General features: G+C 40.6%; 6 protein-coding genes across 10 annotated transcripts in view; 3 read left to right on the top strand and 3 right to left on the bottom strand.

The window, feature by feature from the left end:
• Positions 1–51,690, top strand: part of slc12a5a (solute carrier family 12 member 5a) — a 152,748-nt gene extending 101,058 nt beyond the window's left edge. The window contains exons 2-26 of one of the 2 annotated variants that reach the window (XM_073468366.1): positions 4,897–4,997; positions 5,479–5,616; positions 22,934–23,080; positions 31,509–31,563; positions 33,218–33,348; positions 36,792–37,039; positions 38,386–38,597; positions 39,469–39,636; positions 39,822–39,920; positions 41,287–41,344; positions 41,479–41,653; positions 41,782–41,900; positions 42,191–42,289; positions 42,410–42,529; positions 44,337–44,441; positions 44,766–44,934; positions 45,393–45,588; positions 46,116–46,285; positions 46,547–46,678; positions 46,977–47,084; positions 47,567–47,692; positions 49,248–49,474; positions 49,721–49,735; positions 49,968–50,101; positions 51,542–51,690. In XM_073468366.1, the coding sequence (XP_073324467.1) occupies positions 4,897–4,997; positions 5,479–5,616; positions 22,934–23,080; positions 31,509–31,563; positions 33,218–33,348; positions 36,792–37,039; positions 38,386–38,597; positions 39,469–39,636; positions 39,822–39,920; positions 41,287–41,344; positions 41,479–41,653; positions 41,782–41,900; positions 42,191–42,289; positions 42,410–42,529; positions 44,337–44,441; positions 44,766–44,934; positions 45,393–45,588; positions 46,116–46,285; positions 46,547–46,678; positions 46,977–47,084; positions 47,567–47,692; positions 49,248–49,474; positions 49,721–49,735; positions 49,968–50,101; positions 51,542–51,633 (3,344 nt within the window). In that variant the 3' untranslated portion in view covers positions 51,634–51,690. Of the gene's footprint in view, positions 1–4,896; positions 4,998–5,478; positions 5,617–22,933; positions 23,081–31,508; positions 31,564–33,217; positions 33,349–36,791; positions 37,040–38,385; positions 38,598–39,468; positions 39,637–39,821; positions 39,921–41,286; positions 41,345–41,478; positions 41,654–41,781; positions 41,901–42,190; positions 42,290–42,409; positions 42,530–44,336; positions 44,442–44,765; positions 44,935–45,392; positions 45,589–46,115; positions 46,286–46,546; positions 46,679–46,976; positions 47,085–47,566; positions 47,693–49,241; positions 49,475–49,720; positions 49,736–49,967; positions 50,102–51,541 lie in introns of both variants that reach the window. The other variant, XM_073468365.1, reaches the window with a different exon arrangement.
• Positions 51,691–57,840: 6,150 nt separating this feature from the next.
• ncoa5 (nuclear receptor coactivator 5) lies at positions 57,841–68,061 on the bottom strand. Of its 3 annotated transcripts, none has more exons than XM_073468205.1 (12): positions 67,959–68,061; positions 66,650–66,710; positions 64,944–65,217; positions 64,550–64,657; positions 63,538–63,601; positions 61,279–61,641; positions 61,069–61,190; positions 60,746–60,881; positions 60,386–60,588; positions 60,073–60,277; positions 59,794–59,885; positions 57,841–58,841 (listed from the first exon to the last, which is right to left on the bottom strand). In XM_073468205.1, exons 3-12 carry the CDS (start codon positions 65,110–65,112, stop codon positions 58,276–58,278), a joined length of 2,028 nt encoding a protein of 675 aa, XP_073324306.1. In that variant the 5' UTR covers positions 65,113–65,217; positions 66,650–66,710; positions 67,959–68,061; the 3' UTR covers positions 57,841–58,275. The 3 variants fall into 3 exon arrangements, with proteins under 3 accessions (XP_073324306.1, XP_073324307.1, XP_073324308.1); XM_073468206.1 differs by having other exon boundaries at positions 60,386–60,585; XM_073468207.1 differs by lacking the exons at positions 64,550–64,657; positions 64,944–65,217 and having other exon boundaries at positions 67,959–68,060.
• Positions 68,062–70,297: 2,236 nt separating this feature from the next.
• capza1a (capping actin protein of muscle Z-line subunit alpha 1a) lies at positions 70,298–75,128 on the top strand. The gene is made up of 10 exons (XM_073468909.1): positions 70,298–70,374; positions 71,933–71,996; positions 72,097–72,148; positions 72,243–72,306; positions 72,717–72,923; positions 73,005–73,084; positions 73,212–73,290; positions 73,381–73,452; positions 73,628–73,690; positions 74,145–75,128. Exons 1-10 carry the CDS (start codon positions 70,339–70,341, stop codon positions 74,283–74,285), a joined length of 858 nt encoding a protein of 285 aa, XP_073325010.1. The 5' UTR covers positions 70,298–70,338; the 3' UTR covers positions 74,286–75,128.
• A 690-nt stretch (positions 75,129–75,818) lies between these two features.
• mov10a (Mov10 RNA helicase a) lies at positions 75,819–89,114 on the top strand. Of its 2 annotated transcripts, none has more exons than XM_073468798.1 (23): positions 75,819–75,961; positions 76,180–77,377; positions 77,484–77,589; positions 77,718–77,920; positions 78,846–79,087; positions 79,185–79,431; positions 80,518–80,646; positions 80,734–80,896; positions 81,428–81,579; positions 81,804–81,974; positions 82,467–82,614; positions 83,620–83,781; positions 84,127–84,230; positions 84,356–84,453; positions 85,053–85,151; positions 86,251–86,359; positions 86,468–86,585; positions 87,341–87,532; positions 87,613–87,684; positions 87,881–88,006; positions 88,115–88,203; positions 88,435–88,553; positions 88,640–89,114. In XM_073468798.1, exons 2-23 carry the CDS (start codon positions 77,259–77,261, stop codon positions 88,702–88,704), a joined length of 3,033 nt encoding a protein of 1,010 aa, XP_073324899.1. In that variant the 5' UTR covers positions 75,819–75,961; positions 76,180–77,258; the 3' UTR covers positions 88,705–89,114. The 2 variants fall into 2 exon arrangements, with proteins under 2 accessions (XP_073324899.1, XP_073324900.1); XM_073468799.1 differs by having other exon boundaries at positions 75,875–75,961; positions 77,141–77,377.
• A 3,656-nt stretch (positions 89,115–92,770) lies between these two features.
• On the bottom strand, positions 92,771–110,687 carry rhoca (ras homolog family member Ca). The gene is made up of 5 exons (XM_073467851.1): positions 110,571–110,687; positions 101,037–101,194; positions 97,656–97,776; positions 97,127–97,257; positions 92,771–93,327 (listed from the first exon to the last, which is right to left on the bottom strand). Exons 2-5 carry the CDS (start codon positions 101,190–101,192, stop codon positions 93,154–93,156), a joined length of 582 nt encoding a protein of 193 aa, XP_073323952.1. The 5' UTR covers positions 101,193–101,194; positions 110,571–110,687; the 3' UTR covers positions 92,771–93,153.
• Positions 110,688–114,343: 3,656 nt separating this feature from the next.
• ppm1j (protein phosphatase, Mg2+/Mn2+ dependent, 1J) lies at positions 114,344–134,985 on the bottom strand. The gene is made up of 10 exons (XM_073467443.1): positions 134,459–134,985; positions 126,095–126,209; positions 124,020–124,349; positions 122,027–122,139; positions 121,711–121,795; positions 121,159–121,277; positions 120,189–120,252; positions 119,736–119,843; positions 117,837–117,988; positions 114,344–116,268 (listed from the first exon to the last, which is right to left on the bottom strand). The coding sequence occupies exons 1-10, from the start codon at positions 134,719–134,721 to the stop codon at positions 116,121–116,123; spliced, it is 1,497 nt and encodes a 498-aa protein (XP_073323544.1). The 5' UTR covers positions 134,722–134,985; the 3' UTR covers positions 114,344–116,120.
• Between the last annotated feature and the right edge of the window lie 8,603 nt (positions 134,986–143,588).

Here is a 143,588-nt window from a genome sequence, read left to right as displayed (position 1 = left end):
GTATAAAAAGCCCTCATTTGTCAGCGGCAGTGGAGCAGTTACAATATTTCACGTGTCCCTATTTTCACATAAAATGGCTGAAATCCAGCCATCTCTGCACAGACTAAGATTAATTGGCCACAGCCGTTCTTCTGCTGCTGCAAAACACTGTTACTGGGGCCCAAGCCAAGCATATGCACCATCATATATAAACTGTGTTCACACACACACACACACACACACACACACACACACACACACACCAAACCAACAAGTGGTCCCTGAGTCTCTGTTGAGTCAGCTCCTCAAGAATCAACATCTAGCTCTTTGGCTTTTCCCCTTGAAGTGAGTCCGCAGAGAGAAAGACCAGATATGGCAGCGTGACACAGAGCAGGGAGAGAGAGAGAGAGAACAATAACGGATACTGTCACCACCTCACCGCCGTTACAAGCAGGATCAATAAAACAAAGTCAAATAGCTCTCACCAAGTACTCCTCTGTGGCTCTGTTCAAAGATCTGCTGGAAAACTGTGAATTGTCCGAGTGAGAGCAGTGGAGCAGGCCTCCACTCATTTGCAGTAAAAGTTTTTATTTATTCTCAAACACTGGAAGTAGACTCCTGGTGCAGCTCATCCTCACAGACAATATGAAGCAGAGACTACATGTGAGAAATACACTAGCGGGACAGTGCTCACATATTTCCATCATCACAAACACAATGTATGCTCATACTTATATTTCACATTTAAGTACGGCTCATGCACGCAGGATCTATATTTTTGTTGTTGTTAATGTTTGTAGCTGCAGTACTTTGTCAGTACTTTCCAAGCTGTTTTATGTGTAAATTTATTTGCCGACTTAAACTCTGAAAATGAAATCATTTTGGTTTTATCAAACACAAGATTTAGCACTACATGCTACCAATCCCAGTTGTGGAGATATAGGTGCAGCTGTGTCTTTGTAAGGCACTGATGTATATTAATTTTAAACTATGATATATTATTGTGATTTTATATGTAATTTAATTTAAGGGGCTGTCTTGTCTTTTATCTGGACTGTGAGTCTGCAAAAAGATTTGATTCGATTGACTGGTTGATGTACGCTGTGTAACAAATGCAACCAAGTCCATATTGTGCCAGTTATGTAGAGAAAAAAAATGTAAAGCAAACCTATTCAACTGTAAACCCGTGGGCTGAATGTTGCCCTATAACAACGTCATTCTGAGTTGCTCCTCCCCTTTCACTCTATGTTTGTTCACGTTTTAGCAAATCCATCTATGCAGGAAACATCGATCTCCGCGCTAATAACATGCATGCTGATAATGGCAAGTTTCCCTAATGCTAACTGGTTGCTAATGGTATAAACGTTAACAAGCTAGCAGATGGTACCTTTTCCTCAGTGGGGATTTAACCATTTTAATTTCAAGGCTTGTGTATTTTTCATAATCAATATATCATCAATATTTCCTGGAGAACCAAAAGTAAGAAGTAAAATCTTCAGATATCTTGTTTTCTCCCAGCGACACTGCAAACAGCGAAAATCCTCACAATTGAAAAGCTTCTACAACGATATGTTTTACAAAATGATCAGTTGATAATCAGAATTGCTAGTTACATTTGATAGAGCTCTTCTGTCAGTGTCAGAATGCCCTGTGGATGGAGGCTTGTTGTGCAAACTGACGGCATTGAAAATCTTGGCGCCCTTGCATCTTTTTCTCCCATGCTACAAACAAAGGCACTTTTGCATGTAACTCTGAATGATAAACAATAAAACAGTGAAGAAGCACAATAAAGGAATTTCCTTGCTTGGCATGACACCAACTGAGTTCTAAACCACAGAGCATCAAGTATGAGTTTCAGTATATTTACTATAAACTTCTCCAGTGAAATGTCTGGGATAAGAAAATGAGAGAAGAGTGTAGATTCAGTGTTTTTGTTTGGTAGAGGATTTGGAAGACGATCGCATGCTCAGTGAGCAGTAAAGCTCTGGATTTTGACCATAGATAGGGAGAGGCTTTGATAGTGAGAGCCATTGTTGGATGGATCCCATCAGATTGAAGGAGGATAAGCTGCTTGGGGGATGCGGTCAGAGCAAAAAACACTCTTTCAGGCACTGTCATTTTTCCAAAAAGGGGGGATCCATCATTCCTTTGATGATGGAGTTTTAATTATTAGACGATGAGGAGAAATGGGCCGTGGAGAGATAAGTGATAGGATAGAGAAGTTGTCTCGGGGGCATTAGCCCTTCAGATATACAACAGTTTGTGTGGGTGTGTGTGTGTGTGTGTGTGTGTGTATTCTCACTTGCATCACTTATCCCTTTGATCCTTTAAGAAATGCTCTGTGTGTAAAAGAGAGTAAGTTGGTCTCTACTTTGATCCTTGAAACACTCATTAATCATTCGATAAACACTCCATAGGGTGATCTATAGTAAGTTGTAAATTGAGATGTCAGACTCTTAGGAATCAGTTTGCAGCATCGATGACACGTGTAGGTGTAGTTTGTCATATATCGCAATGGTGAGGCATCACATTGGGAGCTTTTTGTTGAACAGTGGAGGCTGAAGATGTGGGTAGATTAGCTGACTTGCTCGTTCATCAGTTGTGAGGCTGTCACAGTCATTCAGGTGTACAGCACAGCCAGTGTATATATAGTAATATCTGAATGCTAACAACTAAATAATCCACGTGTTCTGAAAACCCTGTGCTCCAGCTTCGCTTTTAACCGTTGTGTGTGTTTTAACCTGCAGGTCAAAGTGAGCTGAACCTTAAATGCATCAAAAGCTTTTACATTTTATAGCCGGAGAACCTGTAGAGAGGTAGAGAGAGGGAGCGGCACTCTCCCTCTGCGGGTTCCCATTTCTGCCTCCTCTTTGTCTGTCTGAGCCCATATCTTTCTCTCTCTCCTGTCACTATTGGCTCTCGCCCCATCTATCTTTGTCTCTCCCCATCTTCTCATCTGCACCCTCATTCTCTTTTTTTAAAAATCTCTTTGTATTAACATCTCTCCTGTCTGCCTCTGTCATCCTTTCCGTGCTCTTTTCTTGCCCCAAATCTCAGTGTCCCCGTCTGAGTGGCCCTATTGCTCTGTCTCTGTAGAACAGTGCGCCGGCTGCTAGCGGTGCCCCGACGTCATGGCACATGGCTGCTGCATCCCGGCTATAAATAACTCTGCCTCGTGGTGCTCGGTCCAAGACAGGACCGAGAGCCAGAGGGAGAGCAATCTGCTGTCTCCCTCAAGAGATGCTCGAAGGGGAAGGCACAAATGAGACCAAATACTCCTTCGCCACCTTCATTGGTGAATTAAATGATTCTGGATTTAATTGTTTTTCAAGACAAGAGCAAACATCAGGTCAGGAAACAGTTCAAGCATAAAGGCTAATCACAGCTAAAGCTCAAAACAGTGAGGTGTTAAATAACACTGGCACATAATTGATTATTATACCAAGCATTTGATACAACTTCTTGTAGTTGTGGCGATACAGCTATTTCTGTATCATACTTTATTTACTCTTCACCCACATGGGGTTACTCATTGTGGAATAAAAAAAAAAAAACACATAAAGGAAATATAGTAGCTGTGATCCTTGTGATTCCTCATACTTTGACCAATTTGATAACTTTCAAGTGGATCTTTAAAGGCTCATACTTTAAAGATCCACTTTGTAAGAAAGTCTCGTCACAAAGTCAGCAAATACTGTCGATTTGTGATTGTAGGTCAGGTCAGTCATCATCTCAAAGTGTCAGTATTTGACAAGTTGGGAGTGAGGCTAAAAAATCCACTTTCTCACAAAGTGGACGTTTAAGTTATGTAAAGGAAATTATAAAATTTCACTGTTCACTGACATAAACAGCTTGAAGATTTCAAAAGGTCCAAAATTTCCAACATTTATTTATCCTTGATAATGAAGCCAAAATGACTTCTGAAAATTAGGACTTCCTGTGGCTCCTACACAATAAACACATTTATTTGCTGCAGCGCCTCTGTTATCACAGAAAGTGCTTCAGAAAGTGTTGATGCCATGTTAATTAAAAGAGGTCAGCTCATTCTCTCCTGTCATTCTTATGGTCGCTTTTGTTCCTTTAACTCCTTAAGTCTTTAGCATAACAAAGACCCAGGGGTAACATGGAGAGAAAAATAAGAAGTTTTGTGTTTTGCCACACATGGTGTGATTGGAGCACAGCAAAAATGGATCGGTCAGTGTCTGGTGTTGTTTGTAATCCATTTTCAAACCTCAATCGGAAATCAATGAGCTTGTCAATGATCTAAGAGAGAGTTCGGTCAATAAATCTCCCAGGAGATGGACGCTGCCTCTGTTTGTCTTGAAGATTTATCTATTTTGAAGATTGGCCTTGTGCCTTAGACTGTGAACTTGCGGACAGATGCCTCTCGATGGAGTCATGATGCCTACAGCAAGCTGTCACCTAGATAACATCACACTGTTTCCACTGTTCAGTGTTTTGAGAGTAAAAAGCTGCCGAGCGTTTGAACATTTCTTATTATTCCTCCTGCGTTAGCCTTCAAACTTGTGATGTCGTTGTTTGTCAGCGTAGCGAAAAGCTGATTGAGATGTTCCAGTTTGTGTTTCTCCCGTGGCCATATGGAATATATAACGCTGCCCATATTGTGAATGCACACTCCAATAGTTATGGTTCTGTTTCTCTGCATTTCTGACTGCGGGCACTTTGTGGAGACGACAAGCCTCCCCTCCTCTCCTGGCAGACGTCCTCCGATTCGAGCTTTTTGTCTGTGTGTCTTTCTTGGCTTAAACAATAAATAAAATAATAAATAAAAGCCTGTCTCTTTTTGAGGGGTTGTTTTTAGTACACGAAAAGGTTACTCTGACGTGAAGGAGCTCGTGTCTGGCTTCTGAATTATCCTTTCTTTGTGGTCTAAAAGTGTGCGTCTTTTTCTTCCAGGTGACAGTAACCCCAAGGAGAGCAGCCCCTTCATCAACAGCAGTGATGCTGCCGCAGAGAAGAGCCAGCAGTATGACGGCAAGAACATGGCCTTGTTTGAGGTACGCTCCGATATTCTGCACACAGTCGGGCATGATCGTGAGAAGCAGGATACACTCGTTCTCACAATTCAATGATTGAATAGGGGCTCTGACATCGATTAATGAGGGTAATTACTGGGTGAAGGGCATGTGGGAACTTCAGGTTAATGCAAGCAAATCGCACACTGCTACAGGAAAGAACTTCAATGAGATAATTTGCCACAACTCTGCACAACTGTATTTACATTGTGCTCTCAGCGGGATAAAGAAAACAAAACCAGAAAATGAGCTATTTATTGTTGAAGCACCTTGTGTTTGTTTTTCTACAAGCCTTGAATTTGCAGAAAGGTGTAGCACAGTAACTGAAATGTACAGTGTAATATGAATATAGTTTAATAACAAAAGATTAAAATTCACAGCTGTGGTTTTGCTCATCTCTTCCTTCAAAACCCTGATGAAAACACTGACTCCGGCCATCCTGTGTGTGTCTGTCCCTCTGCAGGAGGAGATGGACACCAGCCCCATGGTGTCGTCTCTTCTCAGCAGCCTGGCCAACTACTCCAACCTGCCCCAAGGTAGCAAGGAGCACGAGGAGGCCGAGAACAACGAGGCCGAGTCATCGCGCAAGAAACCCGTCAAGGTATGAAACAAAATCCATGTATGAATAAATCCGTATGATACAACATGCATTGGCATTTTCTGTATTGTGGAGACAGTACAGTTGGACACACTATGTTACATTTGGGTACATTAATCATGTGTTTGGCTGTAACAGATGATAATTGTAATTGTTCATAGGAATAATGATCGCATACAGAGAAAGTGCGTCTCTTTTTTTAAAATGGGCTCTCTAAATGATCACAAGTATTATATATGCAAGTTACAAGTGCAATGAAATTATGTTAATCAGTCAAAAAAAATCAATTAAAATTTTAATTTTCTTTAACTCTTAAATACCCATAATGATACAAAATTCTGGCTTCAAGGTGATTTAGTTGTCATTATGGATCATAGGGTTGCATAACATAATGAAAGTGAAGTCCTTCATGCCACACAAACATAGAACATACTGTATAGTACACTGTATATATACATGAACACTTGGGGTGAATGGGTAATGTGATCTGCACCCTCACATTAAAAATGTGCCATCAGGGAAACACTGTTCATCCACTTTGACTCTTTTTGAGCACCAAACATCAATGATGTGAACACAGCGTCCACCTCTCCTCGTCCTGCCCTCTGTCAGCTCAAAGCACGGTCCACCCATCGAGTGCAACAGCTTGATCCAGGATGTTATGGCAGAGACAGGTCTCTGTACAGATGTGGGCACTACAGTCTCTGATTTCCCATTGCTTGGCCAGCTTGAGTCCCATTTGTCTACTTTATTTCCCTGCGACCGGATAGCCAGGAACAGCCTTAAACCCAAACTGGATTAGCATAGCTCCCATCCTGGATCTCTCCCCTCTCCTCTGTGGGCCTCTGCATTTGCATGCAACGCCATTGCCATGACAAAAAAGTAGTAGTTTAACTTTGCCACATTAACAGCAGCTTATTTGCATTTTCTCCCATTTTTATCTCAGTTTTTCTATCAGCTTAATCATATTTGGGCTGACATGACCTTGTGACCAAATAATATATAATAATATAATATACAACTATGGTGATTTGTGTATTGTAAAGTGACAAACAGCACATTCTTGATACGTGAGGACGTACAGTCTGGGTGAAAATCAGGTGAAACTGACCCTCTCTTGTTTATTAAAATCCCCGTATTTCTACTGTAAATCAATAAAAACTGCAAACGATTAGCTTTATGCGTGCTGCAGTAAACACTAAAGCACTAATAGATTTTCCGGGGTCGTTGTGTATCATAATTCCTGTGATTCATTATAATGCTTATAACTGCTGAGGTGTTTATCATCTGTTTGTACAAACATTTAAAAGCAGCTTACTGTTATCAGCTACGGCTTTCCAGAGGAGTTTCATGTTGCAGCAGTTTGATAAAGAACAGACTTACTCATGACTATATAAATAACAATGTTGTAACGATAGTTTAAGCTGTCTGCACAGAAGGGCGCAGGTTTTTAGTTATGACAAATGATTCCCTATAAATCAAATGACTAAACAGGCTCTTACTCAGTATGACACAGTGTGCAGAGATAAATCACTTTGCTGTGGGTTTACATTTGCATCCTGGACAACTTGCTCACCTGACGAGAGGCCTGTTATGGTTGGTACCAGGGGACAGTCATTAAGTGTTACCAAATATAGATTTGTACTTTCTGTCAGATTACATCATGAATCCCTAATAGCAGAGTTTTTGATTGTTTTGTTAACACACTCAGTGGAAGGGAAGAAAAACTGCACCAGTTTAGAAGTTGTCAATCATTCTCTGTTGATATTATGAATCCCCTGTTCGTGTTACTGGATTGCATCTTAAATGCCAATCACTAATGAGTTCCTTCCACATCATCCCCTGGTATTTTCTGCTGTTGGCTGTTGAGATGCCAGCAGGAAGGGGTTTACTTTCCAGACATTCTTTCTCTTTTTTTTTTTCTTCTCAGCACTTGATAGACAGACCGGCAGCTACATTATTAATCCTGTGGGAAATGGTTGGTGGTTTTAGCAGCAAGGCGAGACGTGGCATGGCAGAGCTGAAATGAGAGGAGACGCTGATAATGATGATGATATTGCAAAGAATGAAAGAAGTCATCTTAAATGAGTGTGACCGACTGGTGTGGATCTTAACATTTCACACTGATTTTTCCAACTCTGTAACTCCACATGCAGACCATGTGAGGTAAAAAAAACCAAACAATTTAGACTGTGAGAGGCTGCAGCAGTGACAGGTTGACAGCTCTTCTGTGACCTTTGACCCCGTCTGTTTCACTTCTTCTTCTTGTTACTCACCTTGAAGTGAATCACTGATGATGACCTTGGATAGCAGTGCACCTGTCTAAGAACTGTCAGTTTCCCCCCACTGTGACTCCAGATGAGTCCAGTAGATATACAGTAGATCCTGACAGTGGAGATAAGGACTATAGGCACAGTCGAACTCATGACTGTATTGATTTCCGCGTGTGTATCTTTCTTATACTTAGTGTGGCTATAGAAAACAGCACGAGCGAACAAACCGTTAAATAAAGTTGGAACAAAAAGCGAGGTAGGGCTTTGTCGGCACAGGGAGTGATTTAACTAATGAGACACAAGTGTTCACAGAAAAGGGGCAGGAAAACAAACAAAGAGAGGAAGTGGAAAGTGAAACATGACACATTCTGATATAAACTACAACATAAAACAACAAGTGATTAACAAAAAACCCAAACCACGACATCTATGGTTTTGCGTGTCAGGTGTAAAGTCAAGTCTCAATTCAAGTCCCCCCGAATTCATTGAACTTGTATTCTCATTTCCAAGGTCAAGAGTAAACCCTCAGATAGAGTAGAAGAGCATTTGACAGACAGCAATGGTGTGCTTAACCCCTTTCGATGGCACACAGTTTGACATCAATCCATTTGAGCACAAAACATGCCATTAAACCACAATAAAGATTCATTTTTAAAAGATCAGTTTTCCCACATGAGCAAATCATACTACAATATTTTTGTCACTCACTTCTTGTGATATGTAGCCATGCAGATTGTTTTGTTTTTATTTGCACAGCATTTTAGATATCTGTGTTTGAGTTCTGTGCCTCGAGCCTGACAAATTACTTTTGAAAACATCAACAACAACCTCTCTTTCCAGAAACAATTTCTCTGTTTATCACAATAATCCCCAGACCTCACTGTGAACAGTTTCCACTTCTTTCCTCTGAGGAGATAGTCCTCATAAAAACAGTCTATGGACTATGAAACGCAATAGTGGCCGTGTTTCTAGAAAGAGATGTAACCTTTAAGGCTTTAAAGTGACTTTTTGTTATGTCCAAATAAAACGGGTAGCAGCTTCAAGTGTCCACCTGGGAGTTCAACAGTGTTCAATTTGTCCTCACTGTGGATCTGTTTGCTCGTGGTATATTCCCCCATTATCCCATCCCTCCCAGTTGTCCCAGATGTAAGGTGTATTTGTCTGACTCTCCTCAGCTCTCCTAACCCTAGGAGCAGGTCTAATCTTCCCCCTGTCACCCCAACCCCTTCAATACTTTAATTAGTCGGCACGCTACACCAAGCTGCTGCTTCTCCAATCAGTAACCCATTCCACAGGCAATCTCTCCATCGCCATGAGAGGCTTTTCATTAAGGCAGCCTGTGGCGTTTTATCGCTCACACAGCGACCCCTCTCTCTCTCGCTCCCTATCGCCTTCCCTCTCTGTTTCTCGCTCCGCTCCCTCTCTCCCCTTCCTCGCTCTTCATCTCCTTCATCGTCGCTCCCTTGAGTGAGTGAGTGAGTTGTGAGAGAGGAGGAGAGTGAGGCAGCAGGCTTTCTTTTGTCGCAGTGTGAAAGCCAAGATTACAGATTTGGCTGTCATGTGACATGAGGGAGCAGTCTGGAGGTCGCGCAGGTTACGATGGAAACCAGTCACCGATAATCTGCCGGCAATTTTCTCCTCCCTGACCTCGGTCGTTTGAAATCTGACTTAACAAGGCGAGTTTATTTCGAACAGCACCTTTCATTGTTTTACTTAAGGCAAAGCAATGCATTAGAACAGCATTTTAAGTGGCTGTAGAATTAATATTTCATATCAATGGGGGAAATTTACTACCTGTATGTGAAAGTGGTTGCTTGTAAAAACCCACAAAGAATTATCACCTGACTCTGCGGTTCCCCTCAGGTCTTTGCAGCATTTTAGCTCATTGTTTTGGTTTCTGGACCTCAGCTTAACTGTGGCTGTTTATAGCAAAACCAATTGTACACTATCTGCAAAGTACTAAACCACAGACAGAAATAAATAGCACCTAGCTAGTGAACGTAGTGGAGGATTTAGCAGATAAAGAACCAGATATTTCCCTCAGGAGTTGGTGAAGACCGAAACAGAGCTAAAAGGAGATAAAATATTAGACTTACATTGACCCCAAATGAATGCTTATGTTGCCCTGTCTCTGCTGGATGAATCTGCTCTTTGCAAACACATTCAGTGTATCAGCGTCATTAGGTGACAGTATGTCAGTGCTGTTTTTACATATGCAGCGCTGCCATCAAGTGGCCAAAAAAGTCAGAATATGTTATTGGTTATTGTAAGGTTGTTATTATAAGTATTACATGTACATTTCCTTAAATAATACGATATTTTTTGTAACCAGAAACACAAGTCTCGTTCAAGGTGAAGTCTCACTCTGAAATCTTGTGAGAGGTAAGTTGTTAGAGCTGTTGCCTCATCTAGATCAAAATCAGTTAACTATTAAGTCATGACTGTAATTAGCCATGAAATAAATTCTTGCTGGCAGTTCCTCTCAGTAAACTCCAAGCTCCTCTCTCCAACTCTGGCTCACATTTCCAACTGCAACAACCCACATCTCGCAAGATTTCAAAGCAAGTCTCTTCTCCTTGAACCAGACTTGTGTGTCTGGGTCAAAAAGGATCTCATTGTTTAACAAAGAGGTCTATCTCCGTCTGAATCACTTCCGTAATGTTGTCAGAGTAATGGACGTAACTTTGACAGTCTGAGTTGCCCCAAACGATTATGTCCGCAAGCTTAGTTGATCTACTGGACCGATTCCAAAACCTTTAGTAAGTATGAATCATTTACACACCAAAACATGTAAATATAAAGCTCAGATTTAAAAATACTGGAATTCCCCTTTAATGCACCTTTGCCGTGTTAGATTCCCATATATCTGAGAGACCTGTTAGCTCTATATTTGTAATCATAAGATTTGTTTTGGCAAATAGTGTTTTTTTATATACAACAGAACTTTGTTTGTTTAGTAACTAATGAAATGTTTAGTTCTCCTGGTTCTTATTGGAAATCTGACGGCCTGATGAGTGCAACTCGCTGGCCTTCTTAAATCTTGTCTGGACGTCAGACTTTTACTTCTTCCTGTTTGTCTTAGATGATAAAAGGTTGATTTAGTTATTGCCTTGATGTGGCTGCTTAACTTAAAATATGTGTCTATGACAATGCCATAATGTCTGACTTGGCTTTTAGTCTTAATAGTAAATTAAGCTGAGGTGATGGTCCGTTAACAATAACGTCATGGTGCTTTGTTTGTCTCATCAAATCCACCATACCATATAAGACAGTATTTGCTCTATAATGTCTTGTGAATTGACCGAACCAAACCCAACACAAACCATGAACGTCTTTGCTTTTATTCAGGTAATTTTCTACTCGAGTGCTCTTGCCAAGAATTACAGGAACATAATTCCATACGCTCTCCGTCGCTGCTTTTTACAGCGCTAATGTTCCTTCACATAAATGTTGTTTCTCCTCAAGGTGTTTTATAATCCATGCTCTTATCTTTGACCTCACCCTCCTCTCCCCGTGGCTCCCTCTCTCTTTCATTAGACCGATGCATCAGATCAGTATTCCTATACGCATCCTTCTGAAGGATGTACCCTGATTAATGTCAGGTCATGTTACATATTACAGCGGGGTGCACATTAGTTCACAGAAGAGTTAACGGGAATTTCTAAGCTCATATTTCGTCCAGCAGGCTAACAGGCATTTTATTCTATAGTGTAGAGCAGCAATTGATCATTATTTTCATTATCAATCATTTAGTCTATGAAATGTCCGAGCAAAAGTCTAAAATTTTAAACATATTAAAAGAAAATCCTCAGCTTAGAAGCTGGAATAAACCCATTTTGGACATTTCTGCTAGAAAAATAATCAATTTGCTAAAAATTCAGGTAACAAGTTATAATAATCATCATTAATAAATGGTAAATTTATAGTTAATAAAAGTTTAGCGTACAGTTCTTTCACTACTAACAAATGATGAATTGCTTTATAAACCATTTATTAAGCATTTGTGAAGGTTTATAAAATCAGATTGTGTTTATAAATGATCTGAAAAGTGTTTAATAACATTTACAAAGGTTTATAATAATCAGTTGCAACTTTACCATCAACAACAGCTTAATAAATTTACATTTACGACATTTAGCAGACGCTTTTGTCCAAAGCGACTTACAGTAATTCATACATACACTCATACACTGATGGCGGTGGCTGCCATGCAAGGTGCCGGCCAGTACATCAGGAGCAGTTTGGGGTTCAGTATTTTGCCCAAGGACACTTCGACATGCAGACCAGGGGAATCAAACCAGTGACCTTCCGATAACAAGATGCTGGCTCTACCCCTGAGCCACAGCTACTTATATAAATGATTGATAAAGCATTTCGTTGTTTGTTAACAGTGAAATTACCATTAACTAAAGTTTAATTAACTATCAATTTACCATTAATTAATGCTGCTAGTTATAAAGTGTCCCCAAAGTTGATTATTTTTTTGTCCATCAACTCATTGATTAAAGCTGCTGTGAGCATTGGATAAAGTGGGCAGGGATACCAGAACATTTCTTTTCTCATTTACTGCATGAGCAGAGGGAAGAGAGACATGGGTTACTGACCGAACACTCTATAACAGTGATTACTGTTGGAATAAAGAGCTATTTAATACCTGTTTTATTAAAATGTATCATTTACGGCAGCTTTAATCGTCTAAAACGTATTATGACTAGTTCAAGAAAGTCCTGTCAAGCACATTTTCCATTACACTATCAAACTTGGTTTTGCTAAGTAGAAAAACAAACAAATAATCTAGGTTTAGGAACTTTTTAACTGTATTTCTAAAGTTTTATAGATTGTATTAAGATGTACCATTAGTCTCTGTTTATCGAATGATATGAAAATGTATTAAGGGTATTACAAAGTTTTAGAATTACAGTATTAGACATTATTGTCACAATAAATGTCATACCTGATAAATGTCCAGACCTCATGATGAAATGCAAAAGAGCCACAACAAAGTGTCAAAATTGAAATCTCTGCCAGTGAGTGTTGCCAGTGATATATTTAAATATTACAAAAAAATATCACTTCCAGTTGATTGTGATGCTCTGGAGCATTTTGTCCCAAAACTGGCAGTCAGCCAGTGTCATCCAGGATAACAAGCAATCTGGAGCAATTATATGGGGCATTTTATTCAACGTGTTATCAGACATGATGTTACTCAAACAGGAAGACCCTAAACAGACCCTAAACAGAACCTGTGTCATTTGGGATAACACTAAAACAACATTTCAATACATATGAAATACATTTCTCTCGATTAAACACTATTTTGCTCATTTGTAGACAGGTTTTTGCCGTGTAGAATACATTTTCAGTGCTGCTGACCTGAATTTCAGGGAGCAAGAGACTCAGTGTAGCTTCTGTTGAGCAGCACATGTGCATTAGTAGATAAGGAGACTTTCAGCCTTAAACGTGAGCGTGCGGCTGAATGGAGGTTTCACAGCTGGGGGGAACACATGAGGCTTTGTGGAGTCTTTTAACCTAGAATATTCTAGTAACACATGTAGCCGCTATTTCGAGGCGGTGAGCCTTCGGCACCACAGAGGACGTTAACAGTCAGTGTTTTACAGATTACCAGTGGATAACACTTTCGCACACACATGCAGTGTTGACCGCTGAGTGACTGGTTCATCCACAGCCGGTCATGGAGGCTGATGTTCGCTGGCCTCTCCTGTTCGCTGTCTGTTTAATAATTCAGCACACCTGAGCAGAAACACATTTGCCCTATCAGCTCCTGTTTGGCCAGCAGAGCGTGGCGATGGCGTTACAAGCTCCCAGTCTGCCTCCCTCTCTGTCATTTGCCTCCCCTCTCCTCACCCTCCCTCTGCCTCATCTGCTCCACTTCATGCCTCTGTCTCTTCCTCCAAAACTTAGTGTGCTCCTCTCCTCTCCTCTCCTCTCCTCTCCTCTCCTCTCCTCTCCTCTCCTCTCCTCTCCTCTCCTCTCCTCTCCTCTCCTCTCCTCTCCTCTCCTCTCCTCTCCTCTCCTCTCATTTCTTTCCTTGCCCTCTCATTTCTTTATTTCCTCCTCCTCTCCCTAAATCTCCTTTTCTATCCTCTCCTCTCTTGTTTCACTCTCTCCTCTCCTTTCCTTGCCTCTCATCTCTTTCCTCCTCCTCTCCTCTCCTCCCATCTCCTCTGTTTTGTTTCTATGGTCTCCTTACGTTTTGTTTATTCTCCTTGTCTTGTGTCCTCTGTCTTTTCCTCCTCTCCTCCCTCCTAGACTCCTAGATGCATTGGTGTAATTCCACTAGATCAAACATTTCATGATGTTGAACTCAGTAATGTGATCCCACCATAATCTTTGCATATTGCAATCAGCTGGCCTCCAACAACAGATTCAGCTCTGATAAGGAATGAATAAGCATTGGACCAGAGGGTTTTCAATGTGCAGTAGATTCTGGTCCTGCTTGAGAGGATTTTTAAAAAATCCTGTAAGAAGTGATTTAGAAGACGACACTGGTTCTGCCAGCCTAAGCAGGTTGGCAGGGTGTCCCAGAGCCTGAGGGCCTGGACGTTTCCTTTCCTCTCCTTGCAACTTCTTTCAGATGTATGTGGCCTCCCCCCATTCCTCCCCCTACTCCTCTGCCCTCTTTCATTTCAGCTCCCCTGCAGCTACTGTAGCCGAGGATGTGAAGTTGTTTTCACCTTCCTCGTTTTAACTCTTCTCTCCTCCAAACTCTGATGTGTAGCAGGGAGAAAGTGCTACTTTGCTAGCCTCAGCAGTTCAGGTGATGTCCACAGAAGGGTCAGAATATAACTGCGGGGGGTATGAGAGAAGAGAAGGGAGGGAAAATAATGATCAATACAGTTTATGCCAAATAATATACAGTTTGAAACGACAGTCTTCAAGGTAGGTATAAAAGATTTTTAGGAAGGAAGTGTTTTGGAATAAAAAACAAGTCTTTAAAGGTTCTGTATATGAGATTTTAACCTAAATATAGCAGCAAACAACTTTTTGCTAGGTGTAATAGCATCATGACCAGAGAATGAAGCCACTCCTCCTATGTGTGTGTTGTGATCCAAGCTTCACTGTTCTTTGTTTTGGTGGCCGGGCTGGCCACGTGTGCATGTTAATGCACATTAGTTACCTGCTACAGGCTGCTAAAAGCCTTCAACTTAACTCAGAGCTGGTTTTTCCTCTTCTGGGCATCTAAGTAAGTTACACAACTTTACAGGCTAGAGTAGCCATGGTAGCTAATTAGCTGTTACCAATGCTATGAATTTGTTTTGCGTATGTTGAAATGGCGAGATGTTGCTGAATGTTGTATATAACATCTTTATTACAAACCAGCAAAAATCGGTTGTATCACCTCATGTGAGAATTTTCTCTCAGGTTAAGGTTTGGTTAAGTTTATACTACTAAAACTAATGAGTAATGATCAGGAAGGATTTAAAGACGTTGCCACTGAACCAGGGGTGTTGTAATATAGCGATATTCACAATAACTGATATTGATATTGTGTTAATAATACACATATGAAAATATCATCTGTATAATCCAGCGAAGATGCTCGGCTTTGTGCATCTTTTGTTTATGAGGCCATCTGGTTGCCTTTTCACAAGTAATTGAGTAGGTGATAGTAATTGTTCTTTTTGTACACTTTTTTATTTTATTTTGCAGACTCTCTCTCCACCTCCATACACTTATTTTGAGTGTAAGTTATTAGCCAAAATAAGAGACAAAATAGGCGAGACTCTAAATCTCTAGATGACGTGCTGCTCATGCAGAGTGTTTTCCAGGGCATTAGAGGATCTGCAACAGTAAAACAACCTCACATTGTTTACATTGAGAGGACTGTAATTACAACCACAAGAACTCTCTCGTCAGGAAAGCTTAAACTTAGATTTTGAAAAACACAAAATCAGTGCGGTTGCAGATCTCAGTGGATCCTGATGAATGGAGAGGCTGGAGAGACTGAGCCTGGTGAGGGGCTAGTGGTGAGTGGTAGGGCAGCAGGAGGCAGCTGAATCTGAAGTAGGTGCCACGGCAGATGCATCGAAAGGTCCTGTTGTGCATCTAACACACCTGAGCCATCCATTCAGTGGGCTGACTGCACTTCCCAGGGGGGTCAGGGTGCAGCTGTTCCTTCCTAGTTCAGTGGTGCCACACTGGCCTACCTGTGGCTCTGCAGCAGTGAGTGTTGCCTTTGCTCGCGGTGGCCCGCTCTCCGGGGAAATCACTCTGCCGGCTCCCAGCCCATTAAACAGACACTCATTCTGCCCTTGTGTGTGTGTGTGTGTGTGTGTTTCAGAGCAGGCGCTGGTCGGGACTGCAGTCCTCGTCCACAAATGAACAAATGAAACACCAATTGAATGAAAATAGAAAAGCGACACTTTCAATAAACGGCCGGCCTTTTTCCCCCCAATAGGGTCCTTGAATCAATGCATACACAAGCGTTTCATCTGTTTTAGGCATTTTCTCAATATAGAGTCATTAGATGCATCCATTAGATCACCAGATATTATCATCTTGGTGGCTGTTTACCAAACCCACAGAGGTGTTTTATCATGTTCAGGTTCTCAGACTCGGTGTAAGCCCTCTCACTATCTATTATCTGTGTCTGTACATCTTATGTAACACCCAGGATTTCTAGCAGACAAACACTGTGTTTCAAAGCCCGCCTATTGTTGAATCTGGATTATAATTTATCACTCAGCTGTGAGCTGCCGCAGACACAGCAGCCAACATACGAGGCCTGCTTGATTGTGGCTCTCCATTGTGTGGGAGAGCAGGCGGGGAAAATGGCATTTTGCAGTCTGGAGAGGGTTATTGCCTACTTTGGTTATGTTGCTCTCCTGTGGAGTGTTGTGGCGCGTAAACACCTTTGTGCTGTAATACTGAACAGTATTTACACACGTTTTAGGGCCGATTAGTGTAATCTGTAATCATTATTTTCAGATGCCTTTTCCAAGTCTACAGATATATATGAAACAATCAGGGGTGAAAGATGCACAGATGTTATCTTTTTTGGATCCTGCCATCTAACCTCAACGTACTATTTAAATTTACAAAGCATTACTTTTATCTTTTCTATTTTTGACTCTTTCTCTTTCTCTGTTTTCATCTGTTGAAATGATTTATTCATAAGATTCGGCCAAATAAAGGAACACGTCACCTTTTTGACTTTAAAACAAAGTCATTGTTTCAGAGATCCATTTTAATTAGAATCACCCACCTTGAAAGGACCATCATCCTCTTGAAGGTGTTACGTCTGCTATTGTACACCACAGTATGTAAATGCTCACAGGTTTTCCTCTAATAACTTACTTGTTGTTACAAACTGACCTCAAACCGCTTTCTGCTGCAGCAGCAGTTTTGAAGCCGAACAACAAAGTGCTGATTGCAGGGGAACCTTTCTACCTGCAACCCCAGACTGCTAATGTACATTACACACAGAGTCCCTGAAGGACCTGTCAATGGAAACTCCGTCTTTTTTTTTAATTACAGCAGTGCTACTGGGTGGTCTGGGAGACATGAAAAAGAAATAATTTTGGAGGTGAAAAAAGGTGAAAGCATGTTTGGTCACTTTCAGATTAGATGAGAACCAATTAAATTATGAGAGATGCTGCGATTGCGAAATTCTGGGTCGATACAGACGTTTAAAAACACAATTTGGCCGATATGCAGTGAGGTCACATATCGTCTTTGCTGCCAGACGATAATATCATCTATCTCGATATTTGGGCAGGACAATATCGTGATATAAAATTGTGGATATCGCTCAAGCCTAATCCTGACTTCTACTATTTTTCTGACCAGTAGTCTCAACTGCCATTTCCCATGGTAGCATGGCTGCACAGAGGGAGCAAAAAATACTCATATAATGCAAATGTCGTTTTAAACATAGAATCCCATTCAGGGTTTCAGTATTCATTAAAAAAAAACTTTATTAAGATCCTTGACAAGCAGATGATGAAAAATCCTCTTCGCCACACACTGAAGGGCACAGTCACAGTGAGTCACAAGCTCATTTGCATAGCTTAGACAACAGACAAACTGTGCACATGATTATCATATAGCGGGGGAGGTGACAGAGATGGACGAGGTTTGTTCTCCTGTGGAGGCCTCGATGTGGATCTTTGATTAAAGCACAATGAGGCTGAAGGTTGAGAGGTTCCCTGCTGCGAGGATTAAGATGTAGAAGAGGCAAGGTGGTAGGTTTCATGTCAGCTCTCCTGTGGAGAAACTATATGCACATGTGATAAATGCATCGTCACTCAGGATGCTAATTTAAGCAATTTCTTTAGTTGATAGTTGGCTGCCTTAACAATTGATTATCAGGTTAGCATTAATAATGTGTGATATTTGTTGGATGTTTTTCCAAACAAAACAAACTGTTTCACCCACTGACTTGCAAAATCAGAGCAAGCTATACAAGAAATAAAAATAACGGATACAGTAAACACCTAGTTACTTGAATGATAAACTAAATAACACAAAGTGACAACTTTATTTTAATTGCAGAGCTCCTGTCTGTCGCTAAAATCCAGCCCATATTGAGGCTACTAAATGGCTCAAACATAATAATATCAGCCTATTTGTATTTATTAAATCACATCAACTACTTGTATCAAACACATTATCTCATACCAGTCTTTTGTATTTTATCTTGATATATTTGAAAACCAAGAATTTGTAATTTGTACAAAGATACTACAGTGTTGAGATGTTAAAATGGGGATATATAAGGTACAGTTTGAAATTTTAAATAGATATGACACCTGATCCATTCTTTTTTTCTCAGTTTTTCTGACAGATGGTGCAGACTACATGTTTATAGCTAACTGCCTGAGTACATACATGTCATGCTACTGCATATCATGTTGCATTACTGTCATAATCAAGTGAAGATGTAGCACAATAAGTGATGCCGTATATGTGCACATACCACATGATATGATATGATATGAGATGAGATGATATGATATGATATGATATGATATGATATGATATGATATGATATAGGATAGGATATGATATGATTCAATTTGACATGTTCATAAACCATTTGCCGCTCTTCACAGCCAGGTTTCCAAAGTGATAAGCTCGCTAATTACAGTTCTGAGTGTGAGCTCTTGCTCTGTTGTTTATCTGAAGGAAATTAGAAGATAATTATATTTGCTGGTCCTGTTTGGACTTGCTCTCTCTCTCTCTCTGCTTCTCTCTCCTGCTCTCTCCTCTCCGCCCGGCAAACAGTGCATTATTAATGCTGGAAAGCGAGCCTCTCCAAACAAATCACATACTGTAGCATCACACACAATATTATTCATTTGATGTCAGCCACTTGTCAGGATGATTTGATTAAAAGTCTGGTTTATGAATTCTGCATCTGCTGTCGCTTTCCAGTGCAGGGCTGCGTTTGAACTCCTCCATCTTGTGTAGTGTCCATCCTGTTAGAGTGAAGCACTTTTAAAGAAATATATTAGTAGCCCTCACTGAGTGTTAGAGGTACTTTCTAAAGCAAATCATTATTTTATGATGAATTCTGGAGACATAAGACAAGATAAAAGCTTTCTGACTGATATTAGACTTTGAGCTTGATGTCAATATTTGACAGTTTCAAGAGTCTGCAATAGGCTTTTTTCACATAAATGTAAAAGTTAATTTAATTAGATTTGGCTTTTAAAGAATTGTGACCATGAGCAGAACCAAAAAAATTTGACAAATTACTTCATGCAGACACTGTTTATACAACCCTATTGCCAAAAGAAATGTTGGCAATTTAAGTTTGTGCAAGCCATGGATATCTTGAAACTTTACATTTCTTTAAGTTACGTCTTTGCATTTCTTTAGGTTCAGTTTTATATTTTCTGTCTAAATAATGATGTGCTTTTGATCTGATTAGGTGTGGGCACAAAAACCAGGTTAAGGAACGAATCGTGTTTTGGCTTAAAATACCAAAACCTGGCTTCACATGTCCCAAAGTCTTGTCAAAAATATCTGGTTATTGTTATCACAAACACAGCTGGAAATTGTCCCAAGGTCTCCTTAAAAATACCCAGTGGTGCATTGTTGAAAATGCTAAAACACATGGTCCCTAGTTAAAAAATATCTCGTGAATGATAGAAACAAAACAGCCACTCGGGTCTCTCAAAGCAGTGACATTCTGTGTTGTTATTGACTCGCGGTCTTGCTAGACATTTTAACAATCTTACTGAGTTTGTTCTTGTTAGCTACAGACAAAGAAAAATAGCAGGCACTGAAGCAGGAAGTTAAAACACTCTACACAGGCATCCATCCAAGACACAACTCAGAACAATATCTAAAAAATGTACAATTTAGTAGTTCAACAATATTCTAAAAAAAAGCGTTTGGTAGACCGAACTGAAATAACACAACAAACAGCTTGACTAAGTAACACAGATGCTAATCCTTATTTTGCTGAAACTGCTCATATGAGATGAATTCTTGTCGTCCGGCTCCATTTTGTTTCCAATCTGAGGAATAAACACCGCTTTTTGTGACAAATCCTCACTTGTAATAACATCTTAACTGACATAAACCACAGCTAATCAGCTTTCTATTCATCCTGTTTGTCTGCATTTAAGCGCAGAGATGCAGCATCTGTGATGTAATGATGTGACAGTTAAGGTCTGTGCTCTCGCTTGGTAAAATGGGTCATGGCTTGATATCGGCATAATTACCCTTCATTGGCCGAGCTGTCCTTGAGCAGGAAATGAATATTTCTCTATTATGTACAGGGTCAGCTGATGTGTCCTTCAGATTTAATACATGCCATCACGTTGGTGCACACACGCACATGCATAAACGGTACACAAATAAATAGGTGCGTACAAACACACACTCCTTAAAACCTTCAGGAAAAGAAAACAGCTATTAATCAACGTGAAGTGCGATAAAATACATCTTCAGTCTCAAAGTGTCAGTAATTGCCTTCGATGGATCGGCCTTGAAGCTGATTCTGGTTCTGTATGGGGACGTTCAGAGCAGCTCTCTCTTTGTCCACTGATCCACACCAGGGACAGCACTGCAGCAAAAACAACGAGAACAAATCCACTGCAAGGAGCCTGAAAAGAAATAGAATAATATCCATCCATCCATTGAGAAGATTGGTCCCTCTGCTGCCTCCTGATCTCAGAGTTTTCTTTGTTTTCTTGACTCGAAAGGAAGTATTGTTCTGAAGATCAACAAAGGATTTACAGAAAGCAATATGGAAAACCCTGAAATTATAAAACAGCTATTAAAAGGTGCAATTTGTCAGATGATGTAGATGGAGGCGACAGAATCATTTAAGTTTTTAGATAATGAAATAACTTGCAAGGTCAAAATTCATATTAGGAAGAACAATAACAAGGAGAGAAACAAAGAATCTGTTAACACTGACATTATTCTGTAGAAAAAGCACGTTAGCAATAAATAAAAAATGAAAACTTCAGTAATGTTGCAACAGCAGCTACTTCAATCCCTGAGCACCATATTAAAATTACAAATTGGGCCTTTGAAAGTAACAATCTGTGAAGTCCTACAAGTAAATGTCTGTTTTGCCTCGATGGCACTGTGGCCATCTGTAGACTGTATTGTCTCTGTGTTCTGTTTTCTTTTCACGTCACCCTCTGAGGGGAAAAAAAGGCAAAGAAACTACAAGCAAATATGCACACTGTGACTCCCAGCATGCACGGCTGCTGTGTTGACTTTCATTGATTCACTTAGACGGCCAAAGTGAAGCAGGAGTCATTCAGCGAGTGCTGCACATCTGGTGTGTCAGGCGAATAAACGAGTGATTCTAAGCTAAGCATTTACCTCCTGTGGTCTGATAGCCGTCAGAGATTCAACATTAAGGGGAGACGCGACAGGTGAAAACATTGTGTTTTCATAACACGTCTTCTTACAGAGAAGCGAGAGGGAAACATCCAAAATACATGTTCATGGTCATATCTTGGCCTATAAGCTAACATTTTTACCTGTTCACAATACCTGTTCACCTGTTCATGTGTTTTACAATACATGTCTTTAAGTTTTTTTTGTTTTGTTTTTTTTTTATTCTCATACTCTGAACCAGAAATCTCAACTTCAGCAACACTTACAGACACCAACCTTTACAGTTATATGCCTTTCTATAACCTAAAGGACTTTACAGAGGGGTTTGTTCATGTCTCATTCATAGCCCGATTTGTGTAACATTTTATTCCTAAAAAAATGTGATGTGTCTTGTGACGTCTGCTGTTTGAAGTACTTTCTGATTGATGAGTGATAAAAAAGAAATATCTGAAATTCCCTTCTGTATAAAGCTGCAACTCTTATATGTCAACAAAATAAAAAATATTTTGAACTTCTATCCAATGTTCAGATTTCTCTTCTGGAAATGTAGCAACTGAAATGAAACAATGCCTTATTTGCATATCAAAGGGAAATTCAGAAACTCAGAATTGTAATATTTACAATATTAATAAGGTAATAATACAAACTCAGAAATATGTATTATTTCCATAGCTGAATACATAAACCTTCCTTTGAGGAAAATAAGGTCCCCAGAACACTGTTTAAAGCCTCAAGGGTGGCAGGGTCCGCCACATATAAACAGAGTATGAAACTGTGTTGTCCTTTTTAAGGTCAGTTTGAATATGCAGTTTATCCAGTCATGAAAGGAAGATTTTACTCTTCTGATTAAAATTTCTTCCCAAAAATGACATTTTAAACACTTTTAAACAAAATTATCAGAAAATATCAGAAAACTTGTATTTTGTGGAAAAAAACAAAAAACACAGTCCCAATGTAAGTAATCAACTAGGAAAGTTTAATGGTGATACCTATTTTTGTTTTTTGTTTTTTTTCCCCTTATTCACGTGTAGTGTTTCTCTTTAAAACTACATTTTAATCCTCAAATGCATCAAAACTACAAGAAAAAAAAAAGTTGTTACAGTGCAGGCAAAATAACAAGCTATGTCTGGGAAATGCAAATAAAGCTTATTTATTAACCTCTTTCATCCATGAAATCTTAACAAGTTTGAATAACCTCTCTCCTCATCCTCTTCCAGGCCCCCCAGCTCGGCACTCTGATGGGTGTCTACCTGCCATGCATCCAGAACATCTTCGGTGTGATCCTCTTCCTCAGGATGACCTGGCTGGTGGGAATCGGAGGTGTCATCGGGACTTTCATCATCGTCTTCATGTGCTGTGCCACAGTGAGTGTGTTACCTACCTTTATTTTAGCCCACCGGTCGCAGCACACTGTCGCTGACCTGGTTTATCCTGAATTCAGACGGGCACACATTTAAAAGTGTCAATAAATTGGATGGAAGCATATTACTGCGTACATGGCAGCAGAGAGAGGACGGGGTAATGAGCTGTGCAGCAGTAAAAGATACCAGATGTTCACCATTATTACCTTCACTGAGGGCAGTGGAGATTGAAGAATGAAGAGAGGGGTTGGGTAGTCTAGCATGAAAATTGAATGTATCATTCATACTACAGCTTTCACTTTAATACTGAATCTTCTGCTGGTTTGGGCCATCGTGCGCAATGCTGCAAATCAATGAGCAGCATTTTTATAACTCTTTTAGGAATGTGATGAAGTACCTTGATATATGAGATGTTTCTTTCGCTGGATTAGCCAAAAACCCACATTCCCATCTGGTAATTTTACCCGTAAATGGTTCCATAAATTTTCCCCATCTTGAAATATGTAGATATGGTAGTAAACGCTACATATAACGTAACATCCTACATGAGATTAACTCTGGGCTGTAATTCTCTTCTCTCCCACCTCCTCTGTGGAGTATAAAAAACACCTGAGCACAAAGTCAGCATTCCTAATTAGTTTGTCCAACTTCCTCCTGTTTAAAGCTTAGATTTAAAGGATAAGTTCACCCAAAAATAAAAATGCAGTCATTATTTATTTACTCTCATGCCGATGAAAGTTGGATAAAGTTTTGTATCCCACAAAAACATTTCTAGAGCTTCACAGCAAAACAGCACACAAAACACACAAAATGGCTCCATACAGCTCGCATTGCACCCTGTCTAAAGTGGGTGCACAAGCTCGACCATGCATCAAGGGGGTAAATATTTTTGGGATCCCAAGGCTTCCGGAGACTTGGATTGTATGGATCTGCTAGTCAGTGAGGTTATGTAAAGTTTGGAGAGAGAAATAAGGGGACATTAAATACCCCAACACAATTGCAAGTGGTTTTCTGCAAACCACGGATATGTTGAAACTTTACACACAGCAAAGGGCCACAGGTGGGAATCAAAACTGGGCCGCTGCTGAGGACTCAGCCTCCACACATGGACTGCACGCTCAGATGAGCTACCAGGGTGCCCTGGTTTTGGTCGTTTGATGTGATTTGTTGACAACAAGAAGAAAACAGAATCAGAACATCCCCAGACACATCACATCTGAATCATCCATATACACACACACGACTGCAGAAGATACAATTCCAAACCCACATCGTCATCATCATCATCATCATCATCATCATCATCATCATCATCATCATCATCATCATCATCATCATCATCATCATCATCATCATAGGTTCATCACTGCCTGAGATGTGGACCAACATGTGACAAGCACTGCAGCCTCTTCGCACATTAACATAGTTAAGAGTTTTAGAGCTTAATTTCCTTTGGGAAATAACAACTATTTTTACTTTAATGATTCGTAATATTGATCCTGCTTCCAACCCAACAAATTTCAAGGGGAGAAGTTTTGACGTTTGTCTTATTTTAGCCAGTTTGATCATACTGGACATGTGGCTGTAACTGCAGTCACATGACATTAGCTGTGAAGGCTATCTTCAGAGATTTTGTACCACACAAGCTTCCATTTGAGGTATGCAGGGAAGGGAACGAAGGAAGCGGCCGCTCTTTCATTGCTCCAGTTGTACTTTAAAGATTCATCATTCGATCTGTGAAAAGAACAAAATGGATGATGACACACTGTGATGTTCCCTGGTTCCCATTAATGTCAGCGCCACGGAGCTGTCATGTGTCAGAGTGACTTTGGTGCTGGACTGACACCGTGTCGTGGCCTTCAGACTCGAATTACAAAAGACAGTGTCCCACAGGATTGGCAGCGTTGCTGTCAGTGATCTGAGTGGCTGTTACAAGCTGATTGTGTTTGACTTGTTTGATGCATGTGATTGTCAGGGAACATATAATGTGGCTCCTAACTGAACGCCCTACATTTTATCCATTCGGGAGAAAATAGTTATTATGTATGTTTATGTTGTCGTACAGGGCAGCTTAATTCAAACTGTGCCGTCTATCAGCCTGTCAGGGTTGTGTGTCTCTTCTCTGGTTTGCAGTGTGCGTTATAGCAGGACTGTATGTTGGCATGTCTGTGTGTTTGTGCAGCCTAGATTCTCCTCTAGCACAGAGTGTATTTATAGAACAACCCCCTCAAATCCCAACCATAGCAAAGTTGCCTGCACAGACACACAGGCAATATGCTTCCCAATAATGTTCTCTGTGACAGTAAAGACAGCGCTTTGAAACGGCACACTGGAAGAGAGCAGTATGTCGTTTTTTTGACTGTTTTAAATATTGTACTCATTGGAAAACTGACATGAGATGTTACTGTTGTACAGGCATTTTTCTGGAAGAGGGTCAAAAAAATTAAATCGAGGACAGAGTACAGAAATCTACCGCAATGATTGATTTTAAATGTTCTTACATGAAACGATGAGTCGATTATCCAAATAGTTGTCGATTATTTTGACGGCAAAGTTATTAATCGTTGCAGCTCCAGAGACGTTTAACCCAGTTTAATTGTTTATATGTTTATTTTCTAATCAGGAATATATTCTGTTTTATACTAAAGATAGCTTCAGAAATTGTGCAGTGTGTTAAAAAAAAGAGAAGAAGCAGATCAAAGCTGGCTCACACTTAAAAGGAAGCCATGCAACACACACACACAAACACACACACACACACTATGCTAAATCTCTCATGCTCACACACTGTAATGTCGTTACATGTCATATACCGGAGAATTCAACCTCTTATACATCCATTCTGTTCCTCAGTGCTTCTCTCGCTCATTCTTTTCTCACCATTTCTGTCTTTCTCACACACACACGCCCTCGTTTCTTATCAGTCACACCGTGCTCATTGCAGAGCCCCGGGGCGATAAGCCTGAGCGTGAACGGTGTGTGAGAAACCCCCACCTCTCTCCTCTTGAGCTCCTTACATAACACATAACCACCCAGTCCTCCAGGGGTTGCCAGCAACACACCACAAGAGTGTGTGTGTGCATGTGTGTGTGTGTGTGTGTGTGTGTGTGCATACATGTATATAGTGATCTCCACCTTAGTGAAATCCACAGGACTTGAAGTGGGAAGGAATCACGCGTGCTGTAAGGCTCGATGATAAACAGCGTGACCCCATGTTTTATTCACGTGAATGCATGATGGGATATCACTGACAGAGCACTTTTCATTAGATGCTCAATCACAGCAGCACATATCTGTCCACGCTGTTATTTTTCCGTCACGCTGCATTTTGACAGAATATTAACGAGCCACCGAACCATTATTATACGAGGAATGTGCCGGCGTGAGGAACAGCTCTGACACGTTATTCCATTAACCATGAAATTATACACACAAGCATGTAAAACGTCAGTGTGTGACTGCAGACGGTGTTCTCCAAGCCGGTATATTCAAACATGTGGTGCGTGTGTGTATTTTTAGCCCGGATAATGAATGCAGGCTTGTCAGTGAGATAAAATGAGGTTTAATATTCTCGATGGAAAGTCATCTGTTGTTTGGCCCTCCTCATTACTTCCAGGTCTTGAATCCAAATGCTGCGAGGGGAAGGGTGGTCTGCCCTCTGTCGTGACTCATTTAAATGCTAAGGATGCTTTTCTCCCCTCATCCCTTTCATTTTTTACTCTCATCTCTCTCGCTTCCTCAATTTCTCCAACCCTTTTTTCATTTTACTGTCTCATTATTTCCCCTCTCTCTTCTCCTCTCCTCTCTTTTGCTTCCTCTGCCTCTCTCTCCCTCTCTTTCCACCTACAGTCCAATTTTTGTCCCGCTTCGCCACCTCTTTTCTTCTCCCGCTCACGCAGCTGCATCTCGTCCTCCTGTGCTCAGATCCCCGACGTCAGTCGGAAAGTAAAAATCACCTCCGTCACCTTCGCCTGACATGTTTGCCTTCTACCATTCACTGGGGATTTCAAGTGATAAACAACACACTGAAAATAGAAAATCGACCGTACCATTGTATGTGAATTGATGAAGTTGTACTTGACAAACTATTCTGCATTTGTGTAATGAAGCGTGCTAATTAAGCTCGCTCTCAGGGCAGCGCGAAAAACTCCATTCCTGTCAAAACCAATTTCTGCTCAACTGCGGAGGTCGATTAAAGGCCAAATCAGAGTTTGTCTGTAGCTTTGGGAAGTAACAGACCTAAAGTGTCCTCTGCAGTCAGTGTCGCGGGTAAATCAGCGCGAAGACATTTCTTCAAAACGAAAATTAGCTTCTTCATCAAATACATTCCTCGGGCTCAGCCCGTAATCCTGATGGCTTAGCAATTAATCAAGTTTCACTAGCATTCACACTGCCTTGGAAGGAAATCGCCCCTTTTGTCTGATATGTAAGCTGTCTACTGTTGTACCACATACGAACAAGACAGATGGCGAGGCGGCATAATCTGGCGTTTTCTACTGGCACGCGTGGAGGCCAGAAGGCATGTGGGTGCATGTGACTTTGGAGGTAAAGGCGCTCACAGAGGCTCCATAGTGTTAGCAATCCAGAGTACGGTGTACATCAGGCAAACTCTGAAACCTTCACAGTTTTAGGTTACCTGTACTGCCTGAAAGTGGGACGATAAAAACAGGCCACAGGCTCTGGGTCAGTGGGAAAAAAAGATGCTGCTCATCCTGCAGAACTCCGCTGCCTCCAGTGTCAGTCCACCAATCAGCTGCTGATTCACACACGAGGTCATCGGGTGAAGTAGTTGGGCTTTTTGGCTATCAATCATCTGACCAGGGAAAATAAGATGCAAAAAGAAGAAAATGTTGGTCTTAAATTGTAGATATTTAATCCACAACATCTGCTCTGAGGACACATCAGGTTCATTTACATGACTAAACTATTTTGTATTTACTCCGAGTCCAAAATTTGCAGGTCAGTCTAAGTCATCTTTTGTGTTCCTGACAGCAGCCGATTGATGACATTTGTTAACGTCTCTGTCTGCAGTGACGCCCGGAGGGTCATGTGCAACAAAAGTAGGACAGTGCTAAAAGTAAAGGTAAAGTGACCACAGAGGATTTCACTTTAAAAAAAGAGCTTGAAAATGACAGACAGAGCATGAGGAACTAACCAGAGGACAGAAGTGAAATTACCAATCTCGCCAGAGACAAAATGCTTGAATGAGTTTCTAAAGGTCACCGTATCCTGTCTGGAGCTTGTTATGATCCAGACAGAAGCACGTCTTGTAGACATTGTTAACACTGGAAAAAAAATGGTAAATCTGATTAATGGGTAGTGATGATATCCATCCAAAGCTATCTCATGAAAGGGATAAATAGTTACTGTAGCTGCACCTGTCAAACCGCACATACATGTGCATCATACGTGGTTATTTATGTTTTTAAAGACAAAATCAAGGCTTTTGGGAAAATGACTCGTTTCTACTCATAGTTTTGTTGTTTCTTACAATTACTGTAATATCTATAATTCAGAGCTATGTATTAAATCTAATGTACAGTACATCAACCATATTTAACTGTACTATTAAGTCTTAATCCTATAAATCCATGTACAGTTGTGGTGTGGTGATTCACTGACTCAGTATGCGATGGAGTACCTCTGCATGGCTGCTTCCCACATCAGATAAAACACTTAAACAATTACTGTCTTATCTGCTGTGGTGGGAGAGGAGCTTGTGGCCTCATTATGACCAGATTAGAGAGAGGAACAGAGCCCAGTCCCACTCAGTCTTCACTCCTGATCGTCAGTCCATCGGGCCCTCAGGTGACACTAACCACATTACAGCCTTCATAGAGCCAGACGCAATGATAGTCCGACATAACCGGCTGGGACTCACCAGACTCCCATGAAACGTCTCACACTCTCTGTTGCTTTTATTAATGCTCTATGATAAAATAATGTTCGTAACAGGGAAAATGTTGTGATTTCATTCTTGAGCACCACAGCAATGTCCACATACTAATAGTTAAATATAGGATAGGAAAAATAACCATTATTATTCATCATTGTTATTAATAATTGTAGTAGTAGTACAACAGTAGTTATGGTTTTATGACATTTATGAGTGCAAAGCACTTAGCATCAAACACATTAAGCCACTGAATTCATAATAGAGCCTGAGAGATGCTGGATTTTTTAAAGCCAACACTTACATCAGTGTGTTTAAAAAATAAGAACAACATAAAAATAAGAATTACATTTAAGGATATTAAAGATTAGACATACAGGCATATCTTTAAAGTTAACTCTTGCACGCTGCCAATATAATGGTTTTTGTCCAAATAACTGTATGAATAATAAAATTCCTCTCAGTCTCAGCTGCACTTTGTTCTCTGCTATTTATTCAATTTTATCATGCTGACAAGCTAAACTAAGATCCTACAGAGCCAGGCTAGCTGGTTCCAGTCATTGAAAAAGAAATAAGAAATAACCTTTTATAAAGTCACTTGTTTTTTGTTTGATTACATTTATTTCACTTAATATCACTTATAATACACACGAAATTTATCATCACAACTTTTTGAACAGGTTAAAAAAAATTAGCCAATAATATCATTATTAGACAGGCACTAATACTTAACTAATACCTTGACATGGCTTCAAGTCAGTCTCACAGAGTTGCTAGCATGGCTGTAGACTTAAACTCTGTTTTTTTTCCCTTTTTGTATCCTTGTTTATCTTTTATTATTTAGATGTATTAGACATATTGATTGTAAACTTTGTTTGGTAAACTGACATATAATAGTCAACTTCACTGGAAATTGAATGTAATGAAATCAAATGGAAATGTAATGAAATTAAGCCAAAACTGAACTAAAACTAAACTAAACTGAGATAAACTTTATTTTGAGCGTTAAAAACTTATACTACTGTTACTAATTACAATTATTAGATGTATCCGTCAGGCTCTGATTAATAATCTGATAAGATGAAAAGTAGATTTGAACTTCATAATGTGACGTATGTTTAACTTTTTTAGATTGACAGCATACAGTAGCTGTTTATCATAGTTGACATTTTAACAACCTGGCTCGTACCACTGTTGCTGTGGCTGTGAATGTAAAAAATGTGATACAAATATTTTTTTGTATTGCTGTTGTATTATTTACAAATCCAATACTGAAACACTCACACACACTAACAGCTGTATCAAAATACAATGGACTATAAAAAGTTGTATTTTAAACATTGAAACAGTGACTAAAACAATAAATGCATTAGCAAACAGGCACAGTGACATTGGAAAAATAGTATTACAGCAGTGAGGCAGTATTTACAGAGAAGTAATAAAGAGGCAAATAAAACTAAAAGCTGTTTTAGGAGGTGACACTGATTTTTTTTATTTTTTTTTTTTAACAGCCTGCTCTCACTTCTCCTCCTCATGCTTCTTCCTCTCTCCGTCGCTCTCTTTCATGTGCAGACGATGTGAAAAGACACTCAGAAATTCAACAATAGCGTTTGAAAGAATGATGAAATCTTAATGCTGTCTTTGTACTGTCACACACGATATCTCTCTCTCCATTTCTCACTTTGTCTTTTTTTATTTTTCTGGCCTGCACTTCCACTCGCTGCGTTCGTCTCTGCCTCTCTTCCTCTGCAGGGCAGTGAAGGCCGGCTGTTTGTGTTGCAGGCAACTGGTGCTCTCCATTCTAGCATGCCCTTACATTTCTTCTGGTGTTTTTCTCCCTCTCCACACCAGAGCTACATTAGAGTTGTCATTGGCTGTCTGAATGTGCTCTGACAGCTGTTGACAAGCCCAGTGGCATTATTGTTTATCTAATCAACAACCATGCCGCTTTAGCATTTAACACTGAGGTACATCTGTGTTGTCCTTACATAAACTCCATCACAGGCTGTTTTGATATAATATACCACAGGCCTGACACTGTTATGATGGACATCACTGGGAAGAAATGAGAATCTAGAAAGTTAACTTCGGACTAACTTTTACTAAATGGCAGAAGTCAAAATATTAAAACAGTGGATGGTTCTTAGCCGTGCTAGCGTCACTGATCTACATATTACAATGTCTGTGGTTGGTGGTCCACTTTAGACTGAAATGTGTCAACGACGATTGAGTGGATTGTTATAAAATTGTGGTACATGAGGACAAATCTCAATGACTTTAAGTGATCTTTTAACTTTTTCTTTGGCACCACCAGCAGGTCAAAGTCTTTACTTATTGAGTGAAAAACTCCTCCCATTTATTTGCTTGAATTAGCAAAATTAGCAAAGAAGACAATAAATTATACTTTTGAAAGGGTTTAGGTATGAGAAACTCTACAAGAAACTCTTTTTGTCCACAGTATTTTTTGCAGAAGTTGTTAAATATGATTAAATTTTCTGTTTTCTTCTCCTCTGTCATTTCCCCTCCCTCTCTGTGCAGACCATGCTGACTGCCATCTCGATGAGTGCCATCGCTACCAATGGAGTAGTGCCAGGTGGGTGAGCAGACGCTGGCACCACACAGTCATCACTGTTTGAGTCTGTCCGCTTCTAAATTTCTCTTTTCACTGATTGCTTTTGGCACATTACACCCAGCGCAGCTTGATATCCCCAGAAACATTTAAAGCTTTAGTCTGGGATCTTGTGCACTTTAACTCGTCGTCACACAACGTTATTTACACAAAATAAAACGCCCGCCAACTGCCCGACATGTTAAAACAAATGTATGTGTTTGTATCTGTATGCAGACACATTAATGCACACGTTATGCGGGCATAGCTATATTTTATAATGTGAGTTTATGTAGTAATGATGGCCTGCGTCTTACCAGTTGGTGTGTGTACAGCAGGGGTCAGAGCAAATTACAGGCTTGTGGTGAAGTGTGGAAGTGTATGCCAATTATAACTGTCTCTGATATAACTGGTACCAGCCTTTATGCTGCTGCGAAGTGCTGATTAAGGTCTATTTATTTATGTTCGGTTAATTCATTTGCACGCCGTCAGGAAATACAAACGCTGTTTAAAAAAAGATGAGTCACAAGAACAGCACAACTAAAATTACAGCTATTGGGAAGCAGCAGTCACACAGATACCTTATAAGTTGATCAATATAAATATGATATGAAGTCCAAGTGTGACAGTTAATTAATAAATAGTAATTAAAAAGGTTATGGCTTCACAAACCTGATTTTCTACTTAACTTTGTTATATATTAATGATATTAAATGAAAACTCTGGGGTTCCCGGTTGATCATTTCACAATTCAGTAATCATCTGGCATAATTTAGGCCTCTGGTAACATAATTGCCATGTGTCAACAATCTTTACATTATATGGCACAAAATAAATGAACTGACATTAATTATGATTATTTTTTAGCCCCAAGTGGTGGCAAAAAATAAAGGCATATGAAAATTTCACATTGCATTATGTCAAAGATGTGTTGTGTTGCAGAGATATCTACTGAAGTTAGCATGCTAACCAGCTAACCTCGAGCCACTTTGTAGGGTGAATGTCTGATAGTGATCAACACCAACACTCCACCGATGCAACGAGCCCCCAGTCTGAGCAGAGTCAGCTAATACGACCGCTAGCTGCATGGTTAACTGAGCTACCTAGCTAACGGCAGCTACAGTTAGCAGCAGTTAGTAGTTGCTGTCCCCTATTTTTGATATATGATTTTTTCGCAGGTGGTCAATTCTTGCATATTGCACCTGTAACTTGTTTTTTATGGGGGGTACGATGTGAAAGCCATGCCTTCAGCCACAGGTTTAGACAATTCAATAATAATCCAAACCAATAAAGGACTGTACATCAGCGAGCTAGACAACTTTTTCAAGACGTTCATTTGAGGATTTACATGATTATCCCGATAATGAAAATTCACCATAATCAACTTATTGTTTAACGCAATTCATTATAAAATCTTTTATCGTCCCATCCCAACTCAAATATCAAACTTAAATCCAATGAGTTGGTTTTTTGTCTCCTAAATAATGTAAAGTAATGTGCAGAGAACACGTAATTTATTTAGATTTACATACTTAAGTAATGAAAAACACCTTGAGAGCTTCATAGAGTTGCACATTAAAAGAGAATGGCCACACATATCTCTGAGTGTTTCTGTTAACATGGTTGTGTTTGTGTGTAGCTGGAGGCTCCTACTACATGATATCCCGCTCCCTGGGCCCTGAGTTTGGGGGAGCAGTGGGGATCTGTTTCTATCTGGGGACCACCTTCGCTGGAGCCATGTACATCCTGGGGGCCATTGAGCTCCTCCTGGTGAGAAACATCCTCTCTACTCCTCTAGCATTCTCTTACTGTCATCATCAGGGTGTCTGCTTTATCATTTTTTAAGGGTATAATTTTGCGCCATTGAAAGTATTTACAGTGTGAGCATTAGCATCGATTAGCATAGGATTAGCATTGAACAGCCAGTGTGGAGTGGAGCCTGGATCATGGGACTCATCCTGCAAATGACTCAACCTTGATAACAAATTAAACGTTGTAGATATAAAACAGTACATTTCTCTGCAGGTGCGCGGCCTATCTCTCACCACAGATTTATTCTGAGACCGACTCTGGTTAATAATGGGTGGAAAAATTTGACAACATTTCCAGAACAGCTGCCAAGTTTTCTCAGACTGTAAATTAGACACAAAGACCAATGACAGCGCAGTGAGTGGGTTCACGTTGATGTGCGTAAAGTAGAGGACTGTCAGCTGTCTCTTTTGTTTAGCCTACTTGCAATTTCAAGCTAATTCATCCGTGGCATTGAAAGGGAAAATGATGGGATAGCTTTGCCAGGTTAGTAGAGGATGACCACTCAAATCACAGCATTTCCTTCCCTGTAGTAAACTCTGCAGCATCATACTTGTCAGAGTGGGATCACAGACACAAAAGCTGCTCTCGAGAGGAAGGCGATGTCACTGTGCAGCAAGTGCAGCGTTTGCCGCCACTGAATATGACCTCTTGATCAAATTACGTCAGTAATACATAGAAGATTTGGTTCCATGTCGCTCTGGTCCAGGAAAATTGGTGCCAATGTTGGAAATGGTTCAATGATATGAGGCAATGAGCCAAACAGAACCAGAAGCACAGAGGCATTCAAAAACCAATCACTGGTGTCTGCTGAGGATACAGTTAATCTTTCTGTCTTCTCTTCTCTCATTTAACCAGGAAAGAGTGTTATTGATATTTAAGTGTCTTTTTGAGATCTGGCCTACTTTTCTAATCAGACTGGGATACAATTTTGTTTTGCACTTTATTATTCAATCTGACGTTAACTTAATGTGAGCCAATTTCTGTTTGGGAGCAGGGATATTATATCAGTCAGTCAGCGCTTAGCTTATAAACAGTTAGAAGTTTTTGGACATAAATTGTTTTGCCAAGTTAGATGAGAGGTTTGATAAAAGACATAACATGTTAATTAGTTCTTTAAAGGTGCTGGTAGGCGGATTTTGTTAACTTTGAACTGAGCTATGCTAGCTCTTTCTGCCTGTTTCCATTCTTTATGCTAAGCTAAGCTAACTACTATGTTGAGAGTAGCTTAATATGTAGCGCGCGCACACATGAGAGTGGTATCAATCTTCTCATCTAAGGAGAGTTGACCCATGATATCGCTCTGCTAACTACTATGAGGCACAGGTGTCCTTGACACCGAAGACGCTGAGGACATGTCCCCACTGCTTTTTAAAAGACCAATTTTGCCCCATCAATCTTTTTAAAGCATAATTTGTTTTTAAAAAATCAAATAAAATCAGATTAAATGAATTTTGATGTGCTATAATGCTATTTTTTCCCAACATAATTATCTACTCTGACCATATACAATCACCTCATTAAAAAAAAGGTCTTTTTCATCTGAGCCCTTGTGTCCCCATCACAAAAAAAGTGATGCCCTGGCTACGAGGCATGAGCCAAGGGTTGAGTGCAGTTTAATATCATGGGCACATTTTATCGGATAAATGTACGAATGAATCCCCAACTTCAAGTATAAGTCATTAAAATATTGTAATGTTTTAGAGGAGGAGAAAACAGGAATTTTTACATAAAAATGAAAAAAACAACTTTTTTTTTTACATGTGTTTTGCATTTATCAAGAGAACTGGCTTTTTTGTTTCACTGTGTCTTTAAAAGGTTTTTTATCAAAGTCTAATAGAGCAGAATATCATCCAGGAGGAGTTTTTGATGTCTCTGTTCTCCTTGAGCAAACTGCTGTGCTGTTTGATTGTTGCAGTCACTGACACTTCAGTCCAGAGAAATTAACGGTGAATTGGCCAACGTGAAAAGAAAACCCTGTGTCTTCTAACAAGCGCCGCTCTCTGCCACATGAGTTCTTCTCCTTCAGTTGATTTTCCTCCTCACTGTGCTTTGAAGCTATTTTTTCCCAAGATGTGTGTTCTTCGACGTGAATTCCGATCGGCTGATGAAATGCAGGGATCTTTCATCTCGATCTTCATTCCTCTCCTCCTCCTCCTCCTCCTCTTCCTCCTCCTCCTCCTCTGCCTTTTATTCCACATTTCTTCCACTGCAGTCCCCCATGCTGCATGGACTACTGGGTAATTATGCAAATACTGCATTAGCGAGCGATCAAGACACTGGCGGAGTAACAAGACCATTCCTTGAAACAGCTCTCATCACTTTGGTCCACTGTTATCAACATAGTGTGTTTTCTTTTTTAAAAAAAAATTCTTCCGTTATTCTCCTTCTGGATGCCTCTAATGGATATGCAGAGTTTGATCATGCCTGGAGGTTAATTCTGTCTTCTGGGTCAAAGCTGGCTTAGTTTCCATTGTAAAATAACAATCCCTGCAGAATTGTAAGGATCTGGAGAAGGCTGATTTGAATATGTTTCATCCTTCCACCCAAGCCAAGAACACAAACTGATGCTGCTATTTTGGGAAGCATGAACAGTTCACAGTGAAGCAGGAGATTTGTTTGCCTAGTGATACGCTGTTCTTAGCATCAGATCACTTTCTCCAGCCGAATGACCGTAATGAGCCATGACTCCCTGCTTTTTTCTTCTCAGTTTTATTCCCCCTTCATGGTGATTTAACTGTTTTGGGTGGAAACCAAATGATCATTTGACAGAAAAAGAGAGATTCCCACGTTATGTAACGGCTCCGCCATGAATCATCTAAAGCTGATGACAGATACTGACAGGCTAATTAGGGGTTTACCGTTTTATATATGATGGGACTATTCTTAGATTGACCCGTAGTAAAAGTGTAATAATGGCAGTTAATTTCGAATACTAATACCATGCTTGAGTTCTTTAATTAAGCTGAATTAAAATAGCAGAGCAGAATTATGTGTGCTGCTTCGAGCTCCAGTAGAGGTCTGTTAATGTGAGCATCACATGTTTTCACACTTCACAGAGTTGTCCTCCTCACTCACCTCATGCTTTTCTCACCTCTCTTTTATTATATTTCGCCTTTTTTTTTTTTTTTTCTTTAGCCACGGTGAAATTTATTAAATTCAGCAGTAAACAATGAGCTAGAGGAGCAAGCTTGTGACCTGAAATCTGCCAGTTTAAATCCCCAGACAGGCCGGGGAAAAGTGAGGAGGGAAAGTGGATGAGTAACACTCCCTGAACAACTACCGCTAAGATGCCCTTGAGCTACGCTTAAATTGTATAGAACTTTGTATGAGAAAAATACAGCTGTGCTTTGCCAGGATGTATACAGGGGAAAACAAATAATAACATAACCTCTCTCCTTCAGATCTACATAGCGCCCCAAGCGGCCATCTTTCCCCTGGAGGGCCTGGAGGGTGCCGAGGCAGAGGCCGCTCTGCTGAACAACATGCGTGTGTACGGCACCATCCTATTGACCTCCATGGCCACTGTGGTCTTTGTCGGCGTCAAGTACGTCAACAAGCTGGCCCTGGTGTTCCTGGCCTGCGTCATCCTCTCCATCCTGGCCGTCTACGCCGGGGTCATCAAGACCGCCGTGGACCCTCCCGTATTCCCGTGAGTGTCCACATAATATAAACTTTCTATGTTACTCTGCAATTCTCTGGTTAATCCATCAAGTGTATGAACACTACTGCAAACTGGAGTCTCTGTTAACACTGACAAACAGGAAGATCCACGTTATATATGCTCATCTTCTCTATGAAACGTCTGAATCCTCACTGCGCTGCATTTTATAAGCTGTTTATCAATGGCATTTAAATGTGTCTTTGGTGATCTGATCACACGTGGACAGCTCTGTCCTTCATGTCACACCTGGCTTTATGCGACTGGACATGAGTCTCGAGTGACCACTTGTGATTGGGTAACACGTCTCTGTTCGATCCAAATAAACACGTACATCGCTGGGTCAAATGGACACTGCGTTTTTTACACAAGGAAAGAAATAACTTAATGTATAACATTTGCCGAATTTACAAGAAGGCCAAAAGTGTTACACATTTTTCATAGACATTATTTCATAAAGTTAATTGAGCTTCTCCTGACCCAACAACTCACAAAATTGAGTGATTTTTTTAAGGGAGTCTGGGGAATGTCGCTCCCTCTTCATCTCCTTGCAGCTGTTGACTGTAGTTGCTGTGGCTGCTTTGATCTATAGTATGTTGGTGTTTATGTTTGCTGCTGTTGTGCAAAATGTTTTCAAATCTTTGTAAATAGTTGCTAAAAACTATCAGATAAAAGTTATCCCGGCCTTCCAAATTAAACATGAATGTCGCGTGCCATTTTCATTGACGTCATTCTATAGATCGACCTCTGATCACCCCTAACGGTGACTGACTTCCAGCATCCCTGGTCCAACAGAATATAAGATTAGCCACAAAACACATCCACAGCCAGGCAGAGAAACACACCTGGGCACATACAATTCACACCTGATGTAGGAACACAAGCACACAATTCTTCTCCCCCATGTGCCAATGATATTACAGAACTGAGCAACTAAAGTACTGATTTATGATGAACCAACAGTTATAAACCCTAGAGGTCTACTTTTCAACCCCCTTTTGCACATTTTCAATCCAGACGTCTAGACCTGTTTTGACCTGCAAAAATCACTAAATCAATGCTTCCTGGAGAGATGTTGTTGAGGCAAAAGTTTAAAACAAGCTGCATTCTTTGACTGAGTGCTCTAGTGTTTACTTTTTGTTTATCTACTTATTTACTATTTACATTTGCAGGGCTGCTGTAGTGCTGAATGGAATCAAATCAAATTGCAAGCAAGCAGTGACATTTTGTGATTGAATATATTGGATCATTACTAAAGAAGTCATAACACCAAACACACACAGATACATTTTACACGCTACGACAGCGCTGACATTTTGTGCTTTTCTTCTCTCCAGAGTGTGCATCTTGGGCAACCGTACCTTGGTGTGGAAGACGTTTGACGTGTGTGCCAAGACCGTTGAGACGGCTAACGGGACAGTCACCACCCAGCTGTGGCGCATGTTTTGTGACTCACCGCTCCTCAACGCTACCTGCGACAAGTTCTTCTCAGCCAACAATGTGACTGAGATCCAGGGCATCCCAGGGGTCACCAGTGGGATCTTGGCAGGTTGGTTCATCCAGACATACACACATCCATGTACAGTACACGTATAACTATCTAAAAACTAAAAACCTGTATCACCTTTCATATGAGGTACCTTCGTCAGTAACTGGAGGCCACTTCCTAATGTTATCAATTCAACTAACCATGCAGACACTGAGTCACTGCATTTTTTCACTGCTTTAATGGCGTCAATGGCGTGATGTGAATAGTTTCCATTATGCATCGTTACATTTGATGTAGAGCAATTCTCACTCTTTTTCTCGACTGGAAAACAAATTCTAGCCTCTCACTCTCGCTATGCTGCTGAACCTCTTGTTTATGGGGCTGAAAAGTCTTTCATAGATTGTATGAAATGACAACGTTTCAACAAGTCAAAGCAGAAGAAAGTAACAGATGCTGACTGTAACAGCCCTTCGGCAACAGACAGCCCAGAGCTAGCCTAACCTTGTTTCTCTCTAGCAGTTATTACAGGGCTAACTCTGAGCCTTTTGTTGAGGATCCACATTTGAAAATCCCTGATTATATAGTGCCTAAAAAAATTATTCACACCTCTTGGAAATGTTCATGTTTTATTGACTCAAAGTCGATTTAATGTGGCTTTTTTTTTTAAATTTAATCAGCGAAAGGACCCTCAAACATCAAAATAATCAATGACTTCTGAAACCAGGGCTGCAGTTTAATTATGACTGGTTTAGCCAGTTATAATTCTATTTAATGGAGTGACACCTTGTGCAAATATGTATTTTGTATTTTATAACTGTTATTAGTTTATATCGCTGTGTAGAGATCTGCAGTCTGGAATGAGAGCATGTTTGTGTCCTTTTTAACACACAACATTCACCCAATTCTCCCCTTCGTCCCTGTCACCCTACAGAGAACCTGTTTGGGACCTACTATGAGAAAGGGGATCTGATTGCCAAAACTAACCTAGAGTCTGTGGTAGACCCTGATGATCCTCTGACCAGCGCAAACCGCTACGTGTTGGCCGACATCACCAGCTTCTTCACGCTGCTGGTCGGCATCTACTTCCCCTCTGTGACAGGTGAAAATCTTTGTTTTTTTCTCAGCTGGCGTGTGATTACTGTGATTTTTATTCATCTAACATTTATATTGTTAGCACTCAGAAGTCACAGAATCAGTGCTCTCCATGTAAAGGAAGTGATTGATTTTGTGTTTGTGTAAATCTCCATGACCTTGATCACGTCTGCTGCTCGACTATCTGTTCAGGGATCATGGCTGGCTCCAACCGCTCTGGAGACCTGCGTGATGCCCAGAAGTCAATCCCCATTGGAACCATTGCAGCAATCACCACCACCTCCACTGTCTGTATCCTCTTACTACTGCCCCCTGCAGGATATCAAGGGCCACTGCACAGACTAATTGCAAAAAAAAATGTTTTATTTTCCACACAATTTCAAGTAAGTTTGAAATGTTTGAAAGCCAGAAGTGAGTCAAATATAAAAACCTGATCAGCCAGGAGAGGACACTATAACTTAGATCTACTTCACAGGATTTTTTTATGTCACACAAATCCTCATTACGACCTTTTTTACGAGGTGTCTCTAGTCAGTTATCCACTCAAGTTATATTTTAATCTCAGTGATGATATGTGACACCACTGGTCCAAAGTTGACAGGACTTGAAGGGATGATGCTCTGTGGTGCTTTGCTCCGCTGCAACAAAAACACACTGATTGGCCTGCAGGGAGCACGATAATTAAAGGTCAATGTTTTCAACTGAGAAAGGCCATTACTGCTACAATACCAGTCTGATTCTGTTGAGGGGCATCGCATTGTGTGTCAGATCGGTGCCTGTTTTAATTGTCCTCTCGATATCGTTGAAATGAGGGCACGTCCTCAATGATCCCTCAAAATTCAAAGGCTGAATGAAGGTATAATTTATGGGAAATGAGGCTGACTCTCTTTTGTTGAATCACGGTGGCATGGCAACTGAATCAGTTTGGTGCCACAGGGTCAGTGGAGCCTTTTCTTTTTCAGAGAATCTTCAGACATGTTGTTTTGAATTTCTTCCAATGTGAAAATATTAAACTAATTTAAAGATGCTAGCATTATTTTGGCACATAGTAATGTAAAACAAAATATTAATGAGTATAAAAAAAACGCATGTTGTGGTTTGGAAACATCTGATTTGTCAAAGTTGTTTAATGCTGCTGGACTGTGGTTTTCTTTGCGTTTGACTCGTGTCGGCTTCCCCGTGACAGTCCAAAGGATGAGACTTTATTCAGTGCTTCTCGGATGGAGTCAGCAAACAAAAACAAACGACCGGCTTCCGGCGCAACGCTGAAGTTCCACAGAGCCCCTTTAAATGTCTTCCATGTATCTCCGAGTAATCAGCTCAGGGTCTAAACAAATGTGATTAGGACGTCTAATCGCATCATTTGGCTGCCTATGCAATCACGAGTTAATAAAGCAGAGGGATATTACTTACAATGTCACTGATCTCTGAGATATTATCCTAAACAAAATCGATTGATGTCTTTTCTCGGCAAATGTAGTCATGTAATCAATAAGTTTATCTTAAAAGGGAGAGGTTTATGAAGTCCTGTCAGTCCCTAAACAGGTCTCATCGAAGGAACAGCCATGCCTGCAAATATTTTCATAGAGCTTTCATTTTAAGAACACGATACCTGTTTTATGAAATACCTTTACTTTCCTGATCTGTAACTGCTCAGACATGTCCAGTGTGTTTCTGTTTGGTGCCTGCATCGAGGGTGTGGTCCTCAGGGACAAGTAAGTCCATCCTTGTTCACTGAAACAAACTCTGTAGTTAAAACTGATTAGTCTTTTAATAATATGTAATATATAATGCAATACAATACTCATGTGTTCTGAAGTGGTAAGCAACCTTTTCCCATCTCCTTAAGGTTCGGAGAGGGAGTCCACGGGAACTTGGTGATCGGCACGTTGGCTTGGCCGTCACCGTGGGTGATTGTGATTGGCTCCTTCTTCTCCACCTGCGGGGCGGGGCTTCAGAGTCTGACGGGGGCTCCTCGTCTTATGCAGGCCATCGCCAAGGACGGCATCGTGCCCGCCCTTCGGGTCAGTCCGTCTGCTTGTTCACACTCATAATGTTCCCTTCCTTTCTAATGATTTTACATACTGGGTGCAAAGAAGCACTCGCTCTTAAAAAGCGGTGGTGTTAAAATGTTTCCGTGTCGTCTCTGCAGATCTTTGGCCATGGAAAGGCCAACGGAGAGCCCACATGGTCCCTCCTGCTGACAGCTTGTATCTGCGAGAGCGGCATCCTTATCGCTTCCCTCGATGCAGTGGCTCCCATCCTCTCCATGTGAGAACTGCAACAAACTCTCTAAATCACTGCCATTTTTCAAGAACCAACAGTGGGAGATTTCAGAGCAGCCAGTCCCCTGCTATTCCTTAAACAAAGCAAAATGCCAAATTTTATGGGCTGAGGATTTAGCTCATCACACAAAAGGGCAGACTGCTTTTCTGCTTTGTAATAACGTGTATAAATAGCAATGAATGTGACAGATATTAAGACAATGAACTCCTTGGCTTGCATTCAGGCTGAAATTACTATCTCAAAGTCTAAACTGAGTTTCTGTGTGTGTCCTGCAGGTTTTTCCTGATGTGCTACATGTTTGTGAACTTGGCCTGCGCTCTGCAGACGCTGCTGAGAACCCCAAACTGGAGACCTCGCTTCAAGTTCTACCACTGGTCAGTTTAGCAGCAACTGAGTGAAAAAGCGGCTTTTTAAAATAAATGAGTCTCTGTGGGCCTCTATCTGACTGTCTGTGTTGTTTTTGCTTCTGTTTATCTTTTTATCCATCTCCACAGGACTCTGTCCTTCCTGGGGATGAGCTTGTGTCTCACCCTCATGTTCCTCTGCTCCTGGTACTACGCCATCGTCGCCATGGTGATTGCCGGCTCTATCTACAAGTATATCGAGTTCGCAGGGTGAGTGGAGCGCAACCCCAGGAGAGATTCACTGTCTGCCTTTGGCTCTTGCTTTGTGTGTGTGTGTGTGTGTGTGAGAGAGAGAGAGAAAGAGAGAGCGTGTCCCTACTGTCTTTACGTTATTATTTTTTTTAATTATTTTTTTTAATTCACACCATAAATCTTTTTTTGTTCAGGGGCTTAAACAGAAAATTGACATTTATTGTTTTATTCATGTGGGTGAATAAAACAATAAAGTGATTTTACAGCAAACCATTTATACTTGAGGAAATATGCAGATACCACGTGTTAGACATAACATCCTCCTTATAATCATGGTGGATTATGAGACAACGAGCTAATGGGCACAACATCCCCCACCCCTCCCACCTACCATTACAACAAAGACGTTTATTCAAGTGTGCTATCAGTACACTAAAATAAGAGAGTATACTTTCAGTTTACTTCTTATGTGCCTATCAAAGATATACTTAAGTTATACCCATGCAGATTTATTTATACTGACAAGTATACAGAAAACTCTATTTGGCTTATACTTGTATTTAATCTTTTATATATTAACTAATTATTCTTGCATTATAAAGAAAGTTTCTAACCCTGAACTGTCCTGGTTTTATTCATAATGTGTGTTAGAATAAGTCGTCGTTGTTATGTTTTATTTTGACATCCAATCCAATATTTGTTTGAAGATTTTGATTTCTATAAATACGTTCTTAATCCTGAAGAAAATAAACTTGTGGACCAGTATCACACAACTAGTAAGTAATTATTTACTTGCAGTATTCTTTCATAAACTACAAAGTGGGCTAGAAGTATATAACCAGTAGTATAATACACAGTATAATTGCAGTATACTCTGTGCAATGGGCCAAATTAGTCCCAAGAAGTAGTGAAATAGAACAATTGCAAGTATACTACTACTAGTACATTGATATTAGTGTACTCACTACATAAACTAGACTTGGGTAATATACTTTAATGGCACTTAAGTTTACTTGATAAAATGAACTTGAAGTATATTTCTTTTTGTCACCGACTAAACGCAAAACGACTGCAAATGATGTGGCCACGTTGTCATTTTGCACCTTCTTAGGTTACGCTGTTTAATAACTACAGCCACGTTGTTTATAATCGTTTTGCATGTCTTTCAAGGATATTTGCAGGTGAAGCAGAACTCTAAGCTGCGGCTGTTGTTTAGAAATTACAGCTGTGTCTCTTTGTAGTTGTTTAATATCTCTTTAAATGACGTTCTGCAGACGAACCAGAACTCTCAGCTCAGAAAATACACCTGAGCTTCACACTCACTTAGTTCACACTGGAGAGGCTTTATTGTTCAAATTAAAATAGCTTCACTATTTTTACTGTCTTTAATTGAAATGGTACCTTGACCTCGGTAGACTGAAATATGATGGAAAAAATAAACGACAAAAACTCATTTTGGATTTGATTTAGTTCGCAGATGCTCATTATTAAAAGACTGATCAGTCAGGGGCCCTCTGAGCTCTTTGGCCCCTGGTAGATCCGTGCAGTAATCCATCCATGCTCATAATGGAGTGGCACGGAGCCGTCCACACTAAGTGTTTAAGTGCAGTGATTCCCTGTGGTGAGTGACATCATGCTAACTTGACATTTACCAGCGATGCCGAATCCTTAATCACATTGCGTCAAGTCAATCTGTCAGCCAAAAGCAGATTTTTTTCAGTGTGTTGACTGTATCACTGTCACTTTAAAAATTTAGAATGAAGCTGCAAAACTATTGTTTATGTTTTGACTGATAAATATCGACCGTTGCTTGTCTGTGTCACAGTGCGGAGAAAGAGTGGGGCGACGGGATACGAGGTCTGTCTCTGAGCGCGGCACGTTACGCCCTCATGCGGCTGGAGGAAGGTCCCCCACACACCAAGAACTGGAGGTACGACACATAATCACAACGTCACACGTTGTATTACCGTGGTTTTAATTAACATAGTAATTAACAACATGTCTGTACATGTTGAGCCATTGTTTGGGTTAATGTGATTCTCCTCATCACAGCTGTTGAATTCACATTAACACGTCAACCTGTCACGCTGTTTTTTCTTGTCTCTCTTTCCCAACAAGGACTGTAACTTGGCCCGCTCTGACATTTCTATCCTCACGACTTTATTTGATTTTTCATCGCTCTGCCTGCTCTGCATTCGATTTCCTCTACTTTTTTCTGCCTTGTGTTTTCACTTTCTCTCCCTTCTCTCTTCAGGCCCCAGTTGCTGGTGCTGGTTAGCACAGACGCAGAGCAGAACGTGGAGCAGCCTCGTCTGCTATCTCTGACCAACCAGCTGAAGGCAGGCAAAGGTCTGACCATCGTTGGAACAGCTCTAGAGGGCACCTACCTGAAGAACTACGAACAGACCCAGCGTGCAGAGCAGGTAGGACGCCTCAAGAAAAGAAAGCTCTTGCAAATTCTGTTCTTCTGTTTATTAAATTGAACTGACATGAAACTGTGACTTGCTAGCTGGCACAGAGTTACACTAACAGAAAAAACAATACTGACTGGAAATCTGTTTCAATTCATGTCGGACAAACATTTATCCACGGGTTTCTTAATATATGCACCACGTGCATGCACCTCCTGAACACTGACATAGTGTCAAATTAGACTAACTTGAGTGCCAATGCAGTCAATCCCAAAATAATTCTGTCGATTTGGTCTTTCCAGACATACCCAAATCAAAGCCAGTGCAAAATGCCTCGGCACAAGATTGCAACAACACTCACATAGATGTCTCATTACCATGCTTTGTCATATGGCCAGAGGCTAGCACTAAGCTAACCTTTCGCTTGTTCTCTGCACCTTGGTAACAGTTATCCTGTCTTGCCTTTCTAGGCGCTCCGTAAACTAATGGAGACTGAGAAGGTGAAGGGCTTCTGTCAAGCGACCGTCTCGTCGAACCTGCGTGATGCCACCTCCCACCTCCTCCAGGCCAGCGGGCTGGGAGGCCTGAAACATAACGCTGTGCTGGTATCTTGGCCACGCAACTGGAAGCAGGGAGACGAACACCAGACCTGGAGGAACTTTGTTGGTGGGTCAATGGGAAAGAAAATAAACCAATAATCCATTCGAAATGGCTGAAATCCAAAATCTTTGGTTATGCCTTAGGCGGGTTTTAGGGTGGTGTGTTGAACCAAAATCTGCAGATTTCATGTTCTCTTTATGTCCAGCATCTGAGCTGCTAAAGTATCTTAGCGAGACTTCCGACCAGCTTCAGCTTTGAGACACTCATCCTGCTACTTAACCTCTGTTGAGGGAAAAGTGAGAATAAAATCTCCCTAATAATAAGAGTACAGCAGGAAAGAAACGAAGGAATATTTCATGGACAGCAGAATTATTCATGTCAAAAGATGAAGTGACAAACTGCCACAAACATATAATATAATCAAAGCTAATAAATGTCAAAGCCTGCCATTGAGGTCCACCACAGACAATTAGCTACAACAAGAAAGCCCAAACAAGTTTAAAAAACAATAAAAATGTGAATAAATCCTGTGACAATAGTTTGTAGCAGTAGAACGACTAACACCTTTGCCTCTCTGTGTGTCTGTTCTGCAGAGTTGGTCAGAGAAACCACCGCTGCTCACCTGGCTCTGCTCGTCCCGAAGAACATCTCTGCCTTCCCGTCCAATGGAGAGCGCTTCACCGAGGGTCACATTGACGTGTGGTGGATCGTCCACGATGGAGGCATGCTGATGCTGCTGCCCTTCCTTCTCCGCCAGCACAAGGTACTGTATAGCAAGAAGTCAGAATCAAAATTCTTCTTAACAAAATACACACGTCATGAAAAAGGGTTCATACACAATCTACGTCATATTCTATCACTCTTTCATAATATTGTCTAGTTTATTAAATTCATTGTGCAGTTTGAATACTCCGGTACTGGTTCTGGTGCAGGAAGGTTTAACAATGAAAATCACATCATATCAAATAAGACTTACTTGATAAAAACTGCCATATTTTAAAGATTTGTTGTTTGTGCTGCTCAGGTTTGGAGGAAGTGCAAGATGCGCATCTTCACCGTGGCCCAGATGGACGACAACAGCATCCAGATGAAGAAGGACCTGACCACATTCCTCTATCACCTCCGTATTGATGCCATGGTGGAAGTTGTAGAAATGGTGAGTTTGAATATCTGTAACCACTTCGATCTCAGTGGCACTCCTGGGCAAAAAAAAAACAGGACAAACCTGCTGATTGGGGAGATGGACAGCATGAAATACAGAGTGTGTTAAGGCATCAGTAGGCTTCAACCAAAGTGCTTGTAGGGTGGATGAACAGAGTCTGAAAAACCTGACAATTTTGGTCTACATGAGTCAGCAGGGACAGAGAAAGCCTTACACATGAGGGGTTCGGCAGTGAATACGTTGGTGAATAAATGTGGAAAGAATAATCAACTGTCCGTTTCTTTCATCTTAGCACGACAGCGACATCTCAGCCTACACTTACGAGAAGACCCTGGTGATGGAACAACGGTCGCAGATGCTGAAACAGATCAACCTGACCAAGACCGAGCGTGAGAGAGAGGTAAGAAAGTTTTGTTGTTTTGGAAAAAGATGGGCACATAAACATGACATGACTTGACGGGCCAACTTAGCATGGCTTGGCATGATTTGACTTGACTTGACTTAACATGACACATAAGCCCCTCCGGACAAAAGCATGTGTACGGTTGCAGCGGAGCAGTGGGGCAGCATATTTACCCTTTCTATCAGTGTGGACTACAAACACAGCAGCAACTGCTTTGCTTTTGTGTGCGATGGTGTTTTGACAACTGTGGAAAATAAAAGATATTGATCTCAGTGTTTTACTATTATTACCTCCTTCACACTCTTCGTTGAACTTTGAGATTGCCTGGTTCTGCAGGTCAATATATTTTATTGTGCAATGGAATTATCCTCACTTTGGCTTGCGGTAAATAAATGTCTTGTAAAAACACATCCTTGTCTGTTTCTAAAAAAACTTCTCCTCTCGTATGACTCAGTCCTTCCTTTACTGTATCCTTACAGATCCAGAGTATCACCGATTCATCCCGAGGGTCTATCCGCCGTAAGAACCCGGCCGCTGTGACCACCCAGCTGAGTGTGACAGAGGACCCGCCAGCAGCCAGCAAGGAGGAGAAGCCCGAGGAAGAGGTAGAGTGCAGTTACCTCAGTTTGAAGTCAGAGGTTCATTTTTATGCTCACCTGAAGGTGATTTAACACAGAGCGAGCAGAAAGGGAAAAAAGTGACAGATTGAGTGGTGAGATGAAATGTGATAAACAAACACTGTAGTAAAGGAGAATTAAGATCATCCGATTAATTCAAAAGGATAGTTCGACATTTTGGGAAATAATTGTATTCACTTTCTTGCCCTAGCAAAGGAGTTTATGTATCTCGGGGTCTTGTTCACGAGTGACGGGAAAATGAAGCGTGAGATGGTGGCGGTTAGGTGCAGCGTCAGCAGTATTGCAGGGTTCGGGTTGTGCTGGACCGTCATGGTGAAGAGGGAGCTAAGCTGGCAGTACCGGTTGATCTACCTTCCATCCCTCACCTACGGTCATGTGCTGTGGGTAGTGACCGAAAGAATGAGACTGCGGATACAAGCAGCCGAAATATGTTTTCTAAGGCTCAGCCTTTGAGATAGGGTAAGGAGCTTGGACATCCGGAGGAAGCTCGAAGAAGAGCCTCTGCTCCTTCGCGTGGAAAGGAGCCAGCTGAGGTGATTCAGGCATCTGATTAGAAGGCCTCTTGAGCGCCTCCCATTGGAGGTTTTCCAAGCACAACCAACTGGGAGGAGACCCCAGGACAGACCAAGGACTCACTGGAGGATTATCCCATCCGGCCTGGGAATGCCTTGGAATCCCCCAGGAGGAGCTGGAAAGTGTTGCTGGGGAGAAGGAAGTCTAGGATACCGTGTTGAGTCATTCTGCCACCGCGATCCGACCACGGCGAAGATCGATACCTTTTCTCATGTCTGTCTGTTAAATAAGGCTAAAGCCAGCAGCCAGTTAGCTTAGCTAAACATAAATACTGGAAACAGAGGGAAAGAGCTAGCATGGCTCTGTCCCAAGATTACTAAAATCCGCCTTACACTACCTTTAAAGCTAAGTAATTAAAAGGTCTATCTCGACTGTTATCTTGTTTCTTTAATATGTACCAAAATGGAAGTGTAAATGTTTATTAGTTAGTTATTTGTGGACTTTTTCTCAGCAGGACACAGTAACTTCCTAGTTAGCCTGTACAAGCTAACACTTTTACCTATTACCACTCTGTGCTGACGTGCTGTCGGCTGTAGATTCATATTTCACTACAAACATGAGAGTGGCGTTAATCCTCTTGTTTAAATCTCAGATAGAATGGGAATAAGTATGTGTCCTAAAATGTTGAACTATTCCTTTAATGCACTAATGTTCATCAAAATAATTTGTTGAACTGATTGCATCTTGTGCTTCAACTGCAGGTTATTTTTAAGGTAATGTCATAAAGATTCATTTTTCTTGCCTCGATCACAGCCCATGTTACTACAAAACAAAGCACAACATAAAGCTCCTTAATAATACTTCTCTTTCCTCCCCGTCTGTCAAACACTGTGGCTCTCTGTGACTTGACCTGCATTCCTACATGTCCACATGTGACTCTTTCAACCTCCCATGTAATGTACATGTAAATCCACATCCGTCGTCTTTTCCTCTCGTCTCATAGTCAAAGTCGGCCTCTTCCCCTGTATCCCCCCCTGACCAGGTCCAGCTCATCCATGACAATACCACCCCAACCAGCCCCGCAACCCCCGCCACCCCGCTGACCCCCGGAGAGGGGGCTCAGAGCCCCGGGGAGCAGGTCCAGATGACATGGACTGAGAAGTGCGACGGTGAGCCAGCCAAGCCGCCTGGCGCAGCCACACCAGAGGGCATCAAAGACATCTTCAACATGAAGCCGTGAGTGCTCTGAAATGCTCATTGAACCTTGGCCTGTTGTAAAGGTGACTTACCTTCTTGTTCCTGACAAAAAGAGCCTCGAGTCTCCAGAGTCTTTTTTTTTCTGTACAATGTAGCGCCAAAAGAGGTCTGCCAGAGTGTTGTTTAAGGATTTATAAGGTTTTTAACTTGGATTTAGGTTCACAAAAATGAACATTTGTAGCTTAGTACTGATAATCATGTGCTTCTCTTCTTGCCATGCTGCAGTGAGTGGGAGAACCTGTAAGTATTGAAGTTCCTATAAACCTCCTTCAGTCCATTCACATCTCATACTGACCAATTCGGCCACATGAGCAGATGGAGATGAAATATTTGTGTGTGAATGAGCATCCGTCACCTCGACCAGCTTAGAGTCACCAAATGCTTCGCATCATGTTTTGAAATAGTGCATATCTACGCCTCCACCAGCGTGAAGCAGTTTGACCTCATTTCCTGCTGCTTTGTCTTCACTCAGGAACCAGTCCAACGTGCGACGTATGCACACAGCGCTCCGGCTGAATGAAGTCATCATCAAAAAGTCCTCAGAGGCCAAGCTTGTCCTCCTCAACATGCCCGGGCCGCCCAGGAACCGGACAGGTGACGAGAACTGTATCCTTCAACCAGACAGAAGTAGGTTCACTGAGAGAAGAGGTTAGAGACAGTGCTGCTGTCCCTCCAGAACAGAAGTAAGTAAGAAGTACGTAACACGCCTCAGGAGCAGCTTCTAGATAGCTCCAATTCAGGGGGCTCGAAACAAATTAATATGAGCAAGGCTGGAGGCTCAAATGCAGTAAAATGAGTGAATGTTTTACATCTGAAAACAGCACTACAGGTAAGAGGAACAATAAGTATTTTTGATTTTGGGGTGAACTGTACCTTCAAGCCTCCAAGCCCTCCTCTACTCCAGGAATTAACTCTGACTTTGTTTTTAAAGTAATAAATGGTAAGTTAATTGACTTGGCTTCAGAAATAAAAATAGCTCTGTGATTTGTTATCAGAAAATATTAGCAAGATGGCAACAGAGGTAAAGAACTAATTAGGATTTATAAGCAGACAGCGTCATTGCAGGCAGAAGACTTTAAATAACATTTGCAGGTGTTTTGGTTTCATTCCTTTTAATTACTCTTGCAGTTCGATTCCAATAGGTTTTTGGCAGTTACAGTTAATTATATAAACCTAATTATGAAATATGTTTCTGAGACTGTCTACATTTTTGTAGCACTCTTTAAATCATCCCCTGCAAGTGGGCAGTGATTTAAAGAGTTTATCTAGTATTAGTAGCAATTTAAAGCTGCAGAAATCAATATTTTTATATAAACAACGTATCACAAGAGAACTGTATGTGTAATATGAATTATTACAAGACTGCAGTTGCTATTTATCTTTAGCTTGTTTAGTTCTGGTTTATTTGCTGTTTTGGTTCACGCTCACTGCTTCCAGCAGCAGGCAGCTGTTTTCCAGCCAAAAAAGGCTGTGAAAAACTGACTGTACACTACCTGTTCAGTGCCAAACAGCTGACAGACAGCTACAGGAAATACCAGATATTTTCCCGAGGAGACCAAGCAGAGCTCATAGGAGAGTGAATATAGGACTGAGATTCATTGCCATTCTGTCGCAACATCAGACAGCTTGTACTATTTTCTACAGGAGAATAAAACAGCAGACAGAAAACAAGGACAGACTGTCTCATCAAAGAGCCCCAGACAACTGTAAAACCCAGAATGTGGACTGGAGTAAAGACAGCTGTTCCGGTTTATCTACTGCTGTTATCCAACTAACTAAATGATGTAGTTTATAAAAGAGTGTCTCAAGGCAATAGTTTGACATTTGGTAAATACACTTATTTGCTTTCCTGCTTACAGATGAGAAGAACGATACAACTCAGATTTGTCTGTTCAGTTTAAAGGTACAGCCAGCAGCTGCTTAGCTTAGCTTAGCTTAGCATAAAGAAATGGAGGAGCATCTAGCCTCGTGACCTCCCCAGGAAACTCGTGGATACAGTATATGTTGCATTTGCTTCCCCTAGTTTCCTTAACTCTTCTCTTCCAGACATGGAGTTCCTCGAGGTCCTCACTGATGGTCTCAACCGGGTCCTCCTGGTCCGCGGAGGCGGCCGCGAGGTCATCACTATCTACTCCTGAAAGAGCAGTCCCCTCCCCAGTTACCACCTCCCACCCCCCTCCCTCAGCCCTGTTCCTGTGTCTCCTGTACTCCCACCCTCTCATCAGCGCTGCTTCATCATCATGTCGTTTATTTCTGTAAGATAGTCCTCTCACACCCAACAAATAGCCCAGCTCAGCTTCAGCACCTCTCCCTCAGCTCCATCCCCAGCAGACCAATGAGCAGTGTCACACGCTCAGCTACCACACCCTTCATACTAGTCCTGCAAGCTACTATAACTATTGTAGGCTCTAGACTAATTTAGATGCTGTCTAGATTTGTCCTTACAGAGACATTTTATTTCTTCGCTAGTCCGTAATCTACTGTAGTAACTCGCATTGAGTCGGAGTCACTCGGTGAGGTGGAGGAGGAGGTGGTGGTGGTGGGTGCGGGTTGTTAGCTGAGGTGTGAGCGCACATGCATGTGTGTGTCCGTCTTTGTCTAAATCTCTGCAGATTCTTTGTTTTTTGTTTTGTTTTTTGTTTTGGGGTTTTTTTCCAATACAAATGTGGCATAGCAGCGGCTTCTGCTCGGAAAGAACGAGAGCCAGCTGACATGAGCTCAGTGTAGGATTGTCTGTTTAGTTCCCTCGTTGTGATCGGACACCTCCCACAGCGTTCCAGCCTGTTGTCTTTGACGTGATTTATCTTTCGAGGCAAAAGACACTGCTACCCACGGTCAGGAGCACCAGCTGGAAGGAGGAGAATAGAGTCGTTGAGTATGAACTGTGAAATCTCACAAAGAAGACTGAAAAAGCACGTGGATCAAACCTGCAGTATTATCTTGAACCTTAGCATGGCATCCTTATAAACTCTGTGTGTTTTTACTCCACTTGTTCTGTTAGTGCCATCACGTTCCTCCTTTATTTCTTAGTGGCTGTTTATCCCTGTGGCCACTGTTAGTGCCAAAAAAAAAAAAATACAACAAGGCTAGCTTAGTCTGTAGAGATTGACACGTAATTAAACTGTGAATAGTGCGTTTCCTAGCAGAAGGCTGGTGTGACAGCAGAATGGGGAGACAGTACAAACCGCCGCCCCCGAGGAGATTATCATTGCCAGCACCCCTCGACCCCTCGTGTGGATCACTGTAAATAATGTACAAGCTCTGACGCGTTGTTCAGTATGAGTGTAGTATTTTTGTGACATACTAAAAAGCTTCTAGTGGAGAGAAAACGTTCCTTCGCTCAGAGGGACAAGCTTGAAAAACGCTGTTTTTAAAAATTTATTTATTTATTTATTTATTGGATGGCATAGGCTCCTGTCACAATGGTAACTGTCATTGTAACCTCGACAAGCACTGCACCTGCACTGTCCGCCACTGTGCAACAAGTGAAATTTTGATGAATTCATCAAGTTCATTAAATGAAAAAAAAAAAAATTACTAAATGTTATTTTTTCATCTAGAGAACAAATATGTATTTATGTTTATAGACAGAAGTTACACATATTGATGAAATAGTTGTATGTCATTTTGTCACTCGAAGATATATCGTTGTTTTTGCCTGATTTAGATACATTAAATGTGCCATATCAAAGTATTTTTCAAATGGAAATAGTGAACAAAAATTCTATTGCTTAAATCAGAGAGAGCAAAGTGTGCTAAAAACAAACAAACTGAGGTGTCTACGTGAAACTGACGCTGTAGTTGGAAAGTCACCCTGTAGATGATGAAAGAGTAAATGTTCAGACCTCCATGAAACCACCAGATTAAGTAATCATATCAGCGCTTAACGAGAGTTTGAAGATCTATGGATTGATTGTTTATAGGGTCTCTTGTCTTAAAATAAAAATAGAGAGGACAATGGCTTCTGTAGCTAGGAAACTCACTTTGTCCACAAGACTGAACTCTATGCAGTAGACTCTCCAGTGAGATTTTATATCCTCTAGATTGGTTTGAAGATTTGAGCCACACATGTCCCTGACTGAATGACTTGTGAGCAAATCATATTTAGGTTTAAAAAAAAAAAAGTGCATCATGGAAGGAATGTGCAATAGTTGAAATCCGGACTCATGTGATCATGTTATTTATTTTTTTACACATATATTTTGTATATGTAGATTTCGTAAGTCTTTAAAAAAAAAAAAATCCAGTATCATCTCACTCTGACCAAGGACAGCTGTCACTTTACTTTGATTTGGTTTCTTTTCTTGAAGAAACTGTTTTTGGTCATTTGCACTTGTAGTAGAAATATGAATATAAATAAATACGTATATATATACAGTATATACAATATAGGGAAGCAAAACAAAATTAGTTTCTAGAACTATTTAAAAACAGTATTAAATGTTTTTAGTGTTGCTTGAATGTCTGACCATATGTTGTGAATGCTGCTAGTAACAATAGATTTATTTGTACTGTAAATAGACTAAAGCAACATTAATGATCAAGTGGAAAAGGGTATAGACATACATATCAATGGTGGTGGTTGTCAAACAAGACACGGCTGTACCTGTAAACATTGGACAGGGTTCGCTTTCTGTTTTAATAAAAAACTATACTGAATACCTTGATGCAATATTACAACTGAGGGCAAATCCGCCACCCTTATATCCTCTTTTTAAAAGAAATGCTCTCTTGATTAACACCATCTCTTAAACCCATTAGTAAAGTGAACTAATTTTAAAGTAACAGATTATTAATTTATGTAGTTTACTTAAAGAATCTCAAAGGAATCACCAAAATATGTATAAATATGAATATTTCTGCCAAACGTTGCTGTTTGCAAATTTTTAACACACCTACCTTTGTCACCTGTGATACTTAAGAAGCAGCCACTCCTAGTTTTCAAAGATTTTAGGGTGCCAAGTGAAGAAGATTTTTCTTTGACACGCTCGTCACACTTAACTCTGACAACGGGGTTGTTTAACGCTCACATCAGTTTTTGAAGAACACGGCTATTTTGGGATTGTCTCCACAACATTGCCTGCATCAACTGAGCCTTTAAAAATGTATTCAAAAGAGAAGATATCTGATGTTTATTGGAGAAGTTTATTGGAAATGAATTTATTTATTGAATTATAAATGTTTTATAATTGCTGTTTGCATGGTACTATGTGGCAATATTTGTTTTAGTGGTTTCTATAGTGATGACTTACATGTTCAAGGTGCAGAGCGGGGTTCAAAGGTTGTCAAATGTTCTCGCTGGGTTACAGATTTTGAGAACTCTGGAGTGACACGGCTAGACCTTGAAAACAAGTCTTTTGCAAAAAATAAGAAAAAGTATGAGTTCACTATATTGTTACTTGTTATATTTCAATCTTGCTCAAGTAGTCTTATGTAACGTAATAGGAGATTTTGAGTTTGCGAATGACTGGGCCTCAGAGATGGTCATTTCACCTTTGTAAATATATATCACTAAAGTCAGAGACACTGTAACCTACTAGTGTTGTCTTTTGTTGTACACTGTTCTATCACTGTGGACAAAGTCTTAGAGTTTTGTAAGATTACGTGCAATATTGTTCTCACATTGTCCATTTCTCATTTTGTCACAGTTTTGTTATTTCTTTCTATAAACAACCGGAGGTGTCAGCAGTCACTTATTTCATCAGAATGTCTGTCATCAGGTCTTACGGACAATAAAGATTTACAGTGTTCATCCCAAATGTGGCTGAGACAGCATAGCACTTTACACTGAGGGGGTACTCTGTGACAGGATCAGTCTGCAGCAGTGGGAGGTCAAACAAGAGCCAGCCTGCTCTGCACAGACTCTATCCCACAGTGATCTCTGGTGGCACACGAGTGTATTACAGCCAGCTGTGAAGGTCTGACGCTTCAGACCGTAAAATATGATTAATTCCCGTCAGCTTGCAGCAGTTTTGAACTGCAGTAATGCAGAGACCTACCTGCTGATTTTGTTTACATCTAATCATTCATTTTAGCATGCATCACACTCTTTCCTTTATCTTGCCAAACTTCTTAAAAAGAATAATAGTAACTGTTCAATTTAATAGTGCTTGTCACTCAATCTGTGAGGTGAGCCTTCCCAGAATCCCTCCTCCACCCCGCACCACCCTACACCCTCACCCCATCCGCCCCAAAATCCCAGGCCTCCCCCATCCCAGCCACTGAATCCACCCCAGCTCTGTATTTTAAATGTGATTGCAGTATAATTCTGAAAAATGATCAAAGAATATAAAACTCGCGCTTCCAATCCTGGCACCGGCTCTGCTTGGACGACACGACATAGTCAACTCAGAAACCAGCACGTCCCCTCTCCCCCCAACTGATCCATGAGTTAGATCAGATGCTTCGCCTGCACAACTGTAGCATGAGACAAACTTGCCGGTGATCATTACCCAGTCTCCATCCTTAAATGGATATTAAGGGCTCTGAAACACATCTGTTACCGGGTTGAGGAGGCTGTCCTGTTAAGACACCAACAGAGAAAATACCAAACAAATCCCAGATTATGGCAGAGAGGGCACAGTCTGTAGCCAAGATACGATCGTACCCTTTGGTGTATTTTCACAGAAGCATAACGCAGACGTGCCTGATGTTGGAGGTAAAACAACAGCTGCACTTACATTTCACACAGTCGATCTCTGGGAGTCAGATGAGAATAAGTCAAGTTGCTATCCATGCAGTGCAAGCAGAGTCCTGTTCCAGTTATGTTGTGTAACTCAGTGCATGCATGCAATTACCCTGAACAAGGTGTATTGAAAATATATTGGGTGTTTGTGGTATAAAAGTATTTTTTGTTTATATCAGAAACTTTTCTTTCTAGTAGTATGATTTTTTTTTTTCTTTTTCCTTAGGACTGGCCAATCATTGTATCCAACATGAATATTATTATAGTACAAGATTCTATTTTTATGGTGGATTTGTTGACACGGTCCTCTCATTGTTTCAAATATTATCTGCAGATAAACTGATTACCAAAGTATATTTCAGTTAACTACATAAATGATAGTGTGTAAATGTGTGCTCCAGTGAATTAGACACGGATAAGTAAATACTGTTTATCTTCTTACAAAATTATTGCATTTATGAGTTAACAGATAAAAAATATTGTTTCGATTGGTTGAACAAGGGACGCCTCCAAATACACAATTTGATGTCTGCCAAAAACATTTCAGTAAATAATAATAATTCAGTGACTAAGTATTAATTTTACCAATCACCGGAAATTTCTTTCCAAGAGTTAGCATAAAGGCTGGAACCAGCTAACCTGGCTCTGATACACTACACTGACTACACATCTCTAAAGTACAATAATTAACATGTTATATTTGGTTTGTAAATGTACAAAAACCAAAGTGTAAAAATGATAAAAGACCGTTTTATGGATTGGCGTTAGGTTATATCTTGTTTTTTTTTACCGATGCCAGGCAACCAACGGAGACTCCACGAAGTTACTGGTCCCGGCCAAGAAATAGTCTGGTTAATAACCGCTCACAAAACGACCATTTATCATTTTTACACTTCGGCTTTTCTACAAGTTTTTGAAACGTTTTAAATTTTGAGCTTTAGAGATGTGAAAAACAGGTTTTGTTGCTGTAAACAAAGTCAGGATAGGGACCTCCAGTGTTTGTGCTAAGCTAAGCTAGCCGCCAAGAGTGCTAACGATCATCTCGCCTAACCTCGGGAATACAGTTAGCTCATTACGTCCCTTGTATCTTTACTTTAACACTTTGACGTTTGAAAGTGCAGTATTTCGTTGAATAAGCGGTTCCTTGTCATTGTCCAGGTTTTTAATTCACTGGAGTTGTGGGAAACATTTTGTATGGATGCTTGACAAATGTAATGGATGTAGATATAGATGATATATACAGCATACACACAAAGACACACCTGTATCAAATTTCAGTAAAATGAAAATGTTTTCTTTTTCATTCAGAACCGTTCATTACTCTTCCTTGATACTGTACCTAGTCTTATGGTAAAGCCGTAGTGTGTTTCCTTTCAGTTCTGTGGGAGTGTGTATGTGTGTACATGTGCACTTGTAACCGCTGGGGGCGGGGGTGGGAGGGGGCTACGTGTAAATAAATCAAATACAGTTAGTGTGGAGGTGTTTCTTTTGTGTCAGTGTAAGTTAAATATTCTAAAATAAAAAAACATGTATTATTCTCTATTGTGTTTCATGGTACATTAAAAAGAGGAAAAAGTAGTTTTATCTTACATTTCAAATGCTTATATCTCTATGGCTTCTGGCGATACCCGTTCCATTTTATAGATTTGTCAGCACAAAATGCAATAAACCAATACCATTTTATTACAGCAATTGTGTCTTGAGTTTTTAATCATGTCTTGCTTTAACAATGTTACAAATTAAAAAACTATAAAACAAAACCAATCGTGGTTGGAAAAGAATGAATCCACAAAAAACAAAATATACTTTACACACTTCATGCCGCACAGTGCATCTCACATGTAAGAAGACTGAATAATTATCTTCTGGCTTATAACAATTGCAGACCTTTAGGTAGTCTGGATTAGTTGTCAAAATGAATGAATTGAACACAATACCAAGAACACAATAAAAACTTAAAAAGCTTTTACAAAACGTCCCTACAGTCTACCTATACAAGGCTGGAAAATTTTAAAACACAACTGATGGGTGCCAATTGTATAAGAGGGAGAGGTGGATGTCACGTTAGGAGAAATGATTAATTCACTACAAGCCTTCAGTAATGTCGGGGGTACATGGACATAGGTGGGACAGGGCCCATCCCAGGGGCCTGCCTGGGGGGTGGCTGCTGAGGGGCACCAGCGCTTGCCAGGTGGTTGAGAGACGGCCCACTCTGAATCAGGGTGTCCAGAGCTTTCTGCACACTTGGGTTGTCAAAGTTGATACCAGCAGAGCTGGGGGGTCTCGGACCACCTGCTGCAACTGGCATACGGCCCGGCGGGGTGCCATAACCCTGGGATCCAGATGGAGGAGGGCCTGGCATTGCTTGGCGGGGTGGGTTCTGGGAAGGTGGCAGGCCAAGGGAGCCGTAGGCGGACTGCTGGGAGGCAGCAGGCCCACCAGCGCCCACCGACCCCCCGCTGCCGCTGTTGAAAAGGCTGAGGATTTTAGCCTGCAGCTCCTGCTGATGGCTGGGGTTAGCTGAGGCGCTTGAGCCAGCTGATAGGCTGAGGTGGCTGGACTGCGGGACCGTATGAGCAGAATGTGATGGAGGAGGCAGTCCGGCAGCTGAGGGCGGAATGTCGTGGTGAACTGATGCAGCAGCTGGGACGTGGACTGGAGCTGTGGGGTGACAGGTTCAGTTAGAAAACTGCATTCAACAGAAAACACAGAAAAGTAGAGCAACACTGCAACTGAAATTCTAGCACAGAAGAATATTTAAGTCTTTAAGTCTATGTTAGTATAATATTTACAAGCCTACATGCACAATGAAAGAGTTTGTGTTTGCTGTAATTGTTCCTCCTTGCCATCCTGGCAGAGAGAAAAAAAACCCCACACAATTTCAATGAAAGATGACGGACAAAATCCAGTCTTCTGTTTAAAATGCATCGAGTTGAGCTGAGGTTAATGAGGCTTAGAATATTTGTAGTGCAAATTCCCTCAATTTACACATGACAGCATTTTCTTGCTGAGCTGCACTGGAGGTATAATGACACGACGAGGAAATTTAATTTAAAACTTTGGAAAACAACCGCCTGCTCTGTCTCACTCAGACTGCTGAGGCCTCATTAACTTCAGCTCAACTTAGGAAAGTGTTTCTGTGTTATAACAAATTCCCTTTTTTCCCCCATTCAAAGCTTACATTAAGGTTTTCAAATATCTGTTCTCATAATTAACAAAATCCTCAATTTCAGTTAAGTTATGCATCAAATTAAATTAGCTTTATTAAATCAACTTTCTTTAAAATACAACTCATCATTTCCTCAACATATATGCATAAACTTGTACTTTCTATTGCTGTACAAGATACCACTTTTGTCTTGAAGCTTCAATGAGAATTTCCTGCAGATTCAGAATTTGAATGTCATTGTTATGAATGGACCTTCAAGTGGCATGGTACAGCCCTATTGTTCTGCATTAAAATGACTGGAAAATCACTTTAAGAGGGGATCTCTTCGGGGGCAAATATGCAATTATTACAGCCACAAAATACACCTTCAATGCACATACGGGAATGTAGGCATTGTTCTGAAAAAATGTGAAGCTATCCTTTCATGACACTTTTTCCATTTACCTGCAAGCGGATCTGCAGCACTTTGTAGCAGCCGGGCTCTTTTATCCTTCAGGTACGCAACGAGACCATCCAGTTCATCTGGAGTTACAAACCTACCCGGCAACCACAAAGGAAAAGATTATTTCAAATTTGGATATTTTTTAAACAGAAGCCAAAAAAGGACAGAGTCTAAGTTTTGTAACATGCAAACTGTAACTGAGGTGTCACAGAAACTTGTATTACACTACATATATTCTCAACAGCTTCAATTTTTAAGTCTAAAAACAGTAAAGCACATACCTGTTTTCTGACAGCAGCGTAATGGCTGTGAGCACAGAAATGGGGTGGCTCTCTCTGTCAGGCTCCCTGAGTAACACATCGTCCGCCATCTTGGCTGCCTTTCTCGCAATCTCCTCACGTTCCTTCTCTCGGTTTTCGACTTTGTAGGCGTCATAGTTATGGGCAACCAGCATCATGGCATCTTGCATTGGCATGTTTCGATGCTCTACAGCAATAAGGACAGAGAAAAATATACACGTTTGACACGATGTCCCTTTTAACTTTTGAGGTGATCCAAAGTGACCAACAGGTTCACATTATCATCTTGCGTTACCTTGTGGTGTGCCGAACAAGATGTTGACAGTGCAGGACCGGTGGACCTGGTGCTGCTGGGTAATGATGATGGCGAAGGGAGTACGGGCTCGGCCTACATCTTCCAGTGCCTGTGTTAGTGAGACTTCTGTGTTGAGGAAGATCAGGTCCACCACCATGCCCAGATCACGGACTTTTCGCCCGACCGTCTCAGCATACTCCCTACAGTTGTTTTTGAAGCAAGTACAGGCAGACACACACACACACAAACACACACAGGAGCGATATGAAATGAAAACATCCAATGTACTGGTCAAACATTTACAAAGACATTTCAGGTCCCAGATCTGTGTTGCTCGTCTAAACCAGAGAGTGGGCATACTTTTGCGCCTTGTTGACGACGATCACGGAGCAGTCAACAGGACGGTCCGTGTCATAGCGCCGCTGGAGTTCTTCATAGTACTGTCGATACAGTTCATTACGCCGACGTTCTTCTGGTCGAGCACGATCATCTACAGCTGGGAAGATGTAGTGGATTGGAAAGATTAATGACAGTATGCTTTACTGCATTTGAATACAATTTTGACCCGAAAAGTGCCCGTTAACAAAGACTCAGATAATTCAGCTCTGACATACTATAAATACTGCTGCTGAATTACAAATAAATTGTAATATGTTAGGAGAAACTGGATGGAGTACACATACCCTCTGGCTCACGACGTCCGTTCCAGGGATCTCTGTAAGGGTCCCTGTAGGGTGCATCCTTCCTCCGATAATAGTCGTCAGCACCGCTGCCACTGCGGTAGTATCGGTCATAGTCTTCTCTGCTGTATGGAAACATTTCAGGTTCAGGAAATTATGTAACCACCCGACTCTGCTGGACCCCCAACTAATGGGCTGCGTGTCGTTAGTCACCTGTATGCTGGATCCCGTGGATCACTTCTGAGGTCCTTGTCTCTGCTTTCTGAGCCGCGGTACCGGTAATCAGGGTCTCGAGAGTGGCCACCTGGCCTTGACTCTCTGCCTTGGTCCCTGCCTGGATCTCTGCCTGGGTCCCTGCCTGGGTCTCTGCCTGGGTCCCTGCCTGGGTCTCTGCCTGGGTCCCTGCCTGGGTCCCTGCCTGGGTCTCTCCCATCACGGCTGTCCCGAGGCTCACGACCATCACGTCCATCACGGCCATCACGGCTGTCCCGGGGCTCACGGCTATCACGCCCATAAACGGGTGACCGTGACCGAGGCCGGGGCTCTTTGCTGTCCCCGTAACTGCTGTACGGGGCCCTGAGAGAGAACATGTCAATTAGTGCAAGGAAGGTTAGAGTTTGGGCTGCCTATGAAATAGCACAAAGGATTGTAGGAACTTCTGTCTAAGACTGATGAGGAGAGGCCTACAGATGGTAATCTAAATTTAATACGCTGGAGGCATATTTATTTGCACAACCGAAGCAGAACGACAGGAAACGCAAAGGGAACTAGCACAGATTCAATCCAGGAGGTGATTCCGATAAGCGTCCTTTCAACAGCGATCTTTTGAAAATGTCCAGTGATCCGCGTACGCAACAATATCGGTTCGTCAACCATTTTTAGGTTCACTGACCATAAAATCCAGCCGTACCTTGGCTGTGTAACCTCTTTGAATACGATGGTTAATTTCGCAACTTTAGCTCTATTCGCTTACGATGATTTGCGTTTTATTCTCCAGTATGCCGCATTCCAATGCAGCAAGTATGATGTTGCTCACATGCCAAAAATTGCATGTTTTCCGAATTTTCTTGTGCAACTTAGTTTTCAATAAGTTTCAAGAGGGAAATTATTTTCAGTTGCTTAGAAAATACAACCGTTTCCACATATGAAGCCGTCCAAGAGATGTGATCTGCATCGAAGAAAACTTGCGACTTTCATGACTACGATCCTGAAAATGTGACCTGGCTGATGTTACCCATGTGTCATGTTGAGCGCTACTTAAACTTGCGAGGTTTTTTAATTTTTTTGTTGCCTTTTGTGGTCATTTTATACCACAATTCTTTATTCTAAGAATTTTATTTATTTATTTTTTTTAAAAAGACAACAGACTCCTGAGTTTTTGATGCTTCATGACAGTTGTGCTTCAGTCCCTTTGGTTGTCTTTGAAGGTTTCTTTTTAAAGACTAGTCTTCCAACATTTCTGCTGCACACTGTTTGTGGTCTGTGCTCGTGATCCCAATGCCACACCCCATACCAGAATTTCAACAAAATAAGCCTCTCAGTGATGTGTAGGCTGTTTTGAAGCATATATTGAATCATCCGTTGTGGACAAGTGTTGGATCAAAGTGGCCAGCTGTGTGCTGGTTACAATAACACCACACAGAAGTATCAAATCTTAGCCTTCGGTCCACACAAAACAACTGGCCAACTTTCAATAATGTAGTATAGGAATGCTCTGATTGTTAAAAAAGGTACCCTATGAAGTTTTTGAGCACTAGGAGCGCTGTGGAGCACCATTTCTGAGAACGGACCTTTGTGAACCGAGCGGGTCGTTGTGTTAGCATCTTGTGCAGGCGAGTTGGCGACGTGATACAATCCTGCTGACGGTTCTACGTTATTTCACGGATTGTTAATTGTTGTTGGTGATGTGAAGAAATGCAGCAGCTCCACAGATGTTTCAAGAAAGGAAAATCATCCAACATGGTTATCAGACCTCAAGCACACACACAATGTTTTGGTGAGAAACCGTAAACGTGAAAATTTAGTCTGAGGAACGGCTCCCCAAAAGCCCCAAAAGTTTTAATGCACACATCTCATTAGTTAAAGGCCATGTTGGAGGACATGAACCTGCCTAATAAATACGCGGTAGGATGAGACGCATTACGTTTCCTTCAGCTGGAAAGTTGCCGATTTGAACTCGAAGTCACGCAAAGAACACGAACATTGTAAAGCCATAAGACAAGAATCTTTGAGACAATACACTAAATTACATTCATATGGCTGTTGTCTTTATTTCAACAGATGTTTTAATTTCAGGTGAAGTATTGACTGTCCCATAGACCACAGAACCACTGACTGGTACGACAGCTTCCATCAAGCAGATTTCACCACTGGTGGGAATGACAGGTGAGGAGTTACACGCTTTTGTTTTTGATTTTTACCGACACCTCAGAGGCGATGGTAGTTCTTCACACCCATTTCGCGTTACTTTACCTTCGTGGAGGGCTCTGCTGGGATTGCGGTTTAGCTTGCCGTCGCTCCACTGCCATATTTACATCTGAAAATAAATCAATCCAAACGTTGAACATAACAGTGACATGTAAATCAGTTTATGCGTTCACGCAGAATGGAGTGGCCGCGTCAACACTTCCACGATCCAAATGAAACTGAGCACCAATATCCGAGCTTGAAAATCCAAACTGGACGAAATAAAAAAGAAAAATTGCAGCAAAATGGAGCAAATCGAGATGCCAAATCTGTCGAATTGCGTTTAAGGTGAACAAGAAATTAAGGAATTCTTCTCCCCTTCAAAACTGGCAAAACATTAGCATAGTTTGAACACGTTAACTAGATTTTCATCTTGAAATTTGGCCTTTAGAGACGAACAAAATCACAACAGTCCCACTTTAGTGAACATTTGTATTCATGAAGAAAATACCAAGTGTGCAAATAAAACAAGAGATTTCAGAGATTCAGGCTTTGCCAGAATTTAATAATGCACTTATTTATTTGCTTTGCAAGCCAATAATGTAACATGTTGACAAAAAGAAAGGAGAAAGTAGAAAAATCAGCAACGCTTATCTAATCTAAAATAGTTCTTAGTCAAATCGCACAACAAACACGTTGTGAGATTAGTTGTGGGAAAGCACAGGGTTGCATTTTAATCATTTTTGTGACTTCATTTACTGGATGTATAAAAAAGGATATCTCTTGCTTTCATAAACAACCTTTATCCACAGGAATCAATGGGTAAAGTGTTAATCCTTGAGATAGCATATTTGCTGATTTTTCTATGCTTGTGTATTTAAACCATTAAATCAACACAAAAACATTATCTGCAGGATTAACACTTTAGCCATCACGCCCAATCATCCAACATTTTCCACACAAAAATAAATAAAGGAAACATTAATCTTTAAATAAATTGGTTTTGTTGCTTGCAGTGCACCAATAAAAACCTATCCTCTTTAGCCAAACAATCACACCTACTGCAGTTGAGGCTTACCTATTTTATAACCTTTATATATTCGACCCTTTTGGGCCGCCTTTGCAGCTTCGGCTTCCTCAATGCGTTCAAATTGTACAAATCCAAACCCACGAAACATGGAAACGCCTGGAAGAGGAGCATTTTAAGGGGTATAAAGGATCATTATGTAGAACATTTACCCATTCTAAAAAAACTATTAGTAGCCACATCATTACAAATTTTACATGCTTGCAATTCATGAAAATACACGGCTCTTGATGACAAAGTTAATGATACTAGACATCTAAATGCACTTTTAAAATGACTTTTGAAATACTCCCACCGATTGTGACATTCAGGGAGAGCCTGCTTGATTCAAACTATTCTCATGAATTGAAATTGACAACTGATGGCTTATATTGCGTTTACTGACCGACTATCTTCCCGTATGGGCTGAACATTTCTTCCAAATCCTTCTTTTCCATGTCGGAGGTCGGCAAATTCCCAACAAAAATCCTTCTCTCCAAGTCTCTCGGGTCGCTGCTGCTGCAGGAGCGTGAATAACGCCCTGGTGATGAGCTGCGACTTCTTCGGTGAGACATGACTCGCTCCAAAAGGTTTACCGGTTTCTTTCCTCGTGCGTCTCAAATGCTTGAAAAACACCGGTTTGTTTGCAAATACGCGTCTTTAAATTGTCGTCCACGGTCCTGAAACATGTCAGTGAGTTAAGAGAAGAAATCAAATTCCTTGGAGGAATCAAAAGTTTTAGTAGAGCAAGTTGCAGATCAAAGTCACATCAAAGTTCAGACAATGGAAATGCTGTGGCAAATTCATTCTGAAATGTAGCATATGTAAATATTTTAAATAGTGCTGGTTAAATCGCAAATTCTTCCGAAACCTGTGTTATTATTCTGAATGCCTCCTGTATCCTGCCTTTCTCTGGTGCTCATTTGCACCGCATGACAATATTTAATTCAGTGTGCCTGATGTACAAAGTACATGGTACACTACATATTATACGTCATATTATCATTTAAGTCTACGCTGGGGCTTTATGCATTGTGAGGCTTGCCTTGAATTATGGCACACGGGACATCAGTGTAAGATTAACAAATAAAAATCAAAGTCTGCCATGCGAATTCAGTGGTGTGGCAGTTTTTCCCCTGATGCAGGGATGAAAGGGCTGTTTTGCTCAACACAAACATCATTTCAAGTGGTAATGCAGACGACGAACTATCCCGTCATAACTATCCACAAAACTATGTGTGATAGTGTCTTGTTTAATGTAGTTGTTCACTGGGTCCGGAGGTTTCAGCAGGCGGAAAATCGTGTTAACATTGAAATACTTCCTTAGAATAACCATTTGAACAAGGGTCTCCTTGGGATAAATTAATTTTCAGTAGAACTTCTTAGAGAGAAAACTGAGAATGAAAACACACATCTCACGGAACGCAGTACGATGTCGCAAACATTTCGCACAAAACAAAACCGCAACTGCAGTTGTTGTGAGAAAGTGGAGCATATAGCATAGATACCCACAAAAATACACACAACATTTCCTCTGCAGTGTAATAAACTATTTTAACTTTAAAAAGGGGATTTTTGGCGATAAACAGATGGTATACCGTATCAGATATTCAAAATGTTCCATGATTTAGGTTTAGCGTCCCATCACGTCTTTGTCTCGCTGTGCTCAAGGCAGATGATAATTTATTGAGTTATTTTGGGCAAGAAAAACACGCCCCGGTAGGTTTGTTGGAATTCACGAAAATAGCTCTTCAGACAACTCTCAAACATTGTTTTCGACAAATTGAAATGCAGCAAATGCTCAAATCATCCTCTTCTCTTGAAATGGTAAAAGAAGTCTTGAGGAAAATCGCACTGATGAAATGAAATCATGGGCCGACTTTGAATTGAAAAAGCCAAAATTGAAATGATTTCCTTCGTTCAAAGAAACCAACATGTTTTTACATGGAACAATATCAATGACTTCAGCAAAAAGAGACTCTAAATGTTTTCAGTCCCAACACACACATATATTACAAATAGACATTTAAAATTACAGGAATTATGGTAAATGTTTTCATGATTTAATGTAATTTTTAGTATACTTTTTCAAAGGAGCAGCCTCTTACTTACCTTAAGTTGAACCCTGATGACCTGGGATTCTGTGTCCTCTCAATTCAACGCTCCCGAGCGTCTGAAAGGAAAAAATAACCACTTTATAGTTTAACAATAAAATCACTTCACAGGTGCTTCAAGGTGTTGTTGGTAGCTCCCTGCACCCCACCCGAATAAAGTGGTGTAGCTTGTAGTCCTATCGCCCAGAAATCATTTTAGCACATCCGCTTTCCTTGTTTGAAAGTCTTTGAAATTGATTTTCGGTTAAATGCCTGAAATAAGGTCTGTGGTTACCACAGGCTTAAGATATTTACATGTTGTGCTACGACATAAAATACATCATTCAATGTCCCCACATTTAATTAGAGGCATTAAACCAAACACAATTTAAAAAACCTCACAGACTTTGAGACGAAGGAACCGGATGTTTAAAAATGCAGACCGATTTCCGGGTTTCAGGACTACTTACAGGCTTCATAGCTACAGGTCGTTGCCGTGGTATAGGCATTGTTATTTTGTTTGACAGAGAAATGTGATCTTGTGTCGTTTGCAACGTAAATAAGTCTTTATAGAGCAGAAATGGAGCTCATCTGTGATTTATAATTAGTCTCACAACAAGCGCACATGAAAAAAACAGGAAAATCATTTTGAGCAGCGTGTAGGATCGGCTAATGAAAGCTATACTATACTCTCTAAATAACGTTTTGTGTTGCCTTTAGCGTTGGTTGTAAGCAAGTAAGCATCACAATGAAATGTCTTTATAAAGAAGAAAACTCTCACAGGACTGAAACATGTTGAATCCAAATATCAACCCTGCGCCTGCACTTCTCGGCTGGCAGACAGCTCAACATAACACCGGTCGCGCTCAAATGGCGTAACGTGACAGCACGATGCTAGTGCTAGATTAGATTAGATTATGGGAGCAGATAAAATAATATAATTAACAGTAGCTCGAGATTATCGTCGTTGTACTCTGAACCGCCATAACTCTGCGTTTTAAGTGTGTCGCTAGTTGTTATGTGGTCACGATGTAGGCCTGCACGTTAGCTAGCAAGACTAAAGAGCAGCTTGTCGGGTTATTTATTTTGTTATTCACAGTTTATTTATTATCACATGTTTAACGAGACGGAAACAAAGCGGCCATTTTGAGCAAACCTCCTAAAATCGTTCTAACAGCTGTTATGTTAGCAGCTAAAGCGTTAGCATTAGCGTTAGCTAGCGGCACCGGCTAACTTAGCTTCGTCGGTACGTAGCCAGCTACCTTACGGCGCACGACTTCACTGTGCATGTCGTTAAAGTCCAAACAGCAGAATAACTCTGAACTCGCCTGCAACGTGAGTTTTATCTCCGTTTGCTGTCTCTCAAGGCCACGGACAGCTCGTGGCTACTTCGCCACCGTCTCACAAAGCTGCTTCTTCTTCTTCTGCTTCATTTACGGCAGCTGGCGGCGACTTCTTCTTCTTCTTCTTCTGCGGGCACAGTGACTATGAAACACACATCACCCCCTACTGTCCAGTTATAAAATAGTCCAGTTGAAGATGGTTCAGTAGCCTATGTAGTATGATACTTTCCCACAATATTATTTAAAAATCTACTGCTCGTGTGAAACCATGTGGATTATTTATTTTGGCCCACATTACTCGTTTCTGCAGTGATGGAATGTTACAAAGTACTTTTTAGTAAGTGCTGTACTCATGTACAATTTTGAGGTACTTGTACTTTACTTGAATATTTCCACTTACTGGTACTTTATACTACGCCTCCACTACATTTTGGAGTCAAATGCACTTTTTACTCACTATATCTACTTAATAACTTTAGTGACTAGTTACTTTGCAGATTGCAACATCAGATTTTAAAAACAACAACAACAACATACTGAAGTTATATTCGTATGGGTAACTTTCGCTTTTACCTAAGTGATATTATAAAGCGATATTGTTATTTTTACTCATGTATGACTTTTGGGTACTTTTGACAAAACTGCCTTTCTGCTATCTCTAACATATACTGTATGCAAACATTAGCAGTCACTCTCATATACATGCATGTATGCATCCACACTAAAATAAGATTTACTGGACAGAATTTTATAAGGCAAAAATTAAATATATCATTACAAAGTGCATAAAGCAAACTTTGACATCACATTCTTACACATTTTTATGTCTTTGTCTATATGAAATAGTACAGGATACTGTGTAAGCTTCAGTCTCTGTTAAAGTACTATCCCCTCAATCAACTCAAAATAACATGTCAAACTTGTGCCGACTGGTACCGTGGACAGCTGGCAGGCAGACTGATATTGCAACTATGCAACCACATGTGCTGGTAGGCTTAAGTAGCTCTGTTGTATCACACGTATAAAGGGAACCAAATACAGTAGGTGTTTGTCCCCCTGCAACAGCATCCTGCCCACTTCTTTTGTTTAATTTTGGGTGTTTCCTCCGAGACATGTTAATGTCAGCGTCCTTAGCAACATGTAATCTTGAACTCCACGTGACCCACAGCTGCCTTCCCTGCCTTATCTCACCAAATGATTGACACTGAAGATTTTCTCACTATTCTGGATGAGGTTTTCATCTATATTTTGTATTTCTCCTGCCTTTATTTTGTAACAGCTTTGAGTAGCATTGCTTTTCTCCCATCCAGAGTCCACAGGCTTTGCATCGTATGCCTCTGGTTATACAAACTTCTAGTGTGCTATATTAATTTGACTGCTCTAGTTAATTTAGGCCTACATATTTAGATTATTAATACACAAACTATTATATTAGAGTGTATTATCACAGGTTAAGCTAGAAGTACATAGAGTAGATAAAATCACTCCCACTGCCAACAGCTGCAACATTAAAGACTTTACACACATTAGTGCATCACTAATTATATTTCCTCCAAAGAGATTATAAAAATATGGAAAACACACATGGTCAAAAATTAAAGAGTCTTATTATTCAGTATCGCCACAAGATGCTGCTGATGGTTATGTCTGTGAATATTGCTGTCTCCGTGCTGGGATGATGCTGCGTTCAGGTTATTCCGGAGTTATCGGAATAACAAGTTCAATCTTGTAAATGTCGTTCATGTCAACATCCAAATCGAAATAAAGACTACGAAAATCAATCCATTTCTAAAAATTTCCTACACATCCATATCAACACATAAAATAAAATAAAACATTGCTCCCTTCCGTCAGTCACACTCCGTCTTTCAGGTCAATTAAACACCAGGTTTAATTGGTATAATCCTATGTGAGCAATGATCAGTATTTAAAACCCTTACACAACATCGTGTCACGTTAATCTATAACTTTTTATAGCCTTTATAGTTTTCTAGTGGGAACACTCACAAGTCGTAATTTTGTAAATCTTTCCCTTCTGTACCCATCCATCCCAGACGACTTGAAGGCGTCAGGGTTGCCAGGTTGGGATATTGCCAGCTTCGTTTTGTATGTAAAAGTATTCTAGATATGAGATTTTTTTTTAAGTTTCTCGTCCTTCAGCATTGTAATGTGTCTTTTTTTTATCTAACTTGTTTTTATGGCGTCATTAAATCTATTTACTGTTAATACAGGATAACAACAACGCGGACAGCGAGCTCAGCCATGGTAGCACAGTTTTCCTGGTTGGGCTTGTGTTCGTGCTGGGAGGAGTCACGCAGACCAGGCAACACGGTCAGTCGCTTTGTTAACGCTTCATTGAGCCAAGATGGCAGACTTCGATGAGCTCAGCGATGAAGATAAGGTATTATCTTACAAACTTAAACCGTGATTACTTTATTACTCTTAACCTTTGTCTAGAAGAATTGCAGCGCGCAATACGATCCTTAAAATGCAGAATGAACTGCCAACACGGCTGTATTAGGTGTCTGTCGCTGGAGCTAGCTAAGCCAAGGCAGCGCTGTAACGTTGTTTGACAGTTGAGTCGTCGCTTCCTGTTGTTCTTGTACACAAACACAACATAAGTTAGCTAACATATGTTTAAATAACTTATGGCTGCGCGGGATGTCTGTTTTAGCATGACCACGTGGGTTTGGAGTAATGTGAAATTATTAGCTAATGCTAAATGGAAGGAAGTTCAGCTACTTCCTGCATTTACAGTAGGGATAATGACAGTGCATCGGCAGCATTAACACCACCCACACCCAGTTTGCTTTAAGTGGATGTTGGCTGCCTAAACTGGCCCTGATAACATCAGAAGTTGAAGTTTATCAGACATGTAACTGGAGTTTGTAGGCATTTTGTTATTTGAGTGATGTGGCTGTAACTTTATACACTGTAATCGCAGGGCAGATGCAGCCTTCCTGCAGTGTTATTGAGGCTTGCAGTGGCTCGTCTTGTTCCCCTTGTCTTCATGCTGCTACATGTTGGAAGGCTCTGCATTCCTAAGCTGATGGTGTGACCTGGGGCTTACGCCTCCTGGCATTACTACAGCAAACCTTTAAATATAAATATAAACAAGTCAATAGTATTTCCCATTTAAACTTTAAGTGGAAATCTGCTAACTTCTGATATATCTTTATCAGATATAAGCTCACATTGTTTCACTGCATCGGTCAGAGCCTGAGGGTGCTTTCTGGGCTCTGAATGGAGTAACTATTCAGGAGCACAGTCAAACTGGGTTACTCATTGTTATACCCCTCTGCCCTTTCAGCTGGACAGCCCATTTGTAGGTCACTGCCAGCTGCAGCCCGGAGGCTAAATAACCCTGTCCGCCTGACAGACAGACAGCCTCTCTGGCACCCTTGTACTGTAATGTGGCAGTGACATTAAGGACGTAGGACTGATTAAAGTGGTGAAGGTCAGAAATGAAGGATGAAAAGAGAAAGAGACGTTATTGTAATTATACGTCCATGTTATTATGTGCTGCCTGATTGTAAAACTTAAAATACCTAAAAGTGCTCACTAGGTGTTACCTTATGAGAGCAGTAATACCCGCCACAACTTTTTCACTTTGGCTTTGACACCACATGCTTACACTTGCATACTGACTGCTAAGAAAAGCCCTTGGGTGACATGACCCTGCCTGGCTGCCATCTAAGGAGTGGTCAAAATAGAGCCAACAAGCCTGCAGCCAAGAAAGTTAGCAGACTGCTCTCTGCTTCACTCTAGTGGCTGTCTGCAGGTTTCTCACTTCTCAGAGACATCACCTGCTATACCTCAAAAGAGAATAAATTGGCCCTATTTTCCCAAAACCATGCAGCAGATTTGGTTAGACTGTTGTTACACGTTGTATTTAATAATAATGTGAGGCCTGGTGCTATTTTAAAGTTATGTGACAAGTCATTTTGTTTGTTTATTAGGTCCGCATTGCAGCTAATTTTGTGATGCACTCTCCTCCTGGAGAGTTCAATGAAGTCTTCAGTGGTGAGCCTTGTTTGTTATTGACATCTTCAGGACTAACTGCATTTTGATGTGTATGGAAATAATTTGTTAATGCTTCTCTAATGTTAATTTTTCTTTTCAGATGTGCGAATACTGCTCAACAATGATAATCTTCTCAGAGAGGGGGCGGCTCAGTGAGTTTCTTTTTCATTTTTTTAATCTATTATAATAATGATGTTCTGGATGTGCATCCAACTTGCGATTGTATTCTCTTTCTTTTTCTTACAGTGCCTTTGCCCAGTACAACATGGATCAGTTCACCCTTGCCAAAATTGATGGCTATGAAGATCAGGCAAGTTTAAAATGATAATAATAATAATAAAAAAATAATAATAATAATATAATAAAATACATAAATACATTTGCTTTTCTCATTGAACCCATTAAAATGTCATCATTATTATATATTATTAAGAAAATTTCTGAGTAAACAGCTGTAACAACAATAATGATAATAATAATAATCCATATTTCTATAACGCCTTTCAAAACCAGAGTTACAAGGTGCTTCAGAAAATACAGTACCATACACGAGAGATGCAAAATGTGAAGTATGAAACAGAGAGATAAAATTAAGATATAAAAAAGCATCATTAAAACCTTTGAATTGACATTATACAAATACTCGTCTGTACAGGTGTGTTTTTAGAAGCTTTTAAATTGTATAGTAATGGCAGGTGTCTCCGTTTGTGTCCCCTGTAGGTCCTGATAACAGAGCATGGAGACCTGGGTAATGGCCGCTTCTTTGACCCTCACAACAAGATCTCATTCAAGTTTGACCACCTGAAAAAGGAAGCCAGCGACCCAAAGCCCCATGAGGGCGAAGCAGCTCTGAGGTCATGGAGGGATACCTGTGATACGGCCCTGAGGGCCTACATCAAGGACCACTACCCCAGTGGAGTTTGCACCGTAAGATCACTCGCTCAGTAGCTGCCATGTTCAGCATTGCACACGATGAAACACACGTTCACCCATCTTTATCTGCTTCAGGTTTATGGGAAAACAATCGATGGCCAGCAGACCATTATCGCTTGTATTGAGGGTCATCAATTTGAGCCTAAAAACTTCTGGTAAGTTGATGAATCTCATTTTAGATGACCTAATTAAATTAATTCTGACAATTACGTTGCGTGTTATTGTTTTATACATGTTTGGAATCAGTTCTCAAATGTTCTCTTCTACGTTTTCTGTTTCCAGGAACGGTCGCTGCCGGTCTGAATGGAAGTTCAGTGTCTCACAGTCTACAGCACAGGTGGTCGGAGTTCTGAAAATACAGGTATGTTAAGTTATTAACAGGTGTTGCATGAGCTTAGCTATGAATTTAGTTTTGTTTCAATGTTGTCTTTATTTCGTCCATTTACCACAGGTACATTATTATGAGGACGGAAATGTGCAGCTGGTCAGCCACAAAGATGTACAGGAAGCACTGACTGTGTCTGTAAGTATTTAAATGGTAATTCTATTTAAACTCTGGAGCGTTATCTAGGAAAGCTGAAGATTCTTGTTTAACCCGAGTCTGTGTTTGCAGTTGACTTATTGGAGTATTTCATGTTTGATTTATGTTAATGTGTGTTTAATTTGTTTAATTCACCTTCAAATGTCTGTTTCGGCAGAATGAGAGCCAGACTGCAAAGGAGCTTGTGAAAATTATTGAGGAGGCAGAGAATGAATACCAGGTATGTGGAATTTAATAATCACAAGAGTTGCTTGACCTGCCTCCATAACACACCGCATTTCATGTAAAGAGCAGGTCCATCCACATTCTCTTCTGGATTATGAGCACTTATGGCCTTTCCTCCTCACACACTCAGAAGTTCACTGACAGTGAAAGCATGAAGAGTGACCAAAGTGTTAGCTTGGAAGACATGATCCACACCTGTTTCATGTCATAATGTCAGACGAATCAACTTAGCAAACTTAAGCACATCAAAACTGAACAGCTTTTCCTATCTGTATCTGTCCACAAGACTATCAAGCCATTTTATTGTAAAAGTTGAACTCAGTTTCAACTTCTCACACATTCTGTTGTCTTTGAGAAAATGTCTGATTAACTCTCACTGACAGATGACGACATGGTACAACTTGTTTATATTTAGAAAGCCTGACTGATGTACTTTGTCTGTTTTTCAGGTGGCCATCAGTGAGAACTATCAGACCATGTCGGACACCACGTTCAAAGCTTTACGCAGACAACTGCCAGTCACCCGCATGAAGATCGACTGGAACAAGATCCTCAGCTACAAGATCGGCAAGGAGATGCAGAACGCTTAGAGGACAGAAGCTGCTGAGGTTATGACAAACAAATTGAAGAGAAGCTGATGCTCGCGCAAACACGTGTGACGCAACATAACGTACTGTATGTCCTTCTAAAAGGGACATTTGTTTGGGTTTTTCTTTTCCAGAGAATGAGAGCTTCTGTTATGCACTACGAGGGGATGCCTTTATTTTTAATTGACATTGAGTGGTGCAACTGTCACTCATTTGCAAACATATAGTTTTTTTTTGTTTTTTTTTAACAAATAATGCCTTTAGTGAGACTGAAAGTTTGGGACCCTCCCTGCTGTTCGAATTCTCACACTCACATGTTTAACACATAGACCTTCTGATCCCCGAGTGCTCGAAACAACCTCCCAAAACCTCTCGACTTTCATGTAGCAACTAATTTCTCTCTATATGACATAACTGATATTCTTAAAGAGCTTCCAATACCTCTATAGTTTTTTATTAACAGAGGGCAAATACTGTATGCAATTCGATATATTGACTGACTGGAGAGACACTCGACAACGCCAAATGATTCAGTTTTTGTTTCAGTCTGAGGATCCCATCTGTTGATATTTATGCATCCCTCTGGATGCAGGGTTCTAGCCAGTGGACATGCCAAAGCATACATTTGTCTTTTCCCAATCACTGACTGTATTTGTCTTCCCTTTTGGTTCTGTCTTTCCTCTCTATTGTAGAAAGATATTTTCGGTGATAATCCCTCTATACCCATCCTGGACTGATAAAGTATTGGTGTCCTCCTGCCAGCTGTTTGCCTTTAGCTTTTGCTATATTTTTTTATACAAACTGTAAGTACATTTATTATTCGTGAAATAAAAATATGATCTTCAAGCAATGGTGATCGTTTCTGTTTGAAATGAATGGCTTTTTTCTTTTAGAGAGCCTGAGCAGCCGATGTTTTCTTCTGGGTATCTTTGCTTTTGAAGCAGGTTATCGAATCTGAGGAGGAGTTTTATTTCTTATTTGTTATTTTTTTATTTATTTGTATTTTTTATATTATAATTTGACTTTACATATCTGGCACAAGAGCATATTGTAGTGAGATTCAATTTGCAGAATATATATTTAACTTACCCTACCACAACTCAAAATACAAGCTGATTTTGCTTAAATCCTAACAAATACAAATGTAAACATATGACTTTAAAGATGATGTCTACATGCTGTGTTGCAGCGATAGCTACTGAAGCTAGTATGCTAACCAGTTAACCATGGCCCATCCATTCTCGTAACACCACTACAAGCTCCCAGTCTGAACCACGAACTGCATGGCTCACTGAGCTATCAAGCTAGTGGAAACTAAATGTACAAACAATTCTTGGTTACTCTGATGTGTAACACCCAATTTGTTTGCAGTATGGAGTCAAGAGGTGGGTAATTCTTGCGTATTGCACATTTAAAGTATTAACAGTTATTCCATGCGTTGGAAGTTCTCTCTCTTTGTTTATTTATAGGCTTGAAAAAAATTGCATCGTGCACCTTTAATGTCCGTAATGTTTTGGGTATCATGTTTGGCAGATGCATTATCAGTACAGCACATGCAGGCCTAAATTCAGCTGTGTCATGCAGAACAAATTACATTGGGATATGCTCGTCACTGAATACTGCATTTGGTACATTACATCTGTCTTAGCTACACATTTATGTTTACTGTCCATAACCAGGTATGTGAATGACGTTATATAATACTCTATGTAGTTATGAATTATGATTATATTCCTACTGAATTTTGATTAGAGCTAAAATAATTAGTTGTAGTCGATTCATTGAAAAAATTAACCAGCAACTATTTTGATGATTGATTACTCTGAAATCATATTGATTACCAAATATTTGCTTAGTCCTGTCCAGTTTGAGGACTCTCTGCTTTTTCTTGTTTCAGAGTACCGGAATAGGTTATATTTGGGTTTTGGACTGATGGTCAGACACAAAATTAATATAACTAATAAATATTAATTAATGACTCTAAATATTAAAGCAACATTATGTTGAAATTGGCTTTTTTATTTATTTTTTTGCACTTTGGCATGTAATGTTGTATTGTTACATAATGTTGCTTTTAATTCACTCTTTGCTCTTGAAAATTGTTATAGTTATTTTTGGACTTATTTCTGATTTTTATAGAGATTAATAGAGAAAATATCACCAGGTGATAAAATAATGATAACAGTTAGTTGCAGCTGTAATTTTGATTACCAATGAATCATCTCTGTAGTTCATACAAAAAAAAACAATATGAAGAATTTAACAATCAAAAAAAAATAAAAGATTAGTTGATAATTAAAAAAATAATAGTGTCACATTACTTATCCTTTAATTGGCGTGAGATTTCATATAATTAAGCAACTATAAAATATTGTATTTTTAAATTCATTATTTGAAAAACATGACTTTACCCTGTACCTGCCCTGCTGGTGATGAGCTACAGCTTAGGGAGCGTCAACAAAAACATGACTGAGGATGCTATTGTACTCTGCTTATAAAACGTGTAGGTAAATTTGAACTTCGTCTAAACTTTAGGTTTTTAAAAACAGAAGACTTCGTACTAAAGTTGTTCGGTGAAGAGGTGTTTTATTTTTTTCCGCCGAGGGGTTTTCGCTTTTTTCGGCGTCACATAGTTGTAGACGCTCCCTGACTGAGACCGTTAGCAAGCGTCCGTCAGCTGGGAATTTGCGCTAAACTGCGCGACTTAGTCGATTCATACATCGTTTAATCGACATTTTTACATCAAAAAATGAATGAGAGATCGACGGCGACGTAAAAGTGAAACTGCCACACTGCGAATATGCGCATAAGTCGCGTAAAAATACGTAACATGTTGCCATGTCCACACACCGTCCCAGCGCTGCATTCACGCCAGAAACAACATTAATGCTCCAGGAGGTTGATAGTGAGTCAGCCGGTGAACTTCCTCATCGGAGTCAGTCCAGAGTCAACAGCAGCGGCCTGTAACGCGTCAACATGTCGCTGAAATCAAATCTTCAATCCGGACTGGACTTCATTGAATTTCTGGGAGACAGAGTATCAATCACCAACAAGAAGGAACTTCGCGACATCTACAACTCTGAATTCAGGGGCAGGTAGGCTGTTTAAAACAAGTGTGTGTGTGTGTGTGTGTGTGTTACATGCAGCTATCAGACTGGGCTGTGTGTGTAATACTCCAACTATGTTTGTTTATGTCCACAGAGAAGGAAGAAAAGACCCTAATTTCTCCAATGTTGTATTTGCACTTTTGAAATTCAACAAGGCCTACACAACAAAGGAGAAGCTCTTCATAAATGTCAAACCTCAGGTAAGCTGAGCTGTCATCGCCCTAGTTAGGAACATGACAGGACGTGTTTTGTGTTATTTTGCTGGAAGGAAGGAAACACAGAAACAAAATGAGGGCGTGTGATGTTATTTTTTTCATCTCTGCTGTAGGTCCGAGTGTACTGTGATCAGTGGAGGAGGCCCCGGGCCCCTCGGCCACAGCCGCACAGTCCCAGCCCCGGCTCTGGCCCTCAGAAGACAGCTAAGACTCCTAAACCCTCGTCCTCCTCTGCCCCCTCGACCCCTGTGACCCCTGCGCTGACCCCTAAGAAAAAGCTGGCTGCGGAAATCCTCAGCAAGTTAAAGGCGAACAGGTAGGTTTCTTTCAGTGTGCTCTCTGTATAATGTTGTAATATTTTCCACCCCTGTTGCCATAAAATTTCCCCAATTGGGTCTAATGTCCGTTCTGCCACATGACAGAGGAGTGCCACTGTGTGTCACATACCGCCATTACACATGCAGTGTCTATGATAAGGTGTCAATACACATATGGACAATCAATAACCAATAAACAGGTTGTTCTCTAGACACCTCCCTGCTTTTGTGCAACAAAGCCTAATAATCGTCCCTGAACTCTGAAGACTGTTTGAGTCTGTTTGTCTCTACGGATTGTGTGGTCAGAGGTCTGAACCCATCTGGTCCTGGTGAAGATTTCTTTTCCACAAAAGTTCTGGGTTCAAACTTGCTGGTCCACTGGTGCATTCCTGTGCAGAGTTTGCATCTTCTCCCCCGTGTGGGTGTCTCCAGATGTAAAAGACATGCATGCTAAACTGCCCTGAGGAGTGAATGTGAGAATGAATGGATGCCTGTCTGTACGTGTTGATAGAGTGGAGACTTGTTCAATATCCACCTCACCTTTCGTCCAAGCTCGGTATTGGTTTCTGCAGGTCGGCATAAAAATAGATGCTTATAAAAAATCTACGCGCAATATCATGAAAAATGTGAACAGTATTAAAGATAAAAACTATATATAGATATAGATATAGATAAAACTCTCGAAGAGAAATAATGGGATTCAAATAAAATTCAATTCCCAGTAATATGTCCTTTTTATTTGACATTAGACAGCCCAGAGAGACAACAGTCCTTGTCTCTCTGGGCTGCCTTATGGCGAGATGAAAGAGGGAGAAGTCGGGGGTGGGTGATGACCACCAAGATGTACTCGCCTTCCCTCTGACAGTTACAAGCCTTACAGGTGTAAACTCTGCAGTTTACTGATCATGCCTTTCTCCCTCGCAGGAAAAAGTTGACAGCTGACAAGTGGGGCATTCAGATCACTTCAGAGCCCGTGGGGCAAAATGGAAAAGTTCAGTTCACTGTGGAACGTCTGAGGGAGTCGTTCATCCTCAGGTTCCACATCTTAAACAAGGGCACCATCTGCATCCACTTCACCTACTACACTGCCCTGCACAAGATGCGCTGTTTCACTCTGGAGGATGAGAGGAGAGTCACCAGAGCCTGTCCACTGTTCCTCTGTCCTGGTGAGAACACTCCTACTTTCTGTTTTCGTTGACAAAAAACACTGAAGAGATGATTAATGCTCACAGCTCCTCCCGTGGCTTCTTCTGTCTCTCACAGGAGAAAGCTATGAGGTTCTGGTTCGGTACAAGCTCAACCACTTTGGATATTTTCCTGCCACGTTGTACTTTGAGTTCTGCCCGGATCTGCCAGGATCTGCACCCTTTTGCATTGTGCGGGAGGTGGAAGCGTTAGCCAGTACCCCTCTGGCGGTGGAGCTGGGGCCCGTGTCTCCTTACAAACCATTTCAGAGGGGCAGATACAAGGCTGCCAACCTCGTGATAGTGGATGGGGTCCCTCCTGAGAAGTAAGAACTGACTGTAAACCAGTCTAAGAAAAGAAATGCCCCTGTTTGCCTGGTTATTAAAGGAGAACGCCATATATTTCACCAGGTCTAAAAAAGTGAAAGGTGGAAGTACATTTAATTTGCATTCTTTGTAATGTTCAGCAGAGGGCGACTTCACTGGTTTCAGAAAGGAGTCTAATGAGAGCTTATGAGAAAATGAGCCTACCTCTCACTTGATTTATAACCTCAGTAAACTGTTTCCTGACAAGTTTATGGCCTCAACCGCTAGTCCCATTTAGAGTGAAAATGACGATAAAGCAGGGTTTGCTTTAGGGCTTGACTATCTCACTTAGGAATACTATAATAATAATATTTTGCCGTCTTAACAACAGTTGTTACAGCATCTTCTGACTTTTATTTTGAAAATGAAATGCGCATAGAGCTGTCAAGGCAGCGGAGCCAACATATTTGGGGGGTTACTACAGGGCAGTTGGCCTTTACACATTGTGAACAGTACTACAGGTTATATTAAATAAGTTATGTAAAGTTTATTGAATTCTGATAAATACACCATCGGCTCGGGATGAAGATAAAATGAAAGGGGAAGTTAGAAAAGTAAGTGAGCTCACCAGACCTCTGCAGCCGGTCCTCGTCTCTGTTTGAGGCTAGCAGCTTGAGGCTACATTGGCTGCTACTAGCATTAGACACTTGATTCTCCATTGTGGGTAAGTAGGCATCAGGTTTTGATAAAGAAAAGGAATGTGTGTATTTAAAAACAAAGATATCGCTGGTTCTGATCCATGATCCAAGTCTTTTAACTGTTCATTGTGAGTCTGACAATGTAATATGAGTGCAAGGTTTACAGATAAATGCAGAGCAGTGTTTTACTATCTCCAAATTGAATGAGTACAAATATTTCCCCCCAGCAGCAGGAAATCCATGATGACAGATTTCAGTGCAAATATTTGATTTGGGAGCTGGTTGAAGCAATTTCCTTCATGTGTAATTGAAATTGATCAACAAATGGACCCAGAGCGGTTCCTGAAATTGTGTTTTATTCATGCTGATAACAACCATGATGTGTTTGTGTTTTGTTCCTCTCTGCAGTTCTGGCGCCAAGCCTCCAAAGATGCCGGTGAGATTAGCAGAATACAGGTGCCCAAAATACCTAAAGGACGTGGCTAAACGAATGATGGAGGACCCCGCAGCTGCCGGGCGGAGCTTCCCATCAGTGAAGTGAGACGACGACTTAGTTATTTATCAGTTTTATCAGTGAAGTCTTTTCTGGTCATCACAGTGTTTGTATGTGTACTGTATGTCCAGGACTCTTCTGGACTCTTCTTTAAAGATGAAGACGTACCCTCATCGATTTCACCTCCTGCTACATCTGGAAGAGCTACAGATGGAGTGGGACATCAAGAAGTATGACCTCCTCGAGCAAACCATGACTCATGAGAAGAGCAACAAAAAACTGCTCAGACTCAGAGTAAGAAATCCTCACAGTGTACATGAACTGTTTTAAATAGCAGCAATGGAAAGTCAATGTGTTGTGATGACAACTCTTTTCCCTGCTCCCTTTGTATGATGTTATACTATCTCTATATGCTGAGAATCCTCTGGAAGCTCGCTGGTCTATTGTGAGCTCGGTGATCTGAAATTATAACCATCTTTATAGAGCACAAATCCTTGTTACGAAGTGCTTCACAATGACGGAAAAATTAAATAAATACAAACATAAAAAACTGAACACTGATAGAGAACATTAAGCAAAAACCAAAATTAGGACAGGCTATCCAATAAAAGTGTGAATGTTTTAAGAAGGGACCTAAAGGAGACCAGACAGACAGAAGACCTCTGCCTGATGATCTCAAGATAGCTTTCTTAGAGGTCAGAGATATTGTTGGGATTGAGACTATGACAAGCCTGAAAAGTAATCAGTAAAATCTTTAAATGTGTTGGGAAAGGAATAAAAACATAGCAGAGCAGAAAGAAGGCCAACATTTGTATTCTCCAACAGGTTCCCGGTGTTGCTGAGAATCGACCATCTGTACTCCGTGGAGATTGTCTGAGGGTGCACAAGTCTGCGGACAAGGTCGAGCCGATCACTGTGTACAATGGATATGTTCACAGAGTGGAGCTGGATAGCGTGAAGCTGGGCTTTTCGAAGCAGTAAGAGCTGGACTAAGTTTACTTTTCATGAGCAATTAATCTTATTATTACTATCGCGATTAATCGATTAATGTTTAGTCTAAAATGTTTTTAAAAAATGAATTATCACAATGGTTGGAGATTAATTTTTTTTCTCAACTCATCGATTAACCTGAGTTTATGTCTCTAACCATAAATAAAGAATCGAACTCACAGCATCCTCTCACACTCCACTGCTGTTTCAGGCTGTTGGACATTTTTATCAGCAATATGAAGTTCGATGTGGAGTTCACTCTCAACCGGTACCCCTTGAAGCTGCAGCATCGCGCTTTGGACTTGGCAGCAAAACATGAACTCGAGGAGGTGCTGTTCCCATCTGGTGCAGCAGCGGCTAGTCTCCCCATGCCCAAACTCAGGTCTGGTGGTCATTACACATGAAGAAAATGCATATAGAACTCTTAAAGTATTGTGTGGCTTGTATTTGTTGCAGCAGCTGTCTGGCATTGCTGAAAAGAGTGTGTGAACTGAATGACGAGTGTGTGTTTCTCAGCAGTCTTCGCCTCCGTTCTGTCTGGGCACTCGTCCACCATATTGTACTAACAGGAGGGGATTCTGTTCTTTGGTTTAATGCCATAATTTTGCCTCAAGTGGATGCAGTAAAACATGGGGGATTATGTTGGCCGAGGACTTGCATACAAAGCCTTATCTCCTACATATACCAGACAAAGTTCACTGTTATAACAAACCTGTATCTCCTCATCAGTGACAGGGACACAGATACACATTTCATCCTCACATTTGGAATGTTTTGTTTTATTTAACAGACTATTTTTAGCCTCTGCTCCACATTTTTAACTTTAAAGTGTTTCACTTATGCATAATATTTACAAATCCATTGTCACATTCAGGATGTTCAACAGTCAGCTGGAAAACAACCCGCAGCAACATGCGGCTGTCCAGCGCATCGTAGCTGGATCATCAAAGCCCGCTCCTCATCTTGTGTTTGGGCCCCCTGGAACTGGAAAGACAATCACTCTGGTTGAGGCCATGAATCAGGTATTAAATGTTCAAGATGTGCTGTTTTTAGTCTCTGGTTTTGGCTTCTTCAGCGTGAGGATTTACTACTTTTCGTGGCCTTACATCATAGTAAGTGGAATATTTTTAGGTTTTGATATGTTTCTGGGACTAAACAACATATGTGAAGAGGCCACCCTGCGTTCTAGGATATTATGATTTCCATTTTTACTGTTCAAAATCAAATCAATGTATTTATATAGCCAAAAATCGAACCGAACTATCAGTCCAAAAAATAATATGCAGATTTATTGATAATGAAAATAATTTTTAATCGCAGTCCAAATACCAGACTATGTGCCAGAGTTGGGGATTTCTGTGTTTTGTCTGTGCTTTTTGCCGTTGGTTGAAGTGGATGAGTCAAAAAGGCCATGTCATATTTTTCCACCTGCCAGTCAGATTTTAACAACTTGTGAATCAGAAACAAAAATACATTTACAGTTGTTGGGTTGTTTGGTTGCCACCAAGACGCCACGTCAGTCAAATGTCAGTCTTGAAGCAGCAGATTTGATCGTTAAAGTCTTTTTGTTTGTATCGTAACTATCTTTGATTGTGGATCTGAAATATAAACTTTTTATATATATATAATGTGTGGGTTTTCACAGGAAACTGCTCATTAACTCAAGAAGAAGCAGCCTCAAAAAGGATACCACAAATGCTGTAAATGTAAAGATAACGTGGGCGTAATATTTCCTTCCAAACAATTTTAATGCGTAACTGATGAAATGATCAAACATTTCCGTGATGGAAGTTAAGAAGTGGTTGTAATCGGCCTATAAAATCAACTCATAGAGTATGCCGTTCCAGTTCAACTCATAACTGACCTGATAAGTTGTTTTAATTATGTATTCTTTCATGTTGCTTGCAAAATGCACACGTTCATACCTAAACCAACCACCTAACACTATTTGTACACCGACTAAAAAAAGCATCAATGTGATGTGTCAGTAATTATAAGAATAAATTTTCCTTGGCTCACATTTCCAGGTTAGCAAGGCAGACCCGTCAGCCCACATCCTCGCCTGTGCACCTTCAAACAGTGCCTGTGACCTCCTCTGTGAGAGGCTGATGGTGCACATGGATCCTCATCGGGTTTACCGTCTGTATGCCAGCAGCCGAGACCCAAGAACTGTCCCCAAGAGCCTGCTGGTGAGCATCAGCTGACAGTTTTACACACCACGGGATAATCTGGTTTTGTCTTATTGGTGGTGAATCGTCTCCAAGCACATTTGAGCTTTTAATATCTTGATCTTCATTAAACTTAGGGTCACAAATGATCCAGTTCATAGAATGTGTAACGAGTATATAGTCAAAGGCATTGTTGTAAAAGCAATGCCAGTTTAAGCAAATGTGCTGAATATGAATAAATAATTACAAGAGAAGATACTGAGACAGACGCATTCAAGTACTTTAAGGATGGATGAAAAATCTGTCACGTTTGTTTTGATAGTTTGTATTTTTCTTATGTGTCGATTTATCTTTTGGCTCTTCCAGAAACATTGTAACTGGGACGAGGGAAAAGAAAGTTTTGGGTTTCCAAATAAAGGGAGTCTGATGAAATACACAGTCGTAGTTACAACTTTGATCTCAGCTGGCAGGTAAGTTGCTGGCATATACAGTAACTATTCAGTATTTTCATATTTTTTTAGCGTTACACAGCATGAGCCGTGTTGCACTTACATATTACTAAAGTACAGTTTCTGATGTGTGTTTCTGTTTTTAGACTGGTGACTGGAGGAATCCCAGTCGGCCATTTTACCCATGTGTTCGTGGATGAAGGAGGCCAGGCAGTGGAGCCAGAGTGCGTCATCACTGTCGCAGGTAAGTGCTGAATGTCTGAATTATCAGAATACAACAAGAAGTCTTTTTGGTAAAACGTTGATGAAAGAGTCTGTCATCCCGTTCCCCTTCTAGATGAGTTCAAATCAGGCATATTTAAAGATACATGCAAACTAATAGATTACATTCATGAATCTGTCAAGCATGATTGCTCAGAAAATATCTTAAGTACTTCAAGTCTAATTTTGATACATTTTGATAAATCATAATCTAGTGTCTACAAATCATCATAAAATGAAAGGTCTCAAACCTAGTATTTTAACTCTGATTATTCTGGTAAAGAACAGAATATACCTGGTAAGAATAAGGTCTACTGGCTGTGAAACACTGAACAGATTTCACCCCGATCATTGTAAAGAACTTGATCCAATGGCCTCATCAGTGTGCATGCCCTGTGACCTGAGCAGGCATGTGAGGAATGTGGAGTTCAGGATTGTCTTAGCATTCGTAACTCCATTTTTGTGACTTTTTCTGCAAACCTTTTTTTTGCACCTCAAGTGGTCTTACAGTGTAAGCTTGTAAGAGCTCAACCTGTGGTGAAAATTGTTAGTGATTGGTTGGATGGTCACTTTGTTTCACAGGTCTGCTCAGTGCACGGGAGGGTCAGCTGGTGCTTGCAGGAGATCCCAAGCAGCTGGGACCGATCCTTCGATCACCTATTGCGCTGCAGTATGGACTTGGTGAGATGAGGATTACATTTTTATAACCTGATGTATTCTGTTGCACACTATAGCCCTATTTGCATGGGACTAGTATTACCAAGGGACCCGGTGTGATTTATTCATGTATAAATTACCACTCCACATTTGTGTTCCATGTGGCGCATTCATGTGGGATAACCAAGGTCCGTATTTTACACGTATTTACTGCCACTATACCAATGTCAAGGCTCTGTCTAAAATGCCCACTTTATGCGTGCATAACAATTATAAATACACATTTGCAGCTTGTTTAGATAATTTAAAAGATGCTTTGTGGATTTACTTGAATATGTCAACTATGGGTAGACTGATTATTGGCCCTGGACGATTATCGTGGCCGATATTCAGCATTTTCCGATAATTGGTATCAGTGATTTTTCCGTCAGATTGCTGATAGAAAAAACATTTTTAAAATGTGCTACTTTGGCTCTGTACTTGAGTGAATTGTACTTACTTATTTCCATCACTGGTTGTTGGAAATTTTGACACAAAGAGTTTCATTTTAACTGCAAATGAATATCGGTTTTCATTCTCCTTGACTTCTAATAATTGGTATCAGCCCTGAAAAAGCCACATCTGTCGACCCCTAATGACAGCCTTTTGTTGCTCCCAACCTTCTTTGTTAGCACTTTTAAACATCAGTGTAGCCGATCTCAGGGAACAGCTGTTGACTGCTGTGAAACAAGAGCTGCAATCAAATGTCTTACTTGTTCAGTTATTTAATAACAGAAAACATGTTTCAAAAGAAAGAAGACCCAGAATCACCGACATTTGCACAGGACTTTTGTTATCACAATAAATGGTGGAATTTTTATGAAAAAAATTACAGACATGGCAGATTAGCACGAGATTAAGATCTCAGACTTCTCCCTCAATTATTACAACTTACTTGAGGTCCTCAGGTAATACTAGTAAAGTGTGACTAAGGCTGATGGTAGTAATTATTGCACTGTTTAACTTATTTTTACTGATAAAAGTGTTGGATAAATTAAGTGTTGCTTCTGCTGTTCATTGCGTCTCGACTTATCCACATGATTCAAGGCTTTAATTGAATTACTGTGACTATGATGATCTTCAGGGCTTTCTCTGCTGGAGAGACTGATGAGGGATAACCCTTTATATCAGAAAAGTACAGACTCCGGACACTTCGACACCCGCTTTGTCACCAAACTGCTGCGAAACTACAGGTGCGTCTTTCAGTTGTCACCTCCATTTTGCTTGTCACAGTTACTAATTTAGAATGCTGCTGTTTTGATTAAAGCTTTTTTTTTTTTTTCTTCCCTTTATTCTCTCAGGTCTCATGCTGCCATTCTAAAAATCCCCAATGAAATGTTCTATGAGAACGAACTGCAGGTGTTCGCAGACCAGTGGGATCGTGAGGCCTACTGCAACTGGGAATTCCTCCCCAAAAAGGTTTTTAACCTTTCAAAACAGTTTATTTATAGACCCGTTAAAGGGAATCTCAAGTCAACGTTTATTTAATAGTCACAGATAAATCAAAAGATGCTATTTAGTTGCATTGTGGCAGCGGTGCCCAAACTTTTTGCCATTGAGGACCATAACTGACACTTAACAGTGGGCCACGGATCACAAGCAAGTAACTATTGTACTGTATTGTTTTGTATTATTAGGTTGCAAAATGGTCCCGAGGATCCCGAGGATCCCGAGGATCCCGAGATCGCTTAATTTACAGACTTCCTGTGAGAAGTGTCACTCTGTCTGCCACGCTGAGATTATTAAAAAAAGATTATTAACAATTAGGGATCCCACAAATTTAAAGAATATCTGTACGTCACAACACAAAACATAAAACAGCATTAACATTATAATTTTTCCCAAAATTATTTCCAAATTGTTTTTGCTAGAAACATCCGACAGTCCAAATTGAACCTTATGGTAGGCCAGCTGTGGCCTGCGGGCCCCTCTTTGTGCAGCTCTGCCTCATGGGAAATGTAGGATCTAGAGGTTTTGAGGCTTGATGCAACCAGGGACATAAATTCAGGATATTTCCGCCTCTATTAGACTGATTTTGACCACTTTGTTGCCAATTTGTCTCTCGAAAGTCCCCCAACTTCATGGAATTGCAATACAACTGCTGAGAGTTCCTATTAAATTCACAAATCACCACGGGGATAACATATAACTGTATAACTGTCACATCACTACAGGGCTTCCCACTGATCTTCCACGGGGTGATGGGCAAAGACGAGAGAGAGGCCAACAGTCCGTCTTTCTTCAACGTGTCTGAGATTGAAGTCCTGGTCGACTACCTCACCAAGCTGATGGAGACACAAGGAAAGAAGGGGCTCCCCAAACTTTCTCCAAAAGACATTGGCATAATCGCCCCCTACAGGAAACAAGTGAGTCAACCTGCTGCTTGTGTTTTTAGAGATGTGTGTGAGTAGTTTTAACAAGACATCTGTGACTATTTTTCTAACAGGTGGAGAAAATCACAAAGGCCCTGAAGTCTGCCTCAGCTCTGAAACGATGGAGCAATCTCACCGAGCTCAAGGTAAAAACATTAACCTGCATCACTTCATCTTGTTTGTTGCTCTGAAGGAAATTCAAGGCTGTTTGTTTAAAGTCTCTTCTGCACAGAATCAGTTAAAATAAGTGTAACTAAATAAGTAAAATTTGTCTTCGTCACAACTACATTAATAGACATCACATTTGGTATTTTTGCTAAAATATCCCCTTCTTTTCATCAGGTGGGGTCAGTGGAGGAGTTTCAGGGACAAGAGAGGAAGATCATCATGGTCTCTACAGTCCGCAGTAGCCTCCACTACGTCAAAATGGACGAAGACTTCAACATTGGATTTCTCTCAAATGAAAAGGTCTGTTTTATCCTTCCTCCTGATATAAAGTGATGACAAAACCAGCAGGATCTTTAATATGTTTATCTGAATCTTTTGGACCTTTATTTGTATCGATCTACTTTGCAGAGATTCAACGTGGCTGTGACCAGAGCCAGGTCCCTGTTGATAGTCGTAGGAAACCCTGTGATCCTCAACAAGGACTCCACCTGGAAGAAGTAAGGCAAAGCAGGGGACGCAGATGAGAAGAATACAACAAGAGTATTCTTTGAGAGTTAAGAGTCCTGTGTTGAAACATGATTATTGAGATTGAAAGTGCATTCTTGACCCCGGACACTGTAGTTGACAAAACAACCTCAACACAAGCTCTATTTAGTAACAGTTCTGGAGCTTATTACACAATAAGCTTTTCGCCTAGATTTAATTAATCTGTGGTTATTCTTTCGCAGGTTCATCAGCTACTGCGTGAACGAGAAGGGTTACACTGGATTTGACTTCAGAGACGCAGAAGGAGAAGACGACATCGTGTCCAGACTGGCGAACCTGAAAGTCAACATGGATTCTGACGGTAAGTTCAGCTAACAAACATTTACTCAGGCTCATATCACTTTCAGTGTTCTGCTGGTGAGGAATTGTTGTGTCTTCCTGTTACAGGTCCTGGAACAGAGGAGAGTGCCCTACAGCAACATGTGGACCTTGAATGGAAAAATGAGCACTAACATCTCCGTTAGAACACAAAACTAAGAACCATTTGCAGTGACATTCTCTAGAAATGATCTGATTTAGGTACATCATGATACACAGCAAGTTTTCCCTCTCTCTGAGCTTTAAACACGCTAAACATTTGCATCTATTATTTCACAATATGGCCTTTTTATGAACATTTCTAAGAGCTGATTGCATATTTTGGTGCAATGCAACAGTGCTCTGATTTTGGTCTTTTGTTCTTGACTTTGTCTCTTCAGTAATTATTTTTTCTGGGTTGGAAAAGAAGAAGCACACCACTCTATTTCTCAGGAATTAATCACCTTATGTCTTATGCTGTCTGCACTTTTCAGTTTCTTTTTTAACTTATCTATTACTTTCTGGTAATTGCTGAAGAAATAAACGCTTTCATTTTTGCACCATATCTCACAACCTTCCCTTTGATTAGTCATCACCTTTAATGTTATCATCTGCCAGTCACCACATTTGATGTCTTAAAGGGACAGTGCTATTTATCCATCTAGATTGTTTTGGTGTGAGTTGAGGCGTTTTGGAGATTTCGGCTGTAGAGATGACTGCCTTCTCTTCGATATAATGGAACTAGATGATATTCATCTTGTGGTGCTCAAAGCACACCAACATCTCTACTGCGGATATCTCCACAGCTCGACAGCTCAAACCGAAGCGATCTAGAGAGATGAATAGCACTACAGGTAAGAGGAAAAATATGTATTTTTGATTTTAGGGTGAACTGTCCCTTTTAACTTTCCACAAGAATTGACCAGGGAAGACGAGTCGGTCTTGTCTCAAAAATAGTTTATTAACAATGTTCATGTTCACTTCAGATCAAACATTCACTACAACACTTTCCGTTTACAAAGCATTTATTACAATGAGCTTTTATATAAATCTGGATCCTTTATCATCTCAAATACTTACAGAGAAAGAAAGAAAAAAGTTACACGACACTGAGCAGAAGCTGTTTCCCGAAGACGTGTGCGCGTAGTGCTTGTGTGCGTGTCTGTGCACACTGTTAAGCCCCATGGTTTTCTCAAGCATGCATCGACATCATAAGGAAAACTTTTGAGTTAGCGCAGCGTGATCTGCATACACATCAACAGCAGTATTGTACATGCTCTTAGTGATATGTTTGACAGTAGTAGACCCTCTTCTGCTCTGTGGGAATGCTTTCATCATTAATGCTTCCAGCTGTGAACGTTATACGACTATCTCTGCCGACGTTAAGCTTGTTGAAACCCGTGAATGTGATGCCGCAACTATGAAACGCTAGAATCTTTACTTTCTTTAATCTTTGCCTTGTTAGTGTGCTTGTCCACAATTGCGCACAAAAATCCAGAGTTTAAACAAAGTATCAACCCCTAGAAAGATTTGAGGTAACAACATTAATATGGTGCATGTGTGTGTTTGTAATAAATGCCCCCTCTCCATTAAAACAGAAAAAAATACAACTAGTTTTATATTTTATAGCTTCTCCACTGGATCACCGAGTTAAAACTTATGTGCTTGGCCAGTAGAGGGTATAAAGTTGCATTACAGATGGCATTACAATATAACAGACACACAGATCCTGCCAGCTGCTAGGCTTAGGTAAGAAGGTTGCATGCAACATCAAAGATATTGTTTTCGCCACACACACATTTCAACATCCACCCTCCTGTAGACAGACGGCGACATGCAACCAAAGGGACATGTACAGTACATGAATGAGCAACAGAGGCAGAGAAAAGGAATGCCGTAAAGAGTCCGTGCCTGAGGACAGTCGCTGGGCCGTTTTAAGCATTATACATCAAGCCAGGTTGAATTCACAATCGAGTATTCGGAGAGGACGCGTGAGCAAGAACTTGGACCAGTGGACGGTCTCTGACATGCCTCCAAAAGCTACTTTAAGTACAAGTAAGTGTCAAGTCTTGATGATCGATATGGTAAAAAAGGAAAATCATATTCATGATATGTGGGAATTTTCTTTTTTGTAAGAAAAGGTGCTGCACAGAAGCAATAGTCAAAAATACAAGAAGCGAGTCTGCACACTTGATAAACATTTTTTACCTCCATGTGTGACGTTTCGTGCTCAAACACCATTTTTTTTACTTAATGATCTTATGGTATATTTAGGTGGTGCAGATTAGTAATAGATGATTATCAGCCTGGGTGATTTGTTGAGCTTATATTCAGCTTTTTTCCCAATTAGCTGCATTGTTGTTTTTTTGTGTCTGATTGCCGATAAAATAAATTAAGAATACAATACTTCAGCTCTGATGCAGAAATCATTCTGTAGCCTGTAGCCACCTCTCTGTGGTGTCACTCAATGTCCCGCTCACAACACTATCCGATTGGTTACACCTGACAAGTAATAGCCTATCAACACTGAGTAATCTGACCCTCAGATTTGTATTATTACTGCAGAGGTATATCAGTTCCAAATATCGGTTATCGGTCTCCTTGATCATTGATAATTGGCGTCAGTATCGGCCCTGAAAAAAACATATCGGTCGATCCCCAAGAGACACTCGATGATCTTGTTAGGGCATATTTAGAGGGTACAGATAATATTGCACATATGAACTGAGTGAACTTTACACATTTGTTATATCTGTAAGGTCTGGAATTTAAAGCATTTCATGTATTTTGTTGTCACATGACCTGTCAGTTTCTGTCGTCACAAGTGGCGGTAACAAATGTTCATGGGAGCATTATCTAAACGCTTTTGCAATTGCAATTCTTATATTTTGTTATATGTTCAGCACAACTCGAGATAAAATATTAAATGTTTCTTGCCAAGAAGTGAAGATCAAGAGCAACACGGATCAAGACAAAAACTGACAAATAAATGCAATTACATTTTTTCAACAGCTGTTCTCTAAAAACTAACTTTTTTGGCAACCGTAAAACATCAAAGACAATATTTATGGCCGCTGACAGATGTTTTCCTACTGATGTTAAGGAAATATGTTGTGTTACAAGCGTTGTAATTTTCCCATGAGTCATTCTTGACGCAATAGTACATGACGTAAATTGGTGTAACCGAGCTCATGTGCCAGAATAACTAAGATGACACTGCATTTAAAGATCAAATTTTATGTTAGGACGACTGAAAGTTTAGGAAACTAATGACACATTTTGTGTAATCAAGCTTGGTGAAACATGTCAGAAGGTCATTCTTGACCTCGTCAGTCAGTGTCGGGTTGGCATGGAGCAGCTGGTCTATCTGGTCTGGGAGAGAACAACCAAAAGGCACACCAGAACAGAGAAGGCACCGGGGAAAAACAAACTCCTCACACACACACAGCTCAGCTCCTCTAAAACATGCAAGGAATGTCATCCGACTGGAAACATCCACACTCGAAGGCTAACAGCTCTAACAAGACATGATTTCCACAAGTGGGCTAACCCGTTCAACACATGGATTCCGACAGCAGGCCTGACCGGTGACCGGCTCACTTGCATCGTAGGAGAAGAAGAGCTGAACTCAGTTGCTCACAATAAACAAACGGGGGAGGTTTCACCAGGCCTTGGCCTTCGTTTCTGTCTCAGCTGTGTCATCTCCCTGTTGGTCCTAACAGCCATTGTGCATAGTTGAGTCATATTGGCTTGTGTCTTGACTGGCCAGTTCTCCTCTGCCCATCCTGGTCCACTGCACAGATTAAGGATAGTGAATAACTGGATCTTATACTAAAAAAAAAATGGGAAGCTCACTCCCTTCTTTTTATCAAATTACAGAGGCAGCTACCTTCTTTATCCTCAGTGAATATGGTGAATGTTTCACACCGGCAAAAATGGCACAAGCAGCCATTTGTTGCGCTTGACGAGCTGTCAACAACAGTGAAAGCCTTAGTTATGGCTTTGCTCAGGTTTCACAATGACAACACTGTGTAAAATAAGCTACAGTACAATGGAGGGCCCCTCAGCTGAAATGTTAGCTATGAGAAGTAGACAGTGGCTTAAAAAAAAAAAAAGAAAGAAAGAAAAGGCACTAGCTCTCAAAAACACATCAACTTTCATTCTCTATCACGACTGCCATGATGAACAGAACGGACACTAACAGGACAGTCTGGACTTTACTCATGAAGACTTTATACAAGCTAAGGAGGATGATGCTGCTCGCCCAACATCGTGAAGAACAATATTGCATACAAATATGTGCATCTATCACTGCCTCGTTACGTTACAAATATAAAGAAAAACAAGTAGGAAAACGTTCTATGTGTAAAGACAGATTTTGGAGGAAAAAACAAAAAATCAACAAGGAACTTTAAACATCAATTTCTAAACATGGTTGTAATATAGACAAAGTTCATTTCCTGTATTTGTTGGATTCATCTGCCTGACTGTTATCTTGAAATGCGACATACAGTACAAAGATGCTGTTTTGGTAAAAGGTCAGTCCTTTTTTTGATGTGTTTTTTTCTCCTGTTGGTCAGTTGATTTGATGTCATGTTGACTGCTCACAGCAGCGTGCAGCCGGCTCTCTTCTTGCGCTTGCGGACCTGCAGCGCCGCTCTAGTGGCCATCTCGAACACTTCCCGAACGCCGTCCTTGGTCTTGGCAGAGCACTCCAAGTATCCAAAAGCGCTGATCCTGCTGGCCATGTCTCTGCCTTCTTCTGCCTTCACTGGCTCCTGCATGGTTAGATCACAGATTGTTAGAGACTAACGGGTTTTTTTTGTGCTTTTTTTTTTTTTTTTACATCTACCAAGGACAGTATGTTTTCACCTGTGTCCATTCATTGGTTGGTTGACTTGTCAGAAGGATTACACAAAAACTACTGAGTGGATTTCCACAAAATTTAGAGATGGAGGATGGGTCTCAACCCAGAATAGACCCCATTAATTTTGGATGGTGATCCAGATAAAGGGACAGATCCAGGAATATTTTCCCACTGTATTTAATAATAATAATAATAACTTTATTTATATAGCACTTTTCAAAAACAAGTTACAAAGTGCTTTACAATAAAACAGATAAAATAATTAGTTAAAATCCAAACAGAGATATAATATTTAAAACAATTTAAATAGTTACAGCAATTACCATCAATTAAGAAAAGGCCATAGTATAAAAGTGAGTTTTAAGAAGAGATTTAAAAGAGGATACTGAGTTTGCCTGCCTGAGATCTCCAGGCAGGGAGTTCCATAGCCGAGGGGCCCGAACAGCAAAGGCCCGGTCACCTTTAGTGACAAGTCGAGATTTTGGAACCATTAGGAGGGCCCTGCTGGAGGATCTCAGGCGGCGATCAGGCTCATAAGGAGTCAGCAGATCATAAATATAGGCAGGACCTTGACCATTCAAGGCTTTAAAAACAAGCAGTAAAATCTTAAAATCAATTCTAAAACTCACAGGTAACCAGTGAAGGGCAGCAAGGATTGGTGTAATGTGGTCACATCTCTTAGTACGTGTTAAAAACCTAGCAGCAGCATTTTGTATCAGCTGCAGTCGTTGGATGTTTCGCCTGCTGATACCAGAATAAAGTGCGTTGCAGTAGTCCAGTCTGGAGGAGATAAAAGCATGGATAACCTTTTCTAAGTCTGCAGAGGACAAGAATGACCTGATCTTCGTTAGCTGTCTCAGTTGGGCAAAGCAGGACTGCACCACTTTAGTCACCTGAGTGTCAAAAGATAACTCTGAGTCAAAGATGACACCGAGATTGCGGGCCTCTTTTCGAACATTGTTAGATAAGGCACCCAGACTAGAGGAGAGATTGGTAATGCTACTAGTGTTGGGGCCAGAGGGGCTTATTATAACAATGTCTGATTTGGAGTCATTCAACTGCAGAAAATTTGCCGACATCCAATTTTTTATCTCAGCAAGGCAGGACAATATACAAGACACATCAGTTTTACCAGGCTGTAGTGGGACATACAACTGCGTATCATCTGCATAGCAATGAAAATCAATATTATGTCTACGCATGATTTGCCCCAGGGGTAACATGTAAACAGTGAAAAGGAGGGGACCCAAAATAGACCCCTGAGGGACCCCACAGAAGAGAGGAGCACAAGAAGAGGAGGCTTCTCCACACATTACAGAGAAAGACCTGTTGGACAAATAGGAGATGAACCAATCCAGAGCCACATCACTGATACCAACATAATTCTTCAGACGGCTGATTAGGACATTATGGTCCACTGTATCAAAAGCTGAGCTCAGGTCAAGGAGAATTAATATTGAATACAGGCCTGTGTCTGCTGCAAGCAGTAAGTCATTGGCAACCTTGACCAGTGCAGTCTCGGTGCTGTGAAGGGAGCGGAAACCAGATTGAAATTTTTCAAAGATATGATTGTTGTTCATAAAAGAAATCAGTTGAGTAGAGACAATTTTTTCTAAAATCTTGGATAAATAAGGCAGCTTTGAAATTGGTCTAAAATTACTTAAAATAGAGGGATCTAGAGAGGGTTTCTTTAAAAGAGGGTAAACAGTGGCATGTTTAAAATAGGAGGGGAAAGTACCAGTAGACAATGAGCTGTTAATAATGGCCAAGATGTCTGGACCAACCGTCTGAAATACAGCTTTTAAAAACCAAGTGGGAATGCAGTCTGAAAGGCAGGTGGATGATTTTGAAAGTGCAATAGTACGTTCCAGGGTAGACAGAGAGATTTCACTGAAGTGGGTTAACGTTGAAAGTGGGCAGGAGTCAACTACCAAGTCTCTGTAATCATTGTTAAAATGCTGCCGGATCTCCACTATTTTGTTTAAAAAGTGATTAAGAAATTCTTCACTTTTGTCTGGGGAGGATTCAACTGGTATTTGACATTGCGAGAACATTTCCTTTAATTTTGCAGGGAATAAAGCATTGATCTTGATAAAAACTAAATAAATCAGGCTTAATTCAGTGGCTGGTATCTAAGAGTGACTACAATTTGATGCGGATTAAAGGGACGGTTGGGCCTTGGCAGTCACATCATGTCGAGCTAACATGTATAAACATGTAAAATCCAAAACACTTGAACTGATGACTTAGTGCTCTTCTTTGTCAAATCGTTCCTGATTCCTACAGAAAGGAAAAGCTGACAGTGGTGTCTGAAAGAGCTGGAGAGCTTTGTCAACAGGCTGGACCTGGAGACAGACACAGAGTGGGCCATGGTGTGACACAGTGAACCAGTATGTTGTCATTGTAGTATGACTGAAAGGCCACTGACAGCCTGTTCAGAGTCACTGTTTGTTCCCCAAGACAATAAACTTTCAGTGACAGACGGAGAGGATTTCATTTGAATTCATGTTCAATCTTTCTTTCGGCTTCTTCCTACTTCTAGGAGACCTCTCCTCTTTTCTTTTTTTTTAACAACATTTCAGGGTTTTTTGTCTGTGTTATTCATTCTGAGTCAAGCTGACTGCAAACAGAAAGTGTCGTCTGTTGTACAGATTGTGAAGCCCTCTGAGGCAAATTTGTGATTTTGTACAAGCTAAATAGAATTCACAGTGGCTGAAAATGCTGAACGGCACCATCTAGTAGAAATCGTTTAGCTTTCTTTTTTTTTTTTTACATATTTAACCCCACTAAATGTAAACATCTGAAGCATAATAATGCAGCTCTACTGTTGCTGCAACACAATGCAGCACTATCCAAAAATGCCATCACGGTGTGCTTTATTTCTACTGATTTTCTTGCATTTGTGGAAATTATAAAATCAGTCACCACGTTAACTCTCTGGAGTTGCATAATCGTGTCTGAAAGTGTTATAAACCACAACACTATGCAGCGTTTTTGGAGCCTTCAAACTCCTCATGGGTGTATGACTCAAACTTACTTCATTGTTGCATTAGGATCCAAAATTGTCATAATTAGCTCTGAAAAAGGACAAACTGTCACAGTTCCCATGTGGTGAGAAATATTGAGCAGAGCCATCAGAAACTGTCTGATATGCTGCTGCAGTTTGTTGTCTAGCAGTGTAATATATTCAACATAGGGATAAAACACACTACAAGAAGGACTTCTCCATTGTAAACAGTGCATCACAGCAGTGTTTCTCAAGCTAACAAACAGGGAAGTGGTATGCACAAACTCTCTTTGGGGCAAGGACAAAACATTAATGAAGAGGGGCGATTTGTTCTGCATTCTTTTCTGAAAATTAAAAGTAAAATATAAAATATTTAACATCAAAATGCTGTTGCAGTGTAGTTCATATCTTATTTTCATTCTTTAGAAAATCATCATAATGCAGAAGCAAAGTCTCTGAAACTCAAATATCTTTGGGGGAGGACTTCCAGACGCCCACAATAGATTCAAATTCCCCCCTATTTTTTTAGTCTCGAGGTTGGCATGTACGACTTGCGGTGAAGCAATATTTGTTGTTAACATGTACATAAATAATTCAGAAAGAGGCCCATGAACAACCCAGCACCTATCCTCAGGCCTTCGGAGTCTGAGTACTGGCGAGGTGCCTACTTGTTCACTTCATTGACCCTCAGAGGCTTCCGTACCTGCTTCATCTTGGCCAGCTCTCTCCGTGTGTGCTCATCATTCCTCAGGTCCTTCTTGTTCCCCACCAGAATGATGGGGACATTGGGACAGAAGTGCTTCACCTCGGGCGTCCACTTCTCAGGGATGTTTTCTGTCCCGCGAGAGAAGAAGAGGAGGAGAGTTGAAATACTTGGACAGAGAGAGAGATAGAGAGAGAGGAGGAGAGGGGGGGGGACTATAAAAAAGGGACAGGCGGTGCAGAGTCACAGCGCAGAACACTTCTCATGATGGATTGCTCTGCAGACTGCTCGAGGCAAAGATGTTTTTAGCTGCTCTAATCCCACTTCCCATCAAGTCCATTAAGCCATTTAACAAACAGCTTGCTGAGCTGATATGAACTGCCTTGATACGGTGAAGATAAACACTTTTATACAGAGGAAGTGATGTATTCTATATTTTTTGTAATTTCTTTGCTGCTGCTGTCTCAGCCGGGTTTATCTAATTTGACCTGTTAAAAATTCAGTCTTGTGTGTGTCAGCAGTTCCTCACCTAAACTGTCCGGGCTGTCGATGGAGAAACACATGAGGATGACATCCGTGTCAGGGTAGGAGAGAGGCCTCAACCTGTCGTAGTCCTCTTGGCCAGCAGTATCCCACAGCGCCAACTCCACCTGGGAGGAAATCATAAGAAAAACACCGTAAGAAGAAGTAGACAAACATAATACATATACTGCACATGAAGGCGGTTACAAATGTAACAAAATAAAATCCAAAATACTGGTATAAGATAAAATTATAAAACTGATTAAAAGGTGTAATTTCTAAGAAATGGCCAGAATTCGAAGGTAGCTCCCAAACTATTGGGGGCAGCATAACCGCTTACTGCTGCTCACTATACTTTCTGTAGCGACTACCTGCTTTTAGCAAGTAGCTCAGGTAGCCGTGGAGCTAAGTGGCCCTATTAGCTGACCGGAGTCTGCCCGAACCACAATCAGAGATCTCAGTCAACCAGCCTCCCAGTGAACACGTTTGGACACCAGACTGGGACTGAACACAGCCTCTGAGACCGGTGAATGCCAGCTGAAGACAGGGAACAGTATGGAGGGGATTTACAGCAGCTCTCACCGAGACTATGACTCCGGGGACGAAAAGACACAGCAGGTGGGGACAGAGAGAAAGAGTCGAGCATAAGCAGCAGCCAAAAGCAGCGTGTAGAGCTAAAATAATATTTTAACTTCTTATTCTGTGAATTGAGGATTTATTTCAACAAATCCAGAGGTGATGTGGAGCGAGTTTTATTTAATTTATGTCGAGTTTATTTACAAGCAACCAATGCAAGACACATAACAACATGATACAGTACAACATAATAGAAGAAAAAAAGACTGATCTGAAGCCAAAATCTGTGTAAAGGCTTATTGTTGTAAAGTTGTTGTTTTTTCCTTTTAGTTTAAACCTGGGGATAAAAATGTGTCTTTTTAAGATTAAAATTACAGATTAAATAATATATCTTCAGTTCTTCAGTTATACAAATGCAAGCTCTTAAAGTATTTTGTTGCAAATGACATCTTAATTTTTTCTGCAAGCCAAAATACAAGTTAGAAAATCCTCTGGTGATTCTCGTCACTCCTTATTATTTCCATGACTCACTCCTTCGTGTTGTTTTGTTGAAAGTTTTGTTATTTGAACCCTTCCTGAGGGGTTAAAAAAAAGACAATTATCTGTCTTCACAGACGAGACGTAATGCTGCTGCTCACTGTTCCGGATGAATGCACAAACATTTAACCAGTCACGACATCATTAGTGATGAAGTTTCTTTTCTCATCCACTGCGTGCCATGACTGTTTGGAGTCTGACGTACGAACCTTGAGGCATGTGCTGTGTCTGAGTGAAGGCCAATGTTTTGAATACCAGGAAGTAAATAATGTTAACCTCGGGACATTTATCTCCTCTCGCTGCACATACCTAGCATCGTAACTTATGATTTGTATGTTGCTTTCCTTGTTTGACGGGACTTAAGTGTTCAGACACTTCTCATCACCCCTGCAGCTCTGACCTCAACGGCTTCATAAGTCTGTTATGTTGTCAGTGAAATGAACTCAGGGACTGGCCTCATCCCATCACACCACTGATTAATTCAATTAGGGAAAGTTGGAGATTAGCAAGCATCAAACCAGATACCTTCTGTCCCTGTCCGGGCATTAACAGCCGGTCTTCACTCGACGCCGCTCTTCATCTGACTCACTCTGTTCATGGGAAACTTTTTCAAAGTTTTGAATACTGGAACTCCACTGAATGACAACAGATTCTGGTAATGCCCACAGAGAGCACAAGCATCAGTCAACGGTCCCAAAATAGAGGTTTGCAGAGGCAGCGGGTGGGTGGTGGCTGAACGCTGTGGAGACTGCATGAGCAACCGGAGCAGTTATGTTCCCAGTGGACTTGTTGTGAGCTGCAGACTTTGGGGAGGAAAGGAAAGCGGGAAAAAACAGCTATTTTTAGAGGCTGCCCAATGCACCGAAGGTGAAAGAAAGAAAATGTTTTTTACCCTCGAGGGGGGCACGAATTTAGAGGCTGAGAACATCCAGCTGCTTGTGTGATGGGATAATTCTTATGGGGATCCTTTCAAGAGTTGCAGGGGGGATAACCAACGGGGCCGTGGCCATATCTTTACCAAAATTATCTCCCCCTAGACCGATGTCCATCATGGATCCCTAACTTTATATTTCCTGTCCAGCAACACAACAGTTAACCCCTCCTTGCCTCCCAGCATCTAATAGAACCAGAACAGGAAATGAGAGACGTTTATCGGGCAGGAGGAGGGTCCTGATGGGAGAAGAGGGGGATTGCCAGGAGACATCCCTGTTCCCTGTCTGAACAGGAAGCTGAGAAGTAGAGTCATTTCCTGTTTTGCCAAGTGGTGATCCTGCGGCGGTGGTCAGCTCAAGAGAACAAAACCCTTCGACATAAACAGGCCGTCTGCAGCTCAGGCTTGACCCTTGCTCACGGTACAAACACTTTGGAGTAGTGAAGTAGTTGGTTTCATAACTCTGTCTGAAAAAACTCCCTCGTTACTATACAGTGCATATTATTTACCCTCCATATTACATTAACCTGACGTGCCAGATGGTTCATTATACAGAACCATCTGGGAAGGTGCCGCTAGAACTGATTGTAAAAGGGCGCTTTCAAAAAATACTTGGCAAGTGATTGGATGAACCATTCGTCTATCACCTTCCATCACAGGCCAACTTTAACCAATCAGATCAACAGTAGGAGAGAGCGACCACCAGCAGCACCAGTTAGTAAATCAAACTCATGTTGAAGCCAGTCGAGAGAAAAGCAAAAACATGTTTTCAACGAGAAAAGCTTTCAATGCCTTTCTTTTTTTTTCATCCAATGAAATATACTCTCTCATTCTGATGTATGGATGCTATAGCAGCATCTACGCAAACAAGGCCAAGGAGCATTTCATCGTACAGTGCAGTTCAGTTTTTGTCGAAGTATGTAAGCTTTGCAGCCAAACAATGGTAGAATAAAAGAGCAGTCTGAGCTTCCTTTTGTCTTCAGCCTCTTTTCAGGCTTTAGCATCTTAAGCACGTTATTATGTATGAAGCCATCAAGTGCATGTTTGTGACCTCTTTTTTCAAGACTCTTTAAAGCAAAATGAGTCAGTTTGAAACACTAAGAAGTCAGCCGTGTAGAGTTTATGAACTTGTGGAGCTACTGTTTAATTAGTTATCAAGCTTGTTAGGTCCACTTGCGACAGTTGTCATTTCAGCTGGAAAATGACTCTGCTGGAAGTGATGCTGCTTTTGTTTTCATCTGTCTGATATCAAGGAAATATTACTAAGAATTTCTAGTGGTAAATCTCCCATAAGGACAGTGTTGTTTTATCTGCTCTGCTTTCCTGAGCGTCAAATGTACAAACCTGCTTTCCGTCAACCTCGATATCAGCGATGTAGTTCTCAAACACCGTCGGTACGTAGACTTCAGGAAACTGGTCTTTACTGAAAACAATGAGAAGACATGTTTTCCCACATGCTCCATCCCCGACGATCACCAACTTCTTCCGAATGGCTGCCATCTCTGTTGGGAAACAGGAGGAGAGTTTTTACAAGAGGTTGTCACAAACAGACATTTTGTTGAGTGTCAAAAAATATCAGCAGCACCGCAAAAAGCAAAGAAACTTTTTTGGCCGTGATGCAACATTTCACTTGAGATGCCACGCTGCAGGAACGAGCGAAACAATGCCGTCACACTTTGTCATTTGCCGTCTGTGTATTCCACGCTACAGATGTTTAAAATTATTTGTAGCGATCAGAGGAGCACATGATATATCAAGAACACAATGTTCTCCAAAAACTTTCTCTGCTGACGCTCTGAGGCTCCAAAGCCACCACTCTGACATCTCTGACAGACAGTACGGCATCACATTACACCTAAGGGAGCGCTGTGATCTGCATGTTGTCACAGACGACTGCAGTCACAGACCTTGAATCCCCAACGCCACATCTAGACTACAAAGCTACATAAAGAACAGAGGAGAAGGAGTAAGATAGTGGAAGAGAAAGAGGGGAGGGGGGTGTTGAGACAAGCTGGGACATGAAGGAATGTGCTATCAGGCTCCTGCTCCGCCCTGTTTGTTTCCCTCTGCAGCATGTGTGGAAGAGAAAAGCGTCCAGGAAATCAGGGCAGCTGGTGAAGCACTTGGTGGTGTGTCCTAAAGCAGACAAAACACCGCCCTGCTTTTGATGCTTCTTCTTCTTCTTCTTCAGGAAAACACTGAAAGTAATACCCTAATTATCTCATAACTACTTTACATTAAAGGAGGACGAGCTAAACCTGCCAGCCCATATGTTCCAGTGTAAGCCAGGATTGCTTACATGGGGTTTAGAGTGTAGTGAGCATGTGTGTGGCCAACCAAGCGCCGTGCAAGCTCTTCCCACCATAACAGCAATGTCAGACGAAGATGGATGCCTGCAAGGATGAAGCTTTGCTGGTTTCCTGTGCACAAAATACAATCCACTGAAACAACTGAACCAAGACAGATTTCTGCAATAAGCCCTGCAGATGTGAGGACTGGTTTAGCTAGGGATGAGTTAGCAGTGCAGCTGATGGATGAGCTGGAGTCCTGCTGCCTGGGAGCAGCTGTGCATATAGTCATTTGGCTCCTCACCTCATCCACTTTCTGCCAGACGGTCTTGACAGCAATCCTCTTCACGTGGGCACCCACTTATCAGGGGAAATTAATCTTTCAGTCCTGCTGGCAAAACTTTGGAGTTGATTCTGCCCCAACACCCACTTTTAATCTCTGCTCAGGTGCATAGAAACGCCAAGGCGCTCAGTAAGATGCACCCAACCATGAAAAATCATCAAGAACACAGATTGACATTGTTAGTCAAAGTATTCCAAAATTAATATCGCAGTCTTCTGATTAAGGGTGGGTGATATGGCCAAAAATTTCAATAATGGTACATGGATTTTTTTTAATCATCTGGAAGGTTAAAAATGAGAACCAATATTTCATGTTTTGAGGTGAACAGGTGCAACTAAATGCCAGCTTGACTTCATCCAGTGAGATATAAAAATCACATGAATTAGAGTTGCATCACTGCCAATTGTTGCTCTCATGCCACATGACAATGTGGTAAGATGTCCTGCTGCCCTAATCACACCTGAAGCAAGCCCTTATTTCTGAATATAGAGCAGAGACACTAAGCCAGTTTTTAAACTTTTTGTAGCCAAAGCACACCAAAGGGCAATCCAAAATCTCAAGGCACACCTGTATTTTTTGGGTGTAGAATTTGCTTGCGTATAAGGAAATAAATGAGTGCACAGTACTGATATAATAAATAAGTAAAATTCAAATTCATCACTTGTTGTATATTGCACTAATAATCTATGGTCGAAACCAAATTCAACGGCACACCTGGATTTGCCTCACGCCACATCATCTGGAAACTACTGTTGCACATACCACCCGAACCCTTCTTCTGACACTTCAAAGCTAATACCCATTAAAAGGTCTATCATCAAACAGATAGGCTTGATCGATATGTTGACTGACATTTGACCAAGAAAACTTAAAGGACACCATAATACATGGATTTTACTAAAGGAATAGTTTGACATTTTGGGACATGCTGCAGGGAGTGAGATAAGACTTATACCACTCAAGTCTGCACAGTAAATATAAAGTTACCACCAGCAGCTAGTTAGCTTAGCTTAGCACAGTGACACTGTATTTAATCAACTAATCTTTGCAGCTCTACATAACATCTTTAAGTTAGTTATTCCACTGTGGCAAACACAGAGTATGAGTTAATTAATGAGGTAGAGGAGAAGAGGTATGATTAGATAAGGGTCTACTTCTTCCTATTCCTAATGTGAATTGTGTTGTTTTTGAGAAATTATTGATTTAATTTGTTTCAATTCGTTAAATGGATTTTTCCTTTTAAACTGTGTTGCTCTTGACTTATTTTTTTTTAAAGCTTTTTTTACTGCTTTTTTTACATGTTGGAAATAAGAAAATCTGCAAAGTGAGCAAATAAGTCCAGGAAAGAGTAAAAGGAAAAATAAAAAGGTTACAAGAGAAGAAATTATTACCCAGCCATGTTTCCATTGACTCTTAGACTTGGCATAACCAGTAGCCATACTGGAAATGTTGGGTGTGTTAACATGTTTGGCAGTTTTTCTTAATTTTGGGTTGCTCGCTCCTTGTGGAAATTCTCATCATGGTTTGTTCCCATTTCCTTCACATTTTGCCCAAAGGTCCATTCCCTCTGGTGCAGTGTGTTCAGTTACAGCTGCACAAGATTTTCAAAGACAAAGATTCAAGTTTGAATTAAGGCTGCTGTCATGTGCTGACTGCTGTTATTTCTACATGTTTAATATGTAATGACAGGCAAGCAAGCAAACCTCTTGATTACACTCGACTGTGACAACCAAAAAATCATCATTCGCTTCAGCTGCAGTTGCAAACGTTTCAACCGAAAAACCAGCCAAAAAACAGAATATTTAATGAGAACAGAGGCTGCTTCCACTTTCCTTCTGTAAGTGGGTTTGATCCTGGGATGAATATTGACTCCAGAGACACAGCACAGTATCTTTTGATCTTTTTCTTTCCAGAGATTGCCAACTGGACGAGAGACGGCCCAAACTAGCTGAAGGGTTCAAAGCCAAACAAGTGGGAGACAGCAGCACCGGGGCCTCAGAGGCTCACCCTGTGAAACAAAACAATCCACTTCCTGTTCTGTGAAGCCTGGGAGGAGCTTTTGGCTGGAGTTCTGTTTGGACAGGCCTCAGCAGAGCTGGGACACGGAGAGGGCTGCCAGAGGCAATGCAACACATGCAAGCACGCAACTTAAGCACGCAGGCTTACTTACACATACATGTACATGTGCACAGTCGCTCTCTCTGAACAACGATAGCTTACCCTTGGTGGCAGTGATATCGGGAGCCAATGGAGGGAAATCTTGATGCTTTTGCAAAAGGAAATTATGCGTGAAAATGTCCCAAATAGTCACAAACTGTGGTGAACTCTCAGGCTACCTCTAACTGATGCTCTCAATTTAGGCACTAATTTAGGAAACTAATGACAGCAACAACTGAAGAGGAAGTTTAGGTGGTTGCCAGTGGTAACAAATTGCACTTTGAGCCTGTTAATGATGTTTCAACCATTGAAGGAAACCTATTCTGCTTTATCCACCACCACTATTCATCCTCTCCATGTCCATGATCTCACCCTGATTCAATCAATACATGTGAATGGACTCCACTTATCTCGGACCAGTATTAGCTGGCCGACCCGAGACCTCCACACGGCTGAATGAAAGCAAAAGGTGTCACCGAGAGACTAACCGTCTGCATGAAAGCTGTGACAAAAGCAGAAAAATAGTTCAACATCATTTTGTCGGCTCTACATAACCACCAGTCAGTTGAGGGGGCAGACATTTTCATTTACCTGTCGCTGTGAGTCTACACTACACGACTGAGATTAATCCAGTGGTGCAAAGAGGTACGCTAGAACATATTCACGAAGCCTTCCATCATCCTGAGGTAGACTGAGGATCGACTATCACTGTGAGACAGCAGGAACACTGTGTTACATCCAGGTTAAAACATCAAAGAGCGACACTTGAGAGCAAAGATAAAATAATACTGAGCTGACTGAACTTTATTTATACAGCGATTTCAGCTATTTATAATACTGATCTATTAGCATCCGTCCACCATTCACGAATGAAGCCGGTCCAGCAATGCAGAAAAGTTGAGCCTGATTCTAGTTCTGTTTCAACCCAACTCTACGTTATCCAGTAAGGCGCTGCGTTGGCCAATCACATACAAGCAAGCCCAAAGTAAGATCTCTTTGAAACATCAACTCTGTGACAACTTCAACGGTTTAAAAGTAAAAAACAACACATGTATGTTCTGTTTGTGCTCTATACCGTGAAAATGGTTTTACAGTGGGGGTTGCCAGACTATTTCTTGGCCTAAGGGGGAGGGGGGTATCTTTAATTAGCTATTATTAGATAATACATACAGTGCACCTTGCACGATTTGCTTGCTTAGCTCCCGAGAGCTAAGCGTGTTGATCATCTGTTAAGCTCTGTGAAGTCCGCTTTCATCTATATCAGAAAATCAATCACCTACAATTCTGATCATTTATTAATCATTTAAGTTATTTACAAAGTAAACTTGCCAAACATTTGCTAGTTTTACCTACTCAGTTAGAAAGTTCTGTTGTTTTATATCATCACTCTTTTTAAACTGTTGGACAAACAAAGTCAACTGAAGACGTCAACTTGTATGCAATTAAACTTTATTGGACATATTACCCTGTTTTGTTAAAGGATTCATCTAAATATAGTCCACAGATTAATTCATAATGAAAATAATAGTATTAAACAAGTGCAGATCTGTTGATACATATATAAGTATGGTAGCCATCGCAGTACATGTGAGTTCACTGTGATGCAGAAGACAAAGTGTAAAGTGTCACTGGCAAGCACACGTAAAACCTGATCCAAAGACAACAAGAGGAGCCATTAAGACACTGCAAAGCAATGCACCATTACTTCCTACAACTATTTGAGCAATGCCCCGGGTTAATGAACACACCACCTCTCCCGTTCTCTAAGGAGGTTTTCCTGAGGCTTAGGGGCCAACGGGAGTTATGCAACATGCTGAGCACAGAGTTAGCACAGAGCAGAGCGTGACCCCAGCCAATGAGGGAGAGCTGCCTCTCAATCCTCATATAACTTTAAAACCAACAACAACGCTGAACATGGACAAACATCCAGCCAATAAAAGGCCTGTTGTTTGGGAGACGATGATGATGACTTTTTTGTTCCGAGGTCCTGCAAACAAGCAAACATACCACAGGAAATGAGTCCCGGTATGATTGTTTTGGCTCGTCTAACAAGCTAACCGGGGCCCTACTCTATCTTTGATACAAGCAATTATTTTCATTATCGATTTAACTGTTTAGTCTATAACGTGTCCAAAAACTTTGGAAAAAAAAAAAGCTCATCACAATTCCCAAGAGCCCAAAGTGAGCCCCAGGGCCTAAAGTGACAACAAAAACTCAAAAATGACAAAGAAAAGCAGCAAATCCTCACATTTAAGAAGGTGGACACAGAAGATGTTTGACATTTTATGCTTTAATCAATTATCAAAATAGTTGGGGATTCGTTTTCTGTTGATCGACTAACCTGTTCATCGACTTATTGTTGCAGCCACAGTCACAGATCAGCTGACGTCAATGTTAAGAAGTTATTTCCTGGGTTTTTGGTGTTGCCATGGAGCTCAGTCAGACTCTAGTTGTATATAAACTAAGAGAGCAATAAAACCAAGGGTGGATTTTAACTGTTTGACAGATAAACATTCACCCGTTAGAAGTCTAGCCTAAATCTAAATCTCTATGGAACAACTTTACTACCAAATAAAAACGATCCTTTCATGTACTTGCAGTTATTTATCTCAAGGCTATGTTTCAAAAATAAACCCGTGTACCTGAAAGCATGCGAGAATATACCTCCCTTCCTCAAGTCTGTCTGCGAAATGGGCTAAAGTTCATCAACTGGCTGAGGCTGTGGCTGGAGACAGAACACACAGCCTGTGACACCGGCTGTCTGCATCACCTTAACCTGACGTGGAAACATCTTATCTGACTACATCTGACAGGAGGCAACAGACATCAGATCACACAGAGGATCAGACGTTAGGTGCAAGAGAAGAAAAACTTCTCACACGGGAAAGCTTCAGGCTGTTTCAGATCAAGCGTTTGTGGACACAATGCAGAGATTCCTGAGTAAAGGCTGTCGACTAAAGTGCATGAAATTGAAATGTGAGTGCTAAGCTCTCTTATACAACTGCAGGGAACATACACAGCAACAGATCAGGTCAGCCTCTCACATTCTTTGGGCGTATGTTACAAACACACTCGGCTCCTCAGTCTCACTGAGTCATGGCTTTACTGGTACACCCATGGAAATGATCAAATCTCCCAACAGGCAGCCAGCCCATGAAATAAAAACAGGTATGACATCTCCCTCAAGGCCTCTTGACGACATTGACCCATTTATCCATACGAAGAAAAATGAATATGAATTTCCTATTCTACACTGAAAATGAGGGAACGTGTTAATCGTTTTATGTTGAATAAGATTTTTGTGTTGCAGACGTTGTTTTTTTATTTTGGGGAAATACATGTATTTGCTTCCTTGCGGAGAGAATGATAATAACAGCTCTCCCATCCAAGAAATAAGCACTCAAGAAATTAGTAACTCCCATGGATGTATTATAAGAAATGGATAACGGGCTCGAGGATGAGTCCTTTTCACTCGAATGAAAACTAAGCTCACTGAAAGAAGAAATTAATAATACAATAATCTGGCCAGTTTTCTAATTAATGACCCATCACCTTCATTGCTTCCATCAAGCAGCCATGAATGTATAAATAAATAAATAAATAAATATAGATTATACACCAAAGGAAGATAGTCACAGATACTCCCGCTCTTACAGCCTTCCTCTTCCTCTCCAGGAAGTAGGGCAAGGCGAACTAGTCGAGTCAGCTGGTGGCAGAAGGAGCACGATGGCCAAAGACAGAGGCAGAGGATACACCTACACGAGGCTTTGAGCTAACCGACACCTCATGACTCACTGCTGTTCAATAACTCAGGTCATAAGCAGACAAACGAGGCTGCCCGGCTGGCTGAGAGGACTCGAACACAGACGCCTGGACACTTCTGTTCCTCCAACACAAGTCCATCTACCCCCGTCTACATCCAGCCTTAGAGGCTTCAACTAATGTTCGTCCAAAAGATAATCTGTAGGGCTTTGTTTAAGGTTTTGAGTGAGTGGGATTATTGACAATTTATAGTTTTATTGGCTAAGTTTGTCTTTAATGCCTAATTTTCTCACTAAATTATGAATCTATCTACCTGCCCAGGGACTAAAGGTGGAAAAAAACAATTTGCTAAAACCCAGTCCATTACATCTCTGATTGTCTTATACTATTTTATCCCTCACATTTCACATTGTCTCTTTTAATCTAGAAAAAATGCGTAATGAAATGACTGAGTATCATGTTCCAACAAAACACTGACCTCTAGATGTCATGGTATTTCAGAAATGTATTATATTTGTTTTACATTAATAAACATCACAATGAAGATTTTGAAAATGATACTTTGATGTAAAATTATTTAATGTTTTTTGTGCATTTTCAAATAAAGATACATGAAACAGGAAGTTAATCAACAATTGGTTGCCAGCAACAATTGTCCGCTGGAGACGTCACCTTGTGTTCTGTGAAATTATGATGTGCATTATTCATTACTCTCCACAGTCCAAACATTGCATTGATTAATCAAAATATCATCAACAGATCAATCTATAATGATCATCATCAATCATTGGTTGTAGATCTGATATATAGAACAGCATTACATTTAGAAGACACTAATGCACAACTGTGTGCGGCTGAACATGCCGCTGAAATGAATTCCCAGCACATTTAAAACATAAAAAAAATCAATGTTCAGGGCTGCAACCATATTCATTATTGATTATTCAATATACGATTGACTGTTTTGATTGTTTGGTCAACAAAATGTTTGAAAATAGTGAAAAAAATTAGAATTGGTGGACATGCCAGAGCCCATTTAGACATCAAACTTCATTTGTTGTTGTTGTTATTTGACATTTTTGCTTTATAATTAATTACTCTATAATAACTCTAGTGGTTAAAAATGGTTTAACACTATGCATTTTCAGTTTTTGTTGCACTTGACATCCATCTGCAGGTGCACCAAGAACATATTTTTCTTGAACGCCACATATATGTTTAATTTCCAATAGATTTGGACAATAAGTTATCATGAATGGGACCTTCTTATTTAAATAAGATTAAAAGCCCTGAAATGTATTTCAGGCACAATTTAGGCTCAGGGTTGCAACCTTATTCATTTTCGATTATTCTGACGATTGACTGTTTTGATTGTTTAGTCAACGAAATGTTAGAAAATAGTGAAAAAATGTGAGTAGTTGGACATGCCAGAGCCCATTTAGACATAAAATGTCATCTGTTGTTCTGTCTCACAAAGATATTCGATGAATCATGATATAAAACAGAGAAAGAATATTTGGCATTTTTGCTTGATAAACTGCTTAAATAATTACTCTATTGGCTAAAAATGGTTTAAAACTATGTATTTTCAGTTTCTGTTGCACTTGACATCCATCTGCAGGTGCACCAAGAACATATTTTTCTTGAATGCAACATAGAGGTTTATTTTCAAATAGATTTGGACAAACTGAGGAGGATGATCACAATCTATTTCTATTATTTTTTATGTGAATCCTATTACTTACAATGAATGACTCCTACTTAAGTCACATTAAAAGCCCTGGATGATCCCCCATGTGAATTCAGATCTTTTCTTTTAACACAATGTATCCAAAAATTCAGACTAAATGACTCACCTCTGTTTTCAAATGTCACCCCCACATGTCTTGCTGCGTTTGAAAACCACTGTTAGCAGTTGAAAACAAGCAGAGGGAGTCTCGATAATGAGGAAATTAAGAGTTCCCAGGAATAGAAATGGCTCATTAGGAGATTTGCCATGCGGAGTTGCTTATTGAGGTCGCAGCAGTCGGACAGACTGTACATGCCAACAGGATCTGATCTGCTGCTTTGACTTTGAAACTACCAACAATGAAGCTATCAACAGTTGTAGAGAAACACGCCCTGACAACTAGCAGCCACACCGTTTGCACTCCGGCACCAGCTCAGGGATTAAACTACTAACCTGAGCAAGGGAAAAGGCGAATGTTAGTGTGAGGACAAGCCACCACCTTGTTCTCTCACCCAAGTAAGTGAGCTATAATTAGACTGTCGACTTGTGTCAAATAATGAGAACATTGAGTCAAACTACAGCCTCCGTGTCATAATTACCTGTCAGCAGCCGGATGAGACGTTTTTATTAATATTAATCCCCGCTTGCTCTTTCCTCTTGATCGTGACACACACACAGAGACACACACACGCTCACTTCTTGCTGCAGTATTCGCTAATTTTACGGAGAGGGTGCTGAGAAACGGGGCAGGCGAGCAAGATCCTCCCACCGACACCAGCGACAAGCTAGGCTAGGCTAACAGACAGCTAGTTCCGCTCAGGACTTTCAAAATAAAACGAGCAGAGGCCATCAATGCCTCCCATCATAAAAAGAAAACCACAAAACTTTTACATAAATAAATAATTACAGAGATAAAAATTAAATGTTGTATATATATATATATATATATATATATATATATATATATATATATATATATATATATATATATATACATTATATCGCTATATATAGCTTGTGTTTATGACTTGAAAATAATAATTCCAAGTTCCTTATTTTTTTCCATCTGTGAAAATGTGGGGAAAAAAATATTTTTCAGGAGAAAAAAAACGTTTTCATGTGAAACCAAGTGAAAAAAAAAATCACAAAATGTATTTTTTATTCTGTTCCACACAAGGGGAAAAAACTTTTTTTTCACTAATTTCATACATGACTTTTTTTTTCACGTTTTCACAGATGGGGAAAAAAATGAAGGAAAATATTGTAAAAAAGAATAGAAAACACAAAGTGTTTTCAAAAGTGTTTTCTGAGTGGAAAAAACATTCTTTCTCATGAATTTTTTTTTTATCAAGTCTGATATAAATTTATTTTTCACCTGTGTTATGTATTTATGAAAAAGTTTTGTCAGGATAATCTTTTTAAGTTCCTGAATTTTTTTTCCATCTGCGAAAACCGTCCAAAAAAAAAAAAAAGAAAAAAATATTTTCACTCGGTTTCACATGGAAAAAATATGTTTTTTCTTGTGAACATTCTTTTTTACACTTGTTTCACACGTAATATTTTTTTTTCCAGAATTGTTTTCACAGATGGAAAAAAAAATTAAAAAGTAACTGAATGAAAACTTTTTTTTTTCTGTTTCAGTTCCACACACAGAAAAAAAACTTTTTTTCTCATTAAATTTTTTTTTTCACAGATGTAAAAATAAAGGAACACAAAGCAACAAAAACAATTAAACAAACAAACAACAAACAGTGTACCGAGAGATAATCATTTTCGCAAACATTTTTCTTGAGAATTCTTTTCTCACAAGAAATTTTTTGTTTCCCGAGATTTTTTTAATCACTGAGTGCCACACACGTAAAAAAAAGTTTTTTCTCGTGATTTTTTTTTTACTGGTTTCACAAAAAAATTCTCCTGAGAAAAACATTTTTTCACATGTTTTCACAGATGGAAAAAAAATAAGGAAACTGAAAAAAAAATCATATGTGGAACCAGTGATTTTTTTTTTTCTGAGTGTGGAACTGAGAGGGGAAAAAAAATACTTGTGACATTATAATTTTTTTCACTTGGTTTCACATATGAACATTTTTCCTTTCTCCTGAAATTTGTTTTGATGATTGAAAAAGTTTTGCCAGGATAAGTTCCTTAATTTTTTTTTCCATCTGTGAAAACATGTGAAAAGGAGGGAAAAAAGTGGAATTTTTTCCGAGACTTTTTTTTCCACACAGTTCCACACACAGAAAAAAAACTTATTTTTTCATTAAAAAAATGTCACTACATAATTTTTTTTTTCACAGATGGAAAAAATAAACAAACATAAAGGAACAAAAGCAAATTAAACAAACAAACAACAAACAGTTTACTGAGAGAAAATAATTTTCACAAGAAATTTTTCTCACAAGAATTTTTTTGTTTCAGGAGAAAACTTTTTTTTTTCTTTTTTTTACAATTTTTTTTTCACTGTGTTCCACACAGAAAAACAATTTGCGTGATTTTTTTTTACTGGTTTCACAAAATTTTTTTCAAAAAAATACAACTCACTCGCAAAAAAAAAAACAGTGTTTTTTATTATGTTTTTCTCCTTTTAGTCTGGTTGTCAGTATTTCATTGCTTAAAAGTTATGAGGAGGGATTATATTTTCATTGAAAAGAAATTAAGAAATAAATTAGCTTTTTTTAACGATTTCATTTTGTTTTACTACATTTATTTCACTGTATATAAATAATTCTAATACAAATTCAATGTCAAACTTTTTGACTCGGTTAGATACAGGACCAATACATACCAATAAAATAATATGACTACTGAACAGGTCCTCGGGGTCCTCACAAATCTTCCCCTCTATGATTTTGAAGGCTACTGCTCGTACTTCCGGTGTTGTCACGGTTACTTCTACCTAACTTGACGGAGCTGCTGCAGCCACTGGAGTCACCCAGGTCCCTCCTCCCTTCCCCGGTCGAAGATGACATCATCCGTAGTACAAGAAGACTCGTGCAACAGGAGGGATGGGTGTGGATCTCACCAGTGTTGCCCTCTGACATCAAGGAAAGAAAACCATTCACTTGGATCAGAACCGACTCTTACTTCCTGCAGGCTGCTGGCTGTGTTGTTTATCTCAGATGTGACCAAAACTGGACATTCAGCATTAACATGTCTGAATATTAAATAATATAGAAAATGAAACAAGAAAAACAAAACTGATATTATGTTTTTAATTGATTAGTAGCTAGCCTTAATGCATATTCTCAAATCCTGTCATTAAGAACAATGTCTGAGTTTCTTGTGTTGTACTTTTATGCTTTTTCGTCACAACCTCTCAGAGGGAGCCTCCTTGCGGTCTTTAATTTTCAGCTATAGCTCACAGTTGCTTTACAAATAAAGATTTCACTCTCAAAATACACAGCAGCTTATAAAATATGATCACTGTTATTGATTAAAGGACCTGCACACACAAAGAGGGTTAAAGAGCCCTGTGGACTTTTTGACCTCTGGTAGTGCTATGGAGATGTTGGCACACAAGGAGGCACATGTGTGGGTGATACTTTATGACTTTAAATGCCTCTAAGGTCCATTAACCCAAATGTTCTGGAGACTTCGGACCTTTTACTTAAATTAAATATACTTAGCAGTGTTTAATCAGCTTGATACTACATGACTTTTCTGGTTTTAGGAGACTTTTTAATAAACGTCATTTTGAAATGATGTAAAACGAATGTAAAACAAGATTTTCATTCTGCTCTTTATACAGTAACAATGCTGCATCATCCCTCCCATATTAGTCTGTTTGGATTTGTGTAGTTTTAGTTTTATAACAGTTTGTTACTATGGAGTCAAATAGACTGTAAACTTAAGTATTGTCCTGGAGGATAACATATGTGAAACATATTTTATTCAAATGAATAATAATTCTTTGTAATAAGTATTTTGTCATCTTCATCAAAAGAGCAAGACCAGTTTATGGCTTCACAACTATCTATTTATCTATATCTCAGGTTTTAACAAGGTCAGAGAATATAGATATATTTTTATTGTTAATGAGGAGGCAAAGACAATTAATATGAATGCTTTGTGCTTATGTTACTGAACTTGAGCCTATATGAAGAATATTTTCCTGTTGTTTAACATTTTTCTGCCTCCTGACATTCAATATTTGAGAAAACATACTGGGAATTTCTGCTCGCACTAAATGAATGATGTCTTTTAAATGTGTTATGCTCATAATGTGAATGCAAGGAGTCGGTATCAGGGAAGTAGATATTAAGGAACTGAACTTTCCTCTCAGTCACACGGTGTAATCATCAGTGAGTCATTTGTTCGCCACTCCAAAGGTTCATTTCCTTCTCAGACGGAATGGAAATAAACAAGTTCAAAGCAAATGGGAAAAATCAGATTTATTTCTAAACTGGTACACATTATCCCTCTACCTCACATTTTGGTAGCTCACACCGTCTCTCTAAACAAACAGTAATGGATAGAAACAGAAAAATAAAACTTCTGATACTGCTTACAACCAAAGTTGTCTTTTAAAAATATATATGGATAATCTAAATAACATGACATGTAACAAAAATGGTACAAAAGAGGTATACGGTACATTTAAGGGCATACAATGTTCTTCCACCACTTCTACAAGGATCAAATTTAGTGCATCTGAAGAAAAAAGCTCTCAAGTCCCTTTCATCTTTGAATAAGGCATATGTGTGAAGCTTATCACATCTTACAATACCGAGACGTTTACTGAGAACAAATTACTTTCTCCTCCGAGGGTTAAATCGTGAAAACATGTCGTCAAATCAAACAGATGATCCCATTCCTTCATTTTTTGTTTACCGAACACAAATATAACCCTCTGTCCTCGTTATTGTAATGTCGAAAAATAAAACAAATCATCTATGAGCACATTCAAGAAAAAGACATCACAAATCAACAGGCTACCACAGAGCATGTGCAACAGTGCCAAAGGTGACGTCGTTCGGGCTGCGACTGACGAGTATTTTCATCATGGATTAATTGTTTAGTCGATAAAATGTCAAAACTGACGTCTTGAAATTGCTTCTTTTGTCCGACCGACAATCCAAAACCTAAAGACTCTTTATTTACAATCATAAATGACAAATAAAAGCAGCAAATTCTTACATTTTAAGACGCTGGAACCAGCAAATGTTTGACATTTTTATGCTTGATAAATGACCGAAACAATTAATCGATTATCAAAATCTTCTTTAGAATCAAGTAATCGTCGCGGCTGTAGTTGTCATTCGTTCATCGTTAAGAAAAGGAAGTACAGCAGCAAAAAGACTCAACTGATTCTGTTTGGGTCCAGAGCTGAAAAAGGTCCATTCCTCTGTTTTTTATTTCCTACATGCTTCTTTAATGTACAGACATGAATCTAATGATTTTTTTGTATTTTATTTTTTATGTATGTATTTTACAGATGTCCATCCTTATGCCATAACGGCATCTCTTTGGTTTCCTCACATTCTCGCCTGCAATCCCCTCACGATACAACCGTGATCCCCAAGAAAATGGGACGCTGTGTAAAATGTAGGTAAAAACAGGATGCAATCATTTGCAACTTATATTGCAACCTGTGATTTCATGTTCAAACTGATAAACGTTATTGTTTTTTCTTGTAAATATGCACATATTTTTAGTTTAATGCCTGCTGAAGAACCACAGCATCCCAACTCTTTTGGGATCAGGCTTGTATTTGATTGTGAAACTGCAGGATGCTTTGTTTTTTTTGTTGGGTTTTTTTTTGTTGTTTTTTATTGTTTTTACAAAACAGTAACATTTAGGGCATGACATGAAAATGGACAATCCATTCAAAGGATTGAGTAGCAGTTCGGTAGCCGGAAACAAAAATACGACAGGGGTTTAATTCTCACTGGCAACCGTCACAAACAGCAGGTCTGGGAGAGAGAGTGTGTGACTTCTCGGATGATGTCGCTGAAAGTCTTTTGTTACATGACTGGGTTGAGGTGAAGCGGCTGCGACCGGGTCCAGTCTGGTGGGTTGATGAAGGTGCTGCTCAGATCCGAGTCTTCTCTATGACAAAGGTGTTTTCTCTTCCCTCGCTCCCTCCATCAGTCCAGGGTTTAGGGAGCTTGAAGGGACCCTGAAGTCTCACTGGTTGCTGCAGCACCTTGTCATGTCTCTAACTCGAGCCCCGCCAGTGGGACAACAAACACGGTGATGTCATCGCCTGAGCCCAGTCTCTCATTGGGTAACCGCCAGCCGCGCTCTTTAAGCACCCCTCGTGACCTCATCAGCAGGTCCTGGGCTGCCAGCGTATACCTGTCACACAGCGGAGACGTTTAAACAGTGAGATACACAACACACGTATAAAATAATCAAGTAACTGTATCAGACAAAATAAAGCTGGTTTAATATGATTTCAGCTGCTTCGGTTTCTTCCTTAATTCAAGTGTAGTTGTTTCTTTGGCCTTTGCTCCTATGTGTCCTGTCTCTCCCGTATAATAAAGCGTACATGCCTGTTCTTTCTGGTTGCAGGATCCATTTACAATCCTGTTCCCTCCACACACATACACAACACAAACACGGAGGGATATTTCAAATCAAAAAAGTTTGCGGATGGATTAGCTTCTTGGCTAACAATGCCATGGATGAAGTGGGTGAAATATGGCAAAAAAATATAACAAAGAGTGGGAGAACGAAGCTGCTTTGAAGGACTGGATTCTACCTAAAGTACTTGATATAGGACATGTAATTATATTATTAAAATGACTAGTACTGGGTTATGTAACTCCTGATGGTTTACATGCTCAGTTTATTAGCCTTTATGAACATTACATGCTACTACTTCTTTTCATTCATCAGGCCTAATTTATTAATTCCTCTTTTTTTTGTGCATTTGTTTTTATTCCTTAACAGTTAGGAAAAATTTAAAATTTAAAAAGGTCCAGTGTTTTTTAAAGGGTTTCTTATGAAATGCAAAACAGGTCACACATATACTGTATATAGAGTATAATCCATAAAGAGACATTTCTGCCTGTTTAAGGCTTTAAGAGCCAAGTTGCTTCTTTTCCATTGACATGGTTGCTTATTTATCTTGCAATATCTGGCAACTTTGCCTAGAGTGAGTGTATAATTATAACTGGACTGGATATAAACATTTTTTTTAAAATGTGACTAAGAACATTTACTCAACTTCTGCACCTCAGTACATATTTTAAGTCCTTGTACCAGGTGTGGTGATTTTGCATGTTTGTGATGAACTTCTTCTACCTAAACTGAATAAACTATCTAAAAACCCTCTTTGATTAGCAGTAAAATGAACAGTCACAACGCTGAAAACAGGCTGTTTCTCTTCTGTCACCATGAAAATATGTATTTTTAAATATACAGGTTCTCACAGGACAGCAACGCTACAAACAATATGATGATCTTAAAGAAAATGATGCATTACTATAGATTTAAGTACCCAACAGTGTATAAAATAGTTAAAACAAGCTCACATTTTGCTGATGATACTTAAATACTTTTACTGAAGTAACATTTTCAATGCAGCACTATTACTTGTAAAAGAGTATTTTAATAGTGTGGTATTAGTAGTGCAGAATCTGAATACTTCTACAATTAACACGCTTTAACATGTACTTACATCTGTTCTACGTTAAACTCTATACTACATACATTGAACATACCGAACTGTAACTATGAGCTGAATTTTGTAGTATTTGTCAACTCCTAGTGGACGTACTGAGTACAACAGAACAGCTGTTACAATACATTGGATTTATGAAACTGCAGCTTTCATGTCATTTTTCTGAACATGGTCTCATGACTGAACATATAGCGAGAACAAAATCCTAATGTAAAGGATTATTTGGCAGACTGCCTACCTCATGGGATCAGAGGGGTCACAGCAGGATAAGTAGGCTGTCACAGCATCTGCCACTTCCCTGTCCGTCGTCACGTCCCACAATCCATCTGTGCCCATGACCAAGACGTCATCAGGGCTGTGTTTGTTTTCATCCAAGTTATAAACCTTCACCTGTGACAGAAAGACATATTATTAATCATTTTTTTATTCATTATGCTGCCATTATTTATAAAACTACTCTGCAAAAAGAAGGCAGTCAGCATTTTGTGTGTTGAGTTCTGAAAGACTGACAGATGTATGCCGGCACACGAGAGGCATAACCTCTGTTTCCGGCAGTAAAGCTGCTCATGTTCATTCACATGTTTTGAACCACTTATTTAGAGTGACTCACAACACGAGCTAAGCTCGGGAAAAAGAGACCTGATAAAATTTCTGTAATGCTGAGCTGAGAGGTGCTTGAACAGGAACTGAGAATTAAAGTCTAACAAGAGAGGCGGTAAGTATTTTTAACTCCATAAAACAAAAATAAGAAGTGCTGCGTGAGAGGTGAGATACTGAAAAAAGGTTGTGTGCACTTCTAACCTTCTTGAAAAAGCTTCAAATGACTGCATGTCTGAGGGTTCAGTGCACACGAAACCAACCGAGAATTAAAGACTTTTAAGACGTATTTAGAGATTTACAAGTCAAGGATTATTATGTTAAGGAAATAAAACTGTTTGTCTGCCGAGGGCGTCGAGGTGAATGAACCTTGAGAGTAATTTTAGGCTATGAGACCTCTGAAGAAAGCAAGATATTGTGCCTTCGGTTAACATAATAGGATTGCTTTATGTGCAAAGAAACGTACAATGAAAAAAAAAAAAAAGAAAAGTTGTTGCACGCTGACACTGAGATGTTTGTGTTTCCCTCATAAATTAATTATTCACGGTTGTGTACAAGCCCGCCTGATGAAGCCTGTGGTTTGAAGCCGCTGCATGTGTGAATAAATGCACTTATGAAGCTGAGACAATCCTTTCACTGTGCACCAACTTATTTTTAGCTCTTGACTTCGTTTCTTAGATTGATAACAGAAGAAGTCGTATTGAGGAAATCTCTCAAGTTTTACCAGATGCCCGAGAGAAAGCAATAAATAAAAGCTGGTTTGAAACAGAACCTCAGAGTATTAAAGGGCCTTAAAACAGCATTTTTTTCCTAGGATGGCATCAGAATAATGCAATGATAGCAGACCCTTTATGGGTTTGACGTCAAGAACGTTTGTTCACTTTGATTGGATGAACAAATGTGACTTTCCATTGCCATCCTGGGAAAACAAATCCTTCCCCCGTGCCTCCTTTCCAAACATGTAGGAGAAACTATGCTGGCTGCTAAAAATGCAAGAGGCCCTCTCCAGTGCCTCTCTGTAGAAGAGGACCCGCTAAAGGTTTCAGATAATATACACTAATGAAAACATAACTATGATTTGATTATGGTTAAGATCATATTATTTCTGCCAATAGATCCTCCGCATTGTACACGCTGAACCTTGAAACAATCAATGAAATAAAAAAAATGAAGGAGAAATTTAACACCTTTTTTCATGTCATAATACGGAGTGTAGAGTAAAAACTGGAAACCCCGCTCGGTTCCCGTGCTTTGTTGATGTTTGTTTTCCCTTTGTTATGTAAAATATCCCAAAATAAAAGGTGAAATGACTGCTGGAGTACATTTTTCTGCTTCTTTGCACCAAATCTGAGCCTGCACAAAGGAATATTATGAGACGCATCTGTGAGCAAAAGAGCCTCACAGCCAACTAAGTGAGGCCCAGGGCCAAAAAGCTGCTCAGTTGTATCTGAAAGGCTCCACGATGGTTAAAGCAGCGCTGCAGAGTCGAGTCCTCAGGCAGCGCTGACAACCAGAGCTGCTTCTGACTCCTCACGCTCACCTCAGGGACGCAGGACAGGAAGGGCTTGATGTAGATGTTGGAGTTGTACACCTTCAGGTCATGATCTCCCAGCCCACGGGTCACTCCGATTGTCGCCATGACACGTGCCTGTGACACACACACACGCACACACATAATAATATAGGTTACTGTTTCAGCATGTAGTTCAGTTCTTGGAAAATCCACTTAGGGAGGATTATTAAATGAAGACCGTGTTCTCTCAGACAATAATGAAAATGTTAAGCAGGTCTCGTTTCCGCCCACACAGACTCTGCACAATCTAACAAAAAGCGTATAGATGTGAAAATGCTTCATAATTGTAATTATCTGCCTACAGACTGGAAAATAAATAGAAATGACCTGTGAATCTATATTTAATTAGAATACCTATGTAGAAAACAATCGTCTACATCAAGTGAAATATATTGTTTTGTTTTTTTTCTAGTTTCTTACCTTTTTGCCCTCTCCGTATATCAGGGGGAATTTCAGATCATCTTCAACGATTGTCTTATAAGCCCTACAACACACAACCAACAGATCTCAGATTAAGTTCCTGAAAAAAGATGTCAGGAAAAGTTATTTAGCAACAATTTTGATATCTTTTATAACCAGTGTCATTTTCTGTGTACTTGGCTTCTGTTTTTTTTTTTGCCATACATCCAATAAGTGGCAGCTGAACCTACTACAAAAACCTTCCCTCCTCCCTTCCTCCACCATCCACACCATTTTGTGTGTACTTTGTTTTCTTTCATTTACTTAATGACCCTAAAATGTTGCTTCGGGGTCGTAAAAATAACTAGTTCATTATTTAAAATATAGATCACCTCAACTGTAATAATTTGCAAATTTTAATTTTTTTTTATCATAGAAAACTGATGTGCTTTGAGTTTTCAACCGAACAAAAGCTCTGGGAAATTGTGACGTACCATTTTTAGCTCAACATGGTCGAGCTTGTTGTAGACAGATGCACGCTAATGCTTTTAGTTCAGCAGCGAGAGTGAAGACTTCAGCTTTAAGAAGTGTGTAAATAATGTCTTTTCAAATAAATCTGGGATCTCGGGGGCTTCCAGAGACTTGGATTACACCGCATTGAGCTGTATGGAAACATTTTATGTTTGCTTTTTTGCATTTTAAAACAAGTCCCCATCTACTTCAGTTGTTTAGAAGAATGCTGCAACACTCTTTTGCCGTGAAGCTCCAGAAGTGTTTGTCGTAAAACTTTCCACTGGCTTGAGGGTGAGTAAATAATGGCTAAATGTTCATTTCTGGGTGAACATAGTTATTTTAAGGCCTTGTTTGGAAATCCTGCTTCAATTCTCGTAAACACTCCACAACCAAACTGTTCTGAATAATTACAGGACGGAGTGTTTATGAAAAGTGATTAACTGTCGGAGATGTGATTAAAAAGGACCTCCAGGTTTACCAGCCAGTCATGGTGTGGTCTCTGTAGAGCATCTTTTTGCCCAGCTCGCTGTGCTGGATCCTACGAGGGAACTCAATGTGAGTGAACTCGTTTCCCAGGAGCTCCGGCCTCAGGAAGCCCTGTAATGACACACAAAATGGGGCAGGTCGCATTAAACTGCAGAATAAAAAGATTTACTTAAGAAGCCTAACTGTATGTCAGGAAGCGGAGGTTTTTCTAAAGCACGAAAAGAAAAGATTTGCGTGCGTAACAGAGGGCCTGCAGTACATGCTGCACAAAAAAGCTCCCCGTTTTTAGCAGCGAACATCATCCACCCACTCTGTGACTCATAACTACAACCGGCAACTAAATCAAGCAACCGATGAACAGGATTTCCTCCCTCTGCTTCAGGTTGTCTATGTATCAACTCACTTTACTGTGGACAAATAAAAATCAAAGATCTTTTTAACGCTTTATATGCAGTCACAAGGTTATAAAGCCCCCCTTGAACACGCATTTAATTAATATATGTGTTGAATAATCTCATCTGAAACATAGAGGATGAAAGAATACCAGATACTGTAGCCGCTGTCTCTCTGACTCCGGTGTGAATTCATTAGTCATGGGAATGACTTCATTATTTCGTATGATTATGGCCCTGCAGAGAGAAAGAGAGAGAGAGGGAGGAGATTCACACAGGCAGAACCTTATTTAACACCTACAGCTCGTATCATGCTGCAGTATGCACAGTGAACCCCAGGGGGCACAAAGAGCTACTGTGTCTAAGAGGATTGCCCGTGAGTAAAAAGGTGCATACACTTGGAGGGTAAATTACAGTCATTTCATTTATCCTGTAGCCTGCAGTGGGAAGTATTTCCAGATCTCTCACCTGCTGTCTCCAGCATTGGCTACGTAGAGTTTCCCCATCATATGAATGGCAGCTAAGGCACAACACCCACCGGAGATGGCGTATGACGCTTTTTCCTTTTCAATCAGGTCATCCTGAAATAAAGAGAGAAAAATATCAAAGTAAAACCGAAAGGGCAGAAAACCTCCACGCTGTAAGTGCACACTTTGCCTCTCATCACCCAGAACAGCTCATTATTTTCTTCATAAATATTCATGCTCAAAACAAAAGCAGTGCTAATGGAGAGAAACAAGGAGGCTTTGAAGAATACATTACCTAAGCTGTGGGTTTTTATCAGCATCATCTAAACCAGACGGTGGTTGCATCAGAGAAGTCTCGCTTTCAGCTTCCTAACTGCACGTCGCTGAGCAGATTCAGCCTATTTGCGCCTATTTGAATTCTTAATTTTAGATACTCACCACAGACAGGAAGAGATCAAGATTAAGAATTATCAGTCGACTGTGTGTTTGAGCACAGATGTGCTCTGAGCACAATGTCAAAATTAGATTACATGCTCACAATTTAACCATGTTGATGTTTCGCACATATGATGTTTACTGCAGTATGTTCACCATCTTAGTTTAGCGTGTCAGCAGGTATAAACACAAAGTACAGCTGAGGCTGATGGGAATGTCATTAGTTTTGCAGGCATTCTGGTCTTAAACCAGAATTAGAAAAAGTGACGTTTTTACTTGAGGATGTTGCTGAATGGAAAGTAAACACACTGCATGTAAGTTCTGGTGTGAAGGGTCTCTTGATCAAAACAAAAGCCTCTGCAGCTGCTCAGAGCCGGCCAGCTCCGGAGGAGGGAATCCGGTGCAAAGCCAGACCTTCTGGAGGAATAAACACCTGGAGTCATACTGGATTCTGCTCTGATCCGGAGCCGCTTATAGACAGGAGGACGGCTCAGAGATTACTTTTTAAGTTTTGGGATCAAGAAGTGGATTTATCTTCACTGCTGTTTATCAACCTAGCTGCAGCAGTGATCTGCGGAGGTGACCTCCATTGTCGTGGTTAATGTACTGTAATGTAGACTCCTTACTGGAGCTGGAGGGGAAATGAATTTTACTTCATGAACGCAACGTTAGAGAGGAGATGTGGAAGAAGAAGAGGAAGAACCGGAGTCTCTGGTGAGTGCTGAGTTCAATGAGAGTTGACCTGAATTTAAACATGCAGACACAGACTCGTTGCTCACGAGCTTACAGCTAATATTACTAGCTGTTTGGGCGAATAAACACTGGTTTTGGCAAATGAGTCAAAGTTTTATTATATATAAATACATGTCACATTTATTCTACCTCCCTATCCTGGAAGTAGCAATGGGTGACCAAATATCACACAGTTATCTTGGGTAAACTTGGGGATTTTACTTTATTTCAATGCAGAATTCTTGCAAATTTTAATGTTAAGGGATCACCTTAATTACTACAATTCATCCTGTGGATGGCAATAATGAGTGTACCAAATTTAATGGTGATCCATCCAAGAGCTGTTGAGATATTTAACTCCAAAGCCACAAATATCAACCTCATCGTGGTGTCAGATGAAACCCAAAGTTGCTAGGATGGAAAATCTGGGAACTATGAATGATGAATTTGGTGCCAGTTCTGTCCAGTAGAGGTTGAGATACTTCCCTGGAAAAGGTGGCGCTACAGGCAAAGTTGAGGAAACACCAAAGTTATAAGGATTCTGGGCACCATTAATATGTGTACCTAATTTTATGACAAACCCATCAAAAAGTATTTTAGATATTTCAATCTGGACCAAAGTGATGGACCAACCGAACTGTGCAAAGACAGACCGACAGACTCCCTCTGGGGCCAGGGGAATAAGACCTTGTTTTCTCCCTTTGTTGACCTTTGGCACAAATCATAACTAATATGCAAAATGTGCAAATATGCCTTTTACTTCTAAACATATGCAAAGCACTGCTCTCTTGTTTTCTCACAAAGATTGTTGATTATCATCTGCTCACCATCTGTGAGAAGGCGGTCTCTATGACTCCAACCACCAGACCCTCCAGGCTGACAGCCTTCTCCATGTGAAAGCGTACTGTGGAGTCGCTGATAGCATCTGGGTCTTCTGGTTCCTGGGAGGCTCCCTTCTTCGTGTCAGCCTGGTACGGGCTGCCGTTCTTGGCCAGGCAGATTGGAGGAGCGCTGTTGGGGTTCTCCAGCAAGTGGCAGATTTCTCCCAAACGGTCTCTGATGAGGCGGTGAAGAAGCTTGGAGGCCATGATGGCGGCTCCAGAACCTGCATGTCCATCAAACACGCCCCAGAAGTGAAGAGGGATTCCTGTGCCATCCTTAAAAATGTATACAAACACAAAAATGTATTCTAAAAAATGTTGTAGTATTATAGGAAATAATAGGAAAGTAATAATTCCTGTGGTTACGTCTGAAAAATCTCCCATGAGATTACATCTCTGAGCAGAAGGCACAGATTTGTGAGGGTTTACAGGCTCTGGGACTAAAGCTGGTGACATTTGTAATGCTAAGCAATATGTTTTCTCCCATTTCAGGTTTTACTGAACCACAATTTCAGTAAATCTAGATTATAATATTATGAGGATAGTTTGCAAAAGATAAAAATCTTATTGTGAGCTTTTACTTGGAACGATCTTATATGAAACTGTTCAAGTCTAAAAAGTGCAAAAAAGAAGAAAAAAGAATTTGGAGTAATTTTAACCTGCAGTTGTGTGGGACTTTGCTGCATGATATAATGGCTAATGGGAAGGCGTTGCCACCTTTGTGTTGGCGGACATGTTTACATGCTGGGTTGGCCTGACTGACTAACAGATGAACAGGCTTTACTCCTCTGATGCCAGACTCAAGAGGGGGAAGGGTGCAAAAGGGATGATGTAATTCATTTACACCACATCAAAGACAAGCATGATTTGTGTGTGTGTGTGTGTGTGTGTGTGTGTGTGTGTGTGTGTGCGTGCACAGGCGTAGTAGTACAACAGATTTACTGACCTGAAGAGTAAACCTGATAAAACTATTACAGGACTACTATCACTGAGTAACACTTTACTTTACGGATGCAGTCTCATGAAACACCAGATCAACAGGGCAAACCTGTTGGGTGTGTGTGCATTTTTTAAAATTATGTTAAGAGAATGAATCATTGTGCACGATCCCACATTGGTCAACCAGATCTGGAACTTTACACCTGAAATAACTGAGTGGAAAATTATTCCTTCTAGTGGAAAAATAAACATACTGTTACCTTTTCTGTTGAAATGCTCAAACCATTAGCACTCAGTTGCCTACTTTACACATTCTGCAGATAAGGAGCAACATTAGTGTTCATTTGCAGTCGAGTTTGTTGCCACTTCATAAATGGAAGTCTATTATTTAATTTATTTTAGCTGTGTTTTCAGTTTCCACTAACCCCTGATTAAAATATCTGGCCTTTTAGCTTTAAGCAAAATGCTCCACTACATTCACAACCAAGTTGCCAAATGTCTCTGTCTGCCTTTTAATGGTTGTGTACTACTGTTTATAAGCTGCGAGTTTGGCATTATGGCCGTCATCGCGTTGTTTTTGGAGCCAGAAGTGACCATATTTGGATGAGTGGATGGAGCTGGGGAGGATATGCTGATCTGATCTGACCAAGAATCTGGGAACATAACATGGTAGTGACTTGTCAGAAACATGCCCTGTTTCATTGTCTATTTTATTCTAAATGGGACCGTTATTTACAGGGTCTGTTTTGGGTCTTTGCAGTTAAATCATCTTCACTATAAGGCTCAAGATCATCTATATTTTTTTAACCTACCTGGCCTAACCACAAGGACTGGAGGGCAATAACAAGTAACAAGGTGAATCCATCAGTACTAAATAGAATACAACAACACTATCAGATGACTACAATTCATATACAGATACAACTATAATTTCAGTGCACTACAGCTACAGGAGTACACTGATGTCAGATTTAGAAACATGATCACTGATTGTTTATTGGAGCTTCCAGCCTTTGATCAGACACGTCATTCCTCATTCACTGACTCCTGTTCTGATGTTAGGGACCTCGCCCTTCGCTCACCCCATTGTCCTCCTGCAGAGTGGAGTTGCGGTGTTTGCCGCTCGGCTTCTTCACGAACAGCTTCTCGCAAGAGGCCTGGTCCTCGTTCAGCATGCTCTTGCCCGCATTGATCACCCTGATGGGGAAAGAGGCGCGGGAGAAAGGTGAGAATGGAGTCAGATGATTGATACTCTTTGCTCTAACCACATGAACACATAATAGCAGCCTGAAAGATGGAAAGAGTCGAAGAGTGAGGCAAAAGAAAAAGAAAAAAAAGAAAGTGGGGCAGGATGCAGTCATGTCCCAGAGGGAACTTGTAGGAGGGATTAAGTGTTTTTTATTATGAGCTGATGCCTGTGGAGGATAATGGCTTTAGAGTAATGCACTGGTTCGTGCTCTCGCAGCATCTATCGTGGTGTGTGCTGCAGCCGGGTTCACTGGAGGTATCAATGCAGTGGTGGAAAGACAGGCTACCAGGTGTTTATCTGTAGCTTGTCAAAGATTTCAGAATATGTCGAGTCATATTCCGCATTCCTTTTTCAGGAAGAGGAAGTTGCTTGTCATGTTCGCAAGAAACATGGTGCAATACCGAAATGAAAAACTGACAGGCAGGTTCAGGAGAAAAAAAACAAATGCCCAGTACAATAATTAAAGGCACTACAGTGGTTTGAATATTCTCTCCAATATAATTCAGGTACTAAAACTTGCTGCCACTTGTAAACTGTGTCTCACTATCAATTTAGGATGTGGACACAGAATCTCCACTTCCTTTAAATGCATGGTAACAAACAGTGAGTGTTGGATATACAGTCACAGGGTTGTTTTTATACAGCTACTTGGACTTTAACTTCCTCAAAGCTTATAAAGACTTCATCTGCTTTTTTTTCTCAACACATACATGTTCAATAAAAACAAATACATCATATATACGTCAATCATGTACTCAAACTTTCAATAACAACTTTTTGGCCTGATGGAGGCAGAGGAAGCAAGTTGTAGAAAAAATGTTGATACTGTATCATCATCTGTTTGAGCTGATGTGGTAAACCTGCACTTTAAACCTGCAAGAACGCATTTCTATCGTAAAAATCGTCATGTTATAGCTGCTGTAAACTTTGTCGTCGATTTCGCTAACTAAAAGTCTAGTAATATATATTTGCTCTTTCTTCGCTCTCCTACACCTCCTAATTAATATTGTTAAGGGACCATCACTGCAACGGACCGATCCTGCTGTTGTGAAGTCAAAGCTTTAAAACTTGTGTCGGTGTTGTTCCTGGAATCTTAATTAAAGTTTATCCCAGGACAATTTAGCAAAAGGTGACAAAGCCCTCATCAAGGACAAGTTGTTGTGGCTGAATGGGTTGGTGTAGGACTCTCACTCAGGTTTGTATCCCACTTGGGACATATCATCATACTGTTCACTCATTAGTTTCAGTTTCTTTTCAGTTTTCTGTCGGTGTTTGGGTCGGTTTAGGGAACAAAGAGGGTTTGGGTTAAAATAGACCCTTTCACAACACATTTTTTAAAGGATAACTTCTCCCATGTGAATGTTTCCGCTGTCTTTTTCCCCCGAGTCACGAAGCTATCACATTACAAAAAGGTGATTGGTGAGGTGCAATGGTGGTCCTGGAGCAATAATTATGATTAGCACCAACATGGCATTATCAGTGCTGAGGGAAATATCTTTGTCTTTGGCTGCTTAATGCTCCACTTCGCTCACCAGCTAGTTTCTAACTGTGTCTGTCTGCTGTTTGGTGCTCAGCAGGTAGCGTACTGAGGGTTTATGGAGCTTTTTCTCTGAAAACTTAGCTTTGACACAGATTACACAACTCAGGCATGTTTCAAGCATCTGCTAATTGATCTTCATACTTAACTTAAGTGAATGCAAACCAATGACTGCCTTGAACAGTGGGACAGAAAATCTAAAACACAACAGCATGTTTTTCAGGATGATTACTGTGTAGTGATGTATGTATAATTTGTAGTAAATGGGCCACGACATACAAAAATCCGCTCAAAGCTGCCACATGAGGCTGACTTGGAAAGCCGCAGTTTGGACCTCATGCTGGCATATTATGTAACATTTTCACATTCAATTATCCATAAATGCCACATTAGCTGGATAATACAGCATAATACCTATTGCGCAATTCCAGCAATTCAAGCTTTGTCATTAAGATTCCCTCAGAAACTTCTGCAGTGGAGGGATTAGTCAGTTATCAGTTACTAAAGACATCACCAGAAGAAGGGAAAAGGAGTGAGACTGAAAATAAAAAAGGATACTGGCAGCAAGAGGGAAAAAGGGAAAATGTGCAGTCAAAGAAATGAGACGAGAGAAGTAGAAATCTCATCAAATCATCGGCTGATTACAATCACTGCATGAAATGGTCGCTGGCTGGCCAAAGGCTCTGATATCAGAGAGCAGCAAAATGAAGCAGAAAATGCAACTGCTGCCCAAATCTGGATTATAAAAAGCCCTTTCACTTTCTAATCAGTTGAAAGCAGTGGACAGGCACCACAGTGTCCTGCACTGCGCTCCCTGCATTAGGACTAATGACAGAGAAGAATTTAAAGTCGCCTGATTGTCGTGTAAACTTTCTGCCAAGGCCAGAAGTTGGCACCAAATACAGAGTATGTTTTTCATTTTGCTGTTATGGATGCATCTGTTCCATCAGCCATTGGAGGCCAACATTATGTAAGACGAGCTAACAAAAAAAAAAAAAAAAGGCCACCATAATACTTGTTATGATGTGATGTCTTTTAATGTTACTCTAAGATAATTTCACACTGTGGCTTTTGAAATCGGTAGAATACATGTTGGCAATGTATGTTTCTGCACACCACGGATATGTTGCAACTTTACATTTCTTTATGTTGAAACTTCATGTTTCTTTACACCCAATTTTCAATTTTATTTTATGACAAGACTGTGCTAACGGTCTAGATAGGTTTAGGTTTTACAGCCTCAAACACAGCTGGAAATTGCAGCCCAGTCGCCTGGATATTATGTTAGCATTAGATAACGTCTCTGCAAACCACGGTAATGTCATGTTCACATCAGCCACCTGTTGTTGTAGCAGGAGGTGGCGGAGAAGGTGGTGGCATTATTACATCCGACAAGGCTGGAGACATGTCCAGCGGTTTTAGTGGCAACAAAACTGTCTACTTTTCATGTAAAGCTTGACCACCTTCATCAGAGACCAAAACAGGTATTTTCAGCCAAACCATGATGCATTTCTAACCCTAACCAAGTGGTTTTTGTGCCCAAACCTTAACAGAACATAAGCACAGCACTGTGTGTGAAAATTCAACCTAAACAAAGGGAAAGTTGCAACATGAGGAGAAATCCAGTTTTAACTCATCTGTGGTTTTACAGAAACATACTTGTCTAACGTTTGTTCAAGCGATTGGGTTCAATACAATACTGATAGAAAATCCTGCTAAGGCTTCAAGTGAATCACTTACTGGATATCTCTTTAACACTTGTTCTGAGATGAGACTAAATGTTTCTCTACGTGTTTGCCGTGTAATGAAGTTTCACCCCTCCCACGGTAACGAATCAGCAATTATTCTGTTTTTAAAGCAGTCACATGCATTCAATGAGCTATAATTGAACTTAACCCCGGCTGCGTGGGAGGATGTGACTCTAAACCTGGAGCTCAAGCCTTCCTATAATGTGACCGTACTCTGTTGGTCATATGTCTCCACAGCTTGTGACTGTAAACCATGCCGGTCATGCTCGGTAAAACAGAGTTGTTCTGTTTGTACTCTCCTACTTTACGGTTTATTATGCAAGGAAAGTTCAAAAGAGGAACTCGAGAGTTCCAGTGAAATTCTCAGATTGTGGCTGCTGGAACCTTTAACGTCATAGTTTTGGGTTACAAATTCGGCAGTAAGACAGAAAGCTGTGGTTAAAGATGTTGCAAATCACCTCATGTGCTATGAACCCCTGCAACTCAGGAAAGGCTGTTTTAGTGATGTGGTTCAATCACACGCAGATCAAGACACCTCTGAAATGATCCTTTTAGATTTTGGGTTTTTGATAACTTACGTTAATTTGAACTGTCCGAAATGTCTTTTTTAGGTTTCATCTTCAAACATAACAAGGTCAATATAGAGTGTCAGTACAAACTACGTCCTGTTGGCGTGTATCTAATCCCTCTGCTCAAAACACAGAAACATCTGAGAGTAAAAGAGTTGACTGTTTGAGAGGATTTCTTCAAATTAAATGTGAAAAAGATGAATCCCTGGTTGCTGCTATACTATGCTACATCAGGTGGAGACGGGCTGCTTCATAAACACTGCATTCCTGGCACAAAGTCATCTGTAGCTCGTGAAACATTAAGAATTAGTCTAATCATACTCTGAATTCCTTTCTGGGGAGAGGAAGTGGCCTTGTGGTGCAATACTGAAATGAAAACTGACAGGCAGGACCTGACAAAAACAAATCCCCAGTACAATAGTAAAAGGCACTGCAGTAACTTGTCCAGAACATAATGCAGGTGTTGTAATTAAAACATGCTGCAGCTTGTTAACTGTGTCCAACCCTCCGTTTAGGATCCGGACACAGAATAGCGTCCAGGACTGAATAATACAAACTAATACCAGGTAACTGATTATCTTCCTTCCACTGAAATGCATGGTAACACAATCAGGGTTGTTTTTATGACAGTACGTTGCAGCTATCCACACCTCAACTTCCTTAAAAGAAGCCTTGAAACTGCTTTTGTTAATCTGCTCAGTTCATTTCTGCCCACTTACGTCATGTCCGATAAAAACAACATAATGAAGCAATAAAAAGTTATTCCGGGACACAAATGTACTTAAACTAGCAATAGACAACCACTGGGCACGTAATTTCCCATGAAAATGAAGGCTGACTGGCAGCCTAGCACCATTTCTATCTACAGTCACGTCTCTATTTCAGACTAATGAATGAATGAACCCCCCTCTATACTGTGTTGTTGGTGGTTGCTACTCTGAGGAAAATTGAAAGAGATCTGGTTGTCTTTGTCAAAGCAGCGCCAACAATAATACCACTTGGAAAATTGTTTGTTTCCACTTAAAACCTGCAATAACCGATCTTTTTGGCAACTTTGAGGCAGCAGAGACAAGTTGTGAACATACCATTATCATGTCATCTGCATAAAGTTGCTCCTTTAGACATCTAGCAATTACAGAGCAACATGATCATTCATCTGGAGTTATGTTTCTGTCCATCTCGTGAATCTCATGTCTACGTGTCGTATCTTGTTCACATCATATGTTTATAGCCTGGCTTTCATATGGGGAGGCAAAGGGGATGGTGGTGGAGTTACAGGCGAGAAGGTTGCCACGCCAGTGACTGCAGTTTGAGACTGCTTTTCAACATTTTTAATAGTAAAAACACTGGACATTTTTGCTGAGGGACCACAGCGCTTTAACGTTTTGATGTGTGACATCAGTGGATATTTTTACGGAGACCTCTGGACAAAATAGTTGCCTGCTGCTTGAATAGAGCTATGAGAGCAGTGAGTAAAGCAAAACATAAGGTTTGTGGGCTAAGAGAGCTAAACAAGTAGCTGAAACTCACGATAAGCTCTGTAAAGCTGATGGATGTGGTAGATTCTCTCAAGCGTCACCGCTAACAAAGTGCATTAACTTATTCTGGTAAACGTCTCTATACCTGCATATCCACTTCATGATCAGCAGAGAGCTTTGAATGATTTTCCTCCTGAGCAACTGCGCTCGCCTAACATCTGTTTATTCATGCATTATTTATAATATCACAGAGTTATTACATCAAAGACAATAATCAATTATACATGATGTTATATATATATATATATATATATATATATAGTACAAGTTATTTTCATTGGCTTATCTGGATTTATATATATCCATGAAAACGTTTCTAAAATGAAACTCCTGAACGCTCCTCACACTCTCTGATGATCTCAGTGCCGGGGCCTGAAAGCTTATCGCCTCCATATTAAATTGTATTAAATAGCCATTTGACAAAAGCACTTTTGAGTGGCTTACCATAAGTGCACTCACATGTTCGTGCTGACACAATGCTGTGCGGCAGCGTTACACCATCAATTAGACTCATTATCTCAAGCATCCCAAATCTCTGCGGTGTTAAAACTGCAGCCAGATTTTAGCTTCACATTTCCCTTTGGAGTTAGGCCGAATGTTGTGCAAAACACGGTACTTGACCAGCGAAAACATACCGAAACCCAACAACAACAACCATGAATCCTCATTACAATCAAAACGACAGACGGACACCAATTAAGTGCAATCAAAGTGGAGAAGTTGAGTGTGAATGTAAGCCAACAGGGCAGCCTCCAACTGGACAGCGTCCACCTCCTGTACACTGTTTGGCCGTCATTGTTCCGACTCATTACAGCACAAGGGGAGTGAACAAGCACCGGACGCAAAGGACGGAGCTGACAGATGCTGATAGAAAATGTTGCTCTGTGAAGATCATAATTCCAGCCAGATTGATCTCTAAAGTGATACCGTGCTGCTTAATCATCGATCAGTCCACACACATTCACAGTTCATCTGACATCCCTTGATAGCTCTCAATGGTTTTATCATCAACTGTGTGAGTGAATAAATAACATCTTCAATCAATCCCAAGTAAACACAGCCAAACACTCATCTAAGTGCACCAACTGGATGTGTTGCAACTTGACATTTCATTAGGTTCAGTTTTATGATGTGATAACGCTGTGCTCGTGGTCTGGTTAGGTTTAAGCTCGGGTCGGAGGGACTCGGGTCGGATTTTCCACAACAGCTAAAGTTATTTTGGAAATGGAGTCGCTAACGTAAACAAACAACCGGCTTCCAGCTCCACAAATCCCCTTTTAAATATCTGGTTGCTGCCACAAAACAGCTGGAAACGTCCTGATGTCTTGTTAAAAACATCCAGTGGTTTCACACTTACAAATGTTGAAACTCAGTCTTGAACAGTGGTCACAGTGTTTTTTTATGACGGTGTCAACCACTGTAGAAACTGAATTGCCCTTTGGGGATAAATAAAGTTTTCTTCCTTCCTTCCTTCCTTCCTTCCTTCCTTCCTTCCTTCTTCGCTGGCTTGGCAGCCTTGTTGTCCAGAATGTTGATACGACATGTACAAATTTTAACGTGTCCGTGTCTTGAAGATTTCACGACATCAAGTTAAAAACTGAAACATAAATTTAAATCTGCTTATATATAGAAGTTTTGCAGAAAAGTACGAGTCCACATTTGTTTTGCCGGTCTGCACTTCGATTTTTACACTAAGTGAGCACCAACAGCTGATGCATAAGCAGATCGTCCGCCGAGGTTGTGTTGTAAACAGCACTGTTAATGCTGTGATTACAGTTTTATGTGTGAGTCATTTGCAGCATAACGCAGATGACGACATTGATGACAGTGCACATTCCCACACACTGACCTCCCTCTTTACATTAACGCGTCCTCATGTGACCTCTCAATCAGTCTTCTGAGACGGCTGTCGTCAAAAAACCTTGTCCCCTTGAGGTTCTCTGCATGAGTCAGCTGTTTTTTTTTTCTGTTTCCACACTGGGTCCAGGAGGACAAGCAGCAGTGGTATAGCCCACATACTGTACCGTACTGTACTGGAGCTATTCAGTCCTTCATAACTCTCCGGCCCTCCCTCCCTCCCTCCGAGAGAGTGGAATGTCTGAAAGTGTTTTTCCTCAGCGGGAATCGCCAGAACAGCAAATCCTGACCAATAGTGTGAATGAAATGCCTACTGCAGGTGTATGAGAGTGTAAAAACCCCTGCAGTAAATCCAAGGACATGAGCAGTTCTGCACCTAGGCTGAATGGTCATTAGTCACAACTTCATGCAGCCACAAGACCTTTTTATGAAAGAGAAAGACGAAACACGAGCTTAAAGCCGCTTTCGTGCAGGAAAAAGACAAAAACCAGGTCGATGCAGAGAAAAACGAAGATGTCAAAGAGCTCATATGATTTTTTTTTTTAAAATATCAAAAAGCTCATAAATGTAAGGGCTTCACACAGAGAGGCTTGTTGGTAACATGAGCAGGTAGACATTTCCTACTTTCACTTTTGTATTAAAACTTGATGAGGAGCTTTAGTTAAAGATCAGTGGACACAAATGTCACCATGTTGTGAGAGGTTTTGTGTAAAAGACTGCGCACAGACACAAATATCATGCAGGGGAGGAAGACTGTGGCAGAAAGAAAAGTGTACAACAGCAAAAAGGCCATGTTGGCCATCATTTGGCTGCTGCAGTGCACTCAGAGCTGCTGCAACACAGGCCTGACTCTCATCAGGACTGCAGCCTCATAAAATCACAATATTCGCTGATGTTCAATGATTTCTTAGGGGACGTTTCATCAATGACTGGATTTGAGCCACTCACTCTGCGTATCCCGTCCTCCAGTGAAGCCTGCTGTCTCTCTTTAGCGTCAGCACCGGCCGTGATGCGTGCTCGGTGGAGTACTGCAGGAGCTCCGGGGTGAGGTCCAAGAAATCCGGCCGGCCGTAGGGGAAGCGCGGCGGCAGGCTGTCCGGTCCGCAGGTCTGGCCGCCACCTGAGTGATGGTTGTGGTGGTGGTGGTGTCCGTGCGGCATCATCCCTCCCACCAGAGTGGACATGGCGTTTTTAACTTTGCTGATCATCATCGGCACCGACGCTCAGCCCAAAAGGTCCGGACGGAAAACAAAACGCGACGCGATGTTGCGCTGGAGAAGAAGAAAAAACACAACAATACAAGAGCCAGTGACGAGGATCATTTCAGGAAGCGATTTTTTTTCCTCCTTGGCCCCATGTGACAGCTTTCAGACAGGCGGACACGGTGTTTTCCTCATTCAGACTGAATAAAAGCCTCAGTGTCTGTGTGCGTATCGGCTGTAATCCGGCAGATGGGTCCGTCTCATCTCTGAAATGAAGGCAGGGCTTCACTGCAGCCAGCCCTCAGCACACAACACACAGCACACAGCCACAACATGACAAACTAATAACGAAATATTCAGGACTGACGAGCCTCAGTGTGAAAGTCAGCTAATAACAAATTAGGAACATACCGCATCCATTTAGCCAGATACAGCCTGCAGTAATGGATACTCAGACGTTACTAATCACACACTGTAACGCACTTATATATTTATATAAATGTCCTCTGAACAGATTTTATGTTCTCAACATTAAAAAATGTTTTTAATAATGCTTTACAGATGAGTTGCAAGGTTTTCATCAGAACAACTTTTGGGTTGCCAGGTTGTAAAAACTCTCTGAGTAATTAAAGGTCAAGTGATTAAAAAAGAGCAGTGATGTTAAAAAAAAAAGAAAAACAACCTCTACAACAACCTCTAAATATCTTTAAATATGCTTAAGTATAAAAAGTACAAGTAAAAGTAAATCACACACAGATAACATGTATTCAGATTTTTTCTGATTATGGGAGTAAGTATTTTTTACTTTTATCTGATTGCCAATAAAATAAATAAATTAAAAAATCTGCTGCTTTAGCTCTGGTGCAGCATGTCATCTGCACAGTAACTAGTAACTAAAGTTATCCAATGAATGTATCAGAGTAAAAAGTGCAATATTTGCCTCCAAAATGTAGTGGAGTGGAAGAATAAAGTACCTCAAAATAGTATGTAAGTAGAGTACTTGAGTAGATGTACTTAGTTACTTTCCATCACTGATAAAGGGTGATGAGTTTCTCAGTTTCTAATAAACCATCAACTCTGAAGCTATCCATGTTAATAAGTTAGAAACTTTAAGACTCAAAGTACAGTTACATCAAGTAATGTATTCAAGTACAGTTTTCAGGGGCTTGAGTTTGTATTTCATTGTACATTTGACAGTATTTACACTCCCTGGCCACTTCATTAAGTACAGTGTTGCAAAAGTAGTTGAGTAAAAGCCTCAAAGGATCTGATATTAAATTACCTTAAAGTATAAGTTCACCCAAAAATGAAAAATGCGGTCAATGTTTACTCACCCCCATGTTGGGCGACGTTTCATAGTCCACAAAACATTTCTGGAGCTTCACAGCAAAACAGCGTTGCAGCATTCAGCTAAACAACTGAAGTAGATGGAGACTTGTTTTAAAACATGAGGAAAAGGTGTTAAACCCTTTTTAAAGCTGAATCTTGACATCAGCTGCTAAGCTCAAAGCATTTGTGCACACCCTGTCTGAAGTGGGTGCACAAGCTGCACAACCTCTTTTCAGATCAATTTGGGATATCTCACTTTATGGAGCCATTTTTTAGATGGTCTCCATCTACTTCAGTTGTTCAGGAGGACGCCTCAACGCTGTTTTTCCGTGATGCTCAAGAAATGTTTTGTGGACTACGAAACTTCACCAAGACTTTCCATCAGGTGTAGATAATGACCGAAATTTCATTTTTGGGTGAATTTATCCTTTAATCCTTGAAATGGCCATTGATTAAGCCCTGTATAATGTATTTTTTTTTATTAAGGATGGAGGTAGTGAATAATCTTCTGGAGAGCAAATATAAAACTATGATGTGAGATCAGTAACACATGGTTTCTGGTTTAAGAAGAATTCTTAAGAACAAGACACAACTGACACATGATTAAGTGACACAGCAGAGCTTGACTCTCATACTGATGAATCACTTGTGTTCGCTGTTTTTTAGTAGAAAATGCCAGTAACCATATTTCATCATATTCCCATCACTGAAATACAGTAACACTGCACAGATAACCAGCACAAAAATGAGATGAATTTTGGCTTAACAGCGGGAGTCCTTGTTATGGTCCAGTTTTGAAAGAGGGGCAGCACTAATGGTACATGAAGAGTCGCCTGTCACTGTGTTACATAATCACTTTTATCTGAGGTCACAGTCCATCTTTCAGCTCGAGCACTGAGGCAGATACGTGAGTTGTATTGACTGTATTTGCATCAACACTTCAGCACTGTTAATTTGTGATATTCTGTTTTTACTGACAATAAATTATTGAATTGTTCTGATAGATTCTTTATCATCCCATCCTATGATCTACATGTCATCTGTACTGATACTAAATTTGAATAAGTAATGAATCTGTTCATTTAGTTTAGTTGTGTTTTGAAAGTAGTACAAGAGAAAGAAGAACCACAAACTTGTAAACACATTATAGGCCAGAGCCTGTTGGTGTACTTATTTACTTATTTACAGTAATACAATTTCGAGGTACTTGTACTCTACTTGAGTATTTTCATTCTCTGCCAATTTATACTTCCACTCCACTACATTTTGGAGGTAACTATTGTACTTTTTACTCCACAACTTTAGTTACTAGTTACTTTGCAGGTTGGATCAGAGCCAAAGTAGCAGATTTATTTATTTTAAATTGTAATTAGCATCAGTTAAAAAAACACTGATTCAGAGAATCTGTAAAATGCTGATTATCGGATCTGATAATTGGTCGACCTATAGAATAAAGTATATACAGTACTAACATGTGAATATATGTACAATTTCTTTTACTTATACTTTTGATACTAAAGTATATTTATTGCCAGAAAATTACTTTTGATACTTAAGTTCATTTAATATTAGATACTTTTACTCAACTTCTATTCATATGGGTAACTTTCATGTCAACAAGCCATTTCTTGACATTACACTTAAAGGTGCACTACGTAGTTTTTGGGGAAGATATTTTATTTATTGACTAATTTTTATGCCTAAACAAACTAAATATACAAACTCTCTTTCGTTTTCATGACTGAATAAACTGAATAAACAAACTGACCTTAAAGGACAACACAGGTTCATACTGTTTTACTTTGTACTTTGGCGGACCCTGCCACCTTTCTAGCTCAAAACAGTGATATTGAGACCTCATTTTCCTCTGAGAACAGCTTGTTTATTCAGCTACGGAAAAAATAAATGTCTGAGTTTGTATTATTACCCTGATTAATATTGTAAATATACAAAGTCTGAGTTTGAATTTCTTCTCAAAAACGACATAGTGCACCTTTAAATGACTGTTATGATGGGACCTGGCTGAAAGCAGTTTTGGTGGTGTGGTGTGGTGGTGTGTGATTGTAAATACATATTTTGATCATATAAAATATGAACCACTGTTTCAGATAAAATTATCCAACAGTCATAAACTTTATTAAGCAGTTATTTCAAAATTAGTTTTTGACTTAGTTAGCTCATTATACATTTTCACTCTTTCATTTTGTAGTTTGCATCCTCTTTCAGTCGCAGTGATGGGGTTGTGTGCAGTGAGATGTTTGCACCTGTGCATGTTCTCCAGTAGATGGAGCTAAAATACCATCAGATGAGGAGCAATTTGAGAACAATGGAGCTGTGAAGGAGGCTCATCTTCACCTGATACCATGTTTAAAACAGATATAAGTTTTGTCTATCCTCCATGTTATAGCACAAAATGTAAGTCTATGGCAAAGTGGCTGCTGTATGTTAACACATCTTCTGTTTATCGCCTATTTCTTTGTAATAACAGCTGTTTTATTGCTCACTGTCTACAGCACCACATGCTGGCAAGTGATAAAAGGAAATCAAATTATTTCCTTTGCCTTAATGGATGGATAAGAAACCCTTTAATTTGTCCTCGCAAAGATGAAGCACTCTCAACATGCAGTAGCAGAGGGTGAAGATTTCATCTGTCTCCCAATGAACGACCCACTGCTTCACTGTCAGAGGCCGCTGAGGCAGACTGCCCTGAATCTGAGGGAAACTGTAGAGTGCAGAAAATCTCTGGTGAGGAGTCATCACGCCATCTGATATGCAGAGTATCTGGAGAGAACAAGACAAAACAAAAAGAAACACTTCTGGAATTCATATTTTATTGTGTGACAATGCAAAATGAATGCACCGCAGTCAGTTCTACACTGCAAAAAATCTTCATTTTAACAAGGTTTTCACCCTCAGGCGTGTTTTGTGCCGAATCTCTGAATTTCTGTAGCTTTCCAAAAAAACGACAACGTGACATTCACACCCACTTCACCCTGAGAATCCAGGGTTTTCACTCCTCGCTCTCGCTCTCTTTTCAGTCTGCACACAATTATTTCTGTCACTGCGTACAACCAAGTGCAACACTGTGAATGTCCTCCAGGAGAGGCTGTCTAAAATGCTCATCACCACCTCCTTAGAGTGCAATCCTTCAGAACCATTATAGACATTTTTTAATATCATCATACATGTGTAAATGAAATGTGTGCAGTTTAGATGGGGTGAAAGCAGTCTCACACACTCGTTGTTACCATGTGGGAGTGTAGCTCAAGAGAAAGTCAGGTAAACTCTCCTTCAGATGACATGAAGAGGCAGGAGGCAGGTGTGCAAAACAAAGTAAACTTTAATTGCGGCCAGGCCTGAGCAAAACCAAATACAAACTAAGGGAAAAATGGCTGAAAAAAAAAACACACAAACTTAAAGGGGGAGAGCTGGCTGGTCATCACCCTCCTGGCAAGAGCGAGCTCCTTGTGAACTGGGGCCTTATATAAGCTGTGGAAGCCCCGCCCCACCATTTAACAATCAACCCAGCTGATTCCAATATGCTACTCAGTGCAGGCCTCCTTCAGGGCCTGACTACAGGTCTCTGTTCCTGTTGAGACAGACACAGTTACATTAATGGGCGGTCCAGTCAAACAGGCTGTGCACCGCCTACTTGACTGGAACACATCAAAATACAATTACAGAGGTTTTAGACACAACAATACAGAGGTTACATTACAACAAATACAGAGGCTACCTTCACTCTGTCACATTTCTTCCCTCCTCTCCCTCTGGGTTGTACATACCTGGTACACGTGACAAGTAGTCGGCTATGAGGTTACGCCTACCTGGACAATACTCAAGGACAAAGTGGTATGGCTGAAGAGCCAGACACCAGCGCAGTATTCTCGCGTTTTGGCTCTGCATGGACTGCATCCACTTCAGGGCTCGATGGTCTGTTTGAAGGATGAACTCTCGTCCGAGAAGATAATACCTCAGGGAGTCCACCGCCCACTTGATGGCAAGTCCCTCCTTCTCAATGGTCGAGTACTTCCTTTCTCGGTCGAAGAGCTTCCGGCTCAGAAACAAGATGGGCCTCTCCTCTCCAGATTCTCCTTGGGCCAAGACCGCACCCAAGCCAACATCAGAGGCGTCCACTTGTACAAGAAACTTCTTGGTGAAGTCAGGGCTCTGCAAAACAGGATCTCGACACAACAGTTCCTTTAACTTGTTAAAGGCCTCCTCACATTCTTCAGTCCATGGAAGACGGGAAGAATTAGTCTTCCGAGTGAGATTAGTTAGTGGAGCAGCTAAGGTGGCAAAATGGGGCACAAATCTTCGGTACCACCCTATTAGGCCAAGAAAAGACCGTACTTGCCTTTTGGTCTGCGGTCTGGGTATCCGTCGGATCGTCCCCAGCTTCTCCACCAGTGGCTTGATCTCTCCATGCCCGATGCAGTACCCCAGGTACGTCACCTCCTCCTGGGCCCAGGAGCACTTCTTCTGGTTGATGGTTAATCCAGCTTCCTGAAGTCTCCGGAGGACCTGCTCAAGATGACAGCAATGCTCCTGCCAAGACTCGCTATAGATGATAACATCATCTAGGTAGGCGGCTGCATACTGACCACAATCAGCTAAAACAATGTCCATGAGTCTTTGAAAGGTAGCAGGTGCCCCGTGCAGACCAAATGGCATCACTGTATACTGATACAAGCCGGTAGGTGTTCGGAAGGCTGTGTATGGTCTACAAGCAGTGGTAAGTGGGACCTGCCAGTACCCCTTGCATAGATCTAATGTGGTCATGTATTTAGCTCTACCTAACCTTTCCAACAGTTCATCGATTCTGGGCATCGGATAAGAGTCAAAACAGGAAACACTGTTTAACTTACGGAAGTCGGTGCAGAATCGAAGACTTCCATCTTTTTTCGGAACCAGAAGAACAGGGCTGGACCATTCACTTCTTGAGGGCTCTATGACCCCCATCTCTAACATAGTGGCGACCTCCTTCTTCAGTGGCTCCACCATCCTCTCAGGAACACGGTAAGGTCTCTGTCGGATTGGTGTTGAATCCTTCAACACAACGTCATGACTGATGACCTTTGTGTGACCCGGTCTCTCCTGGAAGAGCGAAGGGAAGGACACTTGTACCTGGGTCAGCTGAGCTTGTTGCTCCTTACTCAGATGCTCAGGTGACTCCACGGCCACTCCTTGAGGTCGAGCTGGTTCCATGTCCGGTTCCTCATCTCCATCCTCTGCCACACGCACCATCATCACTGGTTTTGCCGCTGAGGTTACGTCTCTCTCCTTGAACTCTCGCAGCAGGTTAACGTGCAGGATCTGCTTCTGGCGCTTCTTATCTGGGCACAAGATTTCAAATGTTACAGGTCCAACTTTTCTGGTGACAACATAGGGCCCTTGCCATTTGGCAAGCAACTTACAGGTGCCTGAAGGCAGCAGTACTAACACCTTCTGCCCTGGTTTCAGTTCTCTGTCTCTAGCATGGATGTCATACCACACCTTCTGCTTGGTTTGTGCCTCCCGCAGGTGCTCCTGGGCCAGATGTCGCATCTTCTCCAGCTGGTCCCGCATTTGGAGGATGTAGGAGGCGATACTGCACTGGGCTGACTCACCCGCCACCCAACTCTCCCTGAGTACGTCCAGGGGCCCCCTAACCTGCCGGCCATAAACCAACTCAAAAGGAGAAAACCCTGTTGAGGCCTGTGGAACCTCTCTATAAGCAAAAAGGAGGAAAGGAATCCATCTATCCCAATCTCTCCCTGTCTCATCCACAAACTTTCTTAGCATGCTTTTAAGTGTACCATTAAAGCGCTCGACCAACCCATCAGTTTGTGGATGATATGGTGTAGTTCTGATGCCTGTGATGCCCAACTGCTGGTACAAGGTTTTCATAAGCTTGGACATGAAATTAGTACCTTGGTCTGTAATTATTTCAGTAGGAACACCAACTCTGGAAATCAGATCGATCAGGCACCGAACTATATGCTTAACCTGGATGGAGCGCAGTGGATATACTTCGGGATACCTCGTAGCATAATCACAGATTACCAGAGCAAATCGATGCCCCGAGCTGCTTTTCACTAAAGGGCCGATGATATCCATACCAAGGCGCTCGAATGGTGTGCCGATTATAGGTAAGGGTTGCAAAGGACCTCGATCTGATTTGCGAACTGGTGCTACTTGCTGACACTCTGTACATGTTCTACAGTACTCCTGAACATCCTGATAGAGTCTAGGCCAATAGAACCTCTGACTGATTCTATCATAGCTTTTCTGTTGGCCCAGATGTCCTGCCCATGGAATGTGGTGTCCCAAATGTAAAATTAGCTGATGGAAGGATTTAGGAACAACCAATCTGGGAATCTCCGTGTCTGCGATGTACAAGAGGTTATCTTTGAGGATGTATTTGTCACCAATAAGAGTAGCTTGTTTAACCGGTACACCATCTATCTCACATACCTTGGCAAAAAGAGGTTGAAGCAAAGGATCTGATCTTTGCAGCTCCTTAAAGTTGTCAGGGACTTGCCACTGTGGGTCCAGCAAAGTGGTCTCTGGATCTGGAGAAACTGGAACTGGATCCTGCACCCTGGCCTTCCCCACATGCTTGTCCCAACGACGCTGCTTTTTACCCTTCTTAACCTTTGTACCCCCTTCAAAAAGGTCTGCATGGAGGTTAGGAAGGGGTTGCAAGCCTGTGGCTTGAGACCTAGTAACCACAGCACATGACTCGGAAACAGACTGAACAAGGTTAGACAGAACCGGTAAGTCATCCCCCAACACAACATCATGGGACAGTTGACCCACTACACCCACCTTCATCCTATACACTTGACCTTTGATCACAACATTCACGTTAGCAGTAGGATACATTCGTTCATCCCCATGTACACATCCCAAACCCACTAGGTCCCCAGAGTTCAAAGCCCAATTGTCTACAAACTTAGCTTTCACCAATGTCTGGGAACTACCTGTATCTAACAGTGCTTCAGCAGGTTGCCCATTAACAAGAACTGAGGTAGTATATCGGGATTTAGCTTGAAAAGTTTGCACTCTGGGCTGAAGCTCGGGCTCAGGAACATAGCACATGTTGGCCTCTTTAGGCTTTTTAAGTGGACACAAGGCTGCCTTGTGACCTGGTTGCTGGCAATTAAAGCAGATAAGCCCCCCGGTACTAAAATTGGGCCTTGCTCCACCCCCTGCATCCTGCTTAGCTATACCCTCATCATATTTTGACCACTCTGGTTTACCCCTCCCCACAGTCACCTTGTAGGGCCGAGGTGGTTCCCGGTGTGCCGCCAGGTACCTCTCGGCCAGTCTTGCAGCCTCCTCCCCCGTCTGTGGCTGATGTTCTTTTACCCATGTTCGAACATCTGGGCGGAGAACGCGCAGGTACTGCTCGAGGATCAAGGTCTCGGCCATCTCCTCTGTGGTCTTGGTCTCTGGTCGCATCCACCGTCGGTAGAGTCCCTTCAACCTGTTGTAGGTCTCCCTCGCCGTCTCTCCCACTGGTACGATGCTTGACCGGAATCGTTGGCGATAGGTCTCTTCTG

The sequence above is a fragment of the Pagrus major genome, chromosome 6 (genome assembly GCF_040436345.1).
Source record: "Pagrus major chromosome 6, Pma_NU_1.0".
NCBI lineage: Eukaryota > Metazoa > Chordata > Actinopteri > Spariformes > Sparidae > Pagrus > Pagrus major.
The sequence above is the reverse complement of the archived record's forward strand: the minus strand, read 5'-3'. Positions and strand labels throughout refer to the sequence as shown.

Excerpts from the sequence above, each read along its gene's own strand:
- ncoa5 (XM_073468205.1), bottom strand. The coding sequence starts at position 65,112 with ATGTCTCACCGAAGAAGTCGCAGCTCATCACCAGGGCGTTATTCACGC. Across the intron at positions 63,602-64,549 it reads ATATAAAGGTTATAAAATAG|ATGTAAATATGGCAGTGGAG; the intron begins GTAAGCCTCAAC and ends ATTTATTTTCAG. Across the intron at positions 60,882-61,068 it reads CGGACGTCGTGAGCCAGAGG|CTGTAGATGATCGTGCTCGA; the intron begins GTATGTGTACTC and ends ACATCTTCCCAG.
- capza1a (XM_073468909.1), top strand. The coding sequence starts at position 70,339 with ATGGCAGACTTCGATGAGCTCAGCGATGAAGATAAG. Across the intron at positions 73,291-73,380 it reads TCGGAGTTCTGAAAATACAG|GTACATTATTATGAGGACGG; the intron begins GTATGTTAAGTT and ends CATTTACCACAG. Across the intron at positions 73,691-74,144 it reads AGGCAGAGAATGAATACCAG|GTGGCCATCAGTGAGAACTA; the intron begins GTATGTGGAATT and ends TCTGTTTTTCAG.
- mov10a (XM_073468798.1), top strand. The coding sequence starts at position 77,259 with ATGTCGCTGAAATCAAATCTTCAATCCGGACTGGACTTCATTGAATTT. Across the intron at positions 83,782-84,126 it reads CTGTCCCCAAGAGCCTGCTG|AAACATTGTAACTGGGACGA; the intron begins GTGAGCATCAGC and ends TGGCTCTTCCAG. Across the intron at positions 84,454-85,052 it reads GTGCGTCATCACTGTCGCAG|GTCTGCTCAGTGCACGGGAG; the intron begins GTAAGTGCTGAA and ends TTTGTTTCACAG.
- rhoca (XM_073467851.1), bottom strand. The coding sequence starts at position 101,192 with ATGGCAGCCATTCGGAAGAAGTTGGTGATCGTCGGGGATGGAGCATGT. Across the intron at positions 97,777-101,036 it reads TCGAGGTTGACGGAAAGCAG|GTGGAGTTGGCGCTGTGGGA; the intron begins GTTTGTACATTT and ends ATTTCCTCCCAG. Across the intron at positions 97,258-97,655 it reads CGACAGCCCGGACAGTTTAG|AAAACATCCCTGAGAAGTGG; the intron begins GTGAGGAACTGC and ends CTCGCGGGACAG.
- ppm1j (XM_073467443.1), bottom strand. The coding sequence starts at position 134,721 with ATGATGATCAGCAAAGTTAAAAACGCCATGTCCACTCTGGTGGGAGGG. Across the intron at positions 126,210-134,458 it reads TGGAGGACGGGATACGCAGA|GGTGATCAATGCGGGCAAGA; the intron begins GTGAGTGGCTCA and ends TTTCCCCATCAG. Across the intron at positions 124,350-126,094 it reads CTCTGCAGGAGGACAATGGG|GATGGCACAGGAATCCCTCT; the intron begins GTGAGCGAAGGG and ends TACATTTTTAAG.